Source organism: Medicago sativa, chromosome 6, assembly GCF_051527215.1.
Source record: "Medicago sativa cultivar Bolivia chromosome 6, Bolivia_mono, whole genome shotgun sequence".
Taxonomy (NCBI): Eukaryota; Viridiplantae; Streptophyta; class Magnoliopsida; order Fabales; family Fabaceae; genus Medicago; species Medicago sativa.
The window spans coordinates 2,400,675-2,544,853 of NC_140754.1; the positions used below are offsets into that span (position 1 = coordinate 2,400,675).

At 33.0% G+C, this 144,179-nt stretch overlaps 3 protein-coding genes and 5 long non-coding RNA genes across 13 annotated transcripts; 6 read left to right on the top strand and 2 right to left on the bottom strand.

Annotated features, from left to right (window-relative positions):
- Positions 1-42,714: 42,714 nt before the first annotated feature.
- On the bottom strand, positions 42,715-44,285 carry LOC146911996 (uncharacterized). Its single transcript, XR_015014840.1, has 3 exons — positions 44,102-44,285; positions 43,854-43,941; positions 42,715-42,929 (listed from the first exon to the last, which is right to left on the bottom strand). It is a non-coding gene; the product is annotated as an uncharacterized LOC146911996 (long non-coding RNA).
- Positions 44,286-47,809: 3,524 nt separating this feature from the next.
- LOC146911997 (uncharacterized) lies at positions 47,810-49,379 on the bottom strand. The gene is made up of 3 exons (XR_015014795.1): positions 49,187-49,379; positions 48,939-49,026; positions 47,810-48,024 (listed from the first exon to the last, which is right to left on the bottom strand). It is a non-coding gene; the product is annotated as an uncharacterized LOC146911997 (long non-coding RNA).
- Positions 49,380-65,489: 16,110 nt separating this feature from the next.
- LOC146911998 (uncharacterized) lies at positions 65,490-67,459 on the top strand. Its single transcript, XR_015015157.1, has 2 exons — positions 65,490-65,985; positions 67,191-67,459. It is a non-coding gene; the product is annotated as an uncharacterized LOC146911998 (long non-coding RNA).
- Positions 67,460-71,038: 3,579 nt separating this feature from the next.
- On the top strand, positions 71,039-73,008 carry LOC146911999 (uncharacterized). Its single transcript, XR_015015156.1, has 2 exons — positions 71,039-71,534; positions 72,740-73,008. It is a non-coding gene; the product is annotated as an uncharacterized LOC146911999 (long non-coding RNA).
- A 3,990-nt stretch (positions 73,009-76,998) lies between these two features.
- Positions 76,999-77,927, top strand: LOC146912000 (uncharacterized). Its single transcript, XR_015014769.1, has 2 exons — positions 76,999-77,552; positions 77,639-77,927. It is a non-coding gene; the product is annotated as an uncharacterized LOC146912000 (long non-coding RNA).
- Positions 77,928-79,797: 1,870 nt separating this feature from the next.
- On the top strand, positions 79,798-87,764 carry LOC146912001 (cyclin-dependent kinase-activating kinase assembly factor-related / CDK-activating kinase assembly factor-like protein). Of its 6 annotated transcripts, none has more exons than XM_085718626.1 (7): positions 79,798-79,923; positions 81,446-81,620; positions 85,481-85,606; positions 86,574-86,647; positions 86,731-86,834; positions 86,955-87,017; positions 87,201-87,764. In XM_085718626.1, exons 3-7 carry the CDS (start codon positions 85,542-85,544, stop codon positions 87,450-87,452), a joined length of 558 nt encoding a protein of 185 aa, XP_085574752.1. In that variant the 5' UTR covers positions 79,798-79,923; positions 81,446-81,620; positions 85,481-85,541; the 3' UTR covers positions 87,453-87,764. The 6 variants fall into 6 exon arrangements, with proteins under 6 accessions (XP_085574752.1, XP_085574754.1, XP_085574751.1 ...); XM_085718628.1 differs by having other exon boundaries at positions 85,507-85,606; XM_085718625.1 differs by having other exon boundaries at positions 79,810-79,923; positions 81,392-81,620.
- A 14,778-nt stretch (positions 87,765-102,542) lies between these two features.
- On the top strand, positions 102,543-110,430 carry LOC146912002 (ATPase E1-E2 type family protein / haloacid dehalogenase-like hydrolase family protein). The gene is made up of 11 exons (XM_085718644.1): positions 102,543-103,333; positions 104,295-105,658; positions 105,856-105,966; positions 106,225-106,501; positions 106,996-107,084; positions 107,375-107,483; positions 107,557-107,784; positions 107,875-108,000; positions 108,698-108,796; positions 108,913-109,104; positions 109,730-110,430. Exons 1-11 carry the CDS (start codon positions 102,941-102,943, stop codon positions 110,321-110,323), a joined length of 3,582 nt encoding a protein of 1,193 aa, XP_085574770.1. The 5' UTR covers positions 102,543-102,940; the 3' UTR covers positions 110,324-110,430.
- A 19,205-nt stretch (positions 110,431-129,635) lies between these two features.
- LOC146912003 (uncharacterized) lies at positions 129,636-131,333 on the top strand. The gene has a single exon (XM_085718645.1). The coding sequence runs from the start codon at positions 130,187-130,189 to the stop codon at positions 131,129-131,131; it is 945 nt and encodes a 314-aa protein (XP_085574771.1). The 5' UTR covers positions 129,636-130,186; the 3' UTR covers positions 131,132-131,333.
- The last annotated feature ends 12,846 nt before the right edge of the window (positions 131,334-144,179 follow it).

Sequence of the window (144,179 nt, forward strand, 5' to 3'; positions counted from 1 at the left end):
TGTGTAATGTTGCGTGTGTATTTTTATTTTATATAAATATAAGGGTTAAATATGTTTTTATCCTTATAAATATATCAACTTTTTCTTTTAATTCTTTTAAAATTTTCTTTCAACTTTTAATCCCTATAAAAGAGTCATATTAGTAGCAACTAAGAATGGGTATAAAACATTTATCTATCACTAGAGTTAATATTCAAAAGTTTAGATGACTTGATTTCCAAAGACTCATTAAGATTGATGCAGACCTCAAGATTCAAACGTTAGCACTAGACCAAGCATTTGAAGTTAATTTACTTAGTTTTTCTTTTTGTAAAAATATTTTCAAACTTAAATTAGAAGAACATATCAAACCAAGTGATTGTCGGTGGTTGATCAACTTTGCTTAAGATCAAAATGATCTACAACTTCCAAATTTGATCCCTTAATGAAATAATTTGACAAATTTGAGTCTCTTAATAATAACCATTTGAGCTTCAAACTTAAGTGTGAATGTATAGAAATAACTATAAGATAATTAAGTTCAATTATCAGCGAATATAGTTACAAAGCTAACATATATATGCTATGAATACCAAAATTTGGGTCAATTAACTTAAGGTCTCTATGTTTGTAACGGGGTTTGTCACCAAACAAAAAGTTCTAACCCTATAGGCTCAATCATAATAACCATTTGAGCTCCATAACTAAGTGTGTATGTGTAGAAATTACTATAAGATAATTAAATTCAATTATTAAGAATGCATTTATAAAGCTAGCATATAGTATTCATTAGTATAATTTTTTGTTAGAATTTTTCTAGAGACCATCGATACTTGTAGTTAGATTGAGTTTAGTCGTTCCTTTCATTCATTGTGTTTATTTGTTTATGCGTTAGAACTAGATACATCCTATTTTATGGCGTGACAATTATAAATGAGGATGAGCTTGAAATATGTTTGTCTTCAACATTCTTGTCTTACTGAAATATTAATGAAGCATGCGATATGCTTGGATAAAGAAGTTAGGAGAAGAAAGACAGAGTACTCTACCCAAGCTGTAGGGCACAAGTCCCACATCGATAAATCTAGAAAATGACTTGTTAGATATTAGATATAAAAGAAGCAACGGGTACGCAACTTGCTAAGATAAGTGTGGTGCAATTTTTGAAGGATTTTGGATTTTCCCGATGACACATTTCTTGTGGTGCAATGCTCAACATTAAATCATGGTTTAACTTTGGTTAAATATTGAGTGTTGTATCTTGGAAATCTGTATTCCGGACAAAAGTAGGGACACCCTACCAATTTAAGTTCTAAAGTTTTTCTTGTGTAATATTATGTGTGTATTTTATTTTATATAAATATAAGGTTAAATATGTTTTTGGTTCTTATAAATATACAAACTTTTTTGTTTTAGTCTCTCTAAAATTTTCTTTAAATTTTTAGTCCCTATGAAAGAGTCATATTAGTAGCAACTAAGAATGGGTATAAAACACTTATCTATCACTTGATTAACGAGATTCTTAAGAGTTAAAGTTTAGATGACTTGATTAACAGAGATTCTTAAGAGTTTCTTTCGAGATTCTTATTGAGTCCAACTTTTCTTCGTCATTGTACTCAGTCATTCTCATCACACCTGTCTTGTATACCCTCTAATCTCCATCGATTACTTTCTCTCAAGATTGTCAAAGGGTCATGTAACAAATATAACCATCATGAATATACAATAACTCCAAAGAACAAGGTCAGCTCCTTATAATTGAAGTGAAATATAACCATTACTTTCCTTATTGTCTTGTTCGTGGGGTCCTTTCTTTACCATCCAAGATTAGCAAGTTCAAGTCACTTGAAGTGTGGACCATTGCATGAAATTTCATATACGGAAAACTCCATCCTCATTCCACCAGAAGTCTTGTTTTCAAGACTAGCCTTTCTTGAAGAGATCAGTTTGGAGTTGCAACAAATCATTTAATTTGTTAAAGTTTCTCAGGATCGCCAAAATATGATATCATTCTTTCTTCTTCTTCTTAACCTAATGGACATTCTAGCTTCTATTCATAAAAGATTTATGAAAGATTATGCATATTTTTTTGTCAATGTATTTAGACATTTCGTATTTTTTCATGATGAAATTTTTTGGCTGTTTCTTTTCTGTATTTTCCAAACTTGAAGTTTGTTTGCATGCGGGCACTACTAGAGATGTAAAAAGTTAGTCACATATTAGTGAAATTAGTTAGGAGTTAGTTGGTTTAATTTACTATAAAAATTTTAGGCTTAAAATTAGTTAGGAGTTAGTTGGTTTAATTTACTATAAAAATTTTAGGCTTAAATAAGTAAAAGGTCCCTGTAAGTTCGCGTGTTTTTTGTTTTAGTCCCTATATCTTTTTTTGTTGCGAAACAGCCCTTGTAATTACCAAACGTTTTGAAAGTCGTCCCTGCCGTCAGGTTCCGTGAAAAAAATGCATTGCTGGCTAACGGACACCTACGTGGCACTTGCTGATATGGCAACTGATGCCAACTGGTATAAGTAGAAGGACTAAAACCAAAAACGTATTTTTACATAGGGATGTAATTAAAAAACGTAATCATTAATTTTTGAATTTTAAAAACCACTCTTTCCTTCTTCTTCCTCTCCCTGACCTTTCTTTCTTCTTCAATCCTTCCATGCCCGCCCTTCAATTGCTTGCACCCTAAAACCCATTTCCTTCACCAATCACTAAAATCTAAAATTAATTGGATCCAAATACTAAAAAAAATCTAAAATTGAAACACAATAATTCATCAATCTCTTCCTCCATTGAAAAAGAAAAGGCATAGAACACAACCCAACATGGCATAATAACACAGTTCAAAATGGCAGAAGAACTAAAATTAAAAAAAGAAAAGGATTGAGATGGTGGAAACGTAGACACGTTATCTTCCTTCTCTTCTCCCATTTCCAATTCCAAACATATGCAACACAACAACACCCATTCTCCTTCTCCCATTTTCATCATGACAGAACCAACCCCTAATTGAATCACCATCGTCCACTCCTCCATCGCCTCCCACACAAGGATGGTTCTGGATGCTCTCGCTTCAGTTCTTCCATTAAAGTCTGAATCCGGATTCAAATATGATATATGATTTTGTATAAGGGTCAAAGAAGGTCAAAAAAAAAGGTTGAAGAGAGAAAAATATTAAAATGGTGGAATTTTTTTCCTGGAAATGGTGAGAGTAAACTAAACATGAAGGATTGAAGGAAAAGTATTGTAATTGATTTTATCGGTTGATTTTGCAAAAGAAGAAGAGGTGTGGTTGAATTTTCAGCGAAGAGAAATGTGAAGTGAATGGATTAGTGGAACTAGAAGGAGAAGAGGGGTGATGATAATTCAAGGTAATTTTTTTTGGGCTTGTGTGTTGTTGTTTTTTGTGTTGGTATGAAGATTATGTTGAAAATGATGAAGGAGAAGAGAGAAGAAGATGAAGAAAGGAAAAAAAATAGTTGTTGATGATTATAATTTAATAGGTTTTTGATGTTTGCGTTTTTTTCAATTTCATCCCTCTGCAATTTTACGTTTTTGATTTTAGTCCCTCTAATCACAACACTTATCATCTATCATGCCACATAAGCGTGTTTTGCCAACTCAGCAAGTGACACGTAAGCCTCCGTTAGCCAGCACAACTTTTTTTTTAACGGAAGTTGACGTTAGGGACCAATTCCAAAAAGTTAACAAGATACAAGGGTTGTTTCGCAACAAAAAAAGATACAGGGAATAAAACCAAAACTGCGCGAACTCACAGGGACCTTTTACTTATTTAAGCCTAAATTTTAATGTACTACTCAATGTGACAATACTGTCATATTCAATACTCTCAATTATGAATTCTTTCAAAAATTGTAATATATGTTCTATTCATCTTTCGTATCTTGCGAATTTCAAGTTTGGAAATAATTCTAGAAATATTGATGAAGCATGTCATATGCTTGGATAAAATAACTTAAAATCACCATTAAGAAGCTTAGCTAAAAAATTATGTAAGAGAAGGGCAAAGTAAAAGGATAAGGATACATTAAGGGTGTGTTTGGATTGAGGGTTTGAGAGGGGAAGGGAGGGCAGGACTCATTTTTATTTTTTAAATTACGAACAATGTAAAATGTTTTTTAAAAATATATTAAGTGTTTTTGAAGTATTATATGATTATTTATCATGTTTTTTTTTTGAGAGATTATTTATCATGTTGTTAATTCAATTTTCTAAAAAATATTTTATAATGTCCGTAATTTAAAAATAAAAAGTAAGTCCTCCCCTCCCTTCCTCTCTTAAACCCTCCATCCAAACACACCCTAAGACTATTTAGTTATGTAAGAGAAGAAAGACCAAGTGAGCCCTAAGCTGTTGGAAAGTAAGGAGTCCCACATCGGGAAACCTAGAAAACAAGTTGGTAGACATAAGATATTAAAGAGGCAGCAAGGGTAATGTTTAGTGTCATATCAATCGTCTGAAATATTTCTAGATTGAAGAGTGTTACAGAAAGTTCTCATTCTAACACTTTCTAATCACTTTTTTCTTTGATGAAATGAAATTAATATAGGTCTCCTTTGGATCTATATTGATTTTATCAACAAAAAAAAAAAACGGGTAGGGAAGTGTTTGAAAGTGAGACTTTTCAATACAGTTTAAATATTGATCACTGAAGGAAAAAAGATTTAGCACTCATGAGAAATATATAAAATGGAGAAAAATACAAACAACATACTTTTTGATTGGTTAAAATTGTTTAACCAATCAAAAAGAATATGATGAAAGTGTGTGTTGCTAAGTTCTCATTTTTTTTTCTTCATTCTTTTCAATGCATTTGGCATAATGTTGGGTCACCCTCCCAAACGAATTGAATAACAATATTTGAAATACCATGAGGTTTCCTCTTAAGCCATTCCTTTCGCTTCATAAAACTTCACATCATAAAATTGGCAAAAGTTATTATGCATAAGTCATTTCTTTATGCACCCTGCAGAAACACTTCACAACCATCAAATTTGTTTTACTCGTGTAATAATCCTAGGTCTATCAGCTCACACTCTCACAATCTGATCGCGCACACGCAGAAGCTCATCGTAGCTCCGACGCCGACGTGATTCTCACCCTTGCTCGCCGCTCCGACGTGATTTATCCGGCCAGGTTCACGGTGACGTGATTTCACCGGCGAGGTTGCACGGATTTCTCCAGCGATTGCGATGTGATTGCAACGTGATTTTGTTGTGTTTGTGTTTGTGTTTACAGCGACACCGCACACCAGTGAGTTGTGGTTGCTGGGTTCGTACAATCGAGGCTTGAATCCGGGCTTTGGGTTTGGTTTAGGTGACCTTGGCACTAGCCGATGGTGGTCGCCTCCTCTACTCAAGGATGATTTCCGGCGGTTCTGTTTTCAATTGCAAGATGTTTTCGATATGTTTGTGGAGTTTACGGGGAAGGATTGAAAGTTACTATGAAGGATTGAAAGTTTACGGGGAATTGGGCTTCCATTGTTTGGATCCCCAAAGAAAGGGTGAGGAATGATCATTTTTTGATGGGCCCTACAACTTAAAACTTTCCGTCCAATATTGAGAAGAAATCATGAGATATTGTTCAATTTTTCAAATAGACATTGATGCCCTTGCCTTGGTTAACGTGCTTGAGTTATGTTCCGGTAGTGTTGTTATACTGTTATATGACCAAGTACCAAATGTATCTCACAACAAATATTTAAATAAGAATGATGCATCAATAATTTAATTAGTAAATAAATGCTATAGTAATATTTTATTTTAAAATACTATATAAATATATATATGTATATTATATATATGTATATTATATACTACCTCCGTCCCTAATTATAGGACCCTTTTGAGAAATTTTTTTGTCTCTTTTTATAAGACCCTTTTGGTATTTCCAAGTACATTAATTAATTCTTTACCAACATACCCCTATTTATTTATATCTTTTTCTTCAATCAACATTAAATATTACATTGAAAACATAAACTAACTCTCTCTTTTAAAGGATAAAATTGTAAAAACAATACTAATTACTAACAAATTTATTACACTTATCAATTTTCTTAATATGCGTTATTTTTTCAAAAGGGTCTTATAATTAGGGACGGAGGTAGTATAAGAATATGGTTTGATATGATCAAACTGATCCTTAGCTGTATGAAAGTGTTTCATCATTAATTGAAGTTTGTAACAAAGAGATATTGTTTTATTGTAACGCCACAGTTTTAACATGTCAAGCATATATAGCGTCTTCTTATAAATGAGCTTGACTGAAGTACACGTTACAATTGAAATTATAAAGACTTGAAGTATGTTGTCTTCTTCTTTCATTTCTTACAAATTATACGGATGAGCCTTCAACGCATCGATGTAAATATGGATTTTTCGAACCATTGCACCTGAAGCAGGTTTTGGGTAGACACAATGTTATGAACCATAGCCATGACCCAATGGAAAAATTCCAAATCTGATACATTGGTTTGTCGAAACACCAATTCTTTCCTTCTTAGCCATAAAGTTATCCAAGGCAACAACAAAAATAAGAGGACAATGAACTTCGTTTACAGAACCAGAATTTTTGAGATTCAACATAAGCCATTCCTTCCATTCCATATCATCATAAAACTTCACATCATAAAATTGTTGAAACCTAAGCCGAAAATTCCAAGCTTTCACACAGTCCCTCTAACCATACTCATTATAGCTGTCTATATGTGACACTTGTGGACACATTGGAAGAAACGAGCCTCGGATTTGGAATGAACCGTCCAAATTGCCCAATGCTGCTGGTTTCGATGGATTTAGGGGAAGGTCATAGTGTGGTCTGTGTGTGTGCTAGTGGTTTGAGGTGATCTGATCCGTGAAGGAAATAAAAATCATTTAACTGTGACACTGATATTCTTTAGTTTTTGAGCAAGGCACTCTCAGCTTTCATCAATCTAATAAAATCTTTTTTGCTTATCAGTTCACTTTCTCTATATAGATTACAAATGTATTTCAATGGTGTGATTCAAAGTGAGTTTGAATCAACTTTTTATTCACTTTCTCTGAATGATTTGTACAAGTTCTTCCAACTATATTCATCTATATACTTGTTCTGTTTCTAGCAAAGTGACTTGAAGATTAATGTTTGATTCACATTAATTTTATATACAAGACAATTATTACATTGGATATGTGACTGCCTTCCTTAATGGCAGACTTTTGTACATTCAATTAAACTAAAATTGAACGTTTATCCTCTCTTGGTTCAAGTCACACATCGGTTGATGCAACGAGTAAAGCGAGTTGGTAAGGTTATAAAAAGAAAGGACTTCTTGATTTAATTTTCATCGATGCAAATGTTATGTCAAAGAGTATTACTTGAATTCCGATAAAGTTGCAGTTGCATGTTGCAGCAAAGATTAGATTTTCAAATCTGAAAAATTTATGGTTTTTCTATATATTTGGGAATCAGTTTTGTGCTTCATTATGCAACTGCTTAATTAGTTTATTGCTTTTTTGGTATACATTTTGCTGTTTACAGTTTGCAGTAAAGAATATTAATAATACAGAAGCAATTGCATATTAAAGATGGATAAAAACTTTTGAATCTGAAACAAAACGATAAAAAAAATTAAATTTAAATTTAAAAAACAAATCCAACTGCATATTTTGTAAATTTAAAAATCTCATCCAACTATACAACTTCAATATGAATTCAGTTGACACTCTATTACATATGCATCCGTGGTTTGTGATTCAAGAAGTCCTTACATTTTATAACCTTAATTACCAGCTTATGCACATGTTCAAGCACTACAGTTTAATGAAGAAGTTGCCGATAGGAGATCGATGTGACTAATCTGTGATGCAAAAGGGGATTATGAAAGTGCTTTAGAGCATTATGTGTCGGCAAATATGGTTATGACATAAAATTGTGAGGAACTAGATGTTCTAGAAGTGATTGGTAATGGATTGATAGATGTTGCTGCAATTTATCAGACCATGAATGATTTGGAAATTGAGAATGACATCCAGACTCTATCACAAGATCCCTGAAAGGAAAACGAGGAATTCATGAACATATTATAAAACATGATGTATACATGTAATGTAGAAAGCATAGAGGATCTTCTATGATTACAAACTTAGAATGGCGTGACAGTTATAAATGAGTATGAGCTTTACTCAAGTACCCCTTACAATTGCAATATAATTATAAAGATTTGAAGTATGTTGTATTCATCCTTCATGTCTTACAAATTTCAGTTTGGAGTTAATTCTAGAAATATGGATGAAGCATGTCATATGATTGGATAAAATAACTTAAAATCACCATACAAAATTACCTTAGTCACTGCCATTAAGAAGCTTAAGTCAAAAAAGATGTGTACATAGGTAAATTAATTAAAAGGATAAGGACTCATTAAAATTATTAGATACTCCCTCCGTCCCTTAATGTAACCCCCCTTTGCATTTTTCACAATTTTTAAGAAAAGTTGTCAATGTAATTAATGTGTCTATTTTGTGTATTAATATTACCAAATTGTCCTTTGTTTGTATGTGTATTAAATTTGACTATTCATATTTCAAGACAAGTTAGTAGTATTAATTAGGGGTATGTTTAGGAAAAAAATAATAAATGAATCTAGTAATTTGAAAAGAGGGTTACATTTAGGGACAAAAATAAAATCAAATGGGTGGTTACATTAAGAGACGGAGGGGAGAGTATGTAGGAGAAGAAAAGACAAAGCGAGTCCCACATCGAGGAACATAGAAAGCTACTTGGGTGATATCTGATATAAAACAAGGTGCGAGTTTGCTGTATCATTCATCATATCAATTCTTAAAGGCTTAATAATTTTTGGGATTACACATTTAAAATGTGAATGAGGGGAAAAGAATATTTATTCATTGCTCGAATGTTCCTTTCTTCTCTTTCACTTTTGAAATTTGTTGTTCGAAAATTGTATTGAACTGTTACCACCAGTGTGTTGCACTATAACATTGGTATGGTAGTTCTAAAGTTTTTATTTTGGAAAATGTTAACTAGTGCCCCGGGGGCACTAGTTAATCTTGGGTAAAATGTTAATTTTGGGCACTAGTGATGCAAAAGTCTAATACTTCATTTTATGATGCATTGAATGCATAAATTTTGATCAAAACCTAAATATCTATTGTTCTAAAGAGTGTTCTTTTAAACATTTCCCAAAAAAATATTATTAAAATAACAAATGTAAAATATTGAATTAAAGGGGATCCAAGCCCCAATAAAACAACCAAAAACCTTTACCTTGTTAGCCTCTTTGAATATGAGGGACCAATTAACCTATCCGTAATATTAAGGTATCTGATGAATATCCTCCACCAATGTCCGACTTAAGATAGTAATTGGTTATAGACCTTAACACTTCTCATTTTTCTCAAACCTAACCCTCCAAACTTTTTAGGAGTACACACAACGTCCGAAGAAATAAGGTGAGGCTTAGAAGCATTATCTTGATCTCCCCATATACATTTTCTACAAATCCAATCAATATCTTTACACATGGATTGAGGTAACAACACAATTTGCATAACATATAAAGGAAGTGCTTGAAGCACCGATTTGGCAAAGTGACACGACCTACAAAAGATAATGTCTTACATTTCTAGAACTAAGCATTTGATTCACTTTATCAAGAACAAATTGATAGGTTTACCGATTAGTAGAAATGTAGCATGCTGTGCAAATAAATTCTTGCCTGAAAGGGAAACTGATCAAACCAACAGTATAAGTAATTTTTTTGCCAAATTTCATTTTAAAAACTCCACAAAATAAAAGCTGCATTGCTCCTGCAGTCCTGCTTCAATAAAGATTGACTGAGAAGAAAATATAAATATAAATTGGATTTCCAATTTCTCAATATAAACATGTTGGTAAACACTTAATTAAGCTATTTATCCAAACAGTGGCTAAACGCATGGTGTGTTCTGATTCTTTTCTTCAGTTTTTTGGATTTTGTTTTCCAATTTAAAAGAATTTCAAAGTGATAATTGGCTCTTGATGTTGTTATTAAGAGTTGAAGCCTTAAACAAAAATTGAATGTAAGGCTTTGTTTGCGAGTTTGGAGGGGAAGGGAGGGGAAGGCTTGGAAAAGAAGGAATGAACAAGTGGAAGAAATAGAGGAAAATGGGAGGGGAGGACTTTGGGGGGTTAACTTTTCTTCATAATACTAAACCCTCCTCATTTGGGGGAACTAAAAAATTGCATTGGAGGAGGGTTTTGGGGGGTTTTGGAGGGTTTATATGAATTCTTCAAATTTAATCTATGTTGTTATCTTATTTTAAAAATTAAAAATATAGTAATCATATGCATTAATTTATCATTCTCTAAAAAACTACTCTTTTAATTTTTTTGAAAGATTTCTCCATTTTCCCTCATATTTTCCACCCTTCAAAGCCTTCCCTTCCCCTCCCCTCCAAACTCGCAAACAAAGCCTAAGTGTTCAGTTCTGGTTTTCCTATCTAGAACGAAGATCACGCACAAGCTACGTTTGCAGGGTGCGTGAAATTAGATAATACTTATCTAATGATGGGAAATATTGGGAACTATCTACTTTTTTATACAGCAGGACTTAAAATTCAAGGGCAGAACTGAGCGGAAACCGATCCTTGATTCGGTGAGACGTGTTTGTACATAGCTGATGCACATGTTCAAGCACTGCAGTTTGATGAGGTTAAGAAGCTATGGCAAAAGGCTCTTGATATTCATAAAGGAAACGGTTTGCAGGCTTCGTTTGAAGAAGTGGCTGATCGGAGATCGATGGGACTAATTTGTGACTCAAAAGGTGATTACTAAAAAGCTTTAATCTTTTCAAAACAACCAAAGGAGAGAATCATCCAACAATTGCTTCAGTTTTTGTAAGGTTAGCTGATTTATATAACAAAATAGGCAAGTTCAAGGAAATCTGAAATCCCTCTAGAAGGATTGCTTAAGTGTCATTCAATTATGGTCTGTTGCATAATAAATTGAAGGAATGGGTTGGAAACTCCACACAAATCAACTGACATACCCCAGCAAAAATTGCTACCATGTTTATCCTTATTAACAGGAGGTAACAAAGTCCTCTCATGTTTATCCTTTTCAGAACATGAGAACTAAGTTTTATTGACATAAACATGAGTGGTTCAAAGATAGCACGAATTCGTGCAATGAACTAAGTTTTCAGAATGAGTTCACGTTTGTGCAATGAACTATGTTTATCCTTTTCAGAATTGCGATGACGAACAAATCACAATAGTAGAGAAGAGAAGATCATGGACAAAATCCGTGTGGAGTGGAACAAATCTTGCTCTTCCCATTTAGTATATGCCGGATTTTCACTTCCTGCTTCGCGATATGCTTTATTGAGAAAAACTAGAGGAATCTACGTGATTTCACCATTATTCGTTCCACGAAACACACTTTCTAGATGTTTCCATTAGATTTATTTTGTACCATCAAGCTTAACAGAAAGCACTTGCTTGAACGTTTTTGATGCCGCAGCAGTTACGCGTTGAGCCTCGGTTGGAGAAGATGAAAGAGTAGGCTGAAGAGTAGACACAGTTCAGGGATCAAAGGAGAAGCTCTTAGAGAAACCAACATTGATGAAGAAGAGAAAGCTTGAAAAAATGAAAGAAGAGAGAAACTAAAGAGTATTGTGAATAAATCACAACAATGTAAATACAATTAGTTGATGGGGGCCAGTTTTGACTGTTCATTCCGAAACCAAGAATTGTTTCCTCCAATCTGAAGTATGGTTAGAGAGGGACCAAAAACTGTAGTTCACCACTATCAACTTTTTTATACAACAGGACTTGAAATTCAAGGGCATGTCTTAGGGGAAATTGATCCTCGATTCAATGAGACATGTTTGTACGTAGCTGACAGATAGAGTGAACTACAATTATTACTAGATCTAAATTACCAAAGGAGAGAAAACATAAGAAACTGCTGCTCAATTCATTCGTAGTTCATACAAGATAGTTCTCTAGCTTTTATAGCTAGGTTTAGGTAGTAGTTGGGCGCATGGGCCTTACAACATAAGATAATAGTTATAAAAGATAGTAGTGCTAGCTGCACCCCTCCTAATACTGATAGTAATGCTTAAGCCACATGGGAGCTTTGCTTTGTCTTTTTGTTCCATTGGCTTCCAGAATCTTCTCGTTATCAATACTCTTCCCATTGAAGAGAACCTTGTCCTCAAGGTTCTGCGGGACACGTGGCGGGAAACAATTGGTTGTGGATGGGTGTGACGTGTCCTTAGATCCAGGGGCAGTGGGGTGATGATGCAACGACTTTGAGGGGACACGACTGTGTTCCATGCGTTTGTTAAAAACTGTGGGCTGGTCTTCAGTAGGCGCGTGATGGTCAAAAGGTGTTGGATTGGTAAACAGCTGGTCACATGAGTGGGTTGTTTGAATGGAAGGCTGAGATTTGTTGGTAGGAGCATCCAACGGCTTAGGGGTGATATTGGGAGAAGATAGATATGTTTCCAAAGTAGAAAGGGGAGATCCAGAGTTAGATGTTTTCATTTGGTACTTTGGAACAAAAACATCGTTTGTGTCAATAAGATGTCATTTGCCTGACTTTCCTTCAGGAAGGTGAATCTGAACCTTGTTTGAGTATTCTTTTTCCTTCTGCCTGCATTGTTCGGATGTTGAGTCTTCATCTTCGCTCTGTCTTTCTTTCTCTTCCTGATCTGGGCGAGTAGCTTGAGCATCTGGTAATGGTTTGAAGTGTTGCTGAGGGTTATTTCCATAGTATGGTCAAAGGAGAGAAATGTGGACTACTGGATGTATCTTGGAACCAAACGGGAGATCCAGCTGATAAGCTACATATCCTATGCGAGCAGTCACCTTGAAGGGTCCAAAAAATCTCTTTGCCAGCTTCTGTGATTTGCGCCGGTTCACTGTGCTTTGCCTGTAGGGTTGGAGACGTAGCAGAACCAAATCTCCTAGATGGAAGGTATAGTCACTCCGTTTCTTATTTGCCGGAGTTTCCATTTGTTTTCTTGTTCTTTGGAGGTTTTACTTGAGTTTTGTGGTGATTTCCTGTCTCTGTTGTAGCAGATCTGTCAAATTAGGGATACTAATGCAACCTACTACAAAATCAGTGATGGTTGGGGGTGGTCTGCCGTAAAGTGCTTGGAAGGGAGTCATGAGAATGGCAGAGTGGTAACTGGAATTGTGTCAGTATTCAGCCCAGTGAAGAAATTTGTACAAACGGCGGGGGTAGTCGCTAGCAAAACAACGGTGATACGATTCCAGAGTCCTATTTACCACCTCGGTTTGGCCATCCGTTTCCGAATGATAAGCAGTGTTGTATTTCAACTGGGTTCCTTGAGCCTTGAAGAGCTATTTCCAGGAGTTGCTGAGAAACAAAGGGTCGCGATCGGACACTGTGGATTTAGGAATGCCATGTAGTCGCAGATCTCAATTGAAAACCGGTGTGCCAAATCTTCTGCAGTGAATCTGGTAGGTAAGGCAATAAAATGTTCAAACTTGGTAAGGCGGTCGCAGATGACCCAAATAACCGTGTGACCAAAAGAATTTGGCAGATGTGTGACATAATTGTTATACCCTAATTTTGGACCTAAAAATACCAACTCAATTCTTTTTTTTTTTTTTTTTTACATTACAAGTCATTTGAACTATCTCTGATCAATTACATCTTTCTCTGCATTTTATTTCAATATTATTTGCCAAATTCACATAGAAGGGTATTTTAGTCATTTCCTATGTTAAAATTTCTTTCAGTCTTTTAAAAAATTGTTTGAGTCTTTTAAATTAGTTTGAATAAGTCTTCATTTCAATTCCATGTCAAAATCCATTTTAAAAATTGCATCTGAGTCATTTTTAGTCGTTTTAGCCCCCAGGGGCATTTTGGTCATTTCACATAAAATCTCTTATCCGCTTTGTTGTTTTTAATCGTCTCGCTTTACGTTAATTTTCAATTTACTTTTTCAGTTCAATTTTAGTTTAATTTTCATTTTGGTCCTCGTACTTTTGTTATTTTGCATTTTAATCCTTTTTAAGTTTGTTAGAGTCAAAGTCAAGGTTTGTTACAAGTCAAGTGCCACATGTCCCACTCCAATTGGTCCAAGGCTTACCACATCACCTATATAAGTCCAAGTCAAGGTCAAAGTCTCATTCAACTAATCATTTTTTTTCTTTCACTAATTATTTTCACAAATTCCTCAAAAAAATTCACAAAAAGTTTTTTTTCTCTTATTTTCTTTTTCCCTTTTTTTCTCATCTTCAACAACCTCTAACCAACTTTCTCATCATCCATCTCCACCATAACCACCTCCAACCACCATCTCTAACCACCGTAACCAATTTTTCCGGCCACCTCTAACCACCGCGAAATCACCATAACAACCACCATTATCACCATCATCATCTTCACCACAAAAGAAAAGAACTCCATAACCATAACCTTCATCATCACCTTCACACTCAATACTCATCCGAATCATCCATTAACAACACGGTTCCGGTTTATACAATTACGTCAACACCAATCAAAATCCATTCACCAACGATCATCAATAGCAAGTATCTTTTTCGGATTCAACTATTCTAGGGTAAAACCATTCGAATTCGAGTCTCTTATCGCCGAACAGATGCTATTTCGTTCTCATCAAGGAACAAGAAAACGGAACTAGAAAACGGAACTCGCCAGAACGTGAAGAACGAGGAAGAAGGCCTGGTCGTAGCTCCCATCGCGTCCATAACAGAGGTAAATTGCATATCCCGTTCGTTCTGGTTCATCTTTTCTTGCTAAAATTTTCGAAATTTGCAAATTAGATCTAGGATTGTGTGTTAGTTTGCTGCAATTTTTGAGTGGATTTTTGGAATGAGGGAAGAAAAGGATTTTAAATGATGTAGTTTGTTTTGAAAATGGTGGAGTTTGGAACTCCGGCACGGTGGTGCACCACCGGCCACCGTGCCGGAAAATGCATGATTGCCGGAGAAGAAAGGTTGCAGCGGTGCTGGTTTTGTGGAATAGAGGGAAGAAAGTGTTCTCACGTTTTTTGAAGGAAGGAACAAGAAGCAATGTGTTTTTTCACAATCTGTAGCATTTTTATATCACAACTCATAACCCATGCCCATGGGTCCAACCGACCCAGCCTTCCACCCAGCCCATTTTCGTTTTTTGCCATAGGCCCAACGTGACTTCAGCTCTCTTTGTTACATCTCTGCAGTTTTTCTAGCTGCACCCTCCAGTGCTGCTGTCCGCACCCCTGTTTGATTGAAAACTTCTTGGAAAATTCTATAAAAATTCCTGTGTGTTTCTTTATTTTTTTGTGACTCTTTTATGATAGTAGTTGTGTTGGAAAATTGATATAAAAATAGTATGGTGTTTTCTTGCTTTAATTGTGCGACTTTATGTAAAAACCTATGAAAATTGTATGATTTCGATTCCAATTCTTGATGGATATTCTTGATTCATGATATATAATTTTTGTGAGGGTTTTGCTGCTGTTTGAATGCGTCTTTGCTGTATGTGTGTGTATTGTGCCTAGTTGCTTGCTTTGCGAGATTTGTTTGTGAATAAATAATGCAAAATATGCTTAAATTCACTATTAAAATGCATGGTCTATCACATCCCTTTGATCCCCATTTTACAATCTGAGTTCATGTCTTTAAAATGTGTTAAAACATGAGGATTATAAGTCATGTGAGCCTTGCATTTTGTAGTAGGATTTTAGCTCTATTTTGCACCATTTTCGCTATGTTTTTGTGGCAATTTCTTTGCTTTTGTTATAGTAATTTTTACTTGCTTTTACTTCTTGATATTGTCATGTGCAACTAACCCTTTTGTTTCATGTTTCTTAAAGCATCCTATCCTCCATTTCCACTTTGTTTCTTGCACTTTAATTTTCATGCAAAGTTAGAATGTAAAAGCCTAGGAATTCTTGTACTTTACTTTTATGCCATTTTTTAATTCTTGCAAGACCATAGAATGTATCTAGGGCATGATGTAATAAGGACAATGGACTCTAATGATGTACACCGACACAAGCACCGACACATGCACACACCTCACTTTAGGTATATAGCTAGAATATGCATGTTTAGATGTATGTTTAGGATTGTATGTTTAGATGAATGTTTAGGCTTTATACTTAGAAAAAATCAATTTTTCAAAAAAATGTGAACAACCTCACTCAAACCATTTTCTAATAAACCTTGGGATCAAAATCCCATTGTATTTTCCTTTTTCTTTTTCTTAATCAAACTTTAATGAACTTTAATCATACTTAGACCATTTTGCAAATCACTAATTCCACCTCACATTTTTTACAATCCCATGCCCTTGAGGCCTCTCTCTCTATTCTTCAAATCCCATTTTCAAACTTAAAATCAACCAACAAAAACAAAAACATTTTTGGAAGAGAACTACGGTGGATTTGATCCCTTAAACGGGTACGTAGGCAAGGAACAAAATTCCTTCAATTCAACTAAAATAAAAATCCAAAAACATTCTTCTCCCTCCAATTCTTCACTTAGAAAAACTTTAGGTGTAAATATCATTTCAAAATAGCATTTAAAAATAAAGCGCGCGCGTAGAAATTAAAGACGGTTCCTATAGGATACTATAGTCGTTATGGGTGCCTAACACCTTCCGTAGCGAAAACAACTCCCGGACCTCGATTCTCAAGGGTTTTGCTTACTTTTTCCCTTCCCAAGAAAAAATAAGATATCACCGGTTAAAAGGTTCAAACGTAATCAATGTTTGACACCCGAAAACCAAGATAAAACAGCTGGCGACTTCACTGGGGAGATTCGAGAGTTACGCCTAGTCTTTATTTCCACGCTTGCGCTCTTTTTTACTTGTTTCTTTTACTTGCTTTCCTATGTGAATAAATGTTTAAATTCTTGCAAACGTGTGGGGTGAGAATATCAAAAGTCCTGCACCCGGGCTGAGTGAACTTAGGATTTAGGAGGGATATAATCGACAATTCATTCCGGGGGTTGCCTCGTGTTTTGGATTATGCGATCAATCCCACATAGCTGAGGCATTTTGGAGGTGATGTTGTCGGCGCGTGTTGTCGCGTTTAGGCACTTTACTTCTAATTGTTCTATGACGCTATGAACCGTAGATAACCAAACCCATCCATGGCCATTTTCTAGGATGTAGTGCGGAGGCTAAACCGAGTGTTGTCTCGAATTTTAGTCGTCACGCGATACTACACTCAAGTTAGACCTTCTTACGAATAATCATGGAGCGAGTGTTGTCTCGTGACACCGTGATATACGTCGGAGAGGTTGCAACTTGGGAACCTTTTTAGAACCCGGTTACTATTTCCTAAAGCCCTAGTTTCACCAGACACCGTGTCCACCCATGACTCCTCGACTTTGAACTTCACCCCCACCATGTTTTCTCCGAACTTGAACATAATCATGCATTCATGCATACATGCATAAACTTTTTTCCATGCATTTATCGGAGGACTTAGACAAGTCATCTTTTGAACATCACGGATGTGAACACCAAGTGATACCATCTCAACTAAACTTCTAGTTTTGCTCAAAGATCTTCAAATAAAACCGTGTTTCTCCGTGATGTTCACAACCACTTTGACAAGTCCTCTGACAAAAAAAAAGTGTCTTTTCGCATTTGCATATCATGCATCATATGCATCATTCATCGGTCACAAATGGCTTCCCGTGCTCATTGTCTCCTGGTTCCTCTACCGCAGTCCGAAAAGTGGCTCGTGCTCGCAAGATTCACCAACCAGATAGAGTTCATCAGACAAGATTGTACAAGAGAAGAAACATGGCTAACCTTGAGGAAGAGAATGCCAGCCCCTCGGGCCAGCCCATTGAAGAGTCTAATCTGGACGAGATTCTGAGGCTTATTAAGAAGAGTGATTATAAGATTGTTGACCAGCTGCTGCAAACTCCGTCAAAGATATCCATCTTGTCTCTGCTCATGAGCTCCGAGGCTCACAGGAAAGTGGTGATGAAAGTGCTGGAACAGGCCTATGTCGATCATGAAGTCTCTGTGGATCAGTTTGATGGGATAGTGAGTAATATTACTGCCTGCAATAACTTGGGGTTTGGTGACGACGAACTCCCCGAAGCAGGGAAACACCACAACTTGGCTCTGCATATCTCGGTACATTGCAAGTCTGACATGATATCCAACGTGCTGGTGGACACTGGATCATCTTTGAATGTAATGCCTGAATCCACACTAAGACAATTGAGCCATCATGGAATCTCTTTGAGGGGAAGCAACTATTTGGTTAAGGCTTTCGACGGATCCCGCAAGGATGTTCTCGGGGAGGTAGACTTGCCAATTACCATTGGTCCTGAGACATTTCAGATTACTTTCCAGGTCATGGACATCAATGCTTCTTACAGTTGTCTCCTCGGAAGGCCGTGGATTCACGACGCTGGAGCAGTCACTTCTACTTTGCATCAAAAGCTCAAGTTTGTGAAGAATGGTAAGATTGTCACTGTGCATGGTGAAGAAGCATATCTGGTTAGCCAAGTGTCATCTTACTCTTGTGTTGAAGCAGGGTCCGCTGAAGGGACGTCATTTCAAGGCTTAACTGTTGAAGGTGCAGAGCCCCGGAGGGCTGGTACTGCTATGGCTTCACTGAAAGACGCCCAGAAGGCTGTTCAAGAAGGACAAGCTGCTGGCTGGGGCAAAGTGATTCAGATTTTGGAAAACAAGCGTAAAGAGGGCCTTGGATTCTCCCCAACCTCAGGTGTTTCAACAGGAACTTTCTACAGTGCTGGGTTCATCAATGCTATTGCTGAAGATGCTGCTGAGAGTAGTTACGTGCCTACATTTGTTGTACCAGGAGGCACTGTGAGAAATTGGGAGGCCATTGATGTTCCTTTAGTCATGCATGCTTCCATGTAATGTGTCTTGTTGCTCATGTTTTCTTTGTTTTCAAAATAACAATCCTTTCGTTCTGCCCAAGGCGAAAGTGGTATCATTGTAAGGGCGTGTTTGTTTCGGCATTGCCGTTATCAATAAAAGTTGTCGTCTTTCTCACGACTCTTTGTTTTTTACTTTTTTTAGTGCCTTTTTCTTGGAAATAATGGTAATGCCAGGAAAAAACCAAAACATTTGTATTTTCTTATTAATTTCAAAAATCTGCATAGAAAACATTTTTCTAAAATCATCCCAATCATATTATGCAGATTGAACCATAATAAACCCGTTGAACACAGTGACCCTATGGTTCCTCCAAATTTTGAATTCCCTGTATATGAAGCTGAAGATGAGGATGACGATGATGAAGAGATACCGTATGAGATTACTCGACTGCTTGAGCAAGAAAGAAGAGCCATTCAGCCTCACCAGGAAGAAATTGAGCTTATCAACCTGGGTACTGAAGAGAACAAGCGAGAAATCAAGATTGGTGCTGCACTTGAGCCAGAAGTGAAAAGGAAGATTATTCAGCTCCTCCATGATTATCCAGATATCTTTGCATGGTCCTATGAAGATATGCCGGGTCTAGATCCTAAGATTGTGGAACATCGGATACCGACAAGACCTGAATGTCCTCCTGTCAAACAGAAATTGAGAAGGTCTCGTCCAGACATGGCTCTTAAGATCAAGGCTGAGGTGCAAAAGCAAATTGATGCGGGTTTCCTCATGACGGCTGAATATCCTGAGTGGATTGCCAACATTGTACCAGTACCAAAGAAAGATGGGAAAGTTCGAATGTGTGTTGATTACAGAGATTTGAATAAAGCCAGTCCAAAAGATAACTTCCCATTACCTCATATTGATGTGCTTGTTGACAGTACTGCTCAATCCAAAGTGTTCTCCTTTATGGATGGTTTCTCTGGTTACAACCAGATACGGATGTCTCCTGAAGATAGAGAAAAGACGTCCTTCATTACTCCGTGGGGAACGTTCTGTTATAAAGTGATGCCGTTCGGCTTGATAAATGCTGGTGCTACCTATCAAAGGGGTATGACTACTCTGTTTCATGATATGATTCACAAAGAGATTGAAGTATATGTTGATGATATGACTGTAAAGTCAAGTGATGAAGAGCAGCATGTTGTGTATTTGAAAAAGATGTTTGGAAGACTGAGAAAATACAAGCTGCGGTTGAATCCTAACAAGTGCACATTCGGTGTACGATCTGGAAAGTTGCTGGGCTTCATTGTCAGTCAAAGAGGCATTGAAGTTGACCCTGACAAAGTCCGAGCCATCAGAGAGATGCCGACCCCTCAAACTGAAAAACAAGTCAGAGGTTTCCTCGGACGTCTGAATTACATTTCAAGATTTATATCTCACATGACTACTACTTGTGGACCAATTTTCAAATTGCTCAGAAAGAATCAGCCTGTTGTATGGAATGATGAATGCCAGGAAGCTTTTGATAGCATTAAAGAATACCTGTTGGAACCACCTATCCTTGTCCCACCAGTGGAAGGAAGGCCCTTGATTATGTACCTGTCAGTGTTAGATGATTCTGTGGGTTGTGTTCTCGGTCAACAAGATGAGACTGGTAAGAAAGAGCATGTTATCTACTATCTGAGCAAAAAGTTCACCGACTGTGAGACTCGGTATACAATGCTTGAAAAGACTTGTTGTGCTTTAGCTTGGGCTGCCAAATGCCTGCGTCATTATATGGTGAATCATACAACTTGGTTGATATCCCGAATGGATCCAATCAAGTACATCTTTGAGAAGCCTGCTGTTACTGGAAAGATTGCACGTTGGCAAATGTTGTTGTCTGAATATGATATTGTGTACAAAGCTCAGAAAGCAATTAAAGGAAGTGTCCTTGCTGAGCATCTTGCTTGTCAGCCTCTTGATGATTACCAGCCAATTAAGTTTGATTTCCTTGATGAAGAGATTATGTATCTGAAAGCAAAAGACTGTGAAGAACCGCTGATTAATGAAGGGCCGGATCCCAATAGTAAATGGGGATTGGTGTTTGATGGTGCTGTTAATGCTTATGGTAAAGGAATTGGGGCCATCATTGTAACTCCACAGGGGCACCACATTCCTTTCACCGCTCGAATAACTTTTGAATGCACAAACAACATAGCTGAGTATGAAGCATGCATCTTGGGTATTGAAGAAGCCCTTGATCTGAGAATTAAGCACCTTAACATCTATGGAGATTCTGCACTTGTTATTAATCAGATAAAAGGTGAATGGGAGACTCATCATGAGAAGCTGATCCCATACCGTGACTATGCAAGACGTCTGTTGACATACTTTACCAAGGTTGAGCTGCACCATATCCCTCGGGATGAAAATCAGATGGCTGATGCTCTCGCTACTTTATCTTCCATGTTTCGTGTCAATCACTGGAATGATGTACCCGTAATTAAGGTGCAGCGTCTTGATAGACCCGCTCATGTGTTTACTATTGAAAATATGCCAGATCAAGCTGATAAAGATGTGAATGATAAAAAGCCTTGGTATTACAACGTCAAACAATTCTTGCAGAATCATGAATATCCACCTGGTGCTTCCAACAGGGATAAAAAGACTCTGAGACGATGGGCTAGTAAGTTCCTTCTGGACGGAGAAATCCTATACAAAAAGAACTATGACATGGTCTTGTTGAGATGCGTTGATAAACAAGAAGCTGAGAAATTGATGCATGACGTACATGATGGTACTTTCGGGACCCATGCTTCGGGCCACACTATGTCAAGAAAACTATTAAGAGCCGGTTATTACTGGATAACTATGGAGCGTGATTGCCACAAACATGCTAAGAGATGCCACAAGTGTCAAATTTATGCTGACAACAAGATTCATGTGCCTCCACACGCTCTCAATGTTATATCTTCCCCATGGCCTTTCTCTATGTGGGGCATTGACATGATCGGAAGAATTGAACCAAAAGCTTCCAATGGACATCGTTTCATTCTAGTGGCTATTGATTACTTCACCAAGTGGGTTGAAGCTGCCTCCTATGCCAATGTGACCAAGCAGGTGGTTGTCAAGTTTATCAAGAATAACATCATCTGTCGATATGGTGTTCCCAACAAGATCATCACTGACAATGGTTCCAATCTGAACAATAGCATGATGCAAGCTTTATGTGAAGAATTCAAAATTGAACATCACAACTCTTCTCCTTATAGACCTCAGATGAATGGTGCAGTTGAGGCCGCTAACAAGAACATCAAGAAGATTGTTCAGAAGATGGTCACTACTTACAAAGACTGGCATGAAATGCTACCTTTTGCCCTGCATGGTTACCGTACTACAGTGCGCAGCTCAACCGGGGCAACCCCTTTCTCTCTTGTGTATGGTATGGAAGCAGTTCTCCCTCTGGAAGTGGAGATTCCATCTCTTCGAGTGATCATGGAAGCAAAATTAACTGAGGCTGAATGGTGTCAAAGTCGGTATGACCAGTTGAACTTGATTGAAGAAAAACGTCGGGATGCTATGACTCATGGACAGTTGTATCAAGTGCGAATGAAGAATGCTTTTGACAAGAAAGTCCGACCTCGAGAATTCAAGGAAGGCGAACTTGTATTGAAAAGAAGGATAAGCCAACAACCCGACCCAAGGGGCAAGTGGACACCTAACTATGAAGGTCCTTATGTTGTCAAGAAGGCTTTCTCTGGTGGTGCTTTGATTCTTACACACATGGATGGTGTTGAACTCCCAAATCCTGTCAATGCCGATATAGTCAAGAAATACTTTGTCTAAAAAGAAAAGAACAGCGTGGTAGGTCGAAAACCCGAAAGGGCGGCCTAGGCAAAAATGCGCTTCCCGGTGGGTCGAAAAACCGAAAGGGCGATCCAGGCAAAAGTTAGGGACAAAAAAAAATGAATATAAAAAGCTCGCTGAGATTGTACGCAACTCAGGCAAGAATGAGCGCCTCGATGAGCCGAAAACCCGAAAGGGCGGTTCATGCAAAAATGAGGTTGATAAACGACAAGTAACTATATCTGGCAAATCACCATCACCCCTTGGGGCATCTGCAACTGTCAATGGTTTTCTTCATCAGAAGCTTCTGTACTTGTGAATTCAAAATTTCTATGAAATGTAGCGGTCATCGTGTTCAATGTATCACCAACCAATAAAATTATCATTTTCCAAGCTTTGTAAATCCGTGAAGTCATGCCTTTGGCTGACTCTCACTCTTCTACATCAATTTGAGCCTGTGCTATTGTTTGAAACTCTATTTTTCTTTCTACTTTCAATGCTATATACAAAACATTTCCTTTCTATTTGATAATGTCAATGTTTGAAACAAACATCTTTTAAAAATTGAAAAACCTTTTTTCTGTCTATTTTGAAAGCAAACCTGAGCAATAAGGTACATTTCAATGAAACATGCATGAATAAATGAATGTCAATGTCTATTTCAATACATGTTACGAGCAGGTTACTCCCCAGGATGATCTGTGGTCAATGGCAAGAATGAAAAAACAGAATGAAAATGAAAAAAATTGAAATGAAAGGCTCGCTAAGTCGAAAACCCGAAAGGGCGGCTTAGGCAAAAATGAGCACCCCGCTGATTGACAACCTATGAAGGCAATTCAGGCAAAAATGGGGCAATAAAAAGGATCTTACTCCCCGGTGAATCGAAAACTCGAAAGGGCGGTTCAGGCAAAAATGGGGTTTGAAAATGAAAAATGAAAGAATGAAAATGATATGAAAAGCATTGATCACAGGTGCGAACATCCAATGTTACCCAGCACTGACACGCCTAGCAACGGTGACCTGTACCCAAGAATCTTCCAAGGGTCCCTCCTCTACAAGTTTTATTGCCCTCAGCCATGGTTTTGATACGTCTCTCAACGACGGTCTCCCCAAAGAGGTTTTTCCCCTGTGAATATGTTGCAGCACGAGCCACTACGTGCCCAACCTTCCAATGTTTTGTCTGCCTTTGTGAAACTCCTCTGTCAAGTTGCAAGCCAAACATGCATTTCAAGCATTCATACATGCATAATCATGCATTTTATGTGCTCATACATCCAATAATCTTGCTATACCATACATACATGTTGCATATCCAACTCTCAACTGTCAAATTCAATCCAAATTTCAACTGTCAAACTCAATTTCAATTTCAATTCCAATTCCAATTGTCAATCTCAATTCAAATTTCAACTGTCAAATTCGATGCAACCTCAACTCTCAATTTCAATCTCAATTTCAAGTGTCAATTCGAAGCAATTTCCAATTTCAATTCCAATTCAATGTCAAATTCGAAGCAATTTCAATTCCAATTCAATGTCAAATTCGAAGCAATCTCAATGTCAATGTCAATGTCAATTTCAATGTCAATCTCCAATTTCAATCCAATTCCAATGTCAATGTCAATGTCAATTTCAATTTTCAATCCAATGTCAATCCAATCTCAATGTCAAATGTCAATGTCAATTTTCAATTTAATGCCAATTCAATCTCAATGTCAATTTCAAATCTCCAATCCAATGTCTATGTCTATGTCTCTTCTCAATCTCAATTTCAATCTCAAGCTTCCAATTCAATTCCAATCAATGTCAATTCACTCTCAATTTGTTTTTGGGCCAACAAAAATGGTCATGTCTATCTTCAAACCAAGTCAATGACAATTTACCCTCAATAGGTATCTTGTCAAATCAGACTTCCAACATATCTTGTTACTGGTCAAGTGGCTAGTTCGATCAAAAAGAACAGCTTGTACCCGCATATATACCTATACTTTCGGACAAACGACGAGTTCGATCCAAAGAACAGTTTGTACCCAGCTATTGCTTTGTTATCGGTCAAACGACAAGTTCGATCTAAAAGAACAGTTTGCACCTACTTACATGATGTGGTGATGATCCAACGGCAAGTTCGATCCAAAGAACAGTTTGTATCTACCCTCTGTCTATATCTCCGATCAAGTGGCAAGTTTGATCCAAAGAACAGCTTGTATCTGCCTATATGGCTATGTTTTCAATCAAGTGGCAAGTTCGATCCAAAGAACAGCTTGTATCCATCTCTTGTTCGTATTTCTTGGTCAAGTGGCAGGTTCGATCCAAAGAACAGCTTGTACCTATCTTTTGTTTGTATTTCCTTGGTCAAGTGGCAGGTTCGATCCAAAGAACAGCTTGTACCCATCTCTTGTTTGTATCTCTCGGTCAAGTGGCAGGTTCGATCCAAAGAACAGCTTGTACCTATGTTTCTATCCCCTGGTTTGTCTACCCTGTCATTCATGTTTTTGAAAATCTGAAAACGTATTTTTATGTCCAAAAGCAGTGCAAATGTTAATATTTAAGTATCTTCGTCCCGTCAACTCAAAGGCTTCGTCTCTTGACTCCCCGGACGAAGAAACTTAAATAGGGGCAGCTGTTATACCCTAATTTTGGACCTAAAAATACCAACTCAATTCTTTTTTTTTTTTTACATTACAAGTCATTTGAACTATCTCTGATCAATTACATCTTTCTCTGCATTTTATTTCAATATTATTTGCCAAATTCACATAGAAGGGTATTTTAGTCATTTCCTATGTTAAAATTTCTTTCAGTCTTTTAAAAAATTGTTTGAGTCTTTTAAATTAGTTTGAATAAGTCTTCATTTCAATTCCATGTCAAAATCCATTTTAAAAATTGCATCTGAGTCATTTTTAGTCGTTTTAGCCCCCAGGGGCATTTTGGTCATTTCACATAAAATCTCTTATCCGCTTTGTTGTTTTTAATCGTCTCGCTTTACGTTAATTTTCAATTTACTTTTTCAGTTCAATTTTAGTTTAATTTTCATTTTGGTCCTCGTACTTTTGTTATTTTGCATTTTAATCCTTTTTAAGTTTGTTAGAGTCAAAGTCAAGGTTTGTTACAAGTCAAGTGCCACATGTCCCACTCCAATTGGTCCAAGGCTTACCACATCACCTATATAAGTCCAAGTCAAGGTCAAAGTCTCATTCAACTAATCATTTTTTTTCTTTCACTAATTATTTTCACAAATTCCTCAAAAAAATTCACAAAAAGTTTTTTTTCTCTTATTTTCTTTTTCCCTTTTTTTCTCATCTTCAACAACCTCTAACCAACTTTCTCATCATCCATCTCCACCATAACCACCTCCAACCACCATCTCTAACCACCGTAACCAATTTTTCCGGCCACCTCTAACCACCGCGAAATCACCATAACAACCACCATTATCACCATCATCATCTTCACCACAAAAGAAAAGAACTCCATAACCATAACCTTCATCATCACCTTCACACTCAATACTCATCCGAATCATCCATTAACAACACGGTTCCGGTTTATACAATTACGTCAACACCAATCAAAATCCATTCACCAACGATCATCAATAGCAAGTATCTTTTTCGGATTCAACTATTCTAGGGTAAAACCATTCGAATTCGAGTCTCTTATCGCCGAACAGATGCTATTTCGTTCTCATCAAGGAACAAGAAAACGGAACTAGAAAACGGAACTCGCCAGAACGTGAAGAACGAGGAAGAAGGCCTGGTCGTAGCTCCCATCGCGTCCATAACAGAGGTAAATTGCATATCCCGTTCGTTCTGGTTCATCTTTTCTTGCTAAAATTTTCGAAATTTGCAAATTAGATCTAGGATTGTGTGTTAGTTTGCTGCAATTTTTGAGTGGATTTTTGGAATGAGGGAAGAAAAGGATTTTAAATGATGTAGTTTGTTTTGAAAATGGTGGAGTTTGGAACTCCGGCACGGTGGTGCACCACCGGCCACCGTGCCGGAAAATGCATGATTGCCGGAGAAGAAAGGTTGCAGCGGTGCTGGTTTTGTGGAATAGAGGGAAGAAAGTGTTCTCACGTTTTTTGAAGGAAGGAACAAGAAGCAATGTGTTTTTTCACAATCTGTAGCATTTTTATATCACAACTCATAACCCATGCCCATGGGTCCAACCGACCCAGCCTTCCACCCAGCCCATTTTCGTTTTTTGCCATAGGCCCAACGTGACTTCAGCTCTCTTTGTTACATCTCTGCAGTTTTTCTAGCTGCACCCTCCAGTGCTGCTGTCCGCACCCCTGTTTGATTGAAAACTTCTTGGAAAATTCTATAAAAATTCCTGTGTGTTTCTTTATTTTTTTGTGACTCTTTTATGATAGTAGTTGTGTTGGAAAATTGATATAAAAATAGTATGGTGTTTTCTTGCTTTAATTGTGCGACTTTATGTAAAAACCTATGAAAATTGTATGATTTCGATTCCAATTCTTGATGGATATTCTTGATTCATGATATATAATTTTTGTGAGGGTTTTGCTGCTGTTTGAATGCGTCTTTGCTGTATGTGTGTGTATTGTGCCTAGTTGCTTGCTTTGCGAGATTTGTTTGTGAATAAATAATGCAAAATATGCTTAAATTCACTATTAAAATGCATGGTCTATCACATCCCTTTGATCCCCATTTTACAATCTGAGTTCATGTCTTTAAAATGTGTTAAAACATGAGGATTATAAGTCATGTGAGCCTTGCATTTTGTAGTAGGATTTTAGCTCTATTTTGCACCATTTTCGCTATGTTTTTGTGGCAATTTCTTTGCTTTTGTTATAGTAATTTTTACTTGCTTTTACTTCTTGATATTGTCATGTGCAACTAACCCTTTTGTTTCATGTTTCTTAAAGCATCCTATCCTCCATTTCCACTTTGTTTCTTGCACTTTAATTTTCATGCAAAGTTAGAATGTAAAAGCCTAGGAATTCTTGTACTTTACTTTTATGCCATTTTTTAATTCTTGCAAGACCATAGAATGTATCTAGGGCATGATGTAATAAGGACAATGGACTCTAATGATGTACACCGACACAAGCACCGACACATGCACACACCTCACTTTAGGTATATAGCTAGAATATGCATGTTTAGATGTATGTTTAGGATTGTATGTTTAGATGAATGTTTAGGCTTTATACTTAGAAAAAATCAATTTTTCAAAAAAATGTGAACAACCTCACTCAAACCATTTTCTAATAAACCTTGGGATCAAAATCCCATTGTATTTTCCTTTTTCTTTTTCTTAATCAAACTTTAATGAACTTTAATCATACTTAGACCATTTTGCAAATCACTAATTCCACCTCACATTTTTTACAATCCCATGCCCTTGAGGCCTCTCTCTCTATTCTTCAAATCCCATTTTCAAACTTAAAATCAACCAACAAAAACAAAAACATTTTTGGAAGAGAACTACGGTGGATTTGATCCCTTAAATGGGTACGTAGGCAAGGAACAAAATTCCTTCAATTCAACTAAAATAAAAATCCAAAAACATTCTTCTCCCTCCAATTCTTCACTTAGAAAAACTTTAGGTGTAAATATCATTTCAAAATAGCATTTAAAAATAAAGCGCGCGCGTAGAAATTAAAGACGGTTCCTATAGGATACTATAGTCGTTATGGGTGCGTAACACCTTCCCGTAGCGAAAACAACTCCCGGACCCTGATTCTCTAGGGTTTTGCTTACTTTTTCCCTTCCCAAGAAAAAATAAGATATCACCGGTTAAAAGGTTCAAACGTAATCAATGTTTGACACCCGAAAACCAAGATAAAACAATAATCCATAGTGAGTTCCTCCCAAACCTGTGATGGTATTGACAGAGCATGTAGTAAGCCCATTTTCTTCTATGTTTGATACTTGTTTTCCTGACAAACTGTGCAATGTTTGATGAAGTTTTTAGTGTCTTTGTACAGGCCTGGCCATTGAAAAGATGCTGTCAGACGGGAAACTGTGGGCTGAACTCCGGAGTGTCCGGACAATGGTGTGGAATGAAACTCTATTAGCAGCATATTCCGCCAGTTTTCAACATCAGGTACAAAAATTCAATCCTTGTAGTACAACAACTGATTTGAGAATTTGTATGATTGTGGTTCTGTCGTGGAAGCCATTAATTTTTGAACTAACTGTTGGCCTTGTGAGGTGAAACATTGCTGGAACTGCTTGAGTAAAAGTGAAATTGGTGATGAAATGGTAAGAAAGATAAACTCATATTCACAACTCTTCCTGCTAAGAGCGTCGGTAGCCTGATTGTGTCTCCCAAGTTTGTAAAATATCTGAAAGTTAAACCCTTGTAGCTTTGAGGCCCACTTTTGTTGCTCCGGCGTTTATATCTGTTGTTGTAGTAATTCCTTTAAGCTGCGCTGATCTGTGAATATGTGAAAGTGTTGTCCTAAAAGATACTGACGCCACTTTTTAATTGATTCTGTGACAGCATACATCTCACGGACATATGCAGATATAGCTTGCATTTTTGGGTTCAATTTCTTGCTGAAGATGGCGAGAGGGTGGCCTTCTTGGGACAGAACAACACCTATTGCCACACCAGAAGCATCGGTCTCGACAACAAAAGTCGTTGAAAAGTCAGGAAGATGTAGAACTGGCATATTTATCATTTGTAATTTTAATGTTGTAAATGCCTCGTCAGCTTCTATGTGTAGCACCCTACTTCTAATAAGCGGTAAAATGCGCGAACATACGAATATGTTCTAGAAATAGATGCTACGTCTTCAAATTAAAACATACATGCATAAAGATCATGTTGCATAACATAGCAGCGAAACATACATATAATCCATAAACAACCTCAAATCTCAATATAATAAGAACATATCCTCCAAATCTCAAATACAATAATATTTCAACTCCAAACTACATAGTCAAAACAAAATCTAACATGCAAGTACTACCCTAGATCAGAGCCCTAATCTAGACACTTGCACATAAACAAAGGAATTCCACTCCTCGGCAACATCAAGCATATAGTCTAAGCATCCTGCACTCCATCTACCCGTCCATACAGAAAGGTAGGTGGTAAACCACTGAGGGTTAGATTTACATCATCATAATCCAAAAAGATTTAACAAGAACATTGAAAATGAAAGATACATTCAAGTATGATGAATCACAAATTATACATATACTCACAAGTATTCACAACATTCATATCAATCATTATCATCATTCCAAATTCACATCAACAAGTGTATCATACACGGATCACAACCTCACCTTGTCAATTAGCAATTAACAATTCAATTCACAATTACAATTAGCAATTCAACCATCAAGCACATCTCAATGCAATTCAATTCACCAACAATTCATGCAATGACTCTAGACTCATCTAGATGCATGCGGTACCGAATCACCTCAAAGGTCGTCACCTTCGATGCAACAAAAACATCATAATCACCTCAATTGGATATAAAATCCACCACCATCAAACATGAATGCATGAACATATGACTCAACTACAAATGCATATGTTCACACATACAAATCACCTCAACATCTCCAACCATCAAGTATATATGTAATCAACAACAATTCACCACCACATAACATATATACAATCACCAACAACATCCATAATTCAATTAACATGTAGTTGTCACATATATGCGCCACCAATAGTCTTCACACAAAGTACAACAACTATCCATAAAGGATTAACAAGCAATTGGTTCTCAAAAATCATCTTTAATCAAGTTCGTCTCTCAAAATCACAACATTAACAATAATTGAGCATTAAGCCAAAACCAAATAAATAAGTTCCAATGCCTCAACCAAGCATACCCCTAGGCCACATATGAGTGCAGTAGAGGATGCCTTGGCGTTTCACCGGCCAAGTGTGACGAAATTATGAAAAGCCCAAGGTTCGTATCACTTTATCACTTTTCACAAAAATTTCTATTTTTAAAGCAAAACAAGTTAGATCCATCACATCAAAGTTTAAATGCCATTAAACACTTTAATTGAACTCATAAAAATCAAGTTTCAAAGATTAAAAACATTCCACAACGTTTGGGTCGACTTAGAACTAGTTATGCGGTTTTTCGATGAAACTTTTCAAGAGTATTTTCTCCATAACTTGAAAACCAAAAATCGTATCCAAGTCAAACCAAAGCCTCTAGGAAGCTAAAAATATTATCTACAATTTTCATGTTCATACCAAAAACCAGTTCAAAACAAAAACGAGGGATAAAGGTACAAAAACGCAAAATAGGGAGTACTGACTTGTGCAGCTCGCCATTGCGAGCAGGTCCACTCACGAGGCGAGTGATCAGTTACTCGCCATTGCAAGTAAGCTTACTCGCGAGGCGAGTTATGACAGTCCAGTCTCGGGAAGAACCTCATTTTCACCCAAAAACCCCAATTTTGACTTCCCAAAGCTCAAATTTGATCCCAAAGTTTGTTTAAACATTTCTAAACATAAAAAGACACTCAATTTCATATAAAATTTGCCCAAAAACATTCTCCTAACAAAAATCACCATTTGACCCATTTTTCATTAAAACTTCAAAAACAACACAAAGTCTTAGCAAACTCCACAATTATGATTACCCAAGGTTTTAATCATCAACAACAACAACTCTCAACAACAACAACTAACCATCATGAATTCATCAATAATTCATCACAACAACACCTCATATCATCATTTTTGGACAAAAATGCAAAGCACACATATAACCACAACTTAAGCATGTAATTTCATCATCAACAACTCAATTAACATTCAATTTACATACCCAAACATTGCATCAAAACATAAGCACGAATTTACAATTAATTAGGTTCAATTCATCAATTTCACAAAATGGGTAGAAATGAAAAGTTAGGAATTATGGTTGAAATCTAACCCTCTTACCTCTAGCACCAAGGATCTCTAACCCAAGCTTCAATTTAGCTCCTAGATGATGAATCCCTCTTCTAGCTCTAGCCTTCCTCTTCAATCTCTTATCTCTTCTCTATCTCTATCTCTATCTATTCTCAAATGAAAATGTTGGTGAAAAATCATATTTCTCTACTAACATTAGTTTATATAGGATCCTTTAATTGGGCTTAATTCACAATCTTAATGGGCCTAACCTATTTCTATTCTAACTCCTAAAATGTTATTACTCACTTAACGGTAAAATATATCACTAACGGTCACTTACCGGTAAATAAATAATTACTACACTCTCACTAAGTACTAAAAATAATCTTCAACTAAATTACAAAATTACTCCTACTCTCAAAATGACCAAAATACCCCCTAAGTCCAAAATGACTAAAATACCCTTCTAACACCGAATCCTACGAATTCCAACCAAAATACACACAAAGGCAAATAATCACATAAGAGCACATATAAAAGCAATTAAAATAATAAAAATAAATCTAACGAAAATTGGGCTGTTACACTATGGACCAATGTAATTTAGTGGAACGTAGTAGATCAGTTAACGGAGCGGTGAAAGTGGCATATCCACGAACAAAACGACGATAGAATCATGTTAGACCAAGAAATCCACGTAGTTCGGTGAGCGAGCGGGGCTTCGGCCAGTCTGTAATTGCAGCCACTTTCTACGGGTCCGGTGCGACCCCTTTAGCTGATATTACGTGCCCCAAATAATCCACGGTATCTACTGCAAAAACACATTTAGATAAATTCGCAACATAGTGGTTAGTTGCTAATAAATCTAAAATTAAACGTAGGTGCAACAAGTGATCAGCCATGTTAGCACTATAAATCAGAATATCATTAAAGAAAACTAAAACAAAACGGCGCAAATATGGCCTCAAAAGGTCATTCATAGCAGATTGGAAAGTAGGGGGCGTTGGAAATCCCAAATGGCATAACCAAAAATTCGTAGTGTCCATCGAATGTTCAAAAAGCAGTCTTACGAGTGTCCTCCTTGGCAACTCGAATCTGGTGATAACCGGAGCGCAAATCTATCTTGGAAAAAATGGAGGCATCTCCTAGCTCATCAAGTAACTCGTCAATAATGGGCATGGGAAAACGGTCTTTGATGGTTACAGCATTAAGGGCACGATAGTCCACACAAAAATTCCAATGGCCATCTTTTTCGCGGACAAGCAAAACTGGTGAGGAGAAAGGGCTGTTACTTGGGATAATAGTTCCTTCCCGCAGCATGTCATGGATTAAAGTGGTCATGGTCTCTTTTTGGGAATGAGGGTAGCGGTATGGTTTGACATTAAAAGGTGAAGTGTTGGGGAATATGGTGATCATGGACACGTAGTGAGGGAAGGCCATGTGGTGTGTTAAAAACAGTGGGGTAGTTGGATAGCAAGGTTGTAAGCTGAGGATTTGCGGAGATAGCTGTGTGGGCAGGTTGGGTTTGGTTGCGTGAGGTGCAATTCATGGGTGGAATGGATTGAAATGTAAGGAGGTGAAAAGAGGCGACAGAGTTGGTGTGCATAAGATGTCGAAGATGATGGTAGGTGGATTGTGTTGGTTGGAAGTTTTGATCTCCTTGAAGGGTAATTGATTCATTATGGTGTTGGAATGTAAGTGAAAGAATAGAGAAATCTGCCGTTATCGGTCCAAGGGTCCGTAACCATGCCATTCCCAAAACAACATCGGCACCTTCAATTGGTATTAGACAAAATGGAAGATTGAAGTGAGCTCTTTGTAGGGTAATAGGGACATTTGGAGAAATTACTTGGCAGTCAAGGTGTGCACCAGTTCCAACCATGACGGAGAAGTGAGGGATGGGTTCGGTTGGCAGGTTTAAGTGAGATGCTAGGCGAGGCTGAATGATATTGTGTGTACTGTCGAAATTAATTAACACCATAATAGGTTGGCCTCGGATCCAGCCTTGGAATTTGAGAGTTTGAGGGGTAAAATGGCCGGTGGCAGCTTGTGTTGAGGGGTAAAAATATGCGTCATCGTGTTCAATGGTGACAGTTTCTTCCACTGTGTCTGGTTCCGTTGAGGTTTTGGTGGTGTCGGTCTCATCATCTATTAGAAGTAATAGGAAACGGCTTGTTGAACACTTATGGCCCGGTGTGAATTTCTCATCGCAATTGTAACAAAGGCCAAGGGCTCGACGTTCTTGGACTTGGGTTTGGTTTAAGCGTTTAATGGGAAATTTAGTTGTGGGCTTAGGTGCGATAGCGGGTTGTGGCGTTGAGGAATTTGGTCTTGTGGAGGTGTTGGTTGTTGTGGGTGTGTGAGTAGTGATGTTGGGGTTCATGCGTGAGTAATGTGTGGGGTAAGTGGGAGAAAAGGGCTTATGTGGTTGATAAGTGTCATAAAAGTGTTAATCTCTTGTTATATTTTAAGCACTTTTTGTTGCTTGCTTTGCAAGTAATTGAAGGAAAAGCCGAGAAAGCGTTAAATGCCTTATTACGCTTTACTTATCATTACTCTATCCTTTTGTGCAGGAATTAGCCTCAAGACACTGATCAAAGACCAATTCATCATGAAAAAGTGCAAAATGGCAGAAGCTGTCCAGCAAGCTTGAAGAAATGGCGCTAATAGCGTGTTCTACGCTATTAGCGTGTTCAAAGAAGTGCCAAAGTCCAGAGAGATACGCTATTGGCGTGTCTGGAGCGAAGATGCCTTGAAGAAATTTTGCTATTAGCGATTTTGGCGCTATTAGCGTGAACTCGCAATTGCGAGCTCTTTCACTCGCAGTTGCGAGTTAGGACGGTTTGCTCAACTCAAGTGGCCCACTTGCTACTCCTTGAAGATATTTTTCTAGATATTTTGGGCTTAATATCTCAGGGACAATATAAGGTCATAAAAAGCTCATGAGAGAGATATATAGTTCATATTAGTCTCAAGAATATCATATAGTTTTTTCTTAGTTTTTCTCTAAGCTTTCATAGATAATTTCATAGAGAGAAATAGGGTAGATCATATAGAGTGAGAGTGATTTTGGAAGTTGGATCTTATTCCTTTGTTGAGACATCACTAGGAGAATGAATCCTTCCTTTTCAATCCATCCTTGCAAGGCTTCCATGATGATGTGTAGCTAAATACTCTTTGTTGGGATGAGAGGTACTTGATCTTGCTAAACATGTAATCCTTTTGATTTTGCAAAATATGGTTCTAGTAATTTATATTCAATATTGTTGTTATTCAAGATGCTTTGGACACAATCTCTTGAATCTAGAGCTAGAGTAGCAATATATCTTAGGTTAACTTACTTGACATCTTTGTTAATCTTGTGATAATCACCATAATCAAGAGTTAAATGCTTTCAGATGCTTAATCAGGCTGGACACGGTCGATTAGGTTATTTGATCGACTTTGTTATCGTTTAAGGGATTTGGACACGAATGTTTAAACGATACCTTAGAGTTAATTATATCGCTTTGGACACGAAGGATAGTTTAGAATTGATTGTGATAATGTTGTTTGTAAAGCTAGAATTCGTATGGATCATTAGGTTACGTGTGACGCTTGGTTAAGGAACTCTACTCCTAACAAGTTTCAATCCTTATTAATCTCATCTTTTACTTTTGCAATTTAGTTTAGCTAGTTACAATTCAAACAAACAAGTACTCTTAATACTTGGAATGATAATTGATGTTAAACTGTCCTTGATAACGCATTATTCCCTGTGGAGACGATATTAAAATACTTATCTTGTTTGATGCTAAAAACGACTTTCATCAAAATGGCGCCGCTGCCGGGGAATTGGTGTTTAGATATCATAGATAGTACGATTGATTTATCATTTTAAGTATTTGTACATATTCCGTAAATATTGTCTTTTCTTGATAGTTGTTTGTACTAACCCCTCTTTGATAAACAAAGAAAAGTTTCTTGTTAGTTATTTCCGTTTCAGGATCATCACCTAGACAAAATCATGGCTGATCATGGTTATAGCAACTTCTATACTCCACCTGAGTATGAACCATATCAACAATATCAACAATATCCTTATGGAGAGGAACGAATGACCAATGTGGAAAATACTTTGAATATCTTCATGCAACAATCCATGATAAACATGCAAAATACCAACCAAAGATTGAGGAATTTATCAATTCAGTTGGAGATGATTCAAGCTCAAATCATGGATAACCAAGCCAACATTCAATCCACTCATGACGGAGAGATTGTTGGAGAAGGTGTTGTTGAAATTGAGGAAGATATAATGATATAAATAGAGCCACCACTTGAAATAGAACTTCCCCAAGAACGGTCAGATTCTGAAAAGGCTAAAACTGTTGATAATGGAGAAGTGATAGAGGTGGTAGAGAAAAAGGAACGGTTACTTAGCAAGGAAGAAACATTTGAACAAAAGGGGAAGAAAGTGAGCAAGGCTAAAATTGACCGGGTCATTGATGAAATTTACGCCTTGTTCAAATCAATGTTAAGGAGGACATGGACTCCACATCATCTGTACTTAAAGTTCATGGAATTCCTCCCAAATCGTAGGGTTTCAAAACATGATGTGTTGTCCGTCTCATTTTGGCCACCCTAACGAAAAAGGCGTCAAGCTAACGACGTTAAACAAGCGCTTGTTGGGAGGCAACCCAATTTTATGAGTTTATTTACTGTTTTTAATGCATAATAAGTTTAGAAGTCATGTGCATGCATCAAAACATTCAAAACAGAAAACAAACAGAGAGCAGAATTCTGAACTGTCTCAACTCGCAATGGCGAGTGAAACAGCTCGCAATTGCGAGCAATTGGTCATTGACCAATTTTGACTGCCTCTTAGCTCGCAACTGCAAGTAAAGTTGCTCGCAACTGCGAGTAGCTGCAGTTAGGGTAGTTTTAATCATTTTTGGATAATGGTGTGTGATGACAATTGTTTTTAATTAGTATTGTGATGTTAGTATTCATATTAGTATTGTATATAGTTGTCCTTTGTTAGTTAAAATTATGTGTTAGCACTTTTTGGTTTAATTTAGTATTTCATTTTATTGTGGAAGTTTCTTTTGTATCACTCTTGCTTAATTTCAATTCTCAGATGATTGATAATGATTCATAGTTGTGTTTAAAGCGCAAAGCCAAGGTACAAGTTTCCAGTTTTTCTAGGTTTTTACTCAAATATGGAACGGGTACTTTGTGTAAATTTCATGTCATTTAGTTCTTCGCAATAATGTGTTTGTTTGTGAACCACTTAGTTCTAGCCTAAAAGTGAGGAAACCTCAAGTGTTTGTACATATGCAAGGAGACCGGAATTCATTGTTTAACTCAATTGTGTTATTTTAAATCCAATAATTGTTTTAAATTGTGTGAAGGCATGGAAGTGATCAAGGCACATTTTTGTTAATGAGTGAAACATACTTGACCACAAATAGCCTACCTTGTGAGTAGAGCGAGTACTTGCTAACCCACTTGAGCCAAATAAATTGGAGTCATCAATTATGAACTGTCAATTCATAAGCACAATGCTTGATGAAGTTGCCTTTAAATTTTTCAAAATTCAGTTCATCTTTGACGCACTTTAGGACTATGATGTGTTTTTAATTGTTGAACCCTAAAATTTCATTGTTTAATCGTCCCTTTTGCCTTAGAGTAAGGGAACATTCAAATAGGGTGTATTTTGATTCAAGTTGGGGAGAGAAGGTAGATGTAAATCTTATGTCAAGTATAATGGTGTAATTTTATCTTTGATCAAGACAACATGTTGTTGTAAATACAAAAAGAAAAGAATAACAATGTGTACATGAAAAGAAAAAGAAAAAGAGAAAAAGAAAGAAAAATCCAAAAAGAAAATAAGTTGTCAATGTCAAAGTTTGTCATGTTTAAGCACCAAGGGTTTGTAATGATTGGTAGATAAGATTGTGAATTTTAATGGTTGATACAAGGAATGTTCCTCTTTGATAGGCTTTTTGATTTCAATTGCCCCACATATGACATTTCTTTTGTAGCCAAGCCAAGTTATAACCCTCAAAGACCTTTTGATCCATGTTTTTATGCCTTTTGAAATGATATTTGGATGGACACATAACTTGATTGGAATGTTAACTTGATTGCCGGATGTGTGTTCATAATCCTCATTCATTTGATTTCAATTGTTTATCTACTTTCATAGAAGTGTGTTAGGTGTGGTTCGTAAGTAAATGTATTATTGTCTTGAAATATTTGACATGAACTTTTTACTTAGGACTCATCTCATGTTAGTAGTAGAATTTTAGATTAGTTGGAAACTTAGACTTGCCCGCGCATTCACTTTCAAATCACTCATCTGAAATAATTTTCAAAAGCCTTTTGTACTTGTGTCTTGTCATTAACTTGTTTGATTTTCAATCCTTTGTTTGAGGACAAACAAAGAGTTAAGTTGGGGAGTGTGATAAGTGTCATAAAAGTGTTAATCTCTTGTTATATTTTAAGCACTTTTTGTTGCTTGCTTTGCAAGTAATGGAAGGAAAAGCCGAGAAATAAGCGTTAAATGCCTTATTACGCTTTACTTATCATTACTCTATCCTTTTGTGCAGGAATTAGCCTCAAGACACTGATCAAAGACCAATTCATCATGAAAAAGTGCAAAATGGCAGAAGCTGTCCATCAAGCTTGAAGAAATGGCGCTAATAGCGTGTTCTACGCTATTAGCGTGTTCAAAGAAATGCCAAAGTCCAGAGAGATACACTATTGGCGTGTCTGGAGCGAAGATGCCTTGAAGAAATTTCGCTATTAGCGATTTTGGCGCTATTAGCGTGAACTCGCAATTGCGAGCTCTTTCACTCGCAGTTGCGAGTTAGGACGGTTTGCTCAACTCAAGTGGCCCACTTGCTACTCCTTGAAGATAATTTTCTAGATATTTTGGGCTTAATATCTCAGGGACAATATAAGGTCATATAAAGCTCATGAGAGAGATATATAGTTCATATTAGTCTTAAGAATATCATATAGTTTTTTCTTAGTTTTTCTCTAAGCTTTCATAGATAATTTCATAGAGAGAAATAGGGTAGATCATATAGAGTGAGAGTGATTTTGGAAGTTGGATCTTATTCCTTTGTTGAGACATCACTAGGAGAATGAATCTTTCCTTTTCAATCCATCCTTGCAAGGCTTCCATGATGATGTGTAGCTAAATACTCTTTGTTGGGATGAGAGGTACTTGATCTTGCTAAACATGTAATCCTTTTGATTTTGCAAAATATGGTTCTAGCAATTTATATTCAATATTGTTGTTATTCTTGTGTTAATGCTTTCAATGAGATTCAAGATGCTTTGGACACAAACTCTTGAATCTAGAGCTAGAGTAGCAATATATCTTTGGTTAACTTACTTGACATCTTTGTTAATCTTGTGATAATCACCATAATCAAGAGTTAAATGCTTTCGGATGCTTAATCAGGCTGGACACGGTCGATTAGGTTATTTGATCGACTTTGTTATCGTTTAAGGGATTTGGACACGAATGTTTAAACGATACCTTAGAGTTAATTATATCGCTTTGGACACGAAGGATAGTTTAGAATTGATTGTGATAATGTTGTTTGTAAAGCTAGAATTCGTATGGATCATTAGGTTACGTGTGACGCTTGGTTAAGGAACTCTACTCCTAACAAGTTTCAATCCTTATTAATCTCATCTTTTACTTTTGCAATTTAGTTTAGCTAGTTACAATTCAAACAAACAAGTACTCTTAATACTTGGAATGATAATTGATGTTAAACTGTCCTTGATAACGCACTATTCCCTGTGGAGACGATATTAAAATACTTACTTTGTTTGATGCAAAATTATTTCATCAGTGGTCTTGGTTTTGAATCTTTCAGTTTTGCCACAGTCAACTTAGCAAGGCCTATGACTTGGGTTATGGAAGTGGGCCTTTTAATGGCCATTTCATTACGGATTTCTGCTGATAAGCACGAAATGAAACAGTTGAGGAGCGCTTCGGCCGGTAATCCAACAACACGATTTCCGAATTTCTCGAACAAGGCTTGGTATTCGGACACAATGGTTGTTTGGCGGAGTTTAAAGAGTTCAGCTTGGTGGTTTGCATAGGTCGATGGGCCAAATCTGAGTTCCAAGGCTTTGGTAAATGAATTCCAAATAATTGATGGTTTTGATACATCCATTTAAACCAACTCAAGGCATCACCTTTCATGTAAAAGGAAGACATGGATAAACGACTTTCGGCTGGGATTTGGTAAAATGTGAAGAATTGTTCGGCTTGGAAATGCCACTCCAATGGGTCGGAGCCATCAAAAGTGGATAACTCCAATTTAGGTGTACAAAAAGGGGGTGGGTGAGTTGATTGGTTCATGAGTGGTAAAAAAGGAGGGGGAAAAGATGGAAAGGTCAAAACTTGGGGGTTGTGGTTGTAATATGAGTTTTGAGAATGAAGTGTAGAATCATTGTTGAAAAGGTGAGGTGGTGGTATATGGGTAGTGAGGCGAGTTGCTTGGGTATGAAAGGAGAAGAAAGTTGTGTCGAAGGGTGGTGGTTTGGTGTAGTGGATGAAGATATGGGTGTTGAAAATTGTAGGAAAGGGGATTGGGGGATGATAGTACGTTGCTTACCATAGAGTGAGGAGGGCGTAGTTGGTGAGATGAGGATGCGAGACACGAAGACGATGCGAGACCCGAAGAGGTTGCTTGCGTGGTTGAGCTACTAAGATATGTTTGTTTGATTAAATCAGCGAGGTAAGCTTTCAATGATTCATGTCGTGTTGCTTGAATCTGGTCTTGGTTGTCCAGCCTTGTTTGCACCATGTGTAGCTGAGCTTCAAAATTCTGGTTCGAGGTGTTGAATTGTTCATCGATGTGTGAGTGGGTAGCTCTAATGGCTGTATTAATGTGTTCATTTGTAGCTTGGATTGCTTCATCCAATTCTTTTGGTGTGGGAATTGGAGGTTTGGGTGGCATTGGAATTCAAATCGATGAAAGCACCAATGATAGAGTGAACTACAATTATTACTAGATCTAAATTACCAAAGGAGAGAAAACATAAGAAACTGCTGCTCAATTCATTCGTAGTTCATACAAAGATAGTTCTCTAGCTTTTATAGCTAGGTTTAGGTAGTAGCTGGGCTCATGGGCCTTACAACATAAGAAAATAGTTATAAAAGATAGCAGTGCTAGCTGCACCCCTCCTAATACTGATAGTAATGCTTAAGCCACATGGGAGCTTTGCTTTGTCTTTTTGTTCCATTGGCTTCCAAAATCTTCTCGCTTGACACATGCATGTTCAATCACAGCAGTTCGATGATGCTAAGAAGCTATGGAAAAAGACTCTTGATATTCATAATTGATATTCATAAAGGAAACGGTTTTCCGGCTTCCAAAGGAGAGCATCATCCAATTTCAATTCAATGAAGTTGAAGTTCAATAATTTAATGTTGGTGGAACTTTTTAAGTTTTGAAAAGAAGTTAGATGTTCAGTCCACATTGAGTTATAGAACTATTTAATTAGTTTAAAATTTTTATTTTGTCTATGGTTAATAGGTGTTTATACAAAAGAATTTTGATTTTCCTATTGTAAAAAAAAAAAAAAAAAAAAACTAATTCTTTTAATAAAAAAAAATCCTTCATCGTGAACATCTTATCTTACTAGTAGCAATAGTCAACGTGAGTTTGGCATGAGCATGAACATGAACATGAACACGATGATGAGAAAATCCATCACCATTCTCTCCTACTTTAAATCCAATTTCTTCTCATCATCCACTCGCCGGAGCCCTAATTTTATCAACCACCATCCACGCCGATTTAACAACAACATAAAGTTCCTTGTTAGCGTGTTCTTGATCGCATGGTTCATGGATTTTTCCTTAGCGAAAGTCACAAATCACACAAAAAACATAGATCCTTAAATCATATAGCAGGTTTTAAACATGGATTTTTAAGCTTCAAATCTAATCTTCTTAGTTCGTTTTTTCTTTCTTTGCATTTTTCTCTCCTATTTCATTCGCATATTCAAATCTAATTTGAGATTTTCAAGCGATTTCAGATATTAGCATACTACATTTATTGAAATTCCAAATGAAATCATATGTGAAGTTAAAAATGACTAACCAAGTAGTGGTTTGATCAGTGAGCAAAGTGTTTGATCATTGTTCAATTGTAATGCTACAGCCATAGTTTAAACATGTCAATCCATCAACTTAGTAGATATTTGATATAAAACAAGTGGTGTATGGAGTGATCAATTCATCAAAATCTGATATTTGTCCAGAATACACATTCCCAAGTTTTTGATTCTGTCATGTTCAACGACACCTTGGTGAACATTGTGGTTGTCATCTCTAGAGAGGAAAAACTTTTTGATTGGATTATAGAAAAGTTCTTAAGGGGGTAGGTTCATTGATGTTTCTCTTAAAGTCTTAATAATATGTGTAGAAATAACTATGATATAAGTTCAATTATTAGCTAATATATCAATATATAAACCTAGCATATAACATACTCCCTCCCGTCCTATTTATAAGAAAAAAATTGATTTTTTTGATTCATTGAGTAATTGATGTATTTGGTTTAGAATATAGACCAAATCCATCATTTATGCAATGAATCAAAAAAGTAAATTGTTTCTTATAAAATAGGACAGTATTTAATCATATAAGGATTGAGAATGGTAGCTTACCAATGCTAGCTTATAGGATAACCACAAATCATATAAGGAAATTGAGAATGACTCTATCACAAGTAAATTAAAATGATAAGGATGCCTTAAGATTATTAGATATATGCATATTGGAGAAGAAAGACCAAATGCTCTATCAAAAGCTGTTGGACACACGAGTCCCACATCGAGGAATGTATTATAGATGTAAGCTTCTAAAGTTATAAATTGAAAGAACTTCTTCATTCATAAGACACAGATGTATATGCTAAAGAGTATCAACATCGATTAATGATCTTGTGGTTTCATAAGGCAGTACTAAGGAATTTTTAAATTTTGAAAACTTTTTGAAAACTTTTTGTTTATTTTAAATTTAGAAATTCTTTAGCGGGCTACATTATGTAACTACGTAACTAGTTTATTTTTTTATAGTACATTATACTCTCCTTTCTTCGAAGATGTTTGAATTATGTAACGCCCCGGATTTTGGTCCAAGACATTACGCCTAAATCATTTTCTTTTTCTGAAAAACACTACTATTTATTTATTTCATCAATAATATATATTCCAGCAAAGCCTATACAAAATTCTTTACATAATTTAATAAAAATTCTTAAACTAAATGTCCTTCAAAATTATTTCTAAAACTACAATTTAATCAAAAACCCAATTTTTGTCCCCGCGTACGCTTTCATCACATATCAAACTTCATATATCATCTTTGGTACCTACAACATTCTATTAATGTAAGGGTCAATTTCCTTATCCAAATTGGTTCATACTCAAAGCACCAGAAACAATGTCATGAAATAGATAATATCAAAACTTATCAATCAAAAGAAATAAGAAAAATACATTTAAGTCTTTAAGGTAAAGTTCATACACATTTCTTTTATATATATATATATATATATATATATATATATAACAGTTTAATCACTTATCAACACACAGATGTATAATAGACCTAATGCAATGCAATGATGTGCAAAATGCATGCTCTTATAACTATATGATCCGGATATAATTCCCGCCACTAAGGCATCCACACAGAAATATAATTGCAATTCCCGCCACACAGGTATCCACACAGAAAATAATTGCAATTCCCGCCACACAGGCACCACACAGATGCATATGACATGCATGATAATGATAATGAAACTAAATCCCGCCACTTAGGCACCACTAAGAAATGCAAACTAAATCCCGCCACTAAGGCACCACTAAGAATATAATTATAACCCGCCACTAAGGCAATTACAGTCAAATATTAATGCATCATCAAACACACAACCAACAGTCAATCATTTCACAATTTCACATATTCATCTTTCTCTTTTCTTTAATTCATCAAAATCTAACATTTCTTTTCCAACATCACAAAAACATATAAAGCATAATAATATAAAATATATCAATTCACACCTCATTATCATACAAAATTTTCATATACAACATAATAAAATAAAATAATTATATCATTCCTCATCACACATTTATCATATAAAACATAATTAAATAATCACATTTAGAAAAGATTAAATTTTAACCTTAAAATACATTTTTAATTAGTTTTCTTTTCAAAAGACAAGAATTGCTACCACTATTTAATAACAGAGCCCTAGCACGTATGGGGAAAAAGCCCTTACCTTGCCCGTTTTTCCGTTCCTAATAGCAAAGGTTAGTCCCACTAATTGCTCGCACACCGAACGGTTCAAAACTTCAAAGGGACAAGTTCTGATATAAGGAACAAAACAACAAAAATAAGAATAAAGAGAATAGAAAAGAGGCTGGTTTGAGTCCCGCACAGAATAAAAGTAAAACCTTCGTAGGAAGTAGCTTATGAGTATAGGGCATTGATTGAAATGCCAAGAGAAGAATAAGTATAAAATCTTACCTTCACACAAAAATGGAATGAATATGGATGAACAAGAGATAGGATGGTGAAGAGGTCGTACTATATACAACCCTGATGGCATGAGAATTTAAAATGGAAAGAATGGTTCACGTGTTTGTTTTCATGGGAGACAGAATGCCGTTTTAGATTAGCAAAGAATGAATTTGTAGTCTTTAAGGGTCATCATGATGATTGAATGACAATAATTTATGGAAGTTGGAAGAATTGATAGTGGTCTTGGGTGTCTGACTAAGGAAAGTAAATTCATGCGGAGAAATATATCTAAGATGGCTGGTATAGCTTGTGTGGTTTTAAATAACAACCGATGCAATGAAATTAGAGAGGAATGTGACTCAGTGTGGAAAAAAAACTGATTGTGAGAGGATTGGAATAGGTGAATAACGTGGCTAGTTTTTAGGAACTAAAATAACACATGATGAAGGGGAGAATTTGACTATTGGCTCCACAATTTAAGGCAACAAAGTGGGATATAGAGAAGAAGAAATCTGCATGTTGACTGCTAGTGTCTCTCAAACTAAGATCACTAACTAGTAACTACCAGCATTATACCCACGATAACAGAACATAGGTTGTTATCTATTATTTCTCCCAAGCAAGGCCACTAAACCTAGTAATTAGGAGATGAATTGAAACATGTTTAGTTGGGCAATTAGGCAAGGAAAAGGATGAGCATAGATTCCTCCAAAAAAACGTGTACTATTTATATATATCACAATGTCTAAATTAAAGACTAATAATTATTATAATACAAAATTAACTTTAAAATAAATCACAAATTAAAATGCAGCAATAAAGGATTAGAATAAAAAAAACATTTAAGAAATAATTATCTTATTTTCTCCACCCCAAATTGATTTATAAAGATTAAAGTAGATGGAATAAAATTCAAGTTCTACTTGATTAATTAACCAAAGTAGAAAATGTCAAGATTTCTATTAATTTTACACATAAAATAAGTTGTAGAATAAATTATAAATCAAGAAAAATATTACTAATGACATATATATAATGTATAAAATATCGGGATGTTACATTATTACCCCCTTAAAATAGTTTCGTCCTCGAAACTAGAAAGTGCAAAAAAAAAAAAAAATAGATTTAGCAAAACATCTGTCGTAAAATATTCAACATTTTTTTTTTAAAATTAAATTAAATTTCCAGCCAAAATACTTTCAAATTATTTTCAAAAGAAGAAAAAAATAACCGAACATAGACATTCATGTAGACAACGACAAGTAAGAAAATTTAAGAATGAAATAAAAAAATACAATGTCGATAAAAGAAAATGACATATTTCCGCTGCGCACTCTGATATCAACTACTTGGTCATCTATCATAATGGTGGTACATACTATCCTACCCCAACAATCATACTATTCTCTACAACTTGCACTTGGTGTTCTACGAGTTCACATTAGTCTTCATCACTCTTGGTTAACTCTCCTCCACAAAAATAACACAACTTATCATCACTAAGGTCAGGATTTTATTGATACCTAAAACAGACATTTTTCGACAAGAGATAACATTAAGACAAGGTTCGAGTAGTGGTGGAACAAGCACACACCATCACTTGAAGATGGGAGATGAGTCATCTAAGTCCTATAATTTATTTGAGCTAGGAAAAATATTTACGATTTATTCTTAGCTCTAAGAGCTCTCAAAAGTAACATCTAATTTCAATCAACAATGTCTTACCAAAAATTTAAACCACAAAGCCATTATCAATAAAAGAAAGAAAAAAAAATTAACCACGGGTTGTATGCATGCATCACACAAGATACACAATTTTCTTTCCAGGACACACCAGTCCACAATAAAATCACTTTTCAGTTTTTCAACTCTTTCATTTAAACCACACTCAAAATTAAATCAATTCAGGACATACATTTACACAAAATCATATTTTTTTTTGTCTACACATGGATAACAAAAACAGAAAAATACTACACATTTTTAAAGTGCAAAATAGAAACAACAACATTTCACAGCAAAGACAACAATTTTCTAACAATAGCAAGAATCTGCAGGAAACGGAAAAACATAAATTAGTTTTAGTGACAGACACTAGAAACAGGTTTTAGTGACAGTGAGCAAAAACATAATTGCACATAACATGACTTTTAGTGACAAACCACAAAACATGTTATACTTAATGACATTTAGTGACAAACAACAGCAAAAACAATCATAATAATAAGAACCACAACATAAGGAGACAACATTACTATGTTAATCCTACAAATATAAATCATGTCTAATTCACAAATTTTATTAATATCATCAAAGATAAACATGTTTTTAGAAGCAAAGTGAAATAATATCAAAACAAAAACCAATCACAAGATATGCCTAGATTGCAAAGTATCAACACAACTATATACATATAGTAGATTACTCAAGGCAATTCTAGCACCCCTAATCCTTAAAGTCTTGCTAACAAACACCAAACACACAAAATGAATTTAACAACCATAATTCAAAATCCAAACCTTGTCACATCTCTAAATCAAGTTACATATCTAAACCAAATGAACCACAAAGTAACACTCACATGACCACTTCAAGAATAAAACACATAGATCATAAAAATGTCAAACCAAACCACATTTCCACGCTACTGCCACGATGAGACTTTCTTAGTACTAAAACACTAGGCATGCATACATCATAGAGTCAAAACATTTTTTTTTTCCGAACAAAAATTTAAGATGTTTTCAAACTCACTTCTAACTTTCACAACCACAGAGGAAAGGAGAGACAACTATACTATAAAATCAAACATAATAAATCATTGTTATTTAATTGATGTAGTGTTCCTATTATAAAGAATAAAAAAAATGAGGGAGCGTGTTTCAAATAAAACTTGTGTGGGGTAAGTCCTACTGCTGACTTCTCAATACATCATTGCTCAAGACATAACCTATAGTAAACAATTACTTTGTTTCAATGAATGCATGCATAGTCTCGGTTACAAAAGATGTGTGAAAACAAAGGAGATATATGTCTAGCATGGCAACTACTAGTTCACTTGCAAAGTTTAAGGCTCATAAAAACCATCTAATAGTACATCGACACCGTATATCATGTGGAGTATAAGAACAAAATAATATGAACGGGTGTATCAACAACAAGTCTAGGGTTTTTTTTTTTCTTTGACAAAAATTCTAGCATAGGTTAGAAATTCAATAACATACTCTAAAATAATAGTTAAAATTTTTTTTTTTCAATCAAAGAACATAGATATTATTTTCATAAGACTCACCCTCTTAGAGAAAATAAAAAATAACAAAAAAAAAGTAGCTATTAAAATCACACTTTCTGGAAAACGAGATGCATGTATTCTCACTTTCACATACATACAAACAATGAATATCATGTTTATCACAAAAGCTGTATTTCCTTAAACACAACCAATAATGAATCATAAATCAAAGAATAGAACAAGGAAAAAAAACAAAATCAAAGATACGACAAAGTCAAGATAACTAAGCCAACAACAAAGAAATCAACAATCACACATATTAGAAATCAAAACAAAGAAATCAAGCAATCACACGTCAGTCAAAAGGCACGCGTCATACATGATCATCGTCCCACCCCAAAAATATTTGTGTCCGAGGATTATTGCTCTGATACCATAATGTAACGCCCCGGATTTTGGTCCAAGACATTACGCCTAAATCATTTTCTTTTTCTGAAAAACACTACTATTTATTTATTTCATCAATAATATATATTCCAGCAAAGCCTATACAAAATTCTTTACATAATTTAATAAAAATTCTTAAACTAAATGTCCTTCAAAATTATTTCTAAAACTACAATTTAATCAAAAACCCAATTTTTGTCCCCGCGTACGCTTTCATCACATATCAAACTTCATATATCATCTTTGGTACCTACAACATTCTATTAATGTAAGGGTCAATTTCCTTATCCAAATTGGTTCATACTCAAAGCACCAGAAACAATGTCATGAAATAGATAATATCAAAACTTATCAATCAAAAGAAATAAGAAAAATACATTTAAGTCTTTAAGGTAAAGTTCATACACATTTCTTTTATATATATATATATATATATATAACAGTTTAATCACTTATCAACACACAGATGTATAATAGACCTAATGCAATGCAATGATGTGCAAAATGCATGCTCTTATAACTATATGATCCGGATATAATTCCCGCCACTAAGGCATCCACACAGAAATATAATTGCAATTCCCGCCACACAGGTATCCACACAGAAAATAATTGCAATTCCCGCCACACAGGCACCACACAGATGCATATGACATGCATGATAATGATAATGAAACTAAATCCCGCCACTTAGGCACCACTAAGAAATGCAAACTAAATCCCGCCACTAAGGCACCACTAAGAATATAATTATAACCCGCCACTAAGGCAATTACAGTCAAATATTAATGCATCATCAAACACACAACCAACAGTCAATCATTTCACAATTTCACATATTCATCTTTCTCTTTTCTTTAATTCATCAAAATCTAACATTTCTTTTCCAACATCACAAAAACATATAAAGCATAATAATATAAAATATATCAATTCACACCTCATTATCATACAAAATTTTCATATACAACATAATAAAATAAAATAATTATATCATTCCTCATCACACATTTATCATATAAAACATAATTAAATAATCACATTTAGAAAAGATTAAATTTTAACCTTAAAATACATTTTTAATTAGTTTTCTTTTCAAAAGACAAGAATTGCTACCACTATTTAATAACAGAGCCCTAGCACGTATGGGGAAAAAGCCCTTACCTTGCCCGTTTTTCCGTTCCTAATAGCAAAGGTTAGTCCCACTAATTGCTCGCACACCGAACGGTTCAAAACTTCAAAGGGACAAGTTCTGATATAAGGAACAAAACAACAAAAATAAGAATAAAGAGAATAGAAAAGAGGCTGGTTTGAGTCCCGCACAGAATAAAAGTAAAACCTTCGTAGGAAGTAGCTTATGAGTATAGGGCATTGATTGAAATGCCAAGAGAAGAATAAGTATAAAATCTTACCTTCACACAAAAATGGAATGAATATGGATGAACAAGAGATAGGATGGTGAAGAGGTCGTACTATATACAACCCTGATGGCATGAGAATTTAAAATGGAAAGAATGGTTCACGTGTTTGTTTTCATGGGAGACAGAATGCCGTTTTAGATTAGCAAAGAATGAATTTGTAGTCTTTAAGGGTCATCATGATGATTGAATGACAATAATTTATGGAAGTTGGAAGAATTGATAGTGGTCTTGGGTGTCTGACTAAGGAAAGTAAATTCATGCGGAGAAATATATCTAAGATGGCTGGTATAGCTTGTGTGGTTTTAAATAACAACCGATGCAATGAAATTAGAGAGGAATGTGACTCAGTGTGGAAAAAAAACTGATTGTGAGAGGATTGGAATAGGTGAATAACGTGGCTAGTTTTTAGGAACTAAAATAACACATGATGAAGGGGAGAATTTGACTATTGGCTCCACAATTTAAGGCAACAAAGTGGGATATAGAGAAGAAGAAATCTGCATGTTGACTGCTAGTGTCTCTCAAACTAAGATCACTAACTAGTAACTACCAGCATTATACCCACGATAACAGAACATAGGTTGTTATCTATTATTTCTCCCAAGCAAGGCCACTAAACCTAGTAATTAGGAGATGAATTGAAACATGTTTAGTTGGGCAATTAGGCAAGGAAAAGGATGAGCATAGATTCCTCCAAAAAAACGTGTACTATTTATATATATCACAATGTCTAAATTAAAGACTAATAATTATTATAATACAAAATTAACTTTAAAATAAATCACAAATTAAAATGCAGCAATAAAGGATTAGAATAAAAAAAACATTTAAGAAATAATTATCTTATTTTCTCCACCCCAAATTGATTTATAAAGATTAAAGTAGATGGAATAAAATTCAAGTTCTACTTGATTAATTAACCAAAGTAGAAAATGTCAAGATTTCTATTAATTTTACACATAAAATAAGTTGTAGAATAAATTATAAATCAAGAAAAATATTACTAATGACATATATATAATGTATAAAATATCGGGATGTTACAAATTACATTCCTTCTCTCTGTAAAAATATGCACTCCTCTTCCTTCTTATTCAAAATATATTAGAAAATATTTCACTCCCCTCCCCTAAAGGAAGCTTGAATTACATTCCCCCCTCATATGTTAAAATCTACACTTTAATCCTCAATTTTTATTTATTTCTAATAATCTAGCAAAAAAAATAAGGGTTAATTATGTTTCTAGTCCCTATAAAATAGCGACCTTGTAAGTTTAGTCCCTACTTAATTTTAATAGCATTTTTAGTCCCTAATTTTGTTTTTCTACACTGAGTATTAGTCCCTACTCAATTCAAATTTGTTTAATTTATGCTTAAACTCTTAAATTTTTGAACAATTTTTTGCAGACATGTTTAGAACATTACTAAAAGTTCGTCCGCAAAAAATTATCGCAAAATTTGATTTCTACATCCAGATTTTATTACTTTTTATCTTTAACTTTTGTCGTTTTAAAAAATTCATATTTAATTCATTTCATGTCAGAAAATTCTAAATTTTAGTAAACGAACCTTTCATAGTGTTCTAATATTGTCTCAAAAAAATCGTTCAAAAATTTAAGAGTTTAAGGATAATTAATCAAACATTGTTTTAGCAGGGACTAAAAGTATAAGTAATTTTTTTTTATAGGGACTAAAAATGCTATTAAAATTAAGTAGGGACTAAACTTACAAGGTCGCTATTTTATAGGGACTAGAAACATAATTAACCCAAAAAATAATAATCTAACATACTTTGGAAAAGAAAAAAAAGCATTGTGGGTTTATTTTACTATAATCAAAATTTGAATACATATTTTCGCTATTTTTTATTGACAATTTGTTTTAAACCCTAATATAAAATAGGGTTAATTATGTTTTTTGTCCCTACAAAATTGCGATCTTGTAAGTTTAGTCCTTACTTAATTTTAATAGCATTTTTAATCCCTACAAAAAATTTATGCACTCAATATTAGTCGTTACTCAATCCAAATTTGTTTAATTTATGCTTAAACTCTTCAGTTTTTCAACAATTTTTTACAGGCGTGTTAAGAACGTTATTAAAAGGTCCTCCGAAAAAAATATCACAAAAATTTGATTTCTACGTCCATATTTTTGTTACTTATATCTTAAACTTTTGTCGGTTTAAAAAATTCATATTTAATTTATTTCATGTTAAAAAATTATAGATTTTAGTAAATGAACCTGTCATAGTGTTCTAAACTTGTATAAAAAGAATCGTTAAAAAATTTAAGAGTTTAAGGATAATTAAAAAAATTATTTTAGCAGGGACTAAAATTATAAGTAAATTTTTTTTTGTAGGGATTAAAAAAGCTATTAAAATTAAGTAAGGACTAAACTTAGAAGGTCGCAATTTTATAGGGACCAAAAACATATTTAACCCTATAAAATATGAAAAACCCAAAATAAAATTAAAATATGAGAAAAATGACTAAAGACAATAAAATATGGTCTAAAATATAAAATTAATAGCAAAATATATAAATTGAATTATCATTAACATTTAAATTATAAAGAAATGCATTTATTTTTCTTAAATGGTGGTTCAAAATTAGTATATATCATAAACATATTTATTTAAGTTAAAATAGATTAAAGTGTAGTGCATATTTAATTATTAAGGGAGCGGGTTGTAATTCAAGCATCTTATAGGGGATGGGAGCATAAATTTTTCTTTTCAAGGGAGGAGAGTGTATCTATTAATGTAAGAGGGGGCGGATGTGTAATTGATCAAGCATCTCTAAGAAAAGAGGAGAGTAATTTACTCTTTTTTTTAACATGATGTGTGATTTCATCAAAATTAATCATCCTCAGATTGGAATAAATTCAAAAATTTCTTCCATGCTGGCATATTAACATGGTATGGCAATTATAAATGTGGATGAGCTTGAGTTCATCCACATGTCTTGCAAATTTCACGTTTGAAAATAATTTCATGAACCGTGTTATATGCTTGGATAAAATAACTAAAAATCAGCATACATAATTATTTTAGTCACTGCCATAATAATCTTAGTTCTTGTTTTCCTATTTAGGACATGTCTGGATTGGTTTATAATTAGAGTTTATCTATATTGACATAAACATGAGTGATTCAAAGATAGCACGAATTTGTGCAATGAACTAAGTTTTCGGAACGAGTTTACATATGCGTAAAGCTATAACTGTGAATTTCACCCCAAACTTGCCAAGAATTGCGAAGACAAACGAATCACAATGGTAGAGAAGAGAAGATCATGGACAAAATCCATGTGGAGTGGAACAAATATTGTTCTTCCTATTCAGTATATGCAGGGTTTTCGTTTCTGCTTCATGATATGAGTTGTTGAGAGAAACTAGACGAATCTGCGTGATTTCACCATTTTTCGTTCCACGAAGCACACCTTGCACCTGTTGTTTCCGTTAGAGGTATTTCGTATTGTTAAGCTTAACAGGAAATATTCGTGTGAACATTTTTGATGCTGCAGCAGTTACGCGTTGAGCCTCAATGGGAGAAGATGAAGGAGTAGGTTGAAGAGTAGACATGGCTCAAGGATCTAAGGAGAAGCTCTTAGACACCATATTAGAAATCGACATTGATGAAGAAGAGAAAGCTTGAAAAAAGGAGAGAAGAGAGGGAGAATTTGTAACTGTTTTTCTAGCTGAATCTTGTATATTTCACATTGTGTTGAATCAATGAGATTACAACTATTTATAACAATACTATGATGATAGGACAGATGTGCTATCTTGATACCAATTTTTGTTATGCTGTGTTAATAATGTGAACAAATTACTATAAGATAATTAAGTTCAATTATTAATATATTTATAAAGCTAGCATATAATATTCAATAGTATAAATTTTTGTTAGATTTTTTCTAGAGACCATCGATACTTGTAGTTAGATCTTGAGTTTAGTAGTTCCTTTCATTCATTGTGTGGCACAATCCTATTGAATGACAGTGTTATCTAACCTTACACAATCAGTGCATCATAATTAAACTCAAAGAAAAACACTTCTGTTAACATTAAGAAGCATAATTTGCTTGATATTTTTCATAATTAAACTCAAAGAAAAACACTTCATAATTTGCTTGACATTGTGGATAGTTGGTGTAATTTGCTTGACATGTTGTCTGTTAAAGTCCCGCATCGTTTATCTATCCATATATAAATTTGGAAAATTATATCGTTACAAAATGAAGAGGGCCGACCATATATAAATTTGGAAAATTATATCATTTTCCTCTAGATTTATGTGTGGATTTGTCCTCTTTTTTATCTATCTGCTTAATTAGTTTAATGTTTTTTTTAAAATATGTTTAGTTATATTTTTTTGTTGTATATATTATAGGAAAAATTATATTTGTGATCCCCTTTTCATTGTATTTTGGTTTTACAAACTTCAAATTTAATATTCAGACGCAGATCTTTCAAAAAAAAAGTATTCAAAATATAGATGTGGGATTTCAAATATGTATATTTATATAATATAATGTGTGTATTAAATAATTCTTGTAAATATAATACTCCTTCTTTCATCTAGTTGTTCCCAATTTCTTTTCATAACTCTCATGTCAAGTTTAACTGAAGAAAAGCCAAGTGGTCGCTCATGTTGGGAAGGGAATCCCATTTTATAATATAGCTCTTACTTTTTTTTTTTTTTTTTACAAAGCTCTTGTTTTCTAATATACTTCATGTATTTGTACTTTAATTGCATATGACATGAATTAAGTTTGTTTCCTTAAAAAAACATTATAGGATAGAAAGATTGAGTCGAAAAAATAAAAAGAGATATGAGTATATGCTATAAATTTTCTCTTGTTTACAAAACTATTAAGATTTGTTTAAGATTAAAAAACATCTTATTTTTGTAAGTGGAAAGAGCTCAAATTCGGTTCATGGATGAAACAATTCATAATTAGATAATACTTAGCTTATAACAAACTTTAGATTATCAGAGTTCTCTATATGACTTACGGAAGAAAAAAAATAATCATGTAAGCCACTTTCAAAACACCTTTGTTACTAGGATACTAATTACAAATTGGCTCTCTTGATTATACGATTTTTTTTTTTTTAACAAACTAAAATGAGATATTATAAACAACAATGGGTCACCCCGCACAAGGTGTGCAAAGGGAGAACCACCCAAGAGTATTTACACAGTTAAGGTGCTAACTAAAAAAGGCACCAAACAAAACAGACAAAAGAAAATTACAAGTGAACACCGATGCAAGGGATTAGATGTTTCCACCAGTCATGATAACTATAGTTAAAAGTCGCCTGCTTTGCTTTTAGCCATAAAAAAGAATAGAGTTTCACCTTCTTAAGCATAAAAAGAATAGAGTTTCACCTTCTTAAGCATACCAGTAGAAGAATAAACCACATTTTGGAAGACACAATTATTTCTCTCTTTCCATAACACCCAAACAGAAGCAAACCAAATAATTCTACGAAAAGAATGAGTTACTCTAGGCAAGCCTACCATGTTGGTGAACTGATAATAGTGATTATACGATATTGACGTATGTATATGATCAAAAACATAAATTATAAAATTTCTGATTATAATTTTTTTTATCGTCTTTCGGTAGGATTTTAGATTTCATTCTCAACTTTATTATACGATTGCTTAACTAGTCTAGATTTTTTTTAATTAGTTTGCTGTTGTAAAATTGCTTGGATAAAATAATAACTTAAAATAACCATACATAATTATCTTAGTCACAACCATTAAGAAGCTTAAGTCAAAAAACATGTTTAGATGTGCAAATTAAAAGGATAAGGATGCATTAAGAATATGTATGAGGAAAAAGACCAAATAAGTGGCAATCTGCTGGGCATGAGTCCCACATCGAGGAACCTGAAAAGCAACTTGGTAGACATTTGATATAAAAAGAAGCAGCGAGTGCACTTCTCAAGCTAATACGTACTTTAGCCAATTGGCTAGTGTGTCATCATTTCTCAGTTCTTGGATTACAAATTTTAGTATTCGGAGAAAGAGAATATTCAATTGCTTAAACTTGAATATTTCTTTTCTTCGACTGACTAAAATTTGTTGTTTGGAGATGTATTTGGGAATGGTTACACCCCATCAATATAAGTTTTTTAAGTTTTCTTTAATGCATTTGGCTTAATCTTCTTGGATAACCTACCAAACGATTTTCTGGTGAGTAAAAGGGGCCTAAGCCCCAAGGAAACAACTAAAAACCTTTTAAACATAATTCCAAATACATCAAGCCAATAAGGCATAATAAAGAAACGACCATTATCTATTGACAAACCCTTAGCATCTCTGAATGTGTGAGACCAAATAACCAAGGTCCTATACCGATGGATAGCAACACAACCATCAACGCGTAAGAGAAAACCTGGAATTTTTGAAATCCTCTACTCCTAGCAATCTTCAAACCATTCCAAAAGTGCACAAAAAATTATTATCATCTCTAAGAACTCCACCACAAGAAGCCAAAGTACTGTTGAGAGCAACCGCACCATCTGTGTTGAGAGCTACCACTTCGGCCTCCAACATTACCCTTTGTGCGACTACATTATTGTTGTTATTATTCGTTTGAAGTAGCTGAAGCAGGTTTTGGCTAGACACGCTGTTATGAATCATTTCATAACCTGATGGAAAAATTCCAAATATGATACATTGGTTTGTTGAAATACCAAGTGGTTCCTTCCACTCCATATCATCAAAAAAAACATCAAAAAATTGTTGAAACCTTGAGAAAAGATCTTATGCAGGGAGATTCATTGATGTTTCTCTTAAAAACGAGCATGTGTGCTTTATAACTATAAAATAATTAAGTTCAAGTATCGGTGAATGATTTCAAGGGCCGGCCCTGATTCATCGATAATGATTTGCGCACACTCAAAGTCTGGATTGAAAGAAACTCTCATCTGCTATCCATACATACTCGTTCTGCGAGTTATTCTAGTCTGCATCAGACCTGCGACTACATGCTGTACTATACCTACTGAATTCTGAACTGTGTCAATCATTTATTGATAAAACTAAACATCTATGCTTTATTCATATCATGTAATTTATTTTGATAAAATTCTATCATCATTTGTCCTTAACTACAACTTATTAACCACTTGATTAAACATTATGTATCAAGTTGACTCAGCTTATTTTACTTCACTAAGAATGATACTAAGGAAGGATATCATTATGGAATATCTTTGCAGGCGGGACATTTCTCTTTAAATTTTGGTTTTCTTTTCTCGTTCTTCCTATATAATTTTTCCTTTTCTTTATTGAAATGGTATCTGCATACAACCTATGAAGTTATCAATGGTTAGAGTTTTGACTTTGATTCTGTTGTTGAGAGTTGACATCCCAAACAAACATTGTAAGACAGTTTGTAAGTGGTTACAGGAAACATCATACCGAGATGTTGGTAAACTATTTTTCAGCTTATTTCTATAAGCTCTTCAGGATAACTTATGATAATCACTTATATAATATGCACTGTTACTATAAGCACTTAATTAAGCTACTTGTGAGGAACTAGATGTTTCCTTGGTTGATTGTAGGATAGGCGATGCTAATTTGTTGCTGCGTGCTACAATGAAGCGGTGTTTTCGTATCAAAAAGCTTTAACTGCTTTCAAATCAACCAAAGGAGAGAATCATCCAACATGAAGTTTACACAAAGAATCACACCAGTGAAATTGTGGGACAAGGTAAGGTTATAAAATGAAGTTATTATGCGTCTATGTTCCGTGTTAAAGTCCCACATCGACTAATGCAACAAGCAGAGTAAGCTAATAAAGTTATAAAAGGAAAGAACTTCTTACTTCAAAAATAACACAGATTCACGAAGATGTAGTTGCATAATGTAGGGTTTGTGGAATTTACAAATTTTGAAAACTTTGTCGTTAGTTTTCTTATGATTTGTTAATTCTGCAATGCTTTGCTATGTATCCACATAATTAGTTCAATTTTTTGTGCTTTTCATTGAATTTTGCTCTCTTAATTCATTTGTATATGAATTTTTAAATTTGACCTTAGTTCATTTGTATTTGGATAATACACCGCCTAATGTATTTGTAGACTTAAAAGTGAATTTTATAGAGGTCTTTTAAGTGTGTTGATAGAGAAACATAAGAATTAAAAATACTAAATTTGTATTTCTATTGGCGGGTAGTTCAAACACTTTAATTAGCTTATCAGCTATTAGTCATCAGTTATAAGTTACCAGTCATCAGCTAAAAGCTATCAAGTAGTTTATCAACTATTAACTATTTTTACCAAACAGAGCCTAAAAGTTTAACAGTATTTTTTGAGGAGTAAACCATCAAATTGGTCCCAATCTTTGTACCAAATTCTCACATTAGTCCATGACTCTATTAATAACTCAAAATGGTCTCGGTATTTATCAAACATTTCTCATATTGGCCCCTGACTCTATTAATTGTTTTGTATTTTGAGTGTTAATGACTCAATGTCTTTTGAATATTATTTAGTGGTTAATGACATATTGTCTTTTGGATCTTATTTGGTACGTTAATGACTTAAAATACAAAAAAACTAATAGAGTCAGGGACCAATCTAAGAAACGTGTGACAAAGACAGGGACCATTTTGAGTTATTAATAGAGTTATAGACTAACTTGAGAATTTGGTACAAAGACAGGGACTAATTTAGTGATTTACTCATTTTTTGAGGGAACTAATACAAAAAGTTGTCAGTATATTTATAGAGAATAAAAACATATTGAACCCCTTGTTATATTTGTTGTTTGAATATTATGATTATGATTATTGTAACAGCCCGTTTTTTACTAGGATTATTTTATTATTTATTTATGTGTTTATATGAGCTTATTTGCTTATGTGTGTATTTGATATGAGATTAGTGGATTTTTAGCCTAGAAGGTTATTTTAAGATTAAGGGTATTTTGATCATTTGATGAGTAAGGGTAAATTAGTAATTTGAGTAGGAAGGATAGTTTTTAGTGCTTTTAGTGAGAATAATTATTTTTACTAAGTTATTAGTGAGTTGAGCTAATTATTTCGAGATGGTAATTATTCGATGTTTTAGCTTCAGCAATCCATGAACCCAATAGCTTCAGCAATATCAGAATTTTCAAAACAATTTACATCAACAACCAAAAAGAATTTCAGAAAATTGTTTCAAACAGAAATTCATGTGAATTAAACATTAATCTTCAAGTCACTTTGCTAGACACAGAACAAATATATAGATGAAAGTAGTTGGAACTTACTAAAATCACTAAGAATATCATTGTGTTGAATTTTTCTTGTTACCCAATTATATAGTTTAATCATAGATTCAAATTCAAACTCACATTGAATCACATTGATGTTCATTTGCAATCTTGCTGCAAAAAATTACCATTGTCATCTCTAAGAACCATCATCACAAGAAGCCAAAGTACCATTGAGAGCAACAGCACCATCTGTTGAGATCTACCACTTCGGCCTCCGACATTACCCATTGTGCGACTACATTATTGTTATTATTCGTCTGAAGCGGCTGAAGTAGGCTTTGGCTAGAAACAATGTTATGAACCGTAGCCATAACATGATGGAAAAATTCAAAATCTGATACATTGGTTTTGGCTAGAAACAATTGGTTCCTTCTTAACAGAACCAATGAACTTCATTAACAGAACCAGAATTTTGAGATTCAACATAAGCCATTCCTTCCACTTCACATCATAAAATTGTTGAAACCGGAGCCAAAAATTCCTAGCTTTCACACACAGACACAGTCCATTAACATATGAAAGTGATCTTCAACATGGTTGTTACACATTCGAGAAGAATCAATTGTCGCCATTCTTCGACGACAATGGTCTGCATTATTTAATAAACCATTCATGGCTAATCTTCAAGTTATGTTCTGCACAAAGTTCTCCCACACTAGACACAAGCTCCCATGTTGAGTACAAATGGGTTGGAAACTCCACACATCATGCCAGAAATGGATTGCAAATGAATCTTGTATGGTTAATTGCGTATTTTTTTCACTTTTATGGTATTGAATTTTCATTAAATCTGTTACCGTGAACTCTCTGAAGCTTTTTGACACTTTTCCTACGTACTAATATTTCTTTTGCTTTGGTCCACATTGAAACATGTATAATAACCAACACTGTAATTGCTTTACTATTTTAATCTTAATTTCAGATTTTTATGCTTCCAATTTTTCCCATGAATGGAATCTATAATTAAAAAATTACCTTAGCCTATATAATCTCCTATTAAATTGGATTTGTGACTTGCATACAAAACAAAGTGATGACATTTTTTCAAGTTTTCTTGGCAGATACCATCTCCAGATTTCTCTCAATGGAATCAATTTAAGGATGCCTTCCTTAATGGCACACTTAGCATGACTCGAGCCTAAGACTTGATTATTAATACACATACACATACACATACATTTGCTATATTAAAATTAGTGGATATACAAGTAATATAAAATGAAGATATTATGTGCCTATGTTCATTGTTAAAGTCCCACATCGACTAATGCAAAAGTACAGTAAGCTGGAAAGGTTATAAAAAGAAAGGACTGCTTGAATTGTAAGACACGGATGCATGTTTTGAAAAATTCAACTAAGTTAAAATCTTATAAAGTTGCAGTTGTATAAAGTCGCTTAGATGAGATATTTAAAAAGAAGTTGGAAGAATTTTGTTTTTTTTTTCTTTCTGATTTGAATATCTCTTTTAAAGCTAGTTTAGGCAACTGCATAATTAGTTTATTGTTTTTAATGTTTATTTATTATATTTGTTGTTCCATGGGATCAGGAACAAGGTTTAATATGTACGGGGGGGTAAGATATATTATTTCATATTAATACTCGATCCGGTCCTAAATGGTACATTGAATAAAAGATGCATTATTATTAAAGAATATGTTAAAAATAAATCATTTAGCTTTTTTTGTCAAAGAATAAATCATTTAGTTTTAAGACTAAATTATAACTAGTGCGACAATGGTTAAGGAAACCAAAAATAGTAGTTTTACATTAAAAACTACAATTTTTAAACTGTTATGAAATTAATCTGAAGTATTTTTAAACTGTTATGAAATTAATCTAAAGTATTGTAAGATATTGTGAGCAAGTGTTTGTGATTCATAAGAATGACTAACCATTTATTGGGTTTTCAAATGTAAAGTTAAAAATGACTTACCAAGTAGTGCTTTGATAAGTGTTTTCATCAGAATTGTTGAAGTGTGTAACAAAGAACATTGTTCAATTGTAATGATCTTTTGGTAATTGATTCAACTCAACTACCAATGCTTACTTATAGGATCACCACAAAATCATATTAGGAAATTGAGAATGACTCTATCACAAGATCACTAAAAGGAAATAAAAAAATACAGGAAAATATTACTCCTTTCGTCCCGTTTTATCTGAGCCAGTTTGGTTTTTCACACAGATTAAGAAAAATGTATAAATAAAGGGGAAAGTGGAATATATTGTATTGGGAATAATGAAAGTAGTATTAATTAGAGTTATATTGTATTGGGAATGATGAAAGTTGTATTGAAAATTGAAATGACTCAGTTATTTTGGAACACTTTTTTTTAGAAAATAGGTCAGATATTCCGGGACGGAGGGAGTACATAATATCCACGTAATTTTTCTTGATGACATACTTAGCATGGTGTGACAATTATGAATGGGTACCCCTTACAATTGAAATTATAAAGATTTGAAGTATGTTGTTTTCAGCTTTCATGTCTTACAAATTTCACGTTTGGAAATAATTCTAGAAATATTCATGAAGCATGCTATAATATATATGGGTTGATAAAATAACTTAAAACAATGATTCAAATTTATCTTAGTCACTGCCACTAAGAAGCTCAAGTAAAAAACAACACGAGTATCAAGTGAGTCCCAAGTTGCTGGGCATTAGTCCCACATTGAGAAACCTAAAAATCAACTTGATGGATGTAATATATAAAACAAGCAGTAAGTGGTTTGATCTCCTCCACCAAACAACCCCGTAACCTTATATCTTCCTTCTTGAAACCTTTGGTTTTCAACGACGAAGGAGGCTTCATATTGTCTTGGTTGTTTGTGGTGGGAGATTCTTTGCCCAAAAACATAAGACAGTAATTAATAGTTGTCTTATATATAAAATTAATGTGTTTCAAACATTAATCTTCAAGTCACTTTGCTAGACACAGAACATATATATATATAGATGAAAGTAGTGGAACTTGTACAAATCATTAAGAGAAATAGTTGATTGAAACTCACATTGGATCACACCATTGAAATTCATTTGAAATCTATAAAGAGAAAGTCAATTGATAAGCAATAAAGATTTGATTACAGTGACTAACCACCCAATAATATTTGTGTTTAATTTTTATTCTATTACTCAATTATCTTGTTTAGTCATAGACTCCAATCTCAAGTCTCAACCAATTGGTACGGTGAGCGTGGATCAGTCATGCCTGGTCCTAATATTATGGTATCTTAAGTTAGAAATATTAAGATATTGTGGTTCTTAATAAAAAGGACTAAAGTGTCTAAATTTTATAACGAAAATGAGTAAGTTAAGCGACCAAAATGAAACAAGAAGAACTTAAAGGACTAAATTGTCTTCTCCGTTTTTTAGCAAAGGACTAAATTATTTATCATTTTAATGTGGTTCTTAATAAAAAGGACTAAAGTGTCTAAATTTTATAACGAAAATGAGTAAGTTAAGCGACCAAAATCAAACAAGAAGAACTTAAAGACTAAATTGTCTTCTCTTTTTTTTTAGCAAAGGACTAAATTGTCTAACATTTATCATTTTAAGAGACTAAAATGAAACATAAAAGCCATAAGAAACCACTGTGAAACTTAGAATTAAATGAAATTATGTGCCTATGTTGTATGTTTAAGTCCCACATCGGCTGATTCAACAAGTAGAGTAAGTTGGTGAGGTTATAAAATGAAAGGACTTCGACAGTTCCATAACATTCTTCTTATGAAGATTGCAGTTGTGTAATACAGCTATGTTTAATTTTTACATCCAGAGTTTAAAAAGCTGATAATTTTATTTGTTTCTCTTTGGATGTAATGGTGAAATATGGTTTTATTATTTGATTGCTAAAATAGTTTAATTTTTTTTTAAATTCTTTTTGTTTAGGAATTTAATGTTTATTTATAATCTTTGAAATTTATATTTTGGACATGCCACTTGTTCAAGTTTTGGATCTCCTTACATGACTATAACACCGGATTGTTGAAACCGTATAGTCTATAGCTTAAATAAAAAAGTACAAAAATATGTTCTAAGTTTACATAGAGACAAAGTGGGGATAGGGAGAAGGGTAGGCAAAGTCCATAAACTTCCCACTTTGTTGTCAACATTAGATAAAATTTGTGTTGAGTACTTTTAATCAATGTTTATTTTCTTCAAGTATTTTACATACATACAAGTTTTAGTAGATATATGTATGTAGGACAACAAAGACCGAAAGAGAAAATACTCACAAAATGATGATGGGCAGAAGTCCCACGTCGAGAAACCAAGAAAATAACTTAGTAGATACTAGATATAAAACAAACAATGAGTTCAACGTTCAATTCATACCTATTAAGTCATTAGGTTTTTCAAGAGGACACATTCCTTAGTTTAGTGGTGAGCATTTTTTTTTTGCCATTGCTTAAATTCTATCCGCTAAACTTAGAATATGTGTCTTGAACATACCATCTGTGCAAGTTCTCAAGTTTTTTATTTGGGAACCATGAATTTTATTGCTTGGTCAAAAGTTTTTATTTTGTGAAGCATGAATTTTATTGCTTGGTCACCTGGTACCCAGTTTCTTTGGGGCTCTGTAACCCCTTTTTAAAACAAAAAGAAATATTTATCAATAGATTGGTAGCTATGTCATATCGTATATGTTTTGAGTACTTTTCCAAAAAAATAGTTATAAATAATTGGGTTAATTAAGTTTTTAGTCCCTATAAATATTCACAGTTTTGTTTTTAGTCCCTACAAAATAAAATCACACTTTTTAGTCCCTGTGACATTTTCCTTAAGCATTTTAGGGACTAAAAATGCTGATCGAAAAAATTTATAGGGACTAAAAATGCTGATGGAAAATTTTATAGGGACTAAAAATGTTGATGGAAAATTTTATAGGGACTAAAAAGTGTGATTTTATTTTGTAGGGACTAAAAACAAAATTCTGAATATTTATAGGGACTAAAAACTTAATTAACCCTAAATAATTTGGAGGATGTCGATGTGCTCAGGGATCTACTTGATCAATAAATTTAGTATAACACTATTGAGATTATGCTAGGTCATTCACATACATGTGAGTTATTAGTTATGTCCTATAAAGAGGACTCTTGTAAGAATGTAAAGAGAATTTTGAAGAGAATAATGCAAACTCTAATTCTCACATGGTATTTGTTGTTGTGACTTGTGACTGTGTCAAATAAAAGTATGAGCAACCCTATACCTCATACTTCCTCCTCTCCACCACCACCTATTATTGACCCTGACCCACCACATGATGACTCTTCACCACCTACCACTCCTATTTCACCACCTCCTATCAGGAAATCTACCAGAACCATTCACCCTCCATCTCATTTACAAAACTATGTCTGCATAATACTTCTGGTTCATTTCATGCTTTATCTGCCAATGTTAAATATCCCATTTGTGATTCCCTTTCTTATACTAATGTGTCTCCTTCTCATTGTGCCTTTTCTCAATCTATTGATTCACACGTTGAGCCAACCACCTATGATGAGGCAAGCAAACACACTTGTAGGCAGCAGGCTATGCAAGCTGAACTTGCAGCTCTTGAGAATACTGGCACTTGGAAACTGGTGGATTTATCACCACACATCAAACCAATAGGATGTAGGTGGATATACAAGATCAAACATCATGCAGATGGTACCATTGAGAGATACAAAGCAAGATTGGTTGCCAAAGGATACAATCAAGTTGAGGGACTGGACTATTTTGATACTTATTCACCAGTTGCCAAGCTCACCACAGTCAGAATTGTTATTGCTTTGTCAGCTATCAACAACTGGCATGTAACATCCTATTTTTCGTAACCTGATAGATTTCACTAAACTTCAGTTTTTCTTTATAACTCGATAGTTTTAAGAATCCTTAATATTTTTCATATTGATGAATTTTCTATTTCGAACTTTGAAAGTGTTTGAAAAGATATATTTATTTATAAGAAACATAATTATTATCATTTTATAAATATATTGTACAAGAAGTAATATTTATACAAGTTATTTAGATCAAAATCTTAATATAAAATCCTTCGTGTGTGTTAAATAAATTGAAGGAAATTATAAAGGTGATAATTATATATTTAATTTTTATATTGATATATGATTTGGTTATGGGTAAATATTTTCTATTTCTTGTTCTCCTTATACGTGTAAGAACATTCTACAACTATTATAGTTATTTCTCACCCATAACCTAGAGTATATTTTATGTTATATCAGTTAGAGATTAGATTAATAACCATATTTTATTATAAATTTTATAGTACACTACGATTGTGGTATATAACATATAGTATGGACAACTACATATATATTCATATAAAGATATAATTTACTAAAGTAGTCTATAAACGAAAAGGAAGTGTGGCTGCCGTTTTATTCACAAATAAGTTACCAATAGAATGATATATTATATACATATATAATAACTATGTCAAGAAGCTTCTCATAAACATTTACGTGTACCATTCCTTTGTAGCCAAGTATATAAACAAGTGAATCATGCTATGTCATTTTAAAATAATAACACCACATACTTGTTACCTTTCTAGTCATATATGCACCTCATGCTATGTCTTTTACGTTGGAACATATATAGCATGCCAACCCAAAAGTATCACCACTTGGCTAAACATAGGAACTTTGTGTGGGGTAATATGTCACTTGTAAATATTTATTTATTCATGGTAAGAAACATTCTCTAGTAATAATATTAATAAAAAATATATATGTGTTAACTTTGCATTGTCATGTACGTTGAAAATTGAAGAATAATATTTTTCTATGGCTACTTTCTAATTGATTTTATCTATAACAAAACATAGTTATTATATAAGTAAAAGCTAGCTACTTGAACTAATAATTATTTTATATAGCCCTATGAACATAAAAAGACTGTGAACAAAACTATAATTGTATATATATTATATGTTATCCTACAAGACCAAGAATTGTACTACATTATTCTAGTAGAACCAAACGTGGCATGTATTAAATAAAAGTTAGTGATGAGGTTTACTTAAGTGCACTAAAGAGATACACCTCCTGCTTATATGCTTTTGCGTTGGAAGATAATTGTGAAGCCACACAAAATTACTTTTGACTCATCCTTTCTAAATTTCCCACGTATCATCCTTCTTAATTATAAAATAATTACTTACTTACACCATACTAGTATAAATAGAATTCTCCCATTCCCTTCAATTCATTCAATTCATACTTCAGAAACGTTCCCTTTCACTCACTTGTTTTATAAATAGTCTAAGCTAGTGTGAATAGCGAGGTTCTGTTGTTTTGGTTCCACTTCGAGCAAATTTAGGTGTATTGTTGTGCTGTCAATCTTTTCAAAACATTAAAGCTTTCTTTCAAAATTTATCAAGATTAGGTCTTCTTCTAAAATTGATCAAGGATTATCGTCGGAGGTGACATCCGAGCCAAAACATAAAGATCAATATCTAAGGATTTTATCGACAACAAAGGTGGGGCAAGATTCCGTACACGTTGGGACGGTTAGCGTAAAATAATTTTATATATGTGCGTAGGGTGACCTAAGCCCTACAGGATATAAATAATTGATTGGTTATTTGCATGTTATTATGTTAACTGTTTATTTATTTGTTTATGTTTGATTGATTGTGATTGTTAGTCTAAGGAAAGGATATAGTATTCTTTGAGGTTAGAGATAAGAACATCGTTAGATATTAAGTGTAAGATTCCCAAGGGAAGTGAAATACCTTGAGTAGTTGTATTCGGTTGGGTTCTGGCTAGGAAAGACTTGGTGGACTATGCCGTTTACGGTTTGCCTCTCTTACCTGGGAAGTCAACCATACTCTATTCATTGTATTTTACAGGATAAAAGTAAGGTTTATGCGAGGAAATAAGGATAGAGATGCTTTGAGATTATAAATGGTAACTGGCACTCAATCTAGGTGACTAGAGTATGTTATAACCGGAATGGTTGATATGATGGATTCTTGAGGAATGATATATAGTGCTTAGAGTTTGAGTTGCCATGGTTTGATTGAGAGTGCATATAGATTTGCATTGAGGAATGTGTAAGTCCACTGCCGTGTGTATGGGCGCACGAGGTTGATCAGCTGCCTAAATCCTGACGAGGATTGTTACTGCGCGCTTGGTTAGACTATAGTCGGGACCCGAAGAGCTTGGTTAGACTGCGGTCGGGACCCGAAGAGCTTGGTTAGACTATAGTCGGGACCCGATATTCTATAGGGGCGATCGACTTATAACACTTGGACTCCATGTGAAGTCAGGTGGCGTAGCTCTCCGAAATTGGGAGTACGTTTGTGGCAAGTGGTCTTGTGATATTCGATCTCCGAAATTGGGATGAGTATCCTTGACAGCGTCTGAGGCCTGAGTCAACATATAGTTTAGAATGCATGAGAGCACATGTGTTATGATTGGGGATAGAACTACAGGAGATAAATAATTAAGTGGAATATATGGATATAGATAGATAAGTCTATATGATGGATATAGATAGTTAGGTAGATCTGTGTGATATACTTCAGTATGAGAGATATCCATCAAAGGATGGTACGTTTGTATGATTAGTTGTGTTTGTCATGTATATATTAATGTTTTACAAACCCATCCCCTATGTTAAACATGTACGTAAATCTTAGCTCCCATGTTTTCTTGTCTGGTGTTTTATCTATGTTTTTAGATTTCATCGAAGAGGAGTTCAAGGATGAAGACGAAGTGTTTCTTTTCACTCCTTATGCAGCAGACGATGTAGAAGCCATTATCACTTGGCGAGTATGGTCTTGTTTGTAAAGCCAGTGTGTCTTTTGAGGTCTTATATTTTGAGTCTTTTTGATTTATGATGTATTCTGGATAATTGGTCTCACGAGTACCACGCGGTATCTAGTTGATCCGCAAGCACCTTGTATTTATGACATAGATATATAAATAATAAAAGAATGGTTCTATGTATGTGTAGTTGATGTTTATGTATTTAAGTTTAAAATTCCTCCGTTATTTCCAATGGAGAAAGATTATTAATATAAGCAAGTTAGGATGGTTAATAAGGTTTCACCGAAACGTTGGGGCGTTTCATTGTGGTATCAGAGCAGGTCGGTTCAGATCGATCTGTGAGTGTCTAGGGTTATACTGGCTGAGTCAGTTAGATCCCCACCGGATACTAACTATGTATAGAAATGGGTAGAGTGTCTAATTTATACAAGCCTATGTATGGGCTATTTTATTTAACTAGATCGTTCATGTGATCGTAGTTTTATAAACTATGTGATTTATGAATGTTGTACCATAGTTCCCTTATGGTTCTAAATAGGAATAGAGATAAGAGAAAGATGACGCACTCTGATGAAAGGAAAGTCAGGTCGTCTGAGATCTTTAACATTAGACTAGACAATGATTTTACCTGAAGCGTGATAGTATGCTCAACTATTATAGGAAGAAAAAAAAAAAAAAGTGCAGCAAGGAAGAACTAGACAACAAGGAATCAAACGTAAAATGAACAGAAGACGTCAACTGAGAGAAGTGAAGGTTGAACCCCGGAAATAGATAGTGTCGAAAGTTGCTTTGGCTGAAAGATTCATTATATGCTCGCAATGTGACTTGGAAGGTCAATTTATTGAAAATTTTCTTTAGTGTTATAGCTAGACAAATAAGATAGTAAAAGATTATTCTAGAATTGGATAAAGTACTACTGAAGGATTAAGGGTGTAAGGGATAGTAGAAGAGAGCTAGAGTAAAATCCTGGAGATGTCGTGTGGGTATGAATTTCACTTTTATAGTAATTGTCCAGACCAAAGAATTAGGAATATTTTTCAGTATGACGAAGTAGGATTTAAGTATAGTAAATGTGTAAGGTAGAAGAGAAATAGATCAGAAAGTACTGAAAGATCTTGGAATTTGACCAAGAGTGAATCTAAGTATTGGTTAAGTGTAGGATTTGATGTGAGGTAATCGGTTTATCCCCTTGAAGAGTTGTCTTTGTGTAGATCCCCACAAATCAATAAGATTCTACGAGTAAGCAGTAAGAGTTTGTTTCTAGTTCAGTTAGCAAGACCATATGATTAGAGATTGACCCCTCAAGCAAGGAGAAGTAAATAGCACTCAATGGTGGAGTAGAGTTAGGAGTTACCGGAGGTTCTAGAGCAACAATGGAAATGAGTTCGCAAAATTTAAGAGAGGTAATAGAAGGACATGTGGAATAAGAAGTGTGTAGGATCAATTTGCAAGTATCTAAGGATGAGAACTAGAGTAGTTTTCTAGAGTGTGAAATTTGAGAAAAATATATTTCTTTGGACCTGTAGTGAATCACTTAAGTATAAAAGTATACCTATCTAAGGTTAATTAAGTGTTGATTTAGGAAAGTTCATGGATAGGTAGTGAATCTTTTGATTCTATTGGAATTAAGAATAGTTTATTGAAGGGTCATTAATGGTTTCATCTCTTGTGAAGTATTAGTTGAGTAAGAGAAAGCTTATTTGATATGAATGGAAAAAAAATGGAGTATTGATATAATTTTTAGATTCTTTAGAATGGTCTGATAGTTAGGAGATTTACTAATGGTTAGAGAGTATCTCGGTAAGGTAAGGTGAAGTTGTAGTTTATGAAATAATACAAGGTTGGATAGACTACCTTGCTCACAAAATTGAAAATTTAGAAGGAATAGTGATCAGTGTTCAGACTAGTTAGTTATTGTTAAGTTGGTGTGTGGATTTATGACTGTGAGTAAGCTTCAGATATTAGGATAAATTGAGGGAGTGATTCTACTGAGTAATTTATGTTCTCATACAGCTAAAATGAGTAGGGAGTTATATGATCAACAAAAGCGATTTGAGTTCAGGGTTAATACAAAGAATGTGTTAAGATTGGAGATGTTTGATGAAAACTATAAGATATCACAAAGATTTACTGATTTGAGATTGTCTACGATTAGTTAGATTATAATTGCACAGGTATGATAGGTTTTGAATCGAAGGAAAGTTATGTAGAAAGGATTAAAGAAGCTCAACATCGTAAAGGAAGAAGAGGTATCTTAGATTTCAAGAGAATTTCTATAGACGTGAAGTAGAAATTTTGGGAGTGATTATGAAGAGGAATCCTCAAAGTAAATTATGTTTTGAAACGAAAGTAGATAAGATGGAATAATTAAACCAAGTGATGTGACTTTGAAATAGCATATTACCTACGCCTGTTTGAGTTGCATGGTTGACAAATTTCTTTAAGTAGGATGTGTCAAAATGTTATTTCTAGAATGCAACGAAAGGATAAGTTGAGTAAATACGTTTTAGTCATTAGGTACAATAAATTTCGGGGACGAAATTTCTTTTAAGGGGGGTAGTAATGTAACATCCTATTTTTCGTAACCTGATAGATTTCACTAAACTTCAGTTTTTCTTTATAACTCGATAGTTTTAAGAATCCTTAATATTTTTCATATTGATGAATTTTCTATTTCGAACTTTGAAAGTGTTTGAAAAGATATATTTATTTATAAGAAACATAATTATTATCATTTTATAAATATATTGTACAAGAAGTAATATTTATACAAGTTATTTAGATCAAAATCTTAATATAAAATCCTTCGTGTGTGTTAAATAAATTGAAGGAAATTATAAAGGTGATAATTATATATTTAATTTTTATATTGATATATGATTTGGTTATGGGTAAATATTTTCTATTTCTTGTTCTCCTTATACGTGTAAGAACATTCTACAACTATTATAGTTATTTCTCACCCATAACCTAGAGTATATTTTATGTTATATCAGTTAGAGATTAGATTAATAACCATATTTTATTATAAATTTTATAGTACACTACGATTGTGGTATATAACATATAGTATGGACAACTACATATATATTCATATAAAGATATAATTTACTAAAGTAGTCTATAAACGAAAAGGAAGTGTGGCTGCCGTTTTATTCACAAATAAGTTACCAATAGAATGATATATTATATACATATATAATAACTATGTCAAGAAGCTTCTCATAAACATTTACGTGTACCATTCCTTTGTAGCCAAGTATATAAACAAGTGAATCATGCTATGTCATTTTAAAATAATAACACCACATACTTGTTACCTTTCTAGTCATATATGCACCTCATGCTATGTCTTTTACGTTGGAACATATATAGCATGCCAACCCAAAAGTATCACCACTTGGCTAAACATAGGAACTTTGTGTGGGGTAATATGTCACTTGTAAATATTTATTTATTCATGGTAAGAAACATTCTCTAGTAATAATATTAATAAAAAATATATATGTGTTAACTTTGCATTGTCATGTACGTTGAAAATTGAAGAATAATATTTTTCTATGGCTACTTTCTAATTGATTTTATCTATAACAAAACATAGTTATTATATAAGTAAAAGCTAGCTACTTGAACTAATAATTATTTTATATAGCCCTATGAACATAAAAAGACTGTGAACAAAACTATAATTGTATATATATTATATGTTATCCTACAAGACCAAGAATTGTACTACATTATTCTAGTAGAACCAAACGTGGCATGTATTAAATAAAAGTTAGTGATGAGGTTTACTTAAGTGCACTAAAGAGATACACCTCCTGCTTATATGCTTTTGCGTTGGAAGATAATTGTGAAGCCACACAAAATTACTTTTGACTCATCCTTTCTAAATTTCCCACGTATCATCCTTCTTAATTATAAAATAATTACTTACTTACACCATACTAGTATAAATAGAATTCTCCCATTCCCTTCAATTCATTCAATTCATACTTCAGAAACGTTCCCTTTCACTCACTTGTTTTATAAATAGTCTAAGCTAGTGTGAATAGCGAGGTTCTGTTGTTTTGGTTCCACTTCGAGCAAATTTAGGTGTATTGTTGTGCTGTCAATCTTTTCAAAACATTAAAGCTTTCTTTCAAAATTTATCAAGATTAGGTCTTCTTCTAAAATTGATCAAGGATTATCGTCGGAGGTGACATCTGAGCCAAAACATAAAGATCAATATCTAAGGATTTTATCGACAACAAAGGTGGGGCAAGATTCCGTACACGTTGGGACGGTTAGCGTAAAATAATTTTATATATGTGCGTAGGGTGACCTAAGCCCTACAGGATATAAATAATTGATTGGTTATTTGCATGTTATTATGTTAACTGTTTATTTATTTGTTTATGTTTGATTGATTGTGATTGTTAGTCTAAGGAAAGGATATAGTATTCTTTGAGGTTAGAGATAAGAACATCGTTAGATATTAAGTGTAAGATTCCCAAGGGAAGTGAAATACCTTGAGTAGTTGTATTCGGTTGGGTTCTGGCTAGGAAAGACTTGGTGGACTATGCCGTTTACGGTTTGCCTCTCTTACCTGGGAAGTCAACCATACTCTATTCATTGTATTTTACAGGATAAAAGTAAGGTTTATGCGAGGAAATAAGGATAGAGATGCTTTGAGATTATAAATGGTAACTGGCACTCAATCTAGGTGACTAGAGTATGTTATAACCGGAATGGTTGATATGATGGATTCTTGAGGAATGATATATAGTGCTTAGAGTTTGAGTTGCCATGGTTTGATTGAGAGTGCATATAGATTTGCATTGAGGAATGTGTAAGTCCACTGCCGTGTGTATGGGCGCACGAGGTTGATCAGCTGCCTAAATCCTGACGAGGATTGTTACTGCGCGCTTGGTTAGACTATAGTCGGGACCCGAAGAGCTTGGTTAGACTGCGGTCGGGACCCGAAGAGCTTGGTTAGACTATAGTCGGGACCCGATATTCTATAGGGGCGATCGACTTATAACACTTGGACTCCATGTGAAGTCAGGTGGCGTAGCTCTCCGAAATTGGGAGTACGTTTGTGGCAAGTGGTCTTGTGATATTCGATCTCCGAAATTGGGATGAGTATCCTTGACAGCGTCTGAGGCCTGAGTCAACATATAGTTTAGAATGCATGAGAGCACATGTGTTATGATTGGGGATAGAACTACAGGAGATAAATAATTAAGTGGAATATATGGATATAGATAGATAAGTCTATATGATGGATATAGATAGTTAGGTAGATCTGTGTGATATACTTCAGTATGAGAGATATCCATCAAAGGATGGTACGTTTGTATGATTAGTTGTGTTTGTCATGTATATATTAATGTTTTACAAACCCATCCCCTATGTTAAACATGTACGTAAATCTTAGCTCCCATGTTTTCTTGTCTGGTGTTTTATCTATGTTTTTAGATTTCATCGAAGAGGAGTTCAAGGATGAAGACGAAGTGTTTCTTTTCACTCCTTATGCAGCAGACGATGTAGAAGCCATTATCACTTGGCGAGTATGGTCTTGTTTGTAAAGCCAGTGTGTCTTTTGAGGTCTTATATTTTGAGTCTTTTTGATTTATGATGTATTCTGGATAATTGGTCTCACGAGTACCACGCGGTATCTAGTTGATCCGCAAGCACCTTGTATTTATGACATAGATATATAAATAATAAAAGAATGGTTCTATGTATGTGTAGTTGATGTTTATGTATTTAAGTTTAAAATTCCTCCGTTATTTCCAATGGAGAAAGATTATTAATATAAGCAAGTTAGGATGGTTAATAAGGTTTCACCGAAACGTTGGGGCGTTTCATGGCACATACATCAACTTGATGTGAATAATGCATTTCTTCATGGAGACTTGCAGGAAGATGTATATATGACTGTTCCTCAAGGTGTCACTACTTCCAAACCAAATCAAGTCTGCAAATTACAAAAGTCTCTTTATGGTCTCAAGCAGGCAAGCAGAAAGTGGTATGAAAAACTCACTTCATTACTTCTTGCCCATCAATATACACAATCAACTTCTGAACATTCATTGTTTATCAAGAAAACTGCCACTACTTTCACAGTTCTGTTAGTGTATGTTGATGATGTGATAATTGCTGGTGATTCATTGCTTGAGTTTCAACACATCAAATCCATCTTGCATTCTGCATTCAAAATTAAAGATCTTGGGCAACTAAAATACTTTCTTGGTTTGGAGGTGGCCCATTCTTCCACAGGCATCTCATTGTGTCAAAGGAAATATTGTCTTGACCTTCTCACTGATATAGGTCACTTGGCTTGCAAACCTGCATCTACACCTTCTGAACCTGCATGTAAACTTCATCAAGACAATAGTGCACCTTACAATGATGTCCCCTCCTACAGAAGACTGATTGGTAGGCTGATATATCTCACCAATACCATGCCAGATATCACCTTTGCTACTCAACAGCTCAGCCAATTTCTTTCTTCTCCAACAGAGAAACATTTTGTTGCAGCTACTAGAGTTCTCAGATATCTGAAGAAATGCCCAGGTCAAGGCCTCTTCTTCCCTAGAGCTTCTTCTCTATGCCTCTCAGGGTTTTCAGATGCTGACTGGGCAGGTTGCCTAGATTCCAGAAGGTCAATCTTTGGTCAATGCTTCTTTCTTGGCAGCTCTCTCATTTCATGGAGGACTAAGAAGCAATTGACTGTTTCAAGATCCTCATCTGAAGCTGAGTATAGAGCTTTGGGTGCAGCAACATGTGAACTGCAATGGCTTTTGTATCTGCTCAAAGATCTTCATGTTTCACTCATTAAACAGCCTGTACTCTATTGTGATAATCAGAGTGCTTTACATATAGCTGCTAATCCAGTTTTTCATGAAAGGACAAAGCATCTTGAGATAGACTGTCATTTGGTTAGGGAAAAATTGCAAGCAGGAACCATGAAGTTGCTACCAGTTTCTTCCAAAGATCAATTGGCAGATTTCTTCACTAAACCACTTCTTCCTCAACCATTTCACTTTTTATTGTCCAAGCTGGGAATGCTTGACATTTACCATGTCCCAGCTTGTGGGGGACTATTAGAGAATAAGGAGGAAGACAATACGTAGCTTCTGAACATAGCTTCTGAAGTTACAATAGCTACTGAACATAGCTTCTGAAGATTGCTTCTGAACATAGCTTCTGAAGTTACAACAGCTTCTGTACTACGTAGCTTCTGATTTAGCTTGTTCATAGGAAAATTATATTTTACTTTCTTCCTATAAATACCTCTTGTAACCTCTTTTACATCAATGAGAAATGAGAATATTCATTTTACGCATTTCATAACATGAGAGTTGGATCATTTCTAAAAGTTCGCAATTTCTAGTTTGACGAGTGTTTTGATACCATCTTATTCCAACACTTCTTTTATATCAAATAAATGTGTGATAGAGAGTGTGAGAATGAGTGTGTTCAAAACGAGTCGAGATCCTCTCCATTTGATGGATAAATGGCAATCTCAATTTCCATTCATACATAACTGACACGTGGAAAATTGTTTATCAATGGCCCAGATTTGTTAACTTTAATTCAAACATTTTAATAAAAAAAAAAACATAAAACATTCTGATCTGAACAGAAAATCACGATGCTCATATGACAGAAGCCAGTCATCAACCTCAAGGTCGTGTCCCGTCCACCGTCCGTCGGAGAAAAAAATTGCACGGCGTGCTTTTGGTTCACATTGGGGAACCCGCTTAGGTGGTGACTTCTTCCACTATTGATGGTGGGTGTCATCTTTTCCCCTTGTTACTGCTCTCTAATCTATGTGCTTCCCCTTTCATTTTTTTTCTCTATTTTATCCTACTGTTCCTCCTCAGATTGACTTCGATAATGAAAATGTTTGGATGTTTGCTGGAAAATGTTGCCTTGCTTGCTTCAACCCATTTTGGCATTTTAACAAAGGAACAATGAACATTAATTAAGATATAATTTATGAAAGAGATGCAGACAACAGACATGAGGCAGAGTAAGAGGGTGGGCAATGACAAGTGGAACGATGAAAGAACAAGGAGTGGAAAGCGGCGTGACGTCTGGTGCAATTGCTATCGGCGATAACCTTCGCGGAGATGGCGAAAACCAAAAGCCCCTTTTAATTTTTTTATTAATTGATATTAAAAAGTAATCTGGGCCATTGATAAGCTTTCTTCCACGTGTCAGATATGTATGAATGGAAATTGAGATTTTCATTTACCCACCAAATGGAGAGGATCTGAACTCGTTCAAAACACTTTTTTTTTCTAGAATAAATAGTGCTAAAATTTGTCTTCTAAAGGAAAATCTAGCACCGACCATGTGAGATCAACACACCTACTCCCTCCGGTCACATTTATAAGTAAAAAAATCATTTTTTAGGTTCATTCAACACCAAATGTATTTGGTCTATAATATATACTAAATACATTAGATATTCAATGAATCTAAAAAGTAGTTGAAAATAGCGTGATTGCATTTAACGCGTTGAAGAAAAAAATGGATTTTTTCGAACAATTGCACAACTACAATTATTGTTGTTTTTATTCGCTTGAAGCGGTTGAAGCTGGTTTTTGCTAGACACAATGTTATGAACCATAGCTATAACCGTCGACTAAAACAACTGGAAATGTTTCAAAAAAAAGTAGGCATACGACGTACAAAAAGTTCACGCCCCTCTTTGTCTCTAAAGATAGGATGTCCTAACCAACCAACCTATTCCATCTCCATTGTCCATTGAGCCAGTTGTAAACAATCCCCCTTTTGCCGGATTATTGCCGATGTAATCATAAAAAGCTAATTTTTTAGGAATTTTAGACCAAGCTTCTGATAAACTTTGATTTTCGGCTAGCCCAACACCAACTCTTCGATATATTTCTTGATGGAAGTATCTTTGATCCCATTGATAACGAGTAGGACCAAATAATTCAATCGGAGTAGTTGCTGAACCATACCACATAGTTCCAGCAACAACAAAAGCTGCAAAAAATACAGCAGCGATACTACTGGAAAGGACGGTTTCAATATTTCCCATACGCAATCCTTTGTATAAACGTTGAGGTGGACGCACACTAAGATGGAAAAGGCCTGCTAATATGAAAAAATTCCTGGTTTGTATTATGCTTGACATGTTAAAACAGTGGTATTAGAATTGAACAATCTCTCTTTGTTACACACTTCAATTTCTTATGAAACATTTTCTCACATAACAAATTGTTTTCTAAGTTCTTCGATGTGGGACAAATCTCTTGCATTTTTAAGGACAAATCTCTTGCATTTTTAAGGTACAATCTTATTTTATCATGTCCTTTATCTGTTTTTGTTGGATTATTTATTGTTTACTATTAGATTTTATAGCTAATGATCACTTGATCATATTTAACCATATTATTGATAGAAATTATGTTACTATGACATTGATATGCTTTAGTTTTTCGATCAGTTCACTTTCTCTTTACAGATTACAAATATATTTCAATGGTATGATACTATGATTCAATGTGAGTTGGAAACTAATGTTTCTTTTGCTTCGGTCCACATTGAGACATGTATATATTAATTCTTAAGTTAACTTTTTTTTTTTTTGACAGAATTCTTAAAGCTAACTTATTAATGTTTCTTTTGCTTCGGTCCATATTGTTATGCTTGTAATTTTTTCCATGAATGAAATATATAGTTAAAAATTTATCCTATAGCCTATATGATTTTCTCTTAAATTGGATCTGTCACTCGTATACAAAAGAAAGTGATGATATTTTCTCAAGATCTGTTGGGAGATACCATCCCCAGAGCCAGATTTCTCTCAATGGAATCAATTCAAAGATGCCTTCTTTAGTGGCAGACTTAGCCTATAAATGGGGATTAGTGATGACATTGTATTCATCTTTCATGTCTTACAAATTTCAGGTTTGGAAATAATAAATACAAATAACTACAACAATAATTACAAGAATGTTGACTTCTATCACTCCCAACTAACCATTAAACACCCAAGCATTTATCATGACCTTTGATATACATTTATGCAATGAATATGAGATTCAAACAACCCAATCATCATCCTCTATGTACACATATATATAACTATGATTCAAACACTCCATTCCACTCTATATATACACGTGCGTTGACACCCTCCTTTGTTTGCAGTTTACATACAGCTATAACGAATTCTATCAACGTATCATCAAACCTCTAATGGCTGAACATGATGTTGAAACCATGTTGATGTTGCATTCCTTGAAAGGTTAGTAATCTATTTATGTTCGATGCTTATTCTGCGTGTTCAGTCGGACTTTAAAATAACATTTTTTTTTCTTCATGTTTTTACAGCTCTATTGGATCCAATTACGATCAAAATTGTCTGTGTGAAGTTTGAGTACGTCAAAAAAAATTGAGATTGGTTGCGTGTAATTTGCATTTGTGCAATTTTGGTCCTGTTGGCATTTTGCATTGTTCAAATTGCAACTTTATTCAATGTTGCTGGTTGTTTTTAATTTGGTTGCAAGTACTTTTAGTTATCATCTAATGCCTTTATGTCGAAGGTTTTGTAATCCAAACTAAGTATTTTATCAATCCTCATGATTTCGTTTGTGTTATAATCGATTTACAATTGTTGCTACATATCCAGTTTTCATTGTTATAAGCTGCAACTTAATAGCAAATACCGTATTATAAGTTAGTTTGGTAAAGGATGATGTTAAAAAGAAAAAGGCATTCCTTTAGATTTCATCAAATACACTAATGAATTTTGACTTAGTGTGATATAAAGCCAACCAATCTCACTTTTCATCTGTATAGTATAATTATAAGGGTTGGAACTTGATACAATACTTTTAAGGATTAGAACTTTATACAATTACAGATGCATAGTGTGGAAACAAGCATATATAAACAAATGGATATTCGATTGATCTATTAATCACCAACTAATATGAGAAGCATATAGGATACATAATTAGAACAAAGTTCTTCCCACACTTATCAATGGATAAAAAGCCATTTACATGATAATTTCTAACGTGTTCAGTACTACTATGCGAGTAGCAAATGCTGTGACATTAATGAAAGAGTGCAGAGTATATTTAAATTGACAATTTATTATGACATTAATTCTTATTGCCTAAGGTGACTTTTACGTTTACTTATGAGATGCAGAATGAGTATTAATGTAATTAATAAACGTGATGGAATTGACAGCGTCATAATTAATAGGAGACAATCAGAATTATTAGCATTAAGATCGAAATGTTAGACTTCTAAGTGGTGCATCTGATATCGATATAGAAGAAAGAAGAATGTTCTCCCTACCAAATGTCGTTAACCATGAAATATTTCGTAACGTATGATGATGAATGTAAAACGTTAACAATAATTAGACTATGACCTTATCGATTTGTTATCATTATTTTAAATTAGGGCTAACTTAAACGTTATCATGTTTACCTCTCTTAAATTATAAATCCTTAAACAAATCATTAAAACTACATTTTTACCTCTCTTAAATTATAAATCCTTAAACAAATCATTAAACTACACTCATATGGTCCTCGTGAGCTTAGTTCAGTTGGTATGGACAATGCATAAAAATATGCAAGGTTAGAGTTCAAACCCCGGCCACCACAAAAAAAAAAAAAAACTACACTCATATGGTTTTATTTATAGTCCTCCTGAGCCTAGATCAGCTAATAGGGACAATGCATAATATATACAAAATCCGGAGTTCAAACTCCAACCACCACCAAAAAAATATGGTTTTATTTATAGAAGTACAAAAAAGTACAAAAACACTTCAAGTTTATGTAGAGATGAAGTGGGGGCGGGGATACCCAAATGCTTTCAAATATGACTATATGAGGTTGTGGTTGTATTTTTTAACTCTTTATAAGAGATTGGATACGAGGTTACCCGACTATTGGATTCGAAAACAAGAAATGCAAAAACAGTCAATGTCTCGCCTGTTGTCATATCTCTATCAATGAGACTTCAAATATATATTTTGGCAATGATATTTTGTGCGTATTAAATATTTCATATAAATATAATATTATGTGTGTATAATTTTATAAAGCTACTACTTGTTTGTCCACAAGTAAGGTTCGGGTGGTAGGGGTGTATACGGGTTGAATTGGTTTGGGATTGACCAAAAACGGTTACCCAACCCGCTATTTGTCAACGGGTTGCGATCGTTACCCAACCTTTGTTTCAACAGATTTGGGTTAGACCTGTACATGGTTGGATTCGATTAAGACTGTTTCTTTTTCTATCATATGAGTTTCTCATGCACCTTATGCAGTTTAAATTATAGAATCTAAACGGCATAAACATCTCATAAAGCTCTTTAAAAATATGATGAAACATTTCAGATTTTAAAATCCGTGTAAGACGCGCGAGATACTATAGAGTGAAAAAAGTAATGTCCTTCAATTAATTAACATTTTGGGTCGGTTTGGATAACCGGGTTCGCGGGTTGAAAAATATGGCCCAATATCCTTTCCTCATCCGCTTAAAACAAAAAACGAAATAAATCAGAGTAATTTTTCTCTTCCCCGCGACGCCACAACACCACCGCACCACCGTCTTCTCCGCCGCCAATAGAGCTACCATTGCTTCCCGAGGTTAGTTCTCATACCCCTTTGGTTTCAATTGCATAATTTGTTCTTCAGTATTCTCTAATTTTACAAACTTTTTGCTTTCTGTGTGTTTGTGAATTCCTTTCGTAAATTTTTTTTTTTCATTTCAAAAATTTATTATATGCTAATTGCTATATGGTTCAGTGCATATTACTTCTTCAATTTTTTTTTCTTCTTTTATTTGCTAATTGCTACTTCCTTGGTTTCAAGATACATATTGCCGCAGTTTTACAATGTGCAGTGTTCAGATAACTTACTTTAACCATATTTTTTTAACTAATATATAAATACAAATGAATGTTAGGATGTAAGATGTTGTTCGGTTTGTCTAAATGAATATTTTTGAAATATCAAATTTTTATGATTTTTTGAAATATCAAATGGCGAGAAATGTGATAGAGATTGGCTTGTTTATTCGAAAGAACTTGATAGTATTTTGTTTTTGTTGTAAAGTTTTTAAAAGAGGGATTGGTAGAGGCAACTGAGGGTTTTAATGATCGGTCATGTGTTGGTTTTAGACTTAAAGAGCATGAGACAAACATGGAACATGTTAAGAGCATGACTATTTGGAACTTATTTGTATTAGTTACAATGATGACTATTTTTTATGGTTATGAATATGTTATTTACAATTTAAATCGAAGATTGCTCTTTTAAAAAATTGTTTTTTTTTATTTTATCAGAGGCCCATTTTCACTGTAGGAGTCGGGCCTCAAATTTGATTGGGATGGCCCTAGTTGAGAGTCCAACATCAACCAGAGATGTGGCCTAGTAGTGCTTATGGCTTGGCGTGGGCAGTCCTTATCTTATAAACTGATTTTGTGCGGTTGAGTTAGGTTATAAGCTATTCCTTGCCTATTTTAGATTTGTTATTGGGACAAGATGTCTGTTATTCCACCCTCATCTGTACATATTCCATATAGTCTGTCTTGGGATTTGATATATACCTTATTCTACTTGCATTAGACCATGCTTCAGATGCCCTGTTTTTTGGCACGAGGGGGTATGTTCATATGTTGAGAGTTCTATGTCGACTAAACTTGTGATCTAGGTAGTGTTTATAAGGTTTGAACGTTCCTCACTTTACAAGGCGAGTTTATAGGGTTTAGTTAGGCCCTAAGCCTAAACTCTAAGAATGACATTGCAACTCAGAAAGATCCAGTATTGTTCTTTCCTTATTCAGCACCTTAAGGTGTATATGTAGTATCAATATCTTAATTAAACACATGTATTAAGTAATCCTATGCTTTTTAACTATAACAGAAGAATGGTTTCTGTAAACACCTTTAGGTTTTCTTTACCAGTTGTAGGAAAAAATGTTATCATGTTATTTGTAGTCTAAATATCAATAATTCATCATTTTAGTCTTTTATGCATCATCTTTGTTGCCGTGTTTTTCTTTTTCTTACCTTGTTCTGTATAAGTTATGCATCTGGTTTTCAATCTGACACAGGGTATAAAGGTTGATGATTCATGATCTTGAGACAATCATTTTGTCCTTGTGCAGGAGGAGGCTTCGAGGCCTGGTGTTGTTAGAACGTTATAATACTTCTTCAAGCAAGTGGTTATAACATAGCTGCCATAGGTTTGATTGGTTCTGGAGTTCATCCATTTTATACAAACTACATTACAAGTCTGCCCCTATATATGAGGCCAGTGACTTTGCTGAAGAAATTCTGAAGGTATAAAAGTGTTGATTTTATTAGTTTCTGATTTTGTAACTAATGAGCTGTTCTATTCTATCTTTATTATATATCTCAATTGGCTATGTTTGATTATTTCAAATGGGGAGATAGGATGAAATGACATCTTTTCACACATATGTTCCTTATAAATCAACAATGGTTAGTGATTAATGATTACTTCGCTGAAAGTCTGCAATCCTTTTCATTTGAGGGAGCATAGATAGAAATTATAGGATGTTATTAACGTATGTAGCATATACTGGTTTGAGAAGCACGAGTTCATGATTCTATTCTCCATCGTAGTTTCATATGGCAAATAGAAGTTGGTTTTTCATTCTGATTCCTTTTTCAATTATGGGATAAAGTATTACTGAAAACGAGTTGAAAGTACTTTTGCTGCCACTGTTAAGGACACAAAATCTTAGACTGCTCAATGCCTTAGTTGTGCTATTCAGATACTTTGGCTTTAATATTTTGATTCTTGTCACACATGCCTCAAAGATCTACCTGCCAAAGGTATCGTAAGACCATAGGTACACGGGAAGAGGGGGAGTTGGTTACGCTTATATGGTTTGATATAATTTTTTATGTGTTGCACTCTCTTCACACTTCAATTGTTGAGGTCTTTTTACCTAGATTTGATAAATTTTGTTTGTATAGTTATGTTTTCATTGATCTTAATTGTAACATCCCCAATGTTTATATAGTATTAGTAGTTATAGTATAAATGGCCCTGCTTATTTTATCAGGTGCTTAGACACCAAATAAAATAGAGTGAAAATGAGAAAGAGGGGTAACATAGTAATTGTATCCTACTCATATAAGTAGGAAAGCTAAAAACAAATAAATTACATCATCTTCTCTCTCATACTCCCTCACGTCAGACCAAGAAGAGGGGAAGAATTTCATCTCCATGTTTTTCCTTCCTTTTGCGTGCAACAATCAAATTCTTCTCATTCCTCCATTAAATCTTTCTACTAAGTGAGTTTTCTTCTTAAATTTTCAATTTAAACATAGGTATTTGTTTTAGGAATGAGAAATAGATGTTGAAATTGAGGTTTAGAGATTCTTATGGGCTGAAAATTCATAAGTTTAGAATGGTTATTCGTGATTGCATGTGTAGGAAAAGTGATGGGTATGATGAATATTGCTATGTTCATAAGTTAAATTTTATAAGAGTTGAAATTCCCTCACAAAAAGTTATTGAAGTATTGATTTGTTCATAAAGAATCTGTGTTTGTAATTTCGATTACGCTGCTTAGGTGTTTGATAAATTGCCACTTGTTTGTTTCCCATCCTATTCTATTCTGACACATCATGTTTCACTTATATTTATTGATTGCAGTCTTTTGATGTCTTTTAGAGTGAAGTTTGATAACTGTCATATTCATTCATAATGTGTATCTTTTTTCTTATTGCTTTTTTCACTTAATGGCTGAAATCAAGCATTTCAATGGATGAATTCTAAACATTGATAGTGCTTTCTATCTGTTATCACAATTTGATTCTGCTAAGTTTCCTCTTTTTCTTTTCTTTATTCCCCTCACATAAAAATGAGAGCGTGCAAAGTGAAAACTCAATGAAGGAACTGAAATTCCTAAACACACTCAGCTGGAATCTAATGCTGCTAGTATCCAATTCAATGTTTCTCTCTTTAAAAGGATGACTCAGTCATTCACAACACAAGCAAAATAATAATACCCTTTCCCCCGACTCAAACAACGAAAAAGTTTACTCTTTTCCCTTTTCTCTGCTTTGTTGTGCAAAATAATAACTATCATTGGATTGTTGGTTGTGGAGATAGCTCATTCCTTGAGCCTGGATAGTCAAAGAGCATAATAGGAATGAGTTATTTCCACAACAACCATCCGGTGTTAAGTTTCCTCTTCAAAGTCAGTCTTGTGTCTGATGTCCATATCTGTATGTGCTTCATAGACAAGTTGGGATGGTTTTGTTCTTGTTAATTGTTTTATGCTTGGAAGTTGTTTTGGTTTTGCCTTGAATCGAAACAACTTTTGGTCTGGATCGTAGGGAGAGGTTCTGCAGTTTTTAGAACCTCTTTTAGTTGTGTGAGGTGGTGGCTTGGTGGTTTTTAAAGAACTTTCGTACTGTCTGCTCTTTGCTGGTTGAAATGTTTTAATTGTATTTATGTTAGTTATAAAATTTTAAGTATGCTATATTGATGACATGTAACTTCTCCGACCCCTTTATCTCTTGTACAGTAAGTGGTAGTAATTAGTTGTAGGCTCTAACCATGTACTGACTGTGCTTACTCTAAAAGTTTAGGACTTAGAAAGCTTATTACACCTTTGTCTCAGTGCAATAAAAATGTTTGCATAATGCTTTTCTTTGCAGTAAGTTTTTCTAAAAAATGGTTTCAGCTCAGTTAGCAATTCGGTTCAAGTGAACCAGTTACTTTGCACCTTGATTGATGTTGGTAAAATTGATTTGGGAGTGAAATTGAATTGTCGGGATTGTTTTTGGTGTGTGTTATGCAGGAAAATAGTGAAGAGCCTGCAGATTTGCATGTGGGCATCAATGTCCACACTGGTGGCTTCGATGTCTAGGCTCTGACTGCTCATTTTTGTTGTTTTGATTCGGTTTATAGTGTTCAATGATCTGTTATAGTTCCGATGATTCTAAAACAATTCTAGTGCTTGTTAATATCACCTTTATTCTTCTAAAAATGTAGGAATGGACACTGATTATGTGATGTACTGATGATGAATGAGAATTATTATGGTCCTATTATATCTTTGGTTAATTAGATAGTAACAGAAGATATATATTAGACAAAAATCAATCAATGATTGTGTAATGTGGCTATGCTTACAGAGAGTATGTATAGGTATACACACACACACAGAGACACAAAGTATGAATGAGCTTTCTAGATTAACTTATGAGGCATAGGTTCATATATTCATGTGTATATATCTAAAAGTTATGGCAGATTGTGATGTACTACACTATAGTATTGTTCAAGCATTTGCTTATGTGATTATACAGTTAAAACTCTATAAATTAATAATGTCAGGACCGGAGAAATTTATTAATTTAGAGAGTTATTAATTTATCGATAAATTAATAATTATTAATTTAAAGAGTTTTTAAGTAATTATACTGTACATACCAAACAAAAAGGCAAATTAGTCTATGCCTCTTAGAATTATGTTGCAGCGAACCTTGAGACTCAACGTAAATTAGTAACCACTGTGTTCATATGCATTGGAAATCAATAATGACTTTTGAAGTACAGTAAATGTAAACAAGAGGAACAAACGTGTTCAGTGTATTCTTAATATATATTTTTCAGTTTCTATGAATTATTAATTTATGATTTTCTTGGGACCGAAAATTATAAAGGGATCTCCCAAAAAATTATTATCTTATTATTTTATCGAGTTTTTCAATTTTTTACATTGGCCCAAGTCGGGACCGGACAAATTTATTATTTTAGAGAGTTTATTAATTTACCGAGTATTAATTCAAAGAGTTTCTACTGTATGTTAAGTAATTATCCAACTAACTTATGAATTGGAGATGTATGATAACTGTTTGATGTTGATGCTTAGCCTAGGACTAGGATATTAGTGTTGTTTTTAGTACTTCTGCTACTTCTGCAGACTTTATGGGAACAAACTTTATGTAATCCCTTAATGTTGTTGTACATATGACTTAATCAAGTATATAACCTTCAAGTATGTGTATTATCAATATGAATTCCTATGTTATCCATTATCAATGTGTAACACCTTAAATGGTATTTTAGATTATTGATTTGGTGTTATATTAATATTCTCTAAATTTCAGGATTTCATGCACAAAAAGTATTTATAATTTATTCTCATCGACAGGTATTTTTTTATTGCTTAAACTTCAGGTGAGAAGTGAGGAAAGGAACTTGGCGATAGGAGAATGGTGATCTCTAGTACCAATCCCCACTATAAGGAGATAGCCATCAGGAAGAGAATCGCTAGCATGTATATTTCTCTTTCTCACATTGTATCTTGCTTGCTTCGTATATGTGACACGAGAAATACTAGATGCATCATGTCTTTGAAGTTTCTAAATTCTACTCGTAGTATGGATATAATGCAAAAACATTCAATTTTTAGTAATAAAATCCTGCAGAATTGGCTTGATAGATTATCTATTATCGACATGTATTCTGTAAACTTGGGAGTTGTATGTCAGAAACCATGTGTATATCCTAGAATGTATATTTAGGGAAATCTTGTAGTTATTTCCTATTAGTATAGGTTTAGTAAATTAGCAAATATCCCAGAATCAGAGGGGTTTGATTTCAAAATAGGTTGTCAATTTCTTTCCTAAATTAGCTTACAAGTTATGTATATATGTCTGATGTACTCTCATTGTTATGTAATGAAATTAATTCATTCTACCCTAAATTTCTTGAACGCATAACTCCAACAACAATTCTGCTGGGTAGTAATTAATTTTTTTCTTTCTGTAGTTAGTATGGTCAGTGATGCTTATCATATGATTCAGCTGAAGTGATTCAGTATCAATTCTCACAGAAATTTCAAATAAATTTATCAAATATAATAGAAAATCTGTACATGTTTACAGAATTGTCGATTAGTTGCTGAAGGGTGTAATCATGAAACATATAGGACCATATGCATAGTTACTCAGGTTAGTTTAGTGAAGGAGGAGCCGTGAAATTGGCATAAAATGCAAAACCTTTTCTTTATTCCATTTGCTAACTGCCTAGTCTTATCACTCACATTTAGAGTTTATAATTGAACAGATGTAACACATTAAGAATTTTGGTTTTCTCATTACTTTGAAAGTCTACTATTTTTGATTTTTTTGTAGAAAAGAAGTAGGGATCATATTCTAAACTCAGACTCTCACTTTTGGGGTCCATGTTATATTGAATTCATTCACGTATTAATTACTGCTTACTTGATTGTAAATTTATAGATTCAATAAACGTGAAGATGATTTTCCATCTTTGAGAGAGTACAATGATTACTTGGAGGAAGTAGAAGACATGAGTAAGCTTCTATAGTAACGCTGACTTATTTCCCTTGGTAATATTTGCTTTATTTTGATGAAATTTCTCCCCTTTTCCCTGCAGCTTTTAACTTGATTGAAGGAATAGATGTTGCTGCTATTGAAGCTAGGATTGCTAAATACCAGGAAGAAAATTCTGAACAAATAATGATTAATCGAGCCCGAAAGGTACTATAATAGTCTCCATTGGTTCAGTCTTTTCTATCTGCCCTGTATCAATTTGTTATGCAAGTTCTAGTTTCTTGCTATATATTTTGATGTGTTGTTTTGCTTGTAATAATTAAATAGGCCGAGGAATTAGCTGCAGCTATGGCAACAAGCAAGGGACAACCTGCCCAAACTGATAATGATGTAAGTATTGAATTTTTTTTATACGTATTCATTAAGATTACATTTTTGGCACATACCGTCGAGCCTAATTAAGCTTGGTCTAGAATTTGAGATTGAAATGTATTTAAGCGATTGACCTCTTTCCTAGCCTATTTATGACAAATTTATGCAACAGATTATTAACTTCGTTCATTCTCGAAACAGGACACAAACCAAAATTCCCAAGCAGGATTTGGTGCTGTTCCTCAGGGGCAATATGCACCTACAGTTGCAGGAGGGCAGCCTAGACCCACAGGCATGGGACCACAGCCTTTACCGCTTGGTGGAGGTGACGCGGGCTACATAGTTGAGAACGAGGAAACATTGAGGCGACAAGCAAGGGCTGGAGGATGGAGTATAGAAATAAGCAGGAAAAGGGCACTTGAAGAAGCTTTCGGAAGCATTTGGATTTCGTAGACACATTCATGGAATGTGTGTCACATGGTCATTTTGATACAAATGGTGTAGAATGCAAGATTCGTCACATTTTTGTTAAGTTGGCACAGATTTATAATGGGATGCCTTGGTTCATCTTTCTTTTGGATTGCTAATTGTATTTATTTGTAAAATTATTCCTCAATTTTTCATGTTGTAGGTCTAATCTTGTTTAGTTGATATTTGTCAACACAAACACAACTCAAACTGAGATTTATTTGGAGGAATAGAAACATTTTTAGGTGTAGGTGAAGAAAAATTATGCTAAAACAATGTAGTTTCTCATTTTTTTTTCTTTTTTTGTGTTCATGTTCAATCCCTTGAATCACATGTGCTTGTAGGTTTTATTGGTTTCTTTGGGTTTTCCCCATATTTTTTTAGTGTCTTGTTAACCAGTGCCCCCGGGGCACTAGTTAAGAAACTAAAAGTAGAAAGAAAAGTCAAATTTTGCATTGAAAAGAACACTTATTTAACTTTCAAAAAGTAGAATGAACAATTTCCAATACAATATTTCCTTTATAATTCCTTAACCAGTGTCCCAGGAGCATCGGTTAACATTTCCCATTTTTTTAAAGGGAAATGTTAACTTGTGCCCTCAAGGCACAAGTTAATGATTTAAAATAGAAATATTCTATTGTGATTAATGCATTTGACTTTAACTTTTTTACTTTTCAATAATTGAATGCACAAAATTTAAGAAAATGTTTCCATTTTTGGGTTGCTTAACATGTGCCCTAAGGGCACAAGTTAACATGACCCTTTTTTAAAAACTAAACAATGTTGGGAGCAACTTTCTCCGTCAAACTACATGTTCGTTCGATCTTCGAACAATTCATAATCAAGCTAAATACTTTAAATGATAAAATAAAAAGTAAAGTTTGTTTTTCTTTGAACATTTTGATCAAGATTAGACAGTCATCAATGTCTCAAATATGTGAATATATGATCATGTTGACAATTGGGAATCAAATTTCAAACTACACATATCTTTAGAAGTGCATTATTAGATGGTGATAAGCTCAAGCTGACAAACTTTTTTATGTGATTGGACTTGACAAGTTAATAGATCTGCGGCATGCCTAGTAAAGCCAAACGAAATTAATATACTATTGATAATATATACGGACGGGTTCGGTTGCCGGCAGGTTCGGATAATCCACATCCGCAACCGACCGTACTAACCCTTCTTTACCCAAGTTTGGTCACCGGCTTCAACCGACCAACCCGTTCTCCGACGGGCCTTGCGGATCGGGCAGTTTGGGTCGAGCGGTGCTTTTCTGTCCAGTCCTAATTGATGGGATGTACCACGCCAATGCTTTAGTGCAACACTTGTGGTTACATTTCCAATTCGCTTATCCGGACAACAAACTTCCGAAATGAAACAAAAAAGTGATATTCAAACAATGAATAAATATCACTTTCTTTTCACCTCGGAAATGTGTAATCGGGAAGGGTTTAAGAAATGATGAGACTCCAGCTGCTTATTTTATACTAAATATCTACCAAGTTGCTTTCTAGGTTCCTCGATGTGGGACTCATGCCCAGCAGCTTGGCACTCACTTTGGTCTTTCTTCTCCTACATACATATATCTAATAATCTTAATGTATCCTTATCCTCTTAATTTACTCATCTGCACATTTTTTTACTTAAGGTTATTAATGGCCGTGACTAAGATAATTATATATGCTTCATGAATATTTCTATAATTATTTCCAAACCTTTTCTGTAGTTAGTATGGTCAGGGGTGCTTATATCATGTGGCTCAGCTGTAGTATTTCAGTAACAATTCTCACAGGAAGAGGGCACTTGAAGAAGCTTTTGGAAGCATTTGGATTTCTTAGAGACACACATTCATGGAAGGTGTTATATGGTTGTCGCGTCATTTTTCGGAGATCAAGCCATTTCATTAGCTTCTGACTCACTAAATTGGTTTCACGACTGAACATTTAATTCTTTTCAAAAGAAAGTGGAAAAAGGTTCAAATACCACATTTTTTAGGGATTAAGGGTTCGGGGGTTGGTTATATTTAGGGAAGGTGTTAAGCACCCTAAATATTCGTAGTACTCTACGAGAACCTCTTGATTTTATTTAACTTTTGTGCTATAAACTTGCTTGCTTTAAAAAATGGAATTTGAAATGATGAAAGAAAATAAAAACCTAAGTTATCTACATTTTTATTGATTTGGAAGGACGCACGTCCTCTGCCTACGTACCTGTGAAGGATCAAAACCTCGTAGTTCGGGGTTGAAATTGACGTTTGACTTGTTTTTGTGTTTTTTATTAGTTTTGAAAAAGGGTTAAAAATGAAAAACCAAATGGCAAATTGACATTTGTTTGTATTTTTTAATTTAAATGAAAGATGACTCAAAATAGAATTAGTATTGATTGATGATTTGATTAAGAAAGGAACATAAAAAGATGATCACTTGATTTAAGATCAAGATTTATTTATGAAAATATTTTTGTGTTTTGACATATTTGCATGTTTTTGTTATTTTTGAATAATGATTGAAGTAGAAAATGAAGCTAACGAAGCGAGAAAATAAAGCGTGTGGACTTGTAGTGTCGTTAGACCGCCACGTAGTCCCTAATAATAACATATAAAACGATAAATAAAACGCACGCACACCCACTATTTTTCATTATTTTTGTGTTACATTTGACCTAAGTACATTCTACATCTTGCAAGAAAATAAATGACAATAATTTAAATATGCATATGATAATAGTAAATAATAAACGTGATGCAAAATAAAATAAAAATGCATGATGAAATAGGAATACAATAAAGAAAATAAAAAAGAACTAAAAGAGACTGGGGATTCAAAATGGACCGTTGATTTCATCAACGGCCCTGATCAAATCAAGAGTCAAATGCTGTAAGCTGTCGGATTGAAACCAAAGTGTTTAAGAAGGAGAGGGTGCATGGTAAGACATGCACCCTCAAGCACTAGATCACAAAGTTATGTATAACCCCACCGTCCTTTTTTTCTTTCATTTTTTCTTTCATCTTTCTCTTTCTTCTTTCTCTTCTCCTCACGTTTCTCTCTCTCTCTGTTAGTTCTTCTTCTTCTTCTTTAATTTTTCTTCTTCTTTTTCTTTATTATTATTTTATTCTCTTCCCTATCTTCTCTTTCGTTTTCCACTTCTTCTACACTTTGTTTCTTTTCTTTCTTCTTCTTTTTCTTGATTTTTTTATTTAAACATAACAAACAACAATAACAAACAAATAAAAATAATCCTATATCTAAATACCTTTTGAAAATGGATCGGTTTAGAGGCTTTGAGTTTGTTGTGTTGGCTGGCAGGTTCAGATTTTTGTGGGTGTGTTGTGGTTCTGGGTCGATTTGTGTATGGTGATGATGATGGAGGCCGAATGGGTTATGAAGGTTACAGATCGGATTGTTATGTTGTGCTTTGTACTGGTTGAAACAATTTGGGATTTTTGGAGCTTCTGTGTTGAATAGATCCGACAATGGCAGCGTTGGGTGTTGTTCTTGCAGGTTTGGATTTACGTGATATGTGTGTGTTGGTTGTGGACAGATTGTGTTGAATTGTTTTTTTTTTTGTGTGCAGGTTCTGGTTGTGCAAATTGGTGTTAAGTTCTGTGTGTGTTTTGATCGAAATTGGCTCCCTTTAATTGTTGAAATTTATCCTCTATTTATAGAGGGATTTGGAACTCTAAGCATTAAATGTTTGGTTCCTAATTGTCAAGCTTGGATGTGCTGTGTATGACTTTGGCTTTCACATTTGCCATCCATTTCAATTGTTTCTGACATCTTTGAACTTAACCACCGCAAGCTATCTCCATAGGCATGGTAGCAGTGAAAATTCAACATCTTTGCTTTGATTTCAAGATTGTTCAGCTGAAATGATGGGATTGTGCAAAGGATAGACAAATTGTGTTGGATTGGAACAAATTTGAATGAACTTGGATATGGACTGGATTGCCTCATCTGAGGCGTGTGAAAGAACCCCTTCTTTTTGGATTTTTATAACAAAAACAAACGTAAAAGTAAAAAAAACAAATGACTCATTAAAATATATATATATATATATATATATATATATATATATATATTAAAAGTGGAAATTAAAATTAAAATTAATTAATTAAAAATAAAAGATGGAATTTGAAATTAAAATTTAAAAAAAAGAAAAAGAAAAAAAATAAGAATAATTAAAAAAGAAAAGGGGCTTGACTCGGAATCAAAAATGAGGTATTTTAAAACATCTCTCTGTCGAAATTTTAATTGAAAAGTCAAAAACTGATCAGGGTCAAAAGACACGTGTCGGTGTATGAATGTATGATTCTTAGGTCAAAAATTGGGGTATGACAATGGTCATTCTGATACAAATGGTGTAGAATGTAAGATTTGTCACATTTTTGTTAACTTAGCGCAGATTTATAATGGGATACCTTGGTTCATCTTTCTTTTGGATTGTTAACTGTATTTATTTGTAAAATTATTCCTCAATTTTCCATGTCGTAGGTCTAATCTTGTTTAGTTAATATTTGTCAACGCAAACACAACTCAAATTGATATTTATTTGGACGAATTGAGAATTTTTGAAGTGTAGGATTAGAAAAATCTGCTAAAACAATGTAGTTTCTCATTTTATTTTGTTTTGTGATCATGTTCAACCCCATGTGCTTGTTGGTTTTATTGGTTTCTTTGGGTTTCCTCTAGATTTTGGCACATCTGATTTTGCTTTTTTTTGACAACTAAACAATGTTTGGAGCAACTTTATCCGCCAAACTATAAGTTCTTTCGATCTAGATTGAACAGTTAATAGTCAAGCTCAGTAAATCAAAAGTAAAATTTGCTTTTCTTTGAATCGTCTGATCAAAATCGAACGATCATTATTTTGAATGCGCAATCCACATGTGAATCCGATTTCAAACTACACATATCTTTAGAAGTGTATTATTTTAGTTGATATACTCTGCTAATTTGATATCTCATTTGGATCTAAAATCTTTTGATATCTCACACCTACAACTAAATTAAACTACTTCATCTCATTCTAATTATCGAAAAACGAAGATGATATATTCTGCTTTAAAATGTACTTTTAGATGTACAAAATTCACTTTTTTTTTTTAATGTGTACGTCTAAAATGATGTTGAGGTTTGTTTCTATAATTAAAGTTTTGGTTGTATCGGTTTTATTTTCTAGGAAAAAATATAGTGTTTGCGTATGGGTAAAATTATATTTGAGAGAGAAAAATGGAACAATACTTCTTTAAGTTAACGTGGTAAATCACACTTTTACGAGGTGATTTTTTGCTTTTTACGGTTGATGACTAACAATTTCTTTCATGCCAATTCTTTTCCTCATTAGAAAATTAAGTTAAGTTTAGTTCTCAACGAAACATGAGACTGACCCAAGTTCAATTCCACATCTTTTAGACTATATGTCTCACATTCCCTTCAAAAAAAAAAAAAAAAAAGTCTCACATTCCCCTCTCTTTGCTTCATTTTATTTATACTACGTGTATGCTTCATTTCAAGCATTATTTTTAATTTAGTAGTTTGGATGACGCACAAGTGAAATAATATTATTATCTTTATATACACTAAACTAAAATAATATCTCAACAAGCCAAAACCTATCCCAAAATAATATTATTATCTTTATATACACTAAACTAAAATAATATCTCAACAAGCCAAAACCTATCCCAAAAAACATAACAGTGCTCTTATTTAATTTGATCCTTTAATTCAAGTTTTTATAGCAGTTTATATGGAATAATATAAGCAATTTTATTAAAACCTTGATGCTAGCCTGAACCTGATAAGATACCCACGCACCAAATTCTCTTTAAGCTTAGGGTGTTAACAAACACATGAAACATTTGTGTCAGTTTTGAGAGAGGAGTAGGGAATTTATAGATCATTTGTTTGTCATTTGTGGGGTTGCGTCAAGGGTGTGGTACCTTGTTTGTAGATAGTTAGGATGGGAGTGGGTTTTATTTGGGAGTTTGCCGGAGTTGTTCCATGTTGTTAAGGACTTAGGGAGGTAGGGATGGCAATTAGACCCAAGTCTGATGGCTACCTGCAATGGGTAGGGTAAACCCTGCTATGATGAGTCAAGGCTTGGGTTCGGGTAATTACCCACAAATTTAAATGGATACGGGTACGGATAAGGGTAGAACTTTCCTTTTATCCCCAACACAACGAATTCACTCTCCATTTTTAAGATACCAAATTGTTGTTTTAATAATATTTTCTTTTCTCTCTTTAATAATGAATCTAGCATTTAAAATTTTTATGGTTCAAATATTATTATTCAATAAGTTTGGTAGGGTGACCCAAACTTAAGCCTAAGGCTTGGAATACAAAAAGTTTAGAACATATATTGATGGGGTGTACCACGCCATTGCTTTAGTTCAACACTGGTGGTTACATTACCCATTCGTTTAACCAGGCAACAAACTTCCAAGTGAAAAAAACAGTAATATACAAACAATAAATAAATATACCGCTGTTTCCTTCACATGAAAAGTGTGTAATCAGGAAAGGTTTAAGAAATGATGATACTCCAGCTGCTTATTTTATACCAAATATCTACCAAGTTGCTTTCTAAGTTCCTCGATGTGGGATTCATGCCCAACAACTTGGCACTCACTTTGGTCTTTCTTCTCCTACATATATATCTAATAATCTTAATGTATCCTTATCCTCTTAATTTACTCATCTGCACATTTTTTGACTTAAGCTTCTTAATGGCCGTGACTAAGATAATTATATATGCTTCATGAATATTTCTAGAATTATTTCCAAACCTTTTCTGTAGTTAGTATGGTCAGTGGTGCTTATCATGTGACTCAGCTGTAGTATTTCAGTACCAATTCTCACAGGAAGAGGGCACTTGAAGAAGCTTTTGGAAGCATTTGGATTTCTTAGAGACATATTCATGGATGGTGTCACATGGTCGGTCATTCTGATACAAATGGTGTAGATTAATGTAAGATTTGTCACATTTTTGTTAAGTTAGCACAGATTTATAATGAGATACCTTTGGTTCATCTTTCTTTTGGACTGTTAATTGTATTTATTTGTAACATTATTCCTCAATTTTCCATGTTTGTAAGTCTAATCTTGTTTAGTTAATATTTGTCAACGCAAACACAACTCAAATTGAGATTTATTTGGAGGATTAGAGACTTTTTGAAGTCTAGGTGAAGAAAAAATATTCTAAAACAATGTAGTTTCTCATTTTTTTATTTTTTTTTGATCATGTTCAATCCCTTGAATCACATGTGCTTGTAGATTTTATTTGTTTCTTTGGGTTTACTTTAGATTTTGGCACATCTGATTTTGCTTTTTAACAACTAGACAATGTTGGGAGCAACTTTCTCCGCCAAACTACATGTTCGTTTGATCTTCGAACGATTCATAATCAAGCTCAGTATTTTAAACGATAAAATAAAAATTGAAGTATGTTTTTCTTTGAACGATCTGATCAAGATTAGATAGTCACCGATGTCTCGAATACGTGAATGTACGATTATGTTGACAGCTGGGAATCCAATTTCAAACTACACATTTCTTTCTTTAAAAAAAAAAAAAACTACACATTTCTTTAGAGGTGAATTATTAGATGATTTATATATTTTGTTTAAAAATGTACATTCAAATGGTACAAAAGTCATATTTTGTGGATGTGTACATCTAAAATGATGTAGATGTGTGTTTCCATACTTAAAGTCTTCTTGTTTGCGTATTGGTAAAATTACATTTGGAAGAGAAAAATTGGATTCGTGCTTTTTTAAGTGTTAACGTGGTAAATCACACTTTTAAGTGATTTTATGCTTTTTAAGCATTGATGACTAACAATTTCTTTCATGGTAATTCTTTTCCTCATTAGAAGGAAAATTAAGTTGAGTTTAGTCCTTAACCAAACTTGAGACTGACCCAAGTTCAATTTCACATCTTTTAGACTATCTAAGTCTCACATCCCCATCTCTCTATGCTTCATTTTATTTATAATATTTGTATGCTTCATTATAAACCCTAATATCAACCTCAAACATACATTAGTGTAAGTGGTAGAGTGTTTGTAGGCACACCGCTACCATCTTATTAGAAAACCATGCACCACCGTCCGAAAGTTTGGAGAGCTATCTTCCAATAGATAGGCGTCGATATTGTAAACTTGAATTCTAGACCGGAACAAGAGTTTTTTCATTGAATTTCTTGCTTTAATTTTTCATATCAAATAACTATATTTGTTTTTATATATATGGGTGTCGGATGAATTATTTAAAAAATAATCGTTCTATAACATATTTTGAACAAGTTGGTCAAATAACATAATTATATCTTTATTAAAAACAACTTATTTCTATCTCCCTAAAAAAAAAAGACATATTTCTATCATCTATGATAGACTTTATGACAATAGGTTATGGTCCCATTGTACACGTGTAACACCACCATTATTCTATTTTTGGCAGACATGGACCCACCCTATAAGTGGGACCCAGTACTTGCACGTGGTTCATTTGAGACCACATTTTACACTACCGTAGACCATATGATCATATTTATTACTACCTCCGTTCCTTTTTAATTGTCACATTTTGACATTTTACACAAACCAAGATAATCAATGTTACTACTTTTGATACAATAATTTCTATTTTTATTATAATAACCTTATTTATTTAATATCTCATTACATATATTTCTCTCTCCACAATAATAAATAAGGTAATATTAGTAAAATAACATTCAATGTTGCATTGAACTATGTAAAGTAACACTTAAATAGAAACAAAAAAATTCTCCAAAAGTGACACCAAGGGAGGGAGTATTGAATCTAATTTTTTTCGTTTTTTTTTGTTAAAATCATTAATCTAATCTAATTGCTCTAACTAACGTCGTTTTCTTCAAAAAAGGAAAAAGCATGTCGTTTATTACACAGCTGCAGCCGACAACTATTATCCGTTTACAATTTTTTTTTTAAAGAAAACTATTATCCGTTTACAATTAAAATTTAATTAATATATATATAAATACTATTATAGTTTTCAAATTGAGTTTATCACCTTATTAATATTTTTAACGTAAAAAAAAGCTTATTATTATTTACTACATGTGAAAATTATTTTTAAAATTGAAAGAGCACAAATATGTTGATTTTTTTAGATTGGCAATAATTTTTTTTAAATGGTAAAATCCAAAATTTAGTATCTTTTACGAGTAATTTATTTTTTTAAGCAAACGAAAATTAGATTAATAACACGAAAGCTTACAAAATCTGGAGGATATAGGACCTTATCCAAACGGATAATTGTCTAACCTCTAGTTCATCATAACAACAAACCGCACATTACTGGTCTAACCTTTAGTTTACCCTAACAAATGAACCGTGATCACGAGCACAAACTAATGCAAAATTAAGTTGAAAAAAAAATTATGTGAGAACATTTGAAGCACTAATTAGAGGATAAAAAAATATTACTGGTAAAATTAATAACTAACTAATGTAATGTATAATATTTATATTTCATCAGAAAAATATTTAAAATAGTCTAAAACCTATCCCAAAAAACGTAATAGTGCTCTTCTTTAATTTGATCTTGAATTCAAGTTCTTACTTATAGCAGTTTATATGGAATATTATAAGCAATGTTATTATTCTTCTAAAATAAGCCAAACTAAATTCAAATTTTAGATAGAAGAGGTGTATAGGTGTTTATATTTAGTGTCATTCTGTATATGGAATAGGAATATGAGAAATAAAAAAAATATTTGTCTATATCTATTTATTCAGAGGTAGGGAGAAATTATACCAGCTTTTATTCTTTTCTAAAAAGAAATTACATTCGGATATGTGTGTGTATATATATTCCTTTGAATTAAGTTAAAAATAGAGAGTACAAAAATTAGATGGGGAGCTTAAACTCAAACCAAGCCAAATTAAAACCAATAACTAGGAAGCTATGAAGCCTCGATACTCCAAAACGGAGACGTATCCGTATTGGATACGTATCGAATACCGATACAATAATCCACGGATACGCATCCTCGAAGTATCGGAATTAATTATTTAAATTTTAAAAAAAATATTTTAACGGATATTTATATGATACTCCACAGATACACAAGGATACTTATAAGATACTTCACATATACGTATCCTAGAAAAAGATGAATGGTAAAAAAAAGTGAGACAATGTTGTAAACATTCAGTAGAAATGTATATGATTCAATTTTAGATATGCATCAATAAAATTGTTTCTCGATGAACCACTTAGAATTATACTTCTTGTGGATGAAGATAATTAACGAGAGAGGGTTGATTTAGTTAATCTACATTAGATAAAATTTGTGTTGAGTTCTTTTAATCAATGTTTATTTTCTTCAAGTATTTTACATACATATAAGTTTTAGTTTAAAAAATTTGTTAACGCATCTTAGCCGTATCATATCCTAAATTTTGAAAAATTTGCGTATCCGCTTACCCGTATTCGTATCCGAGATTAATAGCTAGGAAGACTCAACAAGTTACAACTGAAGTCGCCCACAGTTGAAGAAGGAAAAATGTCTCACCACATAAAATTAAATAGGTCGTCTCTATAAAATTGGAGGTCCGGCTCTCATAGTAAAATAGATCTCTAATAAAATAAAAATACAATTTTTTTCAAAAAAAATCTTCTATTTAAATTAAAAATAACATTCGTAAACATTAAAAAACAATCTTCATTGTAACTAATACAATAAAAAAAAACCATATTCTAATCAATAATATATATGAAAATACAACTTCAAGCGAATATCTTTATCAACGTTCTCGCAACTAAAATCAAGTTATTAAATTGAAGGTCATGCTGAAATATATATTTATAATTTTTTTTTGAAGTAAAAATATATATTTATAATTATCATCTTGGGTTATTGAAAACTATATAGGCTATTATTTTGGCCACAAATACGTAAATGTCTATAGCGTAGGTTGTCACTCATATGAGAAGGAATATAATCTTATTTTTAAATTCTACTTGAAAAACCTAAAGTCTTCGAAGAGATTATTCTACTTGAAAAACTGAAAAGTCTTCGAAGAGATTTCGGATGGTGAATCAAAATCAAACTCTACTACTTAGTTCTTTCAGGATATTTGTATACATAACTTTTTTTTTTGAAAGATTTGCACACATAACTTTTTTTTTTTGAAGGAATTTGCACACATAACTTATAAAGTAATATCAACAATTTATTTTTTGTTCTTTCAAAAAAAAATATTGAAGTTGGATAAGTTGAGAGAGATTTTCAAAATAAAAATTATTAAAACGTTACTTTTGATATACTGTATTACAAGGTAAATCAAATATTGTAATTTAATTTCTATAAAAAAATTATATTTTAATAACTTTAATTATGATCAAATTATTAAAATAAATTGTGCCCTTAGGGCACATGTTAAGAAACCTAAAAGAAGAAACTTTCTCTAAAATTTTGTGTATTTAAATGATTAAAAAGTTAAATATTAAATGCAATGCACACATTCCAATAAATTTTTTCTATATTTGAATCATTAACTTGTGCTTGAGGGCACAAGTTAACATTTCCCAATTATTAATAGTTTAGCAAATCCAAAGAGGATAATATACAAATTTTAAGGGACTAGTATACCAATTTTAGGAACTAAGTTCTCTCTCATACTTGGCAGAAAATTTCTACTCATTCTAAACTTCTTCCTTTTGCATGTCCATTTCCAAATTATTTATGGATAGGATGTGACATCTTTACTTGTTTCTTACGGTTTGGAATCAAAATGCATCTTAATTCAAACATCTCCAAATAAATGTACCTGTCTTTTACTTCAAACGTGAATATGAGGCTTTTATAAATAGACATGACGAGAAGATAGTCACACACACAAGTCCAATATTTGATACGATAAACTTAAATGACCGAATTTAATTATTATTTTTTTTTACAAAAGATGACTGAATTTAATTTTATTTTTATATATTGTACCTAAAAAAAATCAAACAAATCATTTATTAAAAGGATTTAATTATATGAACAGATATTTTCTTACGGTTAATTCATATGAACAAATGTTGTTGACAGTGTAATGAGTAAAAACAAAGTTGTTGACGGTAAAATGTTTTTTACACGTTTATTTAATCACATTTTACTAGTATTAAATACTCACTATATCTAATTATATGTGTTTTGTCAAAAAAAAAATCTAATTATATGTGTCTCATTTGAGTTTTGTGTACGATTCTTATGAAAATAATTTTATTTATTAAAATACCATTAAATTTGGGTAATTCAAAATAATATACTTTAGTTTATTTAGAAATCTAAAATCAAAATATCAAAAATAGAAAAGAACTATGAAATCAAAATTCATTCTTCTTGATTGTCAAAGTATATTTAAGACCAATTGTATGTTTTTAATTATATCTTTTAGAAAGGATGACTTTTTGGTAAACTCACAAGTTGAGGTAATCCACTTGCATGAGTAGAAAGTAATCGAGCTTTTAAGTAAACAAAAAAATTAACAGTTGTTAGAGGTAATCCACTTGCATACGTTGTGTTTTGGATCACTACTAAAAAACAAAAATTAGTGAGGGAAATTTAGTGAGGGAAAACACGAAATCCCTCTCAAATTCCGTCACTAAATTTTGCGACCAAAGAATTTGTGAGGGATTTTATTTTTTCCGTCACTAATTTCCCTCTCTAATTTTGCTTTTTCTAGTAGTGGATCTCTACAATTGGAAGAATATGGTACTGCAACGATACCATACTTAGAAGTATGGATGTTACGTTTCGGTTCAGGATGAAAACTGAATCAAACCGAATTAAAATGTTTGTTAAATTTAAAATAATTGAACTGAATTAAATTGTTTGTATTTTGAATTGAATTGAACTGTTCTAAACCGAACTATTATTATTGATATTGTTGAAAATAATATAAAAAAACAAACAAAATTGAATTTTAGAAGTTTTTAAAACCAAACCGAATTGTTTTGAACCGAACCCAACTGTTTCAGTTCTATTTCAGAATTGTTAGCAATAGTTATATTTTTTTGGTTTGGTTCATTTCAGTTCAGCAGTTTGGTTCAACTTTTGGGTTTTTTGTCCACCCTTACTTAAAAGAGTACTAATTGTAGATGTAGAAGTATCTTCAATTTTTTGGACATGGTATAATTTTGTAATATCAATTTTTTTAACTTAATACAAATGATGTCAAATGATATTATTTTTTTTAATTTGGTCTAAATCCATAGTTTTTAACTCTAATAATGATGATTTTCAATGTACAATTGGCTTGTAAGGTAAAAAATACCACTATTTATAAACACATTTCAAAACACATCTCATTCAATTTGGGTAATCTTAACACTTCCCCTCTACAAATATGAACATGTGAAGTTTGACACAAGTAGTTAGTAATCGATACTAGTTGACCAATAAATTTAAAATAAACTCTGATACCATTTTAATATTTAAGTTGAATCTAATTCAATCTTATAAAATCAACTTATAAAGTATAAATCATTCACATTTATAAATATATGTTCATGTTATATTTGATGCGAGACATTTTAACAATAAAGCACTAAATTCAAAGCTAAAAACCTGAGTTGGTCCAAAAGTGCAACAAATATTAAAGTTTAGGGGCCAAAAAATTTGATTTTAATAAAAGAGAACTATGAACCAAAAATACAATTATGCTTAAGAATCATGAGTAATGACATATGCATATCATGATTCACCGTAAAATAAAATGGACTAGCATGTTTTTTTGGGACAGGGGGATATAAGTACCATGTTATGTGTTCCAAAAGGGACAGTCTCTTTTATTTGGATCTATGCCTCCAAAATGTGGAAAAAGGGACCCTTAAAAGCAAAAGATATTAACCCAAAAAAGGGTGACGCATCTAGTGGCAATTATAATAATACTAGACGTTTCTATCTATCTGTATGTATCAATCAAGCTTTGCTGTTGTCAGTGTAACAAACACGTGTTACATAAACATGACAACAAAGTGAAAATAATCAAACCTCAAAAAAGTGTTTGTGGATTTTGGATTGGAGTGTGTGTGTGCAAGTGATAGATGCACCAAACTTTCACACATCCTATATAGTCCAACCTTTACTTCATGCAACCATAGTATATACTCTGTTATTTTCCTAAAAGAATTTGTATATACTATTTATTTTACTTTTTTAAAGAGACATTCATCATTCTTGGTTGATATATTATAATTATCATAATTTTATAACCTATTTTGACCTCTATTTTAATTTATCAACAAAAATATTGTTAAAAGAATTTAAAAGTAAACAATATTTTAAGAGCACTTTTAATAAATTATTGTCTAATGCCAAGTGATTCAATCTCTTCTCTCCGATCACATAATTTTTTTAAAAACCGCAATTTCTAAATTTGGTTAAGAGACAATTGTCAATTCAAGAAATCCAACATAATATTTTGAAATAGATCACATATATTTCTATTGATGTACCCACGATTTCATATCTACGAATATCCACAATATATACGTATTTCATAGATTTAATATCTAGAGATAAATAGATGAATGCAAAAGAAAAAAAAACTTTTTTTTTATCATATTGCCTTCATTTTATATAATTTGTTAAAATATTTTTGTTTCAAATTATTTATTTATTTATTTTTGGTCAAGATTTATTATTTTTTTAATATCAACAATAAACTATTAATGCTTGTTTTTCAATAATATGATATCTTTGACCCTTGGTACATATTTGTCTTTGCATCTCAATAAACTCTATATATAAAATAATCTTTATATTATTGACCTTGTTGATTGATTGCATTGATTACATTCACCTGTATAGTACCTTTTTCCTGTTTTGGTCTCTTTCTCTCACTTTGATGAATTCATCATAGAAATTAAGATGAAGTGAAAAATAGTACTAACCATCTTAATGGTATAGTACTAGTATATGTTATTTCTAATCTATCAATGTTTTTTATGTCTCTTTCATTCATTTTTTTCACTTGCTTACACAAACGGCAACCTTAACTACTATACTTACTCACACCAACTTATTCTTCTCTCTCTCTCTACACAATTCTCTTCATCAACCATCAAGTAAGAGACACCTTCACCTTTCATTTAGAGCAAGGAATTTTTATAATCCCATTATACCCTTTACAACTCATAGGTTTATGTTTTTTAGTTCTTACCTTTGTGATTTGTTTTTTAGTTGGAATTTATATAAGGTTTATGTTTTAGTAGGGATCATAGGTTTATGTTTGGTTTTTTCACATTAATTGTAAGTACAAATTTTTAGGTGGAGGGGTTGGCCTAATTTTCTTTCTTTTTTCTTTTTGACTTTGGTGTTGAAAATTTGATCTTTGTGATTAGTGTTTCTTTGATAATTCCAATGAGAATTAGAGGATCATTTAGAATTTTTAGTTGAAAAAAAAAAAAAGAAGGAAAAAAATGCCTCAAGGAGGAAAAAAGAGGATACATTTTAGCAAACTATATTCATTTTCATGTTTCAAATCATCATATAGAGATGGTCATTCACAAATTGGAAAAAAAGGGTATTCAAGAGTTGTTCATTGCAATGATGCTGATAATATTGAAGCAATTCAGTTGAAATATGGTGGAAATTATGTTTCAACTACCAAGTATACAGCATTTAATTTTATACCAAAGTCTTTGTTTGAACAATTCAGAAGGGTTGCAAATATCTACTTTCTTGTTGTTGCTTGTGTTTCTTTTAGTCCTTTGGCACCTTATACAGCTTTAAGTATTGCTGCACCTTTGGTGGCTGTGATTGGTGCTACTATGGCTAAAGAAGCTGTGGAAGATTGGAGAAGGAGAACTCAGGTACTGTTTCAATTTTTCTTTTCTTTAATGCCCTTAGGTCTTGTTTGGATTAGCAAATTATTTAAGTGATTATAGCATAAGCGCATATGTATAAGCTATTTCTATAGTAAAATAATGTCGAACTGTTTTCGTATAAGCTATAAGCTGTTTTCATACGCTATGGAAAAAGTTGTTTTAAGAAGCCCTTCCAAACCATTTCACAAGTAGTAATGTCGATATAGATAAGCTCAAATAAGTCAATTCAAACAGATTCTTAATTGACCCTCCTCCTAGTGCCTAGTGGTAGTTTCTGCAAAGGTTTACATTTGCATATGTCCTATAAAATTGTAGTATATACTCGATTAGTGTAATCATGCCTTTACGATTTAGTTTGTAGCTGTGGATTTGAAGTAGAAAGTTATGAGTAGGTAGTATTGCTGATGTAATTTGTTGGTACTTATGCAGTTTTCAATGTTAATTATTTTGTATGGTGGAATCAAGCTTTTATTAAGAATATCAATTATGATCTTGATGCTTCTTATGGGAATATTAGGTTGGAAACTAGGCTTAATATCTTTATTATCTTACAATGCAGAAAAGTTCAAAAATGATTCTAGGAAACTAATTAAGTGTTGCTTTATGCCGAAGCAACTTATGCATACCATTTTTATGTGCATTTTTGTTTTCTTTTTCGGTTGATGATTTGCGTTGGATATGCTTGACTTTTGTCCTGTTACGAGCTATGAAGCACGAACACTCCTCGGATTAGGCGTGTCTCCGTGTCAGACACGACCGACATGACACCGACACTTGTAATTACACTGAATTATGTGATTTTTTTCAAATTATTCGTGTCGTGTCCGTGTCCGTGTCTGTGCTTCATAGGTTATGAGTCACAATTTTCAACCGGTATCTTTCAATCTTTAGTTCTAGAGAGTTTTCTTTTTCATTGATAAATGCCATTTTCGATTGGTTTCTTCAGGATATAGAGGCGAACAACAGAAAGGTTCAGGTATATGGTAAAAACCATACATTTGTGGAGACAAGATGGAAGAAACTTCGTGTCGGTGATGTGATTAAAGTGTACAAGGATGAATACTTTCCTTCTGATCTTCTTCTGCTTTCGTCAAGCTATGAGGACGGTGTTTGCTACGTTGAAACAATGAATCTTGATGGAGAAACTAATCTAAAACTAAAGCAAGCCTTAGAAGCGACAACTCGTCTTAGAGATGAAAAATCTCTGCAAAGGTTTAGGGCTATGGTCAAATGTGAGGATCCTAATGAAAATCTTTACTCATTTATTGGAACTTTTGAGTATGAAGGTGAAGAACATCCTCTTTCGTTGCAACAGATCCTTTTAAGAGATTCTAAGCTGAGAAATACCGAATATATATGTGGTGTTGTCATCTTTACCGGTCATGACACGAAAGTGATGCAGAATTCTGTTGATCCTCCATCAAAAAGGAGCAAAATTGAGAGAAAAATGGATAAGATAATTTACATTCTCTTTAGTACCTTGGTTTTGATATCCTTTATCGGATCTATGTTTTTCGGTGTTGATACCGAAAATGATATTAATAATGATGGAAGTTACAGAAGATGGTATCTTCATCCGGACGAAACAACCGTATATTACGATCCTAAAAGGGCAGGCCTTGCTTCGATTCTTCATTTTTTGACTGCCCTTATGTTGTATGGATATCTGATTCCAATATCACTTTATGTGTCGATAGAAATTGTGAAAGTTCTGCAGACTATTTTCATCAACCAAGATCAAGAAATGTATTATGAAGAATCAGATAGGCCGGCTCATGCGCACACATCTAATTTGAATGAAGAACTTGGTCAAGTTGATACCATATTGTCTGACAAGACCGGTACTTTGACATGCAACTCCATGGAGTTTGTCAAATGTTCAATAGGGGGTGTTCAGTATGGCCGTGGTATTACGGAAGTGGAGAAGGCACTTGCTAGGAGAGCAAAGGACAGGGAGTCTGAAGGTGATGCTAATTCATCTGATTTCTTGAGTCAGAGTAGCGATGTTGTGGACTCTCAGAAGACAGTTAAGGGCTTTAACTTCAAAGATGAACGCATAATGAATGGACAATGGATTAATGAACCACATCCGGACATCATAGAGAAATTCTTTCGAGTTTTAGCTATATGTCATACAGCTATTCCTGATGTAGATAAAGCGTCCGGAGAAATTTCCTATGAAGCCGAGTCACCGGATGAAGCCGCATTTGTCATAGCTGCAAGGGAACTCGGTTTTGAGTTTTTCATTAGGACACAAACAAGCATTTCGTTGCATGAGTTGAATCATGAAAGTGGAAAAAAGGTGGACAGGTTGGCTAACTCCTTTTACCATGTTAGCATCACCAACTGATACGCTTGGTTTAGCTTAGTTTCATCGATTGGTTTTACCATGTAATTAAAAATGTTTTTAAAAATCTTTTATGTATCCATATTGTAATTTTCGGCACATGTTTACTGTTTTTGAATTTTGTATTTAATTATTTTTTGTTGACTTGTTTGATGAGCAGAGTGTACAAGCTTCTGCATGTCTTAGAGTTCAGCAGTTCGCGCAAAAGAATGTCAGTGATAGTGCGGACTGAGGAAAATAAAATATTGCTCCTATGCAAGGGTGCAGACAGGTTTGAATTTCCATCGACAATTTTTTATTGGGCTAAATATATTTTGAGTCCCTAAAGTTTTAATTCTATTAACATTTTGTTCAGTTTTCGTCCCTATATGTATTAGTCCGTAAAGAAAGAGTACTTTTAGTCTTTGGTCCAAGCATTTTCAACAATTTTTTTGTAGGGACTAAAAATATATTAAACCATTTTTTTATATAACGGAGTGGTCAAGTGTAAGTTGCACGTTGTGATTGCAAATTCTGTATTTCCATGCAGTGTGATGTTTGAAAGGCTCTCACAATACGGAAGAGAGTTTGAAGCCGAAACTAATAATCATATCAAAAGATATTCCGAGGCAGGTTTAAGAACTCTAGTAATCACGTACCGTGAAGTTGGCGAAGAAGAGTATAAGCAGTGGGACAAGGAGTTCTCGAAGGCCAAAACCTCTTTAGCAGCAGACCGAGATGCACTTGTGGATGCAGCAGCTGACAAGATGGAAAGAGATTTGATACTTCTTGGCGCTACAGCAGTTGAGGATAGACTTCAAAAAGGAGTCAGTATAAAATTTCGTTCGAGTATTTTTACTTCAGGATGATGAAATATGATCGAACGTCTAATTAAAACTTGCATTATAAATGTCAATATATAGTTATTAAACTCAGTTTATACATTGCTATAATTAAATAAAAATTCCTTACCTATATATACACATACAAAAGAACTGAAGATTCAGGCATAGATAATAACAGAAAATGTTAGAATAGCAAATCCGATTCTAAAGAAATCAAACAAATAAATTGCACAGAAGACCACAAGTGGTTGATCACGGAGTTCGGCCAATTGTGCCTACGTCTCCGGCAACAAAGTGGCTGGTGTAGTTTTTCGATTATGAAATTGTGTTTTCAGTTTCACGCACTATGCACGAGCAACTGCCTACTTAATAGCAAATATGTGTCATACTCAACAAAAAAATCCATTATTACTTAACACCACTAATTATGTGCTTGATTAGTCAATGAAGTTAGCTTTGTTTACTTAAAAATACAGGTTCCTGAATGTATCGAAAAGCTTGCTAAGGCGGGAATCAAGTTATGGGTATTGACTGGGGACAAAATGGAAACTGCAGTCAACATAGGGTACTTCAACAAGGCTTATTCTGCTTTCTATTTCTAATAAATCGTGTCAAATAGAGGCTATAGCGACACTACAATGTAGCAGATTTTCAACAAATCGCTATTTTTCTGCTTTTGCGATACGCGAATTAGTACAAAGTATTAGTCCAATAGCAGCTACAGCAGCACTATAGTATTGCAGCATAGAAAAATTTGAACAAGCCTCTGTTTGTTGCGATCTGTGATTGACAACACTGGAACTTTCTCGGGAAGTTTATTAATTTGAAACTAATGTTCCCCCTCCCTTTTAACAGGTATGCTTGTAGTTTACTTAGACAAGACATGAAACAGATAGTGATCACTCTCGATTCGTCTGATATCATATCAATAGAGAAACAAGGGGACAAGGAGGCTCTAATGAAGGTACACAACCTTGCGGGTTTTTGCATCCAATTTTCTCTCATTATTTTCGATCTTTGATACAATGATTGCGTAGGCCTCTCGTGAAAGCATCGAGAAGCAAATTAATGAGGGAATCATGCAAATCAAGTCGACAAAAGAGAGTTCCAATACAGGAGAGGATAGTTCTTCATTTGGCTTGATAATTGATGGGAGGTCATTGGAGTATTCTCTCGACAACTCTATGGAAAAGTCATTCTTTAAGTTGGCTAGTAATTGTGCTTCTGTCATATGTTGCCGGTCTTCACCAAAACAGAAAGCTCGCGTAAGTATTATGGATGCGCTATTTGAAATTTTTTCATATAAATAATGGAAATTTCTTGTATATAATTACATCAGCCAAAAAAATATGCAGGTTACAAAATTGGTGAAGTTGGAAACCGGGAAGACAACTTTATCTATTGGTGATGGTGCGAATGATGTCGGTATGCTTCAGGAGGCTGATATTGGAGTTGGAATTAGTGGTGCTGAAGGGATGCAGGTCAAACATACATTTTCTTGAATTTATTTCGATTGTTCTATTTGAGTAAATAGTCGTTTAGGTCCTTGAACGTTTCACATGCTGTCACTATAGTGACATTACCTCACACATTTGAGGATCAAGATGACTACTTACTTTGTCTCTGATATTTAACGGTTTTTGAAATTGTCGTATCGTATCCCCAATGTCGATAGTAAGTTAAGAATTTGAAAATAATTTTTAACTTAACTCAATCTATCATATCCTCACACACATATGTTCTTAACTCTCGTGATCTTCTATGTGTCGTCTTCTTAATATGTAAAATTACTTAGAAATTGAAGAAAAATTTCAATTATACATAATCAACCTAGTCGTCAAACTTAGATCAGTTCAATGTCGGTTAGCATTATGTTTGTAGTTTAACAACTATATGCTGATAGTACAAACAAGTTTTACAGAAACATCGAACCATATTCCACCATCTTGATGATACATATAAATGTACATATAAAACCAGTTAAGCAAGTTTAAACTGTCGGTGTGTAGCTATTAAACTCTTATTATAAAGTATGGAATATAATTGTTTGTAGTGGTTCAGCTGATCCATCTAAATCATCAAATGTTTTGTTTCTCATTTATGTTCTTCTTTTCTTAAATAAAACCTTAACATAGTATGTATATTATTTTGAAAAAAAATACTATTTGGTGTCTACAGGCTGTAATGGCAAGTGATTATTCAATCGGACAATTCCGTTTTCTGGAGCGTTTGTTGTTGGTACATGGCCATTGGTGTTATAGAAGAATATCAATGATGGTAAAATCATGCATCCAAATAACTGTGTTTGTGAATATATCCTGTATGTTATTATTTAGGAAACTTGATCCACAAGAAACTTGGTCACTGATATCTTGTTTTATTTGCTGATGCAGATATGTTACTTTTTCTATAAAAACATTGCATTTGGATTTACCCTATTTTGGTTTGAAGCATATGCTTCATTCTCCGGTCAAGCCGCTTACAACGATTGGTATATGTCATGTTACAATGTGTTCTTTACTTCGCTACCGGTAATCGCTTTAGGTGTTTTTGATCAGGATGTTTCTGCCAGACTATGCCAAAAGGTACTAAATTTTCATTCCTTAATTATTAAAGAATAATTAAGGAACCCTTGGTAGATATGTACAATTTTTATTTCCATAAGTCAAGACCATTTAGTACTAAAAATGTCATTAAATGATGATATAGGTAAATTTTAATCAATCTGAAATTTGTTTCTCACACATTTAACTATAAACATGCACCTCCAATTGAGGGTATGTTCGGATTTTACTTGTTTGAGTTTATTTACTGACGTAAACACTTGTGATATGTCCATAAGTTGTTTTCTACTTAATTTGATAAGTTTCCTAGGATAGTTTATGAAATCAGCTAATATCTTATATCAAAACAGTTTTACTTTATTTTATTTATTGTTGAAATAACATATATATAAGCCCTTACATGATATGTGCTTATAGCGTAAAGAACTTAATTCTGTTGTTTATCCAAACATGACTTAAATTTTACCATGGTGTTATGTTGCATCACACTATTATTTTATAAAACATATGCACTTGTCTACCTAAAAGATACATACGATTGAACGTCCTATATATCTTTTTTACACTATTAGTGCGTAGTTATTAAATTTCGTGATTACTTGAAATCCAAGAAACCTTGTGCTAATCAAACTATCTTTATATACAGCACCCCTTTCTATATCTAGAAGGAGTAGAGAACACCCTCTTCAGCTGGACTCGGATTATCGGCTGGATGTTGAACGGATTCCTTAGTTCCTTGCTAATCTTCTTCTTAACCACAAATTCCGTCTTAAATCAAGCATTCAGAAAAGACGGTCAAGTGGTAGATTTCGAAATACTCGGTGTCATAATGTATACTTGTGCAATTTGGGTTGTGAATTGCCAAATGGCACTTTCAATCAACTACTTCACTTGGATCCAACATTTTTTCATTTGGGGTAGTATTGTCCTTTGGTATGTGTTCTTGGTTATTTATGGTTATATATCTCCAACCATATCCACAACAGCTTATAGGGTATTTGTGGAAGCATGTGCTCCTAGTCTTTTATATTGGCTAGTTACTCTTTTTATTGTTGTTTGTGTTCTTTTACCATATTTTTCTTATAGAGCTTTTCAAAGTAGGTTTCTACCAATGTATCATGATATAATACAAAGAAAACAAGTAGAAGGGTCTGAATTTGAGATTTCTGATGAGTTACCTAGACAAGTTCAAGGTAAACTAATACATTTGAGAGAAAGATTGAAGCAAAGGGAACCTTGAAATATGTAAAATGTAAATATGGTTTGAAACTTACATTCTTGGAAGTTGAATTGTATTTGGTTTCTTGCTTAGTTTGAAAGTGACATTGATTTAGTGAGCATTGGAAATAGCTTTTTTTAGAGTTGATTTCATTATTTTTATTTATTTTTACATTTGATGTAGATTAGCTAAGGTTGTATATATTAATGTATCATATATAGCAACTTGTTAATGAAAGCACATATACATAGTTTGATTTATGCTTTGTGTGTGATCTTATCATGTGGAGGAAGTTTTGTATGCAACTTTTTTTTTCCTTAACCGTTCGGTTCACAAGCAATACGGTCATGATAATTCAGAGTTTGACCGAGAAGTAAGTAAAGTCTTATTAAAGATTGTTTCCTCAAATTATTTTAAGCGATAATAACGGTAATAAGCGTCTTTCAATATATAACAATGAGAAATAAAAATTATGATTAGTTTAACAAAGAAGAAATAGAGTTAAATTAAAATTTTGGCAGCAGAACCTATGGTTATTTAGGTTGGGTCAAAATAGCAGTGAAGTTAGGTTAAAAGAGAATAATAAACATTACTTTTTTTTTATTTGGTTGTTGAAAGAAAATAGAAAGGCAAAAAATATAATGTGGGCTTTGCATTGAAGTTCCTCTGTAATACTACCCACACCCCTCTTTTGCTATCAACACCCACTTCTTTAATGTAATTTATACACCCTCCGGTCACTAATATAAGCAAAAATCCACTTTTTAGATACATTCAATTAATGATGTATGTGACATATAATAAAGACCACATACATCATTAATTGAATGTATGTAAAATGTGGATTTTTGCTTATATTAGTGACCGGAGGGTGTATTATCCAAAGTACTCATCCGTTTAAACTAAATAAAAACATCTACCGACAAAGGTGTTCCTCATATGATGAATGTGTTGTGCCTCATTTGAAATTTAAGAGTCATGTTTATTTTGTGAGAACATTTTCTATTTTCATTAAGAGACTCTTGAAGTGATCAATCATCTGCATTTTTTAGAAATAATAAAATTTTCAAAATTATTTTTATTATTTTTAGAAATGCACCATTCGCAAATTATCTCTTCTCTATCAAATTTATTATAAATTTCTTCTGAAGTGAACAATTTATAGAGGGAGGAGTATGTTTTGTCGTATTAGTATACAATACACCGTAGCATTTATCTTTTTTGTTCTAAGGAATTAACATACCAGCAGTACTCACACACATACACAGTTAGCGTTGAGAAATGAGAAATTAAAAATTCGAATTGTACTTATGAGACTAAGTTTAATCTTATAATCCACACAACTAATCTTTTATAATTTATGTACTAACTGGACCAAGTTTAATCTTTACTAATTTTTTCATCAATTTGGTCTCCAATTATCCCAAGTTTCTAGAGCTAGTCCTCGTGACGTGGTTTGCACTAAGCGAAGAAATCATGTAAAAATTAATGCCTGCATTTTCATTTGTTCTTTTAGCAAAAATTGACCATTAGGATCAGTTATAGAAAAAGTGAGAGAAAAAACCTAGGATACAATATTTAGTAAAAATTGAACATAAATGTTTTGTGAGCGGAAAAGCAAATTCAACCCTAGAATTAAATGATCGTCATCTTTAGATTTTTAATTGGATAATTAATTATATATGTAATTAATTGATAATTTATCAAATATTTAAATTTCTAGTCGGAATAATGAGAATCTGAATTGGCCATCAACTCTATATACAGGCTATGGTCGCCAATATATATCGGACAAATTGTATATTCTTGGTGAATATATATATATATATATATATATATATATATATATATATATATATATATATTACACACATACATATTTGTCTTAATAAAGCAGCAAGATTATTCTTATTCTTAACTTATACTCTCTTCGTCCCTTTTTATAAAAGTAGTTGACAAAAATTATGGAGAATTAAGAAAAGATGTTGGAGTAATAAAGTTGTCTCAAATATGTGTGACTATTACTATATTACACTTAATTAAATATATAGTTAATGCTAACTTTTTATATATATTAGTATTAATGGTATATTTGGAAAAAGAATAATAAGGGATATATGATCTAATATAACAACATAACATTGGTGTTATTTATGTATCACACACCCATATTCTGAAACCATTCAATCGTTTGAAGAAGCTCATAAAAGCAGTGTCGTCAACCAACATGTATAAGGAGATTTGATTTAATCATTGATTTTGTTTGTTAATTTGGTGCATTGTGTTGTTTCGTATCATTTGATTTTGATAATCAAGTACTAGGGTTAGTTAGGTTTTTTGTTTCTGATGACGATGAGTTAGAGATTTGATTTGTTTTTTTTGAATTAGAAATTGAGTAATCCAAGTTGTGGTTGTGTTTTTCATTTTCTTGATACTTTAAATTTGATCTTATGTTACTTTTTTTTTTTCTATGTTAAGTGTTGCGGTTGTGTTTTTTGATTTAAAGGTCATAAGTTGTGTTTTTTTATTTACAGGTCACAATAATGTCTCTTCCAAACCTTCTCAAATCTCATTGCCTTGCTCGGATCTTCTCTGCTGCTTCGTACCAAGCAACTCCTCTCAAGACCCAACCATCATAGGTAGTAGATATTTCATTTCTTTCTATTCTTTGGTTTCATATTTTGTGCATAATCTACTATTAGGGTTTTGTTTTTGATATCATCATCATTTGATTTTTTTTTTAATTAGAAATGACCTTAGTTGTGCTTTTCTGTTTAGCTTAAGCCTTTTATTTATTTTTTCTATTAACGTGTTAGGGTTACATTTCTCTAATGTTTTCACCCAAATTTTGCTTTTATGTTTAGCTTAAGCCTTTTATTCTCTTTATTAACGTGTTGAGTTACATTTCTCTTACGTTTTCACCCAAATTATGCGTTTTCGGTTTAGCTTAAGCCTTTTATTCTCTCTATTAACATGTCTCTAATGTATTCACCCAAATTGTGCTTTTCTGTTTAGCTTAGGCCTTTTACTTTATTAACGTGTCTCTAATGTATTCACCTAAATTATGTTTTTCTGTTTAGCTTAGGCCTTTTATTTTCTCCATTAATGTGTTGGTTTCCATTTCTTTAATGTATTCATCCAAATTGTGCTTTTATGTTTAACTTAAGCATTTTATTCTCTCTACTAACGTATTGGGTTACATTTCTCTTATGTTTTCTCGCAAATTATGTTTTTCCTGTTTAACTTAAGCCTTTTATTCTCTCTCTATTATCGTGTTGTGTTACATTTCTCTAATGTATTCAACCTAGTTGTGTTTTTATGTTTAGCTTAAGCCTTTTATTCTCTCAACGAGGGAGATTAAGTTTTCCTGTTGGGTTACATTTGTCTAATGTATTTTTCATTCTTTTTTCAGTTATTCATTGATGCATCTTATCATAGTGCGAGTATTTTGTTGGTTGTGTTTCCTTTGTGGGCTTCAACTGCAATGCTTGATATTTTGGCTAGAGACAAATACGCCCATAAGACTTGTTACCCCCAATTTGAGCCTTGGTGTAAAACAAGTGGAGAAGAATTTTCTCAATTTATGTTCAACAACTTCAAAAGGGCTTTTGTTGCATTTAAGTTTGATATTGCAACTTAAGAAACACAAAGTTTATGGAGACTATGCCTTTGACGTTGATGCACTATTAAGAGACAAATTATAAACCCTGTTATTTTATGTTTGTAATACTTTTGTAAGAATTATTCCCTTTTTTTTCCTCAGTGTTGGGTTACATTTGTCTAATGTATTTTTCATTCTTTTTTCAATCATTCATTGATGCAACTTATCACAGTGCGAGTATTTTGTTGGTTGTGTTTCCTTTGTGGGCTTCAACTTCAATGCTTGGTACTTTTGCTAGAGACAACAAATACGCATACGAGACATGTTACCTCCAATTTGAGCCTTGGTGTAAAACAAGTGGGGAAACATTTTCTCAATTTGTGTTCAACAACTTCAAAAGGGCTTTTTGCTGCATTTAAGTTTGATATTGCAACTTAAGAAACAAAAACGTTTATGAAGACTATGCCTTTGACGTTGATGCACTATTAAGAGATAAATTATAAACCCTGTTATTTTATGTTTGCAGTACTTTTGTAAGAATAATTCCCTTTTTTTCCTCAGTGTTGGATTACATTTGTCGAATGTATTTTTCATTCTTTTTTCAGTCATTCATTGATGCATCTTATCACAGTGCGAGTATTTTGTTGGTTGTGTTTCCTTTGTGGTCTTCAACTGCAATGCTTGGTACTTTGGCTAGAGACAAATACACCAACGAGACTTGTTAACCCCAATTTGAGCCTTGGTGTAAAACAAGTGGGGAAGAATTTTCTCAATTTGTGTTCAACAACTTCAAAAGGGTTTTCCAAGGAAGTTAAAACCGGACCTGACTGGCCGGTTCAACCGGTAGGACCAGGAATCGAACCACAATCCGGTCCGAGTGGCCTTTAAAACCGCCTCAACACAAAAACCAGAAAAATACCGGTAAATCGGCCAAAAACCGGGAGAACCGGTCCAAACCGGCGGCTCAACTGTTTTGTCCGAGTCAGAAAAATTTCTCTACTTTTTTGCAAAAAAATTAATTAAACAAAAAAATTTCAACTATTTCTTGTTTCAAACTGGATACATTTCCAAATTCAAAACAACGGTTCCGATTCACAGGGAACTCTTCTTGAATGTGAATACTTGGAACCCCAAATTTTACTTTTATAACAAACTGGATACATTTTTAAATTCAAAACAACGGTTCCGATTCACAGGGAACTCTTCTTGAATGTGAATACTTGGAACCCCAAATTTTACTTTTATAACCAATGTCTTAGAGCCACACTTGAGAATTCTTCGATGTGGGACTCAATATGTTGTTGTTTTTACCTGTGGTACTCTATCTCATTGTATCATCCAATATCAGTAGTCTTTCACTCTTTCCATTCCATTCACGTAATAGACACTTGGTTCACTAGGAAACAAATTTAACAACATCTAAAAACTCTTAATTATCTTATATAAACTATAAACTATGATCAAGAAATAAAATTTTCATTCCACGGGTATGGCATTTATTATAGTGAAAATTCTTAACTAGTCTATCCATCTAACTGGTATGACATCTAATGCGCCGGAAACAAATTTTCATTCCTGTTGTATATATTTTTTTAGGGGAAATTCTTCTATATATATTTTTTGAAATAAATTTCTGCTATATAAGTTATGTGGGAAAATATATAATAAAATTTATGGATGAAAAATTGTGAAATAAATAATAGTGTTTGGGTACAAAAAGATTTTTATTTATTTACCAATACTTTATATATCATATTTAAAATAAATAAATATATATATATATATATATATATATATATATATATATTTACTATAACCGGTTGAACCCCAGTTGAACCTTTAAACCTTAAACCCATACATTCACCGGTTCGACACCTGGTCCGGTTTTAATTTCCTTGGGGTTTTCGGTGCAGTTAAGTTTGATATTGCAACTTAAGAAACACAAACTTTATGAAGACTATGCATTTGACGTTGATGTAATATTAAGAGACAACTTATAAACCCTGTTATTTTATGTTTGTAGAACTTTTGTAAGAATAATTCCCTTTTTTTTCCTCAGTGTTGGGTTACATTTGTCGAATGTATTTTTCATTCTTTTTTCAGTCATTCATTGATGCATCTTATCACAGTGCGAGTATTTTGTTGGTTGTGTTTCCTTAGTGGTCTTCAACCGCAATGCTTGGTACTTTGGCTAGAGACAAACACACCAACGAGACTTGTTACCCCCAATTTGAGCCTTGGTGTAAAACAAGCGGGGAAGAATTTTCTCAATTTGTGTTTAACAACTTCAAAAGGGTTTTCAGTGCCGTTAAGTTTGATATTGCAACTTAAGAAACACAAACTTTATGGAGACTATGCATTTGACGTTGATGTACTATTAAGAGACAACTTATAAACCCTGTTATTTTATATTTTTAGAACTTTTGTAAGAATAATTCCCTTTTTTTCCCTCAGTGTTGGGTTACATTTGTCGAATGTATTTTTCATTCTTTTTTCAATCATTCATTGATTTATCTTATCACAGTGCGAGTATTTTGTTGGTTGTGTTTCCTTTGTGGACTTCAACTTGGTACTTTGGCTAGAGACAAATACGCCCACGAGACTTGTTAGCCCCAATTTGAGCCTTGGTGTAAAACAAGTATGGAAAATTTTTCTGAATTTGTGTTCAACAGCTTCAAAAGGGTTTTCGCTGCAGTTAAGTTTGATATTGCAACTTAAGAAACACAAAGTTTATGGAGACTATGCATTTGACGTTGATGCACTATTAAGAGCCCGTTTGTTATAGCTTTTTTAAGAAAAAAATCACTTATTTTAAAAAAATAATCACTTTTAAGAGTATTGTATCCGTTTGTTACAGATTTTAAAAAAAATCAAAATCTAAAAATAATCGAAAAACAGCTTCAAATGAGAAGCTGTTAGGAGCAGCTTAAAATAAAATAGATTTTTTTTAGAGGAGAGAGAAAATATAATTTAAAAGATTGAACTAATTTTGTAACAAAAAAATTTCTTTTATATAGTTGTATCCAAACAAACTAGATTATTTGTTTTAAAAAAGTAATTTTTATTACAGTAAACAAACGCAAAATAGATTCTGATTTTTCATATAATCTCTAAAATATAATCTCTAAATTATTTTATATCAAAATCACTTTTATTTTAATCCGTAACAAACGGGCCCTAAGAGCCCGTTTGTTATAGCTTTTTTAAGAAAAAAATCACTTATTTTAAAAAAATAATCACTTTTAAGAGTATTGTATCCGTTTGTTACAGATTTTAAAAAAAATCAGAATCTAAAAATAATCTAAAAACAGCTTCAAATGAGAAGCTGTTAGGAGCAGCTTAAAATAAAATAGATTTTTTTTAGAGGAGAGAGAAAATATAATTTAAAAGATTGAACTAATTTTGTAACAAAAAAATCCCTTTTATATAGTTGTATCCAAACAAACTAGATTATTTGTTTAAAAAAAGTGATTTTTATTACAGTAAACAAACGCAAAATAGATTCTGATTTTTCATATAATCTCTAAAATATAATCTCTAAATTATTTTATATCAAAATCACTTTTATTTTAATCCGTAACAAACGGGCCCTAAGAGACAAATTATAAACCCTGCTATTTTATGTTTGGAGTACTTTTGTAAGAATAATTCCTTTTTTTTCCTCAGTGTTGGGTTACATTTGTCGAATGTATTTTTCATTCTTTTTTCAGTCATTCATTGATGCATCTTATCACAGTGCGAGTATTTTGTTGGGTGTGTTTCCTTTGTGGGCTTCAACTGCAATGTTTGGTATTTTGGCTAGAGACAATTACGCCCACGAGACTTGTTACCCCCAATTTGAGTCTTGGTATAAAACAAGTGGGGAAGAATTTTCTCAATCTGTGGTCAACAACTTCAAATGGGCTTTTGTTGCAGTTAAGTTTAATATTGCAACTTAAGAAACACAAAGTTTATGGAGAGTGTGCAATTGACGTTGATGTACTATTAAGAAACAAATTATAAACCCTATTATTTTATATTTGTAGTACTTTTGTAAAAAGAATTCCCTTTTTTTCCCTCAGTTGTATAGATATGAAATGGTCTTGTATAAGTGAGGCATTAACTATTTTATAGCTAATTTTATAGGTTTTAGTATTGATCAGTAAATGTTTAAGTAAAATATCTGGTTCTGAATTATGAAAAGAAATTGTTTTGCTGCAAATGTCATCATTACATTGATGTTGTTGTATGATATTGTTCTGTATATAAAATATAAGGGAGGTTAAACACTAAATATTGAGTTATGGTCGTCAATATATGTTGGACACATCGTATATTATTATTTTTTTGTCTTAATAAAGCAGCAAGAGTATTCTTATTCTTATCTTATACTCACTATGTCACTTTTTATAAAATTAGTTTACAAAAATCATGGAGTAATAAGAAAAGTTGGAGTAATAAAGTTGTCTCAAATATGTATGACTATTATTTGATTACACTTAATTAAATATATATTTAATGTCAACTTTATATATATATATATATATATATATATATATTAGTATTAATAAGAGATATATGATCTTATATAACAACATAATATAACATTGATGTTATTTTGTATTACACACCCATATTCTGAAACCAATCAATCGGTTGAAGAAGCTCAGAAAAACAACATCATCAACCAACAAATAAAAGAATATTTGATTAAATCATTGATTTTGTTTGTTAATTTGGTGCATTGTGTTGTTTCGTATATTTTGATTTTGATAATCGAGTATTAGGGTTAGTTAAGTTTTTTGTTTCTGATGACGATGAGTTAGGATTTGATTTGTTTTTTGAAATAGAAATTGTGTGACCCAAGTTGTGCTTGTGTTTCTCATTTTGTTGATACTTTGAATTTTATCTAATGTTACTTTTTTTTTTTCTATGTTAAGTGTTGTGGTTGTGTTTTTTTTCCTCTACGAGGGAGCTTCAGTTCGCGTGCTAGGTTACATTTGTCTAATGTATTTTTCATTCTTTTTAAAGTCATCCATCGATACATCTTATCACAGTGCGAGTATTTTGTTGGTTATGTTTCCTTTGTGGGCTTCAAATGCAATGCTTGATACTTTGGCTAGTGACAAATACGTTCACGAGACTTGTTACCCTCAATTTGGGTTCTAGTGTAAAACAAGCAGTAAAGAATTTTCTCAATTTGAGTTCAACAACTTCAAAGGGGCTTTTGTTGCAGTTAAGTTTGATATTGCAACTTAAGAAACACAAGTTTATGGAGACTATGCCTTTGGCATTGATGCACTATTAAGAGACAAAATATAAACTATGTTATTTTATGTTTGTAGTACTTTTGTAAGAAGAATTTTCACTCTGTTGTATGAATCTGAAATGGCCTTGTATAAGTGAGGCATTGACTATTTTATAGTCATCTTTATATGTTTTAGTAATAATTACTAAATATTTCAGTAAAATATCTTGTTCTGAACTTTGAAAATGAATTGTTTTGTTGCATAAGCAATCATTACATTGATGCAGCTGTATGATATTGTTAATGCAATAAAAGGGAGGTTAAACTCTAAATATTGTGCTTTAAATCTTAGAAATTATCACAGGCAAGATCAAGTAATTTTTTTCTTCAAAAAGCAAAAATCATGTTGTTAAACAAAGGTGTTGGGGTTTGGCGGGGGAGTGGGAGGTGGAGTGTTGAATTGATAGCAGCAGTGAAGTTTGTTGTTGATTTTGTGGATTTTTTCTGTTGTGTATGTTGTTGATTTTTTGGTTTTTGGCATACATGATTAGTGTCTTCAATTCATGTTTGTGTGTGATGATGGGGCCTTATAACGGAGTATTCATCACAATTCATAATTGTGTGCATGTTTTTTTTACTAGTTTTACAGTCTGATTTATACCCAATAATTGAAAATTATGAGCATTGTTGCTACAAAACTAGTATTCATGTTTAAATTATGAGCATGTTGATGCCTCAAATTAATACATATATTAGATACAAATTACATAGAAATGTTTCCAATTAAACATGGGCTCATATCCACTACAAACCTTTGCATTAATTACTTCCATTATATGTTCTATATGTTATGATTAATTTGCTTACGTCTCAAATTATAACAAGAGCATTCTCTCGAAGCAGCAACAATTCTCCGACGATGGATTTGGTTCTCCGTGTTACATTGACGCTTAACTTAAGCAATCATGGCATCCCTCTATCTGTCAATCAAAACTCTATTTTTCTATGTAGCTTTGACATATTAGAGGTGTACCAACTGAATGTTATTTTTCTATTGATGATCCATCTTCAATAGTCTCAACCAACACCCGAATCGCTCCTCCGGTACTAGCAACTTCACAAAGTACACTCTCTAATAAAGAAACAATATTTTCTAGCAACCTTATTGCTTTCTCAACCAACAAGATGATTTTACCGAGGCGTGGATCATGTCAAGCAAAGAAGCACTTTCTACTAAGTTTCATTGCTGCTTGATTTTGAGCTTCACTATCACCATTCCAAATGTTTTCTACGATCTTTTTCTCCTTCAGAAGCCCTTTTTTGTGTTTATAGAAAAGGAGATGTAGTAAACACAATAATAAGGGCTCTAAAAAGATGTAACACATACAATGGAAAAGGGGTGACACAATAATATTACATTGGTAATAAGATGGCATGTTAAATATGAGATTATAGGACTGATTTGTCCCTAATTGATAACCGTTTTATAAAATCTACAGTTGGATTAAAACATATTATAATATAGATGATGTCTATAAAATTTTACATTAATTGAAAATCATTTGATTTGCCAATGAAGTACATCAAAATTAACGTCTTATAAACATTTATAAAACGACTTGATTTTGCCAATGATGTATCTTATAAAATCATTTGATTTGCCAAATTTTGTACATATAATCTATTTTATAATATCTTTCAATCCAACGATAAATTTTTGGATTGGTATGAAGGACCATAGCACGTGGACTCTTCTATACATTGACTACTCAACATGTACATCTCAGCTTTCTCGTTCAGGTCACGTGAGCTCCACCTTCTTAGTTCAGCTTGATCGTTCAGATCACGTGAGCTCCACTTTCAACATCACTAGCTCTCTCTGGTTGTTGTCCAAGCAACATTGTGGTCATCCTCTTGAAGGTATCTCATAACGTGCCACACGTCATAAACAGACAAGTGATGTGAGTTGTGTACCCTTGACTCCACGAGCCTTGTACAAATGAGCATGGAACATGATCAGCTCCACACGCCTGGTATAGATGAGCCATATTGACCTCAGAGTGTTAATGGGTCTAGACATCTAAAGAGAGGCCCATTAGGTTAAGAAAGCAAGACCTATAAAAGGAGACACCTAGAGATAAGTAAAAGGATCCATTCATTCTAGCCTAAACATTGTATTTTCACCTTAGTCATTTTAGAGTATTCTTGAAGCTCCTCATAGTCAGCTCCACTGAATAGCTCATCTATTGTAATTCATGTTTTCATAATGAACAATTTTATAATAGAATTATCCAGCAAAGAGTTATTCAATCTGTCATATTATTAAGTTTGACATCATGGTGTTAATTGATCATATCCCTATTAAGATATATAGCCCAAGTGGGAGATTGTTGAAATATTTTATTATTCAATCATATTTCAATGTTATTTTGTGAGAAAATATCTTTATTATTATATTAACAATTTATCAACAAGGAGCCTAAATTGATTAGTAATGAAAATAAACAATAAGACTGCTCTATATCATCACGCACTACTAGAAAAAACAAAATTATGGAGGAAAATTTGTGACGGAAAAAATAAAATCTCTCACAAATTTCTTGGTCACAAAATTTAGTGACAGAATTAGAGAGAAATTTCACGTTTTCTCTCTCTAAATTTCCCTCACTAATATTTACGTTTTTAGTAGTGCGGGAGTGAAAATATAAAAACCAAAAATTGAAAAAACCACAAAATTTAAAGATGAAAAATAAAATAAAAAAATTGTTTTTCATTTCCTTATAAATCTGGTGACAAATTTTATTTTTTGTCTCTAATTTTCATTATTATTTCAACTTTTTCTCATAGTGTAAAGGAAACTAATAATGTTAATATCTCCTTAAAAAAGTAATGTTAATATCATCACTTAGTATGGTAGCTCAATTAGGGGGAAATTTTTATTTGAAAAGACCAAAATAAGATATATTACTAACAACAAACAAACTCTCAAACACAAGATGTATTCGAGGAAAATTCCTCAAAAGAATTTAACTTACAACACAATCTCAAAAACAAAGACAACCAAAGCTTAAACTTAGCCAATACCCATAAACACGAGGGTTTAGCCACTATGGTAACAAAAATTAAAAGGGTCTTGTTAACGAGTGCCCCTGGGACACTCTTTAAGCATCCCAAATTTGGAAATTATTTTTTTAAAAAGTCAACTATTACAATTTCCAATGCATTCATTACATAACTTTTCATATAAAACTTACCATTTAAAGTGCTTAAAGAGTGTCCCGGGGACACTCGTTAACATTTCCCAAATTAAAATTAGCAAAATTAGGGGGAAAATTAGGCAATATATGTGTCAATGATGAAGTTTCTAACTTTTGATGCCACAAATTCATGAGACTGAAAGTGGGTTAGTGAGGTTAACAAACAACATTGGAGAAGGCTGCATGGGGAAAACTCTGACATATGCCCACTATAAAAAATCCAGCCATCTTATTACACTAATTATATATTAATACTAATATAATAATTTACAATGAGCAATTGGAAGAAAAGCATAATCGATCATTTATTTAATTACTACACCCTCCGGTCACTAATATAAGCAAAAAATTACATTTTAGGTTCATTCATTTAATGATGTATGTGGTCTATAATAAAGACTATGTACATCATTAAATGAATAAATCTAAAATGTAGATTTTTGCTTATAATAGTGACCGGAGGGTGTATTGTATATATCCACAAATTTATTAGTTTAAAATGAGGGTTTATGTTCGTGAACATGTAAAAGGAGTTCCTTTTTCAAGATTTGGGGGTTGAACAAATGCTTTGTGATTATCATTATTCAATAGTTTTGTGAGCATTACTTGCTAGTGAGTGTATGGCTGCATGCACGTGCAGAGTCCCGCCATTGATACTTTTTTTGAACACTTTTATTTTATTTCTAACCCAATATTGTAATTAGAGTATTTGATGAAACGTTTCAACGTATTTCTAAAGAAAAATATCGAATAAATGTACTTGATAAATAACTTATTGTTAGAACCGTTTTTATATACGTTGTCATGATTTTATCTGAAGATTTTTTTTTATTAAAGGTAAAGAAAATACTAGAAACAAATAAACTAGCCAACTTCAAAACTTCTAAAGAGTTAACCCACGAGGTTCATCAGAACTAATTGCGGAAGAGAAGAACTCTACATTTCTATTGCCCCAAACTTAACTAGACAATCTTAATTAAAAGAACTCTACCTATGACACCCATTCAAATTATTTCAACATCCATGATATACTTATAATTTGGTTCCTCGTAGTCTCTACATTTTCTACCCTAACAATAATTTTCAAATATTGCCAATGAATCTCTAAAATTTTGACTATAAATAGCCAGTGTCCTACATCAGAAAGGTAGAAAGTCGTCACCGATTAGGTGTGCAATAAGTTGATGGAGTAACAAAATAATAACAATCAACCAAAAAAATAAAAAAAAAATTGGGATGTTTATTTATCCATAGGCAACTCGTTATATGAATCAATCAGCATTGTCGTCACATAAAATTATTTTAATACATGGCTAGTTTATCGTGTATATAATATATAAATAAATAATCAACTTGTGTCAGCATTCTAATTAAGGTCTCCTCTAAGTTTGCTGTCCAAGCAATGTTGTATTATTGAATTATTAATTGTTTTTCTTCCCCAAGAAATATCATGTTTCAATCAAAAGTTATTCTCTTAAACGTGACAAATCCACCAAAATATATCTACGTCTACGTATTTAATATTTTGATAATATCTCAAATAAAATAATCTATTTTTCGTTTAGACAGGCTGATAATATTTTTTCTTAAACATTCTGTTTAATAACTAAAGACATAAGTGACACTAATGACCATATTAAAATTATATAATTGTCATACAAATTCAAACTTAAGATTCAAAACACACCAAAAAACATACGAACTTTTATATCTAATTAAGAGAACTAGCTAGCACTGCTATATTATTTTCAAATGTAATTGATCTAACTCAAGACCTTTTATGTTTTTATCAACAAAATTAATATTTGTTTACTTCATTCAAGTGCTTTTTGATAGTGTAATAACCTAAAACTTTCATTATAACTAAAAAAATATAATATTCATGCAATTTGTCTCATTCATTCACGTCAACCCTGGCGGTTTTTTAATATATAAAATATATTGATATAACATGAACTGGATTTTTGCTTCTAGAAAATATCCATGATTTGGGCCATAAGCAAGCATGCATTATTAATTTGGATTCTAGAATGAGTGGATCAAGACTTAAAATCAAACACTTTTTAATCGAAGATGTCAGGAAAAAAATTAGTGGATTAATCGGTTGTTAGTGGAACTATACTTTATTTTTTCATCATTACATTCAGCTAAATTCTTTGGACTTACTTTCCGACTTAACGCTTGACATTTTATTTATATTTTTACAATGTTCCATGTTATAGTACTTGGTTTTTTCCATTTGTTAGAGAAAAGTTTACGTGAATTGATTTTTTAAGTTTCATTAGGGTTTGAGTAGATCTCAATACTAAAAAAAAAACACTTATAATTAAAAAGGTTTTCACATTGAAGAAAAAGTTAAACTCACATTTTTATGGAATGAATATGCATCAACTACGCACAAACTAAACCAACTTTTGGTTTAATTGGTGCGGAGTTGATTCACATCCCATGAGAACGTGAATTTAACTCCGCTCCAACTAAACCAACATTTGGTGTGTTTCCGTTAGCTTAACTCGGTTGATATGAATAATGCATAATATACGTATGGGTCATGCTTCAAACTCCAGAAATCATTCACCTTAAAAAATGTGAATTTCTAATAATTAGCCTACTTGACAAAAAAACTACTCCCTCCGTTTCAAAATGAGTGTCGTTTTAGGTGTTTACACACATATTAAGAAATGCAATGATTAAGAGAAAGAGAATGGTTATTTTACTAAATTATCCTTATTAACTATTGGTTAGTTTTAAAAGTAATACTTTGGAAGTAGTGTGCAGAGTATTAATTGGAGGGTACAATTGAAAAGAAAAAGTTATTATTGCATTGGAAACTGAAAGCGACACTCATTTTGAAACAATTTTTTTTGGCTAAAGCGACACTCATTTTGAAACGGAGGGAGTATTGTATTTTAATATTGATCCATACCAATATAAAATTAATAAGAGATGCTGTTTTACATGAATGGCTTTACGAAACTCTTATGGTGGGTACCATGCCCATGAATCGTGGGACGTGCTATACACTGTACGTAATATACACACTCATACAATCCACAAAAGAAGGGATTTTGTTTTTTCTTTTGATATATGTGGGTAGCATGGGAATGAATATAGATTATAAAATTCACATATAACGCAAATAGTTGATGTATATTCTACGTATTGTAAGCTTTTAAGCATACCTGAATTGAAGCATAATTGTGTGTTTTAAACTAAAAATTAGAGAGGAAAAAAAACATTGGCGCTTGGTGATCAATCTCCTGGCTCCTATTATGCACCGAGCTCTATTTTTTCCCAATAATTTTAGGTTGACACCCTTCTTTTCCTACCACCATTATACATTCTATGTGAAATGACATTTTAGTAAAAGAGGACGGTGAAAGAGAGTGTTAGGTGAAGTGGTGAAGACAACGTTGCAACGTGTCACATTTGTGTATGGTGGTAGAAGAGGTGTGTGTTACATATAGTGGTCAACGTATCACCAATATTTTTTTTCATGGGTCAAAGACAAATTTGTTATCTTTCAAGTAATTAATTATACGTTCAATTCATTTTCCCATTCTTTTGTTTACTAGTGTTATTATTATGGGTAAAAGAAGGAGAAAAATGTTGAACAGAGAAAGAAACCTACATTTATGAGCAGAGAGACTTCCATTACATGAAGTCAAGATTGCAAAGCTACTTAAATGCAACTTTTCTAGATGTGACATGGCTGCGAAACTGATAATTAAGTGCTAATATATGCACTTCATAACCAAATTTATTTATTGTGGTAGTTGTGGATATTTTAATTTTTTTGTTTTTTTTTTTGTTTCCGTTTGGTTCAAGTTTGAGTAGGATTATATTAGATTTGATTTGATAGAATGATAGGGATGTAAACAAGCCATGCTTTGTCCGTCAGAAGTCCATGGTTAAGACAACTAAATGTTTGTTTAGTAAGACAAAATGTTTGTTTAGTAAGACATAAGATTGAGCTTATGACTTATAATTTTATAATTTCGTATATATGATTAAAAACAACTTGTTTAATTACTGATTTTTACACGAGTTTATAGTTATATGATTAAAAAAGACCAGTTTCAACTGTCATTTTTACACGAGTTCATAGCTTATTCTTATGAACTTATAATGTTTTTTGATAAATTAATTTAAGTAGTTTATTATTTATCACTTTTTATCTTCATTCTACGGCACGGATGCACCTTAGTGCCATTGGGGGCAGCTGACCCCACTTCATCATTATTTTTTTAACCAATTTCAAGTTGACCCCACATCAACTCATTCTATACAATAAAGAATATGGATGTACTTTTTCATAAACGTAACTAAAAGCAATAACAAGTCTGGTTTGCATAATCTTAAACTAAAAGCTATTTTTTTCATAAGAAAATATCGTTGTTTTATGTTTTATTAAATCAAAATTTTCTTATAAAAGAAACCTAAAGTGTGGTGTTGTCGTGTTAACCTTAATAGGTACATTAATTTTTTAAATGAAACAATGAGATTGATTATTTCACAAATCAATTGAAATTATTCTTATCCCTTTCAAAATTGATCATTTCCTTAAAAACATTCAACTTGAATTAACTCACGTTCGACTTTCTCAACGTGAGTCAACTCACACTGGACATTTTTTAGCATGAGTTAACTCACGCAGACAGGTGAATGAGCAAAAATAAAAGAGAGAAGAGCAATTTCCCAAATCAATTAGTGTTACGAAAATCCTCTTCTATAATAAGAAAAAGTTTCTTAAAAAAAAACATTCTTCACCGTAATATCGTATAAATAGGGTGATCACTACAGATTTGTTGTATCGTTGTCAACTTTTTGTGTTCCAATAGCATTGGAAAAAAAAATAATCCTTCTACTTATATGTTAATTTGTGTAATCTTCTTCATTTATTTGCTTGATGATGATGTCATCATTTTATTGATTATGCATTTATATATTTTTCTATAATATTTATGATAAACAATCTTGACCCCGCTTATTGAAATTTCTGGATCCGTCACTGCATTCTACCCCTACAATCTTAATTGAAAATAATATATTAAATAAAATTTATATTCTATATTATTTCATATTTATAAGTGATTTTAACCACTAATTTTATCAAACATTACAAATTCAATCGGTTACTTTGTTTATAAACAATTATAAGTAGGTTTATAAGTTACATGTTATAAACTCTTATTATAAGCTAGTTTACAAACTGTCAACTATTTTTTACCGGACAAAACAATTTGTAAATCAACGATATTAAAAAAAATTGATTTAGTTAAATAGATTACGGTAAATATTACACGTCTCGTAGATACAACTTAAATAACTAACAAATAGCGTTAAGAAAAAGGGTCTTGCTAACAAGTGCCCTAAGGGCATTGTTTAAGGAATCCAAAAATAGAAACTATGTCTTGAAAATACAAGTCAAACACTTTTTAAAGTCATAACCGTACAATTTCCAATGCAAAAATTGCTACTTTTAGATGTCTAAACAATGCCCTTAGGGCACTTGTTAGCATTTTCCTAAGAAAAAAAAGATAAGAGATCATTTCTAATATAGGCCATTGAAAGAGTATTACACATGTGATTAGTCAATCCAAACAATAAGGTAACTTTATATATTACACTTCATACTTAACATAGTTGTTAATGTAGCACTACATGCCGTCGAACGCTCATGTGGACGAGTTGTACACGTGAAGGCTATAGGCACGAATCAACTTTGTGCATCTTCACGCGTACTCGTCCACATTAGCAACTCCATTAAGTGGAATGCCAAGTTGAGAGACGGACTAAAATCAAGCAATTTGAAATAGTTTATTAGGAATTCATTATACATTATGCATGAAATTTACAGTCGAAGTTTTAAGTTTTTGAAACTCATCCATGCCAACAGTTGTTTCATCGTAGATATTCAAAGTACCTCCATCCGCCAATGTCCATCCAATTTAATTAAACGTACTGTAATAATCAAATCTAGAAACAATATGTAGCGTTATATATTATGGTAGATGTATCACTCACACTCATATACACAAGAATATAACCTAAAATTTATATCACTTTGCTATTGGTTGAGACTTTCCATTACCCTAAAAAGCCATAGCCATTTATTTTCCAACAACTGTTTCTTCCCATCTTATAAACCACGACTTTCAAAAGTAAAACGTTTTTTTGTTGTTGTTGATAATAATACAGTAAAACGTTATTTTCATAATAATGCCTTTTCTTTTGTCAAAAAATAATAATGTCTTTTTCAAGTGCAAGACACTTTGCACCAAATTAGTATACAAAGCAAAACAAAAATATATTTGTTAGCACAAAAAAGGGTTTTGTTGGTGTATGTGACAAGTCAATGCTAAATGTGTCGACATATATAAAAAGCTATAAATCAAACACAAATTGTTGATATATAGACCCCCAAAAGAAAATGAAATTGTTGAAGATCAAGAGAAAAAAAACTATAATAACAAGGGTTCACTTTGCCAAATGTACAATGGCATGTGCAAACAAAGATTTAAACATTTGCCTTTAAAAAAAAATTAAACATTTATCGATTGTCACCAAGTGGTGTGAACCAAATAGGCAAGAAAAAAAATATTTAATTAATGAATTAAATAATAATAATTGAATATTAAATATAAATGTACAGAGAATCCCCGATATATATTTTCCACCTTCTAGATATAACAGCCACTTTATTCTGTTATTATTGTTTCTCCATAAATAGAGTACCTCATAACATTTTAATGTTCATTGGGATCACCGAATCCCATATGTTCAGGGAAGAAAATTGGTTAGCTAGTAATTATCTCATTCTAGATGAATATCTGATTTTAATATGCAGGTCATTTAAATATCAAAATAGAAAATTCACATAAAAAAAAGAATAAAAATAATGATCGTGTCTAAAGTACAAAAAGAATTCAGTTCCTCAAAACCGAATTCATTAATGTTCGTGTCTAAAGTACAAAAAAGAATAAAAATAAACCAAAATTAGTTGGTTTGGTTGATAAAGAGTTGATTCATTTTCCTCAAAGAAGAACATAGTTCAACTTTTGTTGTCAATCTTAAAATTTAGTTGGTCAATGATCTATAAATATGAGGGTCAATAGTTTATGAGAGCCTTAAGTCTACCTTGACTCTGATGAACCTTTTGAACTGAATTTTCTACGGTTACATGGGGACTTTGTAACAAATATATGAACAGTCCGATCTTAAACTAAAGACCAAGATCTTCAATGACGTGAAATGTGTGCAATTCTTGTAGGCCTCCTCGAACTCTAGAGCACAACTCCTTTAAACTTTTTTTCTCAACATGCTCTAGTTACGAAGTTTTCCACTTGCGTGTAACAATGATAAATATGTACAAAATTTTCACCAACACTACTTGATTATATTCGCCACGTATGAGAAAAAGACTGAACCATTAATCATATGCTATAGAAGCTTATATCCTTTATTACATGGATCATACCCTTTAAATAAGTGAAGAATTCAAGATTCAAACTTTTTATCATCGACTCATTGTAACGTATCGTCTATAGCAAGCAACATATTACTTTTTAATGTTTTATTTATTGAAAAGGAAATACAAAGTGTCATGCCGTCATCCATGATATGATAGTATGATTATTTTAATTAGTAAAACTATAATGTATTTTTAATTGTATCACACGTTGGCTGCTCTTTCTAACTTCCTTCATACACTCAACCTCGTATACTATAAATACAACAAACCAACCAAGTCAAAATTTCATAAACAAAAAACAAAAACTCATCAAAACAAAACAAAAATGCAAAATCAACTTGAAAACGAAGAAACTTCAACAATGGACTCATTTTTGTGTCCAAGTTTCAGCACTTACTCTTCTAATAACGTAAACGACGTCGTTCAACAAGTCACTAATGAAAACGACATTTCAAACACTCAAAACGACAACGACGATTTCGAATTCGTCGCGTTTCAATATCACCGCCGCAACGACGTTTTCCCGATTTTCAACCACGACGGCGACGATAGAAGAAACTCCGACGCTGCGGAGATTTCAAATTCATTGAAGAATTTACTGATCGGAGATGAGAATCAACGAAATCGTGACGGCGGCGGAAGAAGAAGAAACTCTGATGCGGCTGAGATTTCGAATTCGTTAAAGAAACTGTTAATCGGAAATGAGAAAGAGGAACGGAATCGTGGACCTCCGCCGGAGGTGGAAGACGATCTGGATTCGATTCCGGCGGAGTCTTATTGTTTGTGGACACCAAATCCATCTCCTATAGCTTCTCCGATGAATTATCCGATCAGATTGAAGGAAAGCAGCTTAAATGGTTCGGAGAAATCGCCGATTGCTTCTCCGATGAATTCACTGTGCAAGTGCAAGAAAAGCAATTCAACTGGTTCATCTTCCAATTCTTCTTCATCTTCGCGATGGAAGTTTCTGAGCTTACTCCGGCGAAGCAAAAGCGACGGAAAAGAGTCGTTGAATTTGTTAACTCCGGCAAAAAAGGAGAATTTAAAGGTGAATAGTGATGGCAAAGGAAGCGGTGAGAAGAACGTTGCCGGAAAAAAGATTCCGGTGAAGGAGAAGAAAACTACGGCGAAGGTGTCGGCGATGGAAGTGTTTTATGGAAGAAAGAAAGAGACGAGGGTAAAATCGTATTTACCTTATAAGAAAGAGTTAATTGGGTTTAGTGTTGGTTTTAATGCTAATGTTGGAAGAGGTTTTCCTCTTCATGTTTGATTAATTTTAATTCAAATTTTAACTATTTCTAGGTTAGGACTATAGGTTAATTTTGAGGTTTTAATTTGTTATATAATTCAATTTTGGAGTAGGAAAAAGTTTGAATAGTTTTGTTTTTGGATTTTGATGTTAGATTTTCAGTAAATTTTATGATGTACAAGTGAGACAAATTTTACATCATGCAATATACTTGTTTCTACCATCACATCTTACCGTTGAATCAGATGCAATATGAAGAGTCTTAGGCTCTAAACGAACGAATAATTAGTTCGTAATATTAAATTAACATTATGATCGATGAGTGAAACATAATGTTTTTATGGTGCATAAGTGATACATGTCTTGCATCATGCAGATACTGTGCAAGACTTGCAATTGAATCAAATCAAATTTAATATGGTGTGTTTTATTGATCCAATAATTTGTGCGTAGTACAAAATTAACATTATGATCTACAGTGAACTTTAATGTTTCTGTCTGCTACAAACTGTGGGCATCTTTGATGTGTGTTTTTAAGGTGTTGTTTGGCTGCATAATGTGTTATCTTTTAAGGGTGGAGCTCATTCTGTTAAGGGCAAATTTTCTGATGTTTATACTTTTCAATTTGTGATGGGGTGAATTGAAGCTTTGTAACTAGTGTAGTAGTGTTTGGTGTAATCATGTGTGATCATTTTGTTGACTGTAACTTAGCAAACAATGACTCCCATAAGTTATTTGATTGCAATTACCTTGTCTCTCCGAATAGATAGTTTGGTGCAATTCGATCAATTTGAATCGCAGGCGTCAAATGACAACTTTTTACTCTTAGGCTGTTTTGTACAGAAGGCATAAAATGGTGTTTATGTGATTTAAATCGCTGTTTTGCTCTTTGATGAGGTAGGATGTTGTCTAGCAACGCATATACAATTTTTTTTATCTCTGAGTCAAACCAATACTTTATAAGTGATATATATATTTATACGAGGTGTCCATGATGTTGTCAATTTTTACTTGTTCAAATAACGTTTTTTTTCGAGGAGTCAGGTTGGAACTATTGTGGCGGGGATCATAATTTTGCTTGTCTTTCAAAACCATGGTGGTGGGATTCTTTATGCAGTAGTACTGGACTGGTCTTTGATTAGGGTGTGTGTATTGATTGTAATGTTATCACTTGTAAGTTCAATTTGTATTATTATCAGGTGCTTTAAATTGTTGTTGGTTCTATGAGGTAGGTTTTGGTGTTGTCTGCTTCTTGTAGTCTTGTCTCATTCATTGCATTTATTTGTTGCACCCACAAAGTATACATTATACTTGTGGTGTGAGCTAGGATTCTATTCATTTATTTTCTTAACTATTAAAGTTTTAAACATTTTGAGTTATATAAAAAAGATTTAGACTTGTTTCACGTCATATTTTTGCTTTTATATTTTAAAAACTACAGTGATTTAACGGATTTTTTTTTTGTGGTGGCCAAGGTTCGAACCCTGGACTTTGCATATTTTATGCATTGTCCATACCAACTGAACTATGCTCACAAGGACACAATGATTTAACGGATGTAAGCAATAGAAAATGGAGAGAATCTTAACTTTAATAATGGGTATCATTTTAATAATTTTGTTTTTCCCACTCCAAGAAATTTGTGGTTACTGCTCCATAAAAAAGGTGTGATAACATATAAAATAAAAATCTTTTTTCTTTAGCAAATAAAATAAAAATCTTTGGTAGTATTATCATTTTTTTTATGATACTTGAATATTTTCATTCATTTTAGATAATCCCTATGTCCCATATTAGATGACCTGGTTGACTCTGACACGCGTATCAATGCATATGTTTTATCTTTGATATCTTCAATTTTTTGACAAAATCTTTGATATCTTCAATTCTTTACTAAAAAAATTATGAAAATTTAATATTTTAAAAATGAGTCATGTTAACTTGTGTCCTAAGGGCACAAGTTAAGGAACTAAAAAAGGAAATGATAAATCAATTTTGTATTGGAAATATAAATTGTTTAACTTTTACAACAATGAATACACAAGTTCCAAGAAAATGTTTCCATCTTTAACTTTTTAACTTGTGCCTTAAGGGCACAAGTTAACATTTCCCTTTAAAAATATTCATCGAGACGAATCCAACAACATCTTACATGATACTATTATTTATCTTTGTGAATTAGTAGAAAAATATGGTCAAAGTATATTAAGTCAATAATGTATATTGTCAAATAGGTCATCTATTGAGGGACGGAGGGAGTAAGTCAAAGTAATGAATTGGGACCAAGAGAGAATAGACTCTAGAGCTAAGGAGGGAATTAATTAATGAAAAGCAAATGAAAAAGAGGGTAAAACTTTTGAATGTAGCTTGAAATGATGAAAATGTTGACTAAGAATATAATAAGCATTAGTATTTTCAATCAATATATCAATATATTAATACCTCATTTCTTTTTTCAGTTTTTTTGTTTAAAATTGTTTCCACCGATCAAATAAAACAAAAAAAAGTATTTATATTTTTGATAAATTTATTTATATGTTTTCAATATACCCTAGAATGATTATTATTAAAAAAACTACAATAATTAGTTAAATGAATGGTTAATGAAAATCGTCAATATAACATTTAACTTAGAAAATAATAGTTAAATAATAGCAACAAATGTTCTAAAAAACAGACACTTAAAAGAAAAATAGAGTAATAAATAAAAGATATTTTTTTAGGGAAAATAAAAGATATGTTAAAACTCATATTAGAGAAAAATAGAGTAAAACTCATACCACTATTAGAGATTGTTTTTTCACAATTTGTTGAGAATCATCCTTTCCAATTTCCATTTTTGGATTGACTAACCTTTGTGGTTTATTTACTTGCATTTTCTTGATAGCTAGAATCATCCCATCACCTATTGTTCAAGATAGTAATCCATCATAAAGAAATTTAACCTACCAATTAAAGTTCTTTGGATACAAATTGTGTAGTTTATTACATTTAACCATTCCTTCATCTAACGGAAGCTACATGATAATACCAATGGAGTATTAATGTATCAAAGGTTAATCTTGGTCACGATTCATTTTTACGGAAAATTCAAAAAGAATTACTAGATTTTTTCCGATTGGTGGATTAACCCAGTATCTTGTCTTCGAAATATTTGAATTTTGACCGTTTTATAATTGGTCGAGTAACCTTTCTGTTCTATTTAATGATTAAAAGAATTAAGTGCAAAAATATCTTTGCTTATAAAAAAAATGTATAAATAATATAAATATCATTCCATTATAGTATAAGGTGGCTCAAATAGGGCTAAGAAACGAATCAAAATATGTAACTAGATGAAGTTTCTTACTTTTGATTCCACAAACTCATGAGGCTCAGAGTGGGTTAGTAAGGGCAACGAACAACATGGGGCAAATCCAGCCATCTTATTACACTTATTGTACATTAATTAATATAATAAGAAAAATATAAAAGAGTGTCCTTAGGACATTTTTTTTTTTTGGTCAATGGACATTCTAATTTTGTCTTGAAAAATAGTGTATTCAACATAAAGCAACTTTTTGAAAGTTCAAAATATTTGTTATTTTCAATATAAATTTTTCATTTTCTAAACTTGCACTCTTAAGATACTTATTAACGGGATTCATATAAGAGGAATGATATTTTGACATCCAATTTTCAACAACCTTTTAGGGACAACCTTTTTTCTCCATTCTTATTGGACAATAACAATAGAGAGAGAAAAAGGAAGAGAGAGAATAAATGTATAATGAGAGTATGAAAGAGAGTTGTCACAAAAGTTGTTGAAAATTGGTTGTCAAAATATCATTCCTCTTCATATAATAATTATATGCGATGAGTTATGGGAAGAATAAAAGTTATACACAGCTATAATAACAGCTAGAGCACGTGACCCTATATTTATTGTTCTTTTGTTTGTTAATTTCGGACGGATACGGGTACTAATGGGTGCCTTGTTGCAGACTGAACCGATCCGTAAGATCCACTGTTAACCGAGTTTTTCTACTTTTTGTACCCGACCCCCCGAACCGACCCACCCGAAAGACAGAAAAAGGCCACGGTTTACTCGGTTTGCGGGCGGGCCGGATGTATCTGTCCACCCCTACTTGTGCCCTCAAGGGCACATGTTAAGGAACTTATTATAGAAATATACGTATCAAAAGTCGTGTAGTCAACTTCTTAAAAGTTAAATTATCATGTTTTCCAATACAAAGTTGCTCATTTTGGGTTCCTTAACATGTGCCTTTAGGATACAAGTTAACATAACCCTTTATTTAATTACTATTGTACTTATCCACAATTTTACCAAAATTTAAAACGAGGAGTTTATGCTCGTGTACATACAAAAAGAAGCCCCCTTTTCAAGAAGATTTGGGGTTGAACAATTTCTCTGTGATTATCATTGTTCATTGTTATGTGAGCAGGAAAATTCTACTATGGACACAAATATAAACAAATAGTGTTTGGGCACACATACATTAAAATATTTATTTAATAACAAAAAACAAATTGATAATAAAGTAATTTAATAGTTTGAGAAAAAGAGTTGTGATGTATGTGTGACCAAACACTATACATTTATGTTTGTGCCCATGTAAGAATACCTCATGTGATCATTACTTGCAGACGAGTGCATGGCTGCATCCACGTGCAGACTCCCACCATTAATATTTTATCATCATATAAAAGTTTATTTTTCTTACTAGAATTTAAGGTTGAACAAGTTTTTGGTTTTATAAATTTACCATTTTGTATTTTTAGTTCCTCTAAATTTTTTCTTTCAAACAATGATCTCTCTATTTATTTTATGATTTTAAAAGCTATTTTTTTTAGTGGTCGGAGTTTGAACCTCGGACCTTGCATATCTTATGCATTGTCCCAACCAACTGAGTTAAGCTCACGAAGACATGATTTAAAAACTTGAACATATTATTATTTTGAAAGGCGTCAAAATGGATGAAATATACTATATATCATTGTCATTTAAAATTACGTTTTAAGCCCTAGAATACATTTCGTTGGACCGGCCCTCGTCAAGAGTTACACAACATAATATATATGATTTTAAAATATGTTTATAAGTGGTTAAACTATCACTTCTTAAAAAAAGGGTGGTCTATCTCTTGTCCAAATTAAAAGGTCGACAATTTTTACCATAGAAATTATCTTGGCAAGAATTGAGCATTGTGTAGCCCAAATTCTAAGTCCTAAGACTTAATATTACTCCCTCCGTTTCAAAATGAGTGTCGTTTTAGGTGTTTACACACATATTAAGAAATGCAATGATTAAGAGAAACAGAATGATTATTTTACCAAATTATCCTTATTAACTATTGGTTGGTTTTAAAAGTAATACTTTGAAAGTAGTGTAACATAATATTAATTGAAGGGTACAATTGAAAAGAAAAAGTTATTATTGCATTGGAAACTGAAAGCGACACTCATTTTGAAACAATTTTTTTTGGCTAAAGCGACACTCATTTTGAAACGGAGGGAGTATCTTTTATGTGTTAATTAATTTCTTAACCGATGATAATAGTTTCAATATTTTAGTCAAACAAAATAAATAATAGTTTTTTCAACGGTGTTAAATCTTTCGAGGGCGAGTTATATCATCCACTAGGGTCCTATCAAAGATTGAAGGATTAGTCTATATGATTATGCGCAGAAAATATTCAGTTTACACACAAAAAATAATAGTTTTCATATTAACATTGCCAATGAAACTAAAAAGTCGTCAGCAGTTACCTAATACCTATAGGTGTGTGCGAGTGCAAATAAATTGATAGAGTAACATAATATCAATCAACCATAAAAATATATTTCATATTAACATCTGTAATGTGATTCAATAAGCACTGTCGTCACTTGAAATTATTTTAATAAAGATAGTTTAAGGTGCATATAATATAAATAAATAATCAACATGTCTGTGTCACGTCTCCTCTAAGTTTGTTGTCCAAGGAAAAAGGGTATTATTGAATTATTATTAATTTTCTTGCCAAGAACGTTGCATGATGGATTTTTGCTTCTAGAAAATATCCATGGTTTGGGCCATAAGAAATCAATATTCATCATTAATCTGTATTTACAATGAGTAAATGAAGACTAAAAATCAAACACTTTTTAATTGAAGCTGTCATGGAAAAAATGGTGGATTGGTAGTTAGTGGAAATTTCGTATATTTTATTTTTTCATCATTACATTCAGCCAAATTCTTTGGACTTACTTTCCGACTTGGGTGTTCTTAGTCACGGAGATTAATTGTTGAATGCAAATAATATTAAAGAATCTCTACATAATATTATTATATTATATTATACAATTAATAAAGGTTAATTGTGTTGATTGTATTGATCATTGCCAATAAAGGTTAATTGTAAATGTTGTTTTATTCGAGTTGCGTGACGAAACTCTTGTGGGAAGGTGCCATGAATTATGGAATGTGCTATACATTGTACGAAAACTAAGGCATAAAATCCACAAAAGAAATGATTTTGTTTTTTCTCTTGATTTATGTGTGTTGAGTATGTTCATATATACAGACTCTCAAAACTAGACATTTCCCTAACATAATTTCTTGGAAGCTGGGAAAAAGAAGGAGAAGGTTACTGAGAGAGAACCCACATTTATGAGTAAAGACTTCCATTTCGTGAAGTCTAGATTACAAACCACTTGATAGAAAAAAGAGGTTTATCTTTGAGTAAAAAAAAAAGGCACATCTTTGAAAATTATAGTCCATATTGTTTCATATGTAACTTTTCTGGAAGTGACATGGCTGCGAAAGTGATAATTAAGTGATGGTACGTGTAAGTGATGAAGAATTTGGATGTGTTTCAATATATTAAATTTTTATATTGGAACTTATACATTCTTACAAAATCAATTTATAAGATGAGAGATATGACTCTTTAAAAACTCTTTTCATTCTCTATCTTTATTCTATGTGATACTTATATTTTTCTCAATACACCCTGTCACATCCAACACTATTGAACGTGATACATTTATATAAATGTTGTGTCGTCTGAATCTATAAACTCTGATGCTATATTATGTTATTATATTAAAACTGATTTATCCTTACAACCCCGACTTTTAAGGTGAAAAATACCGTTCTTTATAAACTCTTTTCATACTATATCTTTATTCTACTCGGAATTTAAGTTTTTTTCCTCAATACATTGGATGTTTGTAATGTTTTTTAAATGTCAAATAATACTTATAAATAGATTTTTTAAATGTCAAAGATAGGACTGTTCCTCAATAGTCGATTTTTCATTGGCAATGTTAAAAATCTATTCATTGGCAATGTTAATATGAAAACTATTGAGGAACAGTCCTATTTTTTTTTAAATGTCAAATAATACTTATAAACCACATGTATAAGTTTCCTCAATAGTTTTTTTCCTCCACATGATATAGTTTTTTAGATACAAAACTGTTCGTCCTATCTTTGACATTTAAAAAATCGACTGTTTGTATAAGTTTAAAATCTATTTAAAAACTATCTTTGAGAAAGTATAAGTTTAAAAATCGACTGTTTGTAATTTTTCTCCCATCTTTTTTAAAAGAAACAATCGATTTTTTAGATACATTAAATAGGACGAGCTACTTAAAAATATGGCATTGTCAAAGATCTAAAAAAAATACCTTAGCCAAAAACTTTTTCATCATAGATATTCAAAGTACACCCGTATCCACCAATGGCTATCCAATTAAATTAAACGTGCTGTAAGGATCAAATCTAGAAACAATATGTAGGGTTCCACATTATGGTAGATGCATCACACATATACACAAGAATATGCCTAAAACTTATTGCTATTGATTGAGACTTTCCATTATCCTAACTAAAAAGGCATAGCCGTTAATTTTCTAACAACCGTTTCTTCCCATCTTATAAACCACACGACTTTCACAAAGCCACCTCAAAGTAAAACGTAATTATCATAAGGGTCTTGTTAACGAGTGCCCCCGTGGCACTCTTTAAGCAACCTAAATTTAGTAATAATTCTTTTAAAAAGTCAATTATTACGATTTCCAATGCATTAAATACATAACTTATCATTAAAAACTTACCATTTAAAGTGTTTAAAGAGTGCCCCGGGGGCACTCGTTAACATGTTTTGCACTAAATTAGTGCAAGCTAGACAAATAGTTGTGTTGGAAGAAAAGAAAATGTTTTGTGGCTAATTAACGTGTATACAAAGTTACAAATCAAATAGAAATGGGTGTAGATGAAGAAAAAAATAAAATAAAAAAGTACACTTTGCTACATCTAAAATGGCATGTGGAAACATATTATAAATATTTGTCACCAAATGATGAGAAGTGTAAACCATCCATAGCCAATTTAAGAATATAAATTATCCATTTATCCCATTCTAGATGAACATATGCTTTTAATATGCGTGCGATTTGAAGATCAAAATAGAACAATATACATAAAAAAAGAAAATGTTCTTAACTTCAAAATTTTAAATCAGAATAACCATTTCCGAATCTTAAAGTGACTCATTCTTTCTTTTTTGAGTTACCATGGTAATTGGTATTGGTAAGAAGTTTTCACCGTCACGTCTAAGAAATTGTGGTACTCAATGTGAGTTCTCTCATTTCAATTTTTTTTTTCATACGCATTACCATTACTGCATTAGACAAGAAACGAACCCATAACACAAGAAACGAACCCATAACCACATGTTTAATTGAACTAAACTCATTACCATTTGGATCAATCTATTGCTCGCAAAAGTAACTATATATATGAAGCCCTGATACGGGTACAGGTGCGGGTACGATACGATACGGGTAGGCGGATACGTGGATTTTTTAAAAGTTAGGATACGATACACTAAGATACGCTAACAAAAATTTTATACTGAAACTTATATGTATGTAAAATACTTGAAGAAAATAAACATTGATTACTCTTCATTATTATATATTATTATAAAAGTCACAATTTTTTAAAAATAATACACGTGATCAAAATAAAAAAATGTAAAGTTTTCTTATAAACCATATTATATTTTCATATGTTGGGATATCAAGAGAAACATCTTTATAAGAGCTCAACACAAATTTTATCCAATGTTGCCTCTCTCTCGTTACCTTTATCTACAAGAAATATAATTTTAAATGGTTTATCGATAAAGCAATTCTACCAATTCATATCTATAATTGAATCATATACATCTTTACTGAATTTTTACAATACTGTCTCACTTTTTTACCCTTTCATCTTTTTTAGGATACATATCTGTAAAGTATCTTGTAAGTCTTCTGATGTATCTGTGGAGTATCATATAAATATCCGAAAAAATATTTTTTAAAATTTAAATAATTAATTTCGATACTTTGGAGATACATATATGCGAATATCCGTGGAGTATCGGTATCCGTTTTGGAATATCCGGACTTCATAGCTCTATATTCATTTATGTGTTTTAATCATATAAACTTATAAAACTATAAACTATCAATTACAAATTAATCCCTTATCACTTATTCTTAGTATTTGGTACACGTCTAATAAAAAAATTAATCCCTCGTCACTTGAACCTGATTTTTTTTACTTAGGTAATTTTTCTAGAATAATAGCAGAAAAAGAAACAAATGGTCATGCCTAGAGCTGTCAAAACGGGCGGCCCGGCCCGTTTAGGCCCGGCCCGGTCGGGTAACGGGCTTTTTAGGGCCGGGCTAAAAAGCCCGGTTCGAATATGGGCTGGAAAATTGGGGCCCGAGCCCGGCCCTGCACGGGCTCCCGGGCTAACGGGCCAGCCCGGCCCGCACGTTTTTTTATTTTTATCTCCATTCTTTTGCTTTCTGTATGTTCCTTATGCTGAGAGGCAGAGTCCTTTCTGTTATCTTTCTGAAAGGTTTATATTAGAAGCACTGTGTATTTGAAGTGTTAACATGATCACTTTGTTTGTAGTTCAACTTACAACATCACTGTCACCCAAATTATTGTGGGAGGAAATTCCAGCTAGGGACATTCATGCATATACTAGGATATTCACTTAGCAGCATGCTTGGCCTTGCTATATGTTTTTTTTTTAGAGAGGCCTTGCTATATGTTGTTGCAGTCCAGTTTCAGAATTGAATGTCCTAGTAATGAAGACAACAAAAAAAGAAACATCAATCACAATCCATCTAAAAATCAATCACAACCCATCTAAAAGTAATAAATATATGCTTCAGGTTTTGTTAAAAGCATACTTGCTGCAACTACTGCAAGAGAGTCCTCGTCCACACAAAGTGAAAAAAAAAACTAGTATTTTTTGGCTGGCGGGCGGCCCGGAGCCCGAACGAGGAGTTTATGCTCGTGTACATACAAAAAGAAGCCCCCTTTTCAAGAAGGTTTGGGGTTGAACAATTTCTTTGTGATTATCATTGTTCATTGTTATGTGATCATTACTTGCAGATGAGTGCATGGCTGCATCCACGTGCAGAGTCCCACCATTAATATTTTATCATCATATAAAAGTTTATTTTTCTTACTAGAATTTAAGGTTGAACAAGTTTTTGGTTTTATAAATTTACCATTTTGTATTTTTAGTTCCTCTAAATTTTTTTCTTTCAAACAATGATCTCTCTATTTATTTTATGATTTTAAAAGCTATTTTTTTTTTTGTAGTGGTCGGGGTTTGAACCTCGGACCTTGCATGTCTTATGCATTGTCCCAACCAACTGAGTTAAGCTCACGAGGACATGATTTAAAAACTATAACATATTAGTATTTTAAAAGGCGTCAAAATGGATGAAATATACTATATATCATTATCATTTAAAATTACGTTTTAAGCCCTAGAATACATTTCGTTGGACCGGCCCTCGTCAAGAGTTACACAACAGAATATATATGATTTGAACATATGTTTATAAGTGGTTAAACTATCACTTCTTAAAAAAAGGGTGGTCTCTCTATCTCTTGTCCAAATTAAAAGGTCGACAATTTTTACCATAGAAATTATCTTGGCAAGAATTGAGCATTGTGTAGCCCAAATTCTAAGTCCTAAGACTTAATATTATCTTTTATGTGTTAATTAATTTCTTAACCAATAATAATAGTTTCAATATTTTAGTCAAACAAAATAAATAATAGTTTTTTCAACGGTGTTAAATCTTTCGAGGGCGAGTTATATCATCCACTAGGGTCCTATCAAAGATTGAAGGATTAGTCTATATGATTATGCGCAGAAAATATTCAGTTTACACACAAAAAATAATAGTTTTCATATTAACATTGCCAATGAAACTAAAAAGTCGTCAGCAGTTACCTAATACCTATAGGTGTGTGCGAGTGCAAATAAATTGATAGAGTAACATAATATCAATCAACCATAAAAATATATTTCATATTAACATCTGTAATGTGATTCAATAAGCACTGTCGTCACTTGAAATTATTTTAATAAAGATAGTTTAAGGTGCATATAATATAAATAAATAATCAACATGTCTGTGTCACGTCTCCTCTAAGTTTGTTGTCCAAGGAAAAAGGGTATTATTGAATTATTATTAATTTTCTTGCCAAGAACGTTGCATGATGGATTTTTGCTTCTAGAAAATATCCATGGTTTGGGCCATAAGAAATCAATATTCATCATTAATCTGTATTTACAATGAGTAAATGAAGACTAAAAATCAAACACTTTTTAATTGAAGCTGTCATGGAAAAAATGGTGGATTGGTAGTTAGTGGAAATTTCGTATATTTTATTTTTTCATCATTACATTCAGCCAAATTCTTTGGACTTACTTTCCGACTTAGGGGTGTTCTTAGTCACGGAGATTAATTGTTGAATGCAAATAATATTAAAGAATCTCTACATAATATTATTATATTATATTATTTTTAACAAAATATTATTGTGTTGATTGTATTGATCATTGCCAATAAAGGTTAATTGTAAATGTTGTTTTATTCGAGTTGCGTGACGAAACTCTTGTGGGAAGGTGCCATGAATTATGGAATGTGCTATACATTGTACGAAAACTAAGGCATAAAATCCACAAAAGAAATGATTTTGTTTTCTCTCTTGATTTATGTGTGTTGAGTATGTTCATATATACACACTCTCAAAACTAGACATTTCCCTAACATAATTTCTTGGAAGCTGGGAAAAAGAAGGGGAAGGTTGCTGAGAGAGAACCCACATTTATGAGTAAAGACTTCCATTTCGTGAAGTCTAGATTACAATTTACAAACCACTTGATAGAAAAAAGAGGTTTATCTTTGAGTAAAAAAAAAAAGGCACATCTTTGAAAATTATAGTCCATATTGTTTCATATGTAACTTTTTCTAGAAGTGGCATGGCTGCGAAAATGATAATTAAGTGATGGTACGTGTAAGTGATGAAGAATTTGGATGTGTTTCAATATATTAAATTTTTATATTGGAACTTATAGATTCTTACAAAATCAATTTATAAGATGAGAGATATTTTTTTTTTTTTTGGTGAACTAAGATGAGAGATATTACTCTTTAAAAACTCTTTTCATTCTCTATCTTTATTCTATGTGATACTTATATTTTTCTCAATACATTCTGTCACATCCAACACTATTGAACGTGATACATTTATATAAATGTTGTGTCGTCTGAATCTATAAACTCTGATGCTATATTATGTTATTATATTAAAACTGATTTATCCTTACAACCCCGACTTTTAAGGTGAAAAATACCGTTCTTTATAAACTCTTTTCATACTATATCTTTATTCTACTCGGAATTTAAGTTTTTTTCCTCAATACATTGGATGTTTGTAATGTTTTTTAAATGTCAAATAATACTTATAAATAGATTTTTTAAATGTCAAAGATAGGACTGTTCCTCAATAGTCGATTTTTCATTGGCAATGTTAAAAATCTATTCATTGGCAATGTTAATATGAAAACTATTGAGGAACAGTCCTATTTTTTTTAAATGTCAAATAATACTTATAAACCACATGTATAAGTTTCCTCAATAGTTTTTTTCCTCCACATGATATAGTTTTTTAGATACAAAAATGTTCGTCCTATCTTTGACATTTAAAAAA

Excerpts from the sequence above, each read along its gene's own strand:
- LOC146912001 (XM_085718626.1), top strand. The coding sequence starts at position 85,542 with ATGGTGATCTCTAGTACCAATCCCCACTATAAGGAGATAGCCATCAGG. Across the intron at positions 85,607-86,573 it reads AGGAAGAGAATCGCTAGCAT|ATTCAATAAACGTGAAGATG; the intron begins GTATATTTCTCT and ends GTAAATTTATAG. Across the intron at positions 87,018-87,200 it reads CTGCCCAAACTGATAATGAT|GACACAAACCAAAATTCCCA; the intron begins GTAAGTATTGAA and ends TTCTCGAAACAG.
- LOC146912002 (XM_085718644.1), top strand. The coding sequence starts at position 102,941 with ATGCCTCAAGGAGGAAAAAAGAGGATACATTTTAGCAAACTATATTCA. Across the intron at positions 106,502-106,995 it reads AGGATAGACTTCAAAAAGGA|GTTCCTGAATGTATCGAAAA; the intron begins GTCAGTATAAAA and ends TTAAAAATACAG. Across the intron at positions 108,001-108,697 it reads GTGGTGCTGAAGGGATGCAG|GCTGTAATGGCAAGTGATTA; the intron begins GTCAAACATACA and ends TGGTGTCTACAG.
- LOC146912003 (XM_085718645.1), top strand. The coding sequence starts at position 130,187 with ATGCAAAATCAACTTGAAAACGAAGAAACTTCAACAATGGACTCATTT.